This window comes from Crinia signifera, chromosome 5, assembly GCF_055691185.1.
Source record: "Crinia signifera chromosome 5, ASM5569118v1, whole genome shotgun sequence".
In the NCBI taxonomy this organism is placed as follows: Eukaryota; Metazoa; Chordata; class Amphibia; order Anura; family Myobatrachidae; genus Crinia; species Crinia signifera.
In genome coordinates, this window is record NC_139221.1 from 38,433,499 (window position 1) to 38,577,677 (window position 144,179).

The following is a 144,179-nucleotide window of genomic DNA, read 5'->3' on the forward strand; positions in this document are numbered from 1 at the left end:
CTTGGATATGCACCATTTCTGCAAATAATTGAAAATTGGAATACTATCGGCTAATGTAAAATAATAATTGGACTTAAATCCTAAGTACCCAGGGTGACAAATCATTACAATTAAGCACAAGACACTTTAATTGAAGGTGGTTCCCTCATGTATATTCAATGCTGCTCCGGAATTGGCCATATTGAATGTTATTAATATATATCTATTCATTAGGAGTATATTTACTTACTAATGAAATATTCATATTGTTTTTAATTGTATTTAGTTATTCTCATTTTTTATAATATATTAATTAATATTAAATAAAAATCAAATAATTTTTTTTTTTTGTATTAAATATCCAGTCGTGTGGCGCGCTCATATATATATATATATATATATATATATATATATATATATATCTATATATATATAGATATATATATATATATCTATATATATAGATATATATATCTATATATATATCTATCTATATATATAGATATATATCTATATATATAGATAGATATATACATAGATATATATATATAGAAATTTATACTTGTAGCATTAGACATTTAATTGTATATATTTTCCTATTCATATCTAGTAGTATAAAACATAAGCTAACATTAAAAAAAACACTAATAAATACATTTCTGTTAGAGGAACTAGTCATATATGACCCAGAAGGGAGGACAATTATTTATTATTGCTACAGTCTTCCTGTTCCTATTCTTTATAACAGACCAAGTCCATTATCTGTAGGGGTGTGGTACAGGGGTCCGACAGTCGGGATCCCTACAGTCATTAGCCCGACGTCGGGATCCCGACTGGCCGGACCCAGACAGCATGGCGAGTGCAACAAAGACCACCTATTCTATTCTCCCTCTATGGGGGTCGTGGACCCCCACGAGGGAAAATAGTCGACGGCCGTCGGGAACCCGGCTGTCGGTGTTTTGACAGTCGGGATCCCGACGTCGGGACCCTGTCCGGCACCCATCTGTAGCTACAGGATTCATCAATTCCATGTGAGATATATCTTTGCTATGAACGGATACAGCAGCCTGCGATGAGATATAATTTCTACTACACTTTCTATAGCACCTATATTTGCCGGACGACTCTGAGTTAGCGGAATTTTATGCTTTTGGAGCCAAGCAAATACAGAAGGAAATATTATGTTTAGAAGATATAGTACAGTTATACCCCTTTCACACCGCACTTGTTAAATGGTATATTGCCGTTTTTTTCCCATTTCAAAACGTTTAAGGCTGCAGTGGTAAAGCGCCAAAGTTGATTTACCGGTTAAAGATAACCGGTATTTCAAAACGTTTAAAAGCAGAGTCCTACACGTTTCAGAGCCGTTTGTATGCAGTAAGAATGGCTCTGAAACGGTATTTAGTAAAAACAACAGATTACAGACCTGTGATAGGCTGTCCCCTGCATTCTGCCTTGAAACATGTTCAGGGGATTAAACGGGTTGACTGATGTGAATGGTACTTAAATGGTATTTAAAACGGTAATCTACTGCAATGTGAAGGCTCAGACCCGTTTTAAATACAGTTTAAAAATACAGTTTTTTAAAACGTTTTGGCAGTGTGAAAGCGGTATTAATCTTTTAAGCTGCTAAATTAAACTAATTTAAAAAAACAACATGTGCACTGCAGGTGGGGCAGATATAAGTTGTGCAGAGAGAATTATATTTGAGTGGGGTTTTATTTCAAAGTGAGATCAATATTGCAGTGTAAAAATAAGGCAGCCAGTATTTACCCTGCACAGAAACAAAATAACTCACCCAAATCTAATTCTCTCTGCACAAGTTACAACAGCCCCACCTGCAGTGCACATAGTTTTGTCCATTTGAGAAGGAATTTGCCTTTGCGAGTGAACCGGAATAACCCCCATAGTGTATACAAACCTATACATTGTGATCGATTCATTACCATTTACATAGGAACAATAAATTGTCCATAAAAGGAGAAAAAAGTATCTTGTACACAATGTGCCCACGTGCCATGAGGATACCCGGAGAGCAGACATATGCGCAGTGCGATAACATTGCAGCTACAGACTACGCAGCGATAGATCACATTATACAGGAGGAAGGAGAAGGCAGTCTGTAGGAATTACTGCAGCTGCTCAGTGGGGGTCACTCAGTCACGGTCTGGAGCAGATCACCCATAACAAACACATGCCTTGCAGCCAACAGAGATCATTGTGCAGCACTTGTACAGCACATTCACTCTGCGCTCCAAATAGCACGTGTCCTCTTCTCAGGATATAAATAGTTTATGTGCCTTTATCTAGCAATGGAACCTGGAAAACAAAGATTGGGGGCGGTTAATAAAAAAAAAAAATGTGATATTTCATTTTGCTGCAGATTACACCCTGAACGTCTACTATCCTAAACATTAGAGAAGAGAGAATTATAATATAAAGATTCACACACATTTATATTATAATGTACTTATTCATCTGATGGCAAATGTAACATTCAGTAATATGTAACAACATGTATATGTACAAGGCAGATTTGTGATTCATGTGGCACAGCAATTAAGCAATAATTCTTACCTGATCTAGGGTAACGTGTAATAATAATAATAATAATAATAATAATATTCTCTTTTATACCCCTTTCACACCGCACTTGGTAAACGGTATATTGCCGTGTTTGTTCCCACTTCAAAATGTTTAAGGCTGCAGTGGGAAAGCGCCAGAGTTGATTTACCGGTTAAAGATAACTGGTATTTCAAAATGTTAAAAAGCAGAGTCCTACACGTTTCAGAGCCGTTTTTTATGCAGTGAGAATGATGCCCCTTTCCCACTGCAGCTAAAAAATGGTAAATTGCCGAATTTCAGCGCAATTTACCATTTTAAGGCTGCAGTGGGAAAGTGCCAGAGTTGAAATACCGTTTAAAGCTAAATGGTATTTCAACCCGTTTTTAAAGCAGAGTCCTACACGGCTAAATAACGTTTAAGAGGCAGTGGGAATGCCTTTTAAACGTTATTTAGCCTCCAGGCAGTCCCAGTGCCTGATGAGGCCTAGTAGTTCTCACTTTGTGCATGTGTAATGAGTGCATATGCATAATAAAGAGCCGCTCATTACATATGCGCATATGTAATGAGCAGCTCATTAGTATGCACGTGCGCTCATTACATATGCGCAAATTGAGAACTACTAGTTCTCATCAGGCACTGGGACTGCCTGTACCCCGCATGGACCCCCGCTGCCTCCCCACTGCCCTGCATCCCCGTGCAGGTAAGTACAAGGGGAGAGGAGGTGGGGGCACAGGGCAGGTAGGGGGGGTTAGGCCCTCTTTACACTTGGGGGGGGGGGAGGGATTAGGCACTCTTTACACTGGGGGGGGGGTAGGCACTGTACATTTTACACGGTTCACTGCAATGGGAATGGTACTTAAATGGTATTTAAAACGGTAATCTGCTGCAGTGGGAATGCTAATACCGTTTTAAATACCATTTAAGATTACCAGTACTTTAAACTGGTCTGCAGTGGGAAAGCAGCATGACTCTGAAACGGTATCTAGTAAAAACAACAGATTACAGACCTGTGATAGGCTGTTCCCTGCATTCTGCCTTGAAACATGTTCAGGGGATTAAACGGGTTGACTGATGTGAATAATACTTAAACGGTATTTAAAACGGTAATCTACTGCAATGTGACCCGTTTTAAATACCGTTTAAAAATACCGTTTTTTAAAATGTTTTGGCAGTGTGAAAGTGGTATGATATCAAGAATTCTGTAGCTCCATTCATAGTCAAACAACATACAGGATTACAAAGACATATGTGTGTGGTCATGTCTACATGGACACAATGTGAACAGTCAAAATGTATACACCAGCATCTTTAACAACATTCAGTGTACACACTAGAAGATAAAGTTAAAGATATCTTTAATGGGGCCTACACATGGGGCAGTTTTAGGGATTTTCTAAGCGATCTGACTAGATAGCCTAGTAACTGCCCCTACATTGCTCAGTGTGTAGGGGCCATAGCGATGCACGGCCCCACGCGTCACTATCGCCTGGTGATTAATATCCGGCATGCTGGATAAATCTCGTGACATCTCACCAGAGAACAATGGCCCTGACTGATCGCTCAGCACACCGCGCTGACACATCTCTGTGTGCTGATCGATCTAGCATCGCTCAGAACGCTCAGCAAATCACCGCATGCATAGGCCCCTTTAGAAAGGGCTTTCTGAAAGATATCTATTAATTTATCTTCTAGTGTGTATGGGGCTTTAAAGACAGATAGACGATAACGTTGCTGTTTGAAGAAGTCTTGTTACTGTTACCATACCACTCAACTAGGGATAAAAAGAAAAGCAATGTCTTGAGCGAAACCAGGATGGATGGTGGGTCCCACGATCAGAACAAATGGATGCTGTTTCTCCAGCCACGGGTACAGCTGCTCGAGCTGCTGATCCTGGTTTCGAGTGACTGAGCGAGTCGGCACCTTCTCAGCGACACTACCACAGGAGTGGTTGGTGAGATCCTCCCATATTTGTATCACTGGCTGGTGATTATATGCTTTTGATCAATCCACTTTTGTGAGTTTTTAGAGTGAATAAAATTGTTCCCCCTGTGTACAAAGGTGTTTTGCACTATCTTCTTTTCTTTGCTAGATTTACAGAGGAAAAGGGGGAGTGCATGGACTGAGTTTATATTGGGACCTAGAACAGCTCTCTAAAACAAGAGAGGAATCTGTATGACTTTTGTTCCCTAAACCAGTGTAAGTTTATTCTTACATATGCTCCTCTGGGCTTAGCGCTCAAGACATTGTTTTTCTTTTTGTCCACTAATGCTTGAAGTTCTGGTGTAACTTTATATCAGTGTCTAAGCTGCTTTGTTTGTTTTGCGCAACTGTACAAGATTACTTCCAAATCCATTGTACTCAACTAGGGATGCCAATCCCGGGATCGGTGGGATCCTGGGATTTAGGGCATTTTTGGCCGGGATTTGAATTCCGGGTTTGGAGGCTCCAATCCCGGAATTACAGGATCGAAATCCGCATGCGCATTTGATCCCTTTCTCCCGTGTAGAGCTGAGCGGGCCGGGGAGGGTAACTCTGAGTCCGGGCAGACATGGTGGCATGGGAACACTGTGTGGTTGTGCAGCGTGACCTCTAACATCCCACTGTGCTGCCTGGCAAACAAGTTGGGTGACTGCGCACACTGTTTCCCACGCCACCGCTTCTGCCCGGACACTGAGTTGCCCGCCTTCTCCCCGGCCCTCCGAGTCACCTCGCCTCCTCCACCGCATGCTGCCGCACAGCTCCTCCACCGCATGTTGCCGCACAGCTCCTCCACCGCATGCCGCCGCACAGCTACAGCTAGAGGTAATATATTCATTTTAGGGCATATCAGTAGGCCAATCCCGGGAATCCCGGGATTGACAGTTTTTCAATCCCGGGATTGAAATAACAGCCCGGGATTGGCCTTCCTACTCTCAACTGTCTGGTGTACCACAGGAACATCCCGTTTTTTGGGGACGTTCCCGCATCCCACCCGGGGCTGGCAGTGTCCTGCAGCGGGGGGGGGGGGGAGAGTTGGGAGTCCCAACTGTTGCCCGTGGATAGACGCTGTGCACATGTCTATTCATACACATGCCTATGTCTATTCATGCCCCGCAGTGGCGAAAACAGGGAGAGCCGCAAGTATAGGCCACGCCCCATTCCGCAAGTCCATGCCCCCAAAATTTTCGGCACGTGTTTGATCGTCCCTCCTGCTGCTACATGAAAGTTGGGAGGTATGCTGTTACCACAATATTATACACAGCCTGCTTTCTTTGTCAAAAACATTTCCAAGGAAAAGGGAGACCTCTAGTGGATAAAAATTTTAATTACACATTTTCTAGTTTAACAATCCTCTATAATTAAAGATTATGTGGCTCATTTATCAAGAGCAAATTACCGTAAAATATGCGAAAACTGTCCATTATCTGCATTTTTAGGTATCCTTGAAATGTATCAAGGAGGTATCGCATAAATGAACGTGGCTGTTTTCGTCTCTACTCTGTTTTTGCAGTTCCCATCTTTATAATGGGAACTGCGATCTTCTCAAATGTTTTATTTGTCTCACTCATCTTGCTTACTGTGATATTTAAGCAATCAGCAAGAGGATTAAAAGTTTAATACCCCTTTCACACTGCACTTGTTAAACGGTATATTGCCGTTTTTTCCCACTTCAAAACGTTTAAGGCTGCATTGGGAAAGCGGACATTGAATCTCAGCCTTGTTACCACCAGCTGTGCAGCGGGTGAGAGACACAGCACAGCACGCCTTACAGCCACACCGCACTAGCCGGAGGTGAGACCACCCACTGCTGCGTGTGAGAGACGTAGCAGCACCGGACTGACGTTTTACTGCTGGTTTCAGGTGGTTCTCTTACCCGGCATCTCATCTTGTACCTATTGCAAATGAGCAGGTAGTAGCAGGGACGTGCAGTCAGGGGAGGCAGTGCTTCCCCTGTCAATTTGTTTTAAAATAATACAAAGAATATACCTATGACACATGTTCTGTGTCATAAGTATTTTCTTTATATTATTTTACTAGTTTGAATGATTTAACCTAGTTTGGGAGGCACGATAAGCGTGCCTACCAAACAGAACTGCAAGGGGACGAAGCGGGGGCGGGGCTTGGGGCAGGGCTAAGCAGTGGTCTGAAAAATCCATTAAAAATAACACTAAAAGCGGCACTTCTAGAAGTGCCTAATTGACAAGGGCTGCTGTGATTGGACAGCAGATCCAGCTGCTGTCCAATCACAGCAGCCCCTGTCATGTAAGCCGACAGTGTCGCGTTTGCTCCCTATGCTGTGACCTGTGCCACTGCCAGCTCCCGAGTCCCGGTTCCCTGCCTGTGTGGCTGCTGCTCCCCTCTCCCCTGCCCAGTGAGTATCAGGGGGGTACAGCGGGCGGGGACGTAGGTTTGCGGCAGGGGACGGGTGCTGGCTGCTGCTGGAGGAGGGGGGCAGCGGGTGTCGGCGGCAGCCAGGAGGGTGGGGGGGGGTGCGGTGCGGTAGTGGCTGTGACAGTGCCTCTCCGTTTACAGCCACCACCGCACGTCACTGGGTAGTAGTACTGAGGGCAGTGGAGTCATCACGGAATCGTCCCTCAGTCTCCCTGCATTTTCAACCCTGCTACATAGTAAAAACTGGAGTCCGTGTGTATCGCATTAAGTGGAAACATTTCCCCCTTTTTACTAGTTAAAGACGCTTGAAAATTAATTAATTTATTGGCATTCTGGTGGACATCCTTACATACATATATATGGAATCTGCATAATATAATCCCGGGAAGCATTCATTTTATATTTTCATTTTTATATATATATATTTAAAAAAAAAATATTTTTTCATTTAATTCATTAAATATGTTATAACTATTACATAACTAACAAAAATAGGTGGCCACCTAAATCATATGCGCATTTTTTTCCTATTATTCATTACTATCTTATAGTTTGTGAAAAGTGTCTATTGTATTTTGATATGTTTTACAAATGAGATTTTTTATAAATCATTAAAAATAATTATTGATTAAAAATTGTGTGGAACGGTGATTCAGCCATATTGCACTTTATTTATCACTAGCGCAGACATTGGGATTTTTGTTTTTCTTGCATTGGGAAAGCACCAGAGTTGATTTACCGGTTAAAGATAACCGGTATTTCAAAACGTTTAAAAAGCAGAGTCCTACACGTTTCAGAGCCGTTATGCAGTGGGAATGGCACTGAAACGGTATTTAGTAAAAACAACAGATTACAGACCTGTCCCCTGCATTCTGCCTTGAAACGTGTTCAGGGGATTAAACGGGTTGACTGATGTGAATGATACTTAAACGGTATTTAAAATGGTAATCTACTGCAATGTGAAGGCTCAGACCCGTTTTAAATACCGTTTAAAAATACTGGTTTTTAAAAAGTTTTGGCAGTGTGAAATCGGTATAAGTGTCTTGTATTCTGATATATTGGCTTATAACAAAACCATTGGAAACAGATTAAACACTGTATTGTTGGTAAAATCGCAACATTTATACAACTGTCTGATAAAACTGTTACAACAGTTACTACTACAAACAGTGTTTCCTCCACCCCACTTGATACTTTATTAGCAGATTAAGAAATATGTTTATGTTTTCAAACAATGGGGCAGATGTATTAAGCTTTAACAAGAGATAAATGCAAGGGTGATAAGGAGAGATAAACGTCCAGCCAATCACCTGCTAACTGGCATGTTACAGGCTGTGTTTGAAAAAAGTCAGTAAGGAGCTGATTGGCTGGATGTTTATTGTAGGGTACACACCAGGACGACCCGCTCACGATGCACATCGTGAGCGGGTCGTCAGTGTCTCGTCCAACCCGCTCACGGTGACGCGGGGGCGCACGACCCGCTCACGATGTGCACCGTGAGCGGGTCCGATCCGATGGCGACCGCACCCGGCTGTATGGTCGTCATTGAGATCCTACCTGCAGCAGGTAGGATCTCAATAACGACCGACCGACCCGCGGGACCGCGCATCGGATCGGTATAGGTCCACACCAGGACAGAAAAGGGCCCAATCAGCACACAATCTACATCCAATTGGTCGGAATTGGATCTAGATTGTGGGGATCGGGCCCTAGTCGTCCTGGTGTGTACCCAGCATTACTCTCCTTATCACCCTTGCATTTATTAAGGCTTAATACATCTGCCCCATTGTTTGAAAACATAAACATATTTCTTAATCTGCTAAAAACACTGATTGGCCTTCAAAACTCTGATTGGTCGGGTGACTATAGGGGAGTGTGAGAAGACACTTCTCCCACTGTAGCTGCCGATCGCTGGGACAGAATTTTTTCGCACACCCTCACCTGGCACCCCTGCTTTAATACATCCCTGTGGCACTGCAGAATACCGCAATGCGATGGGCAGCGATGTGCGGCGATGTCACCGCACTGCCATCGCGTCTTAATGATAAATGCGCCCCTATCTCAACTCTATGGGGGAATTCAAGTGTTTTGCAATTATAACAGTGGCAGAGATATATTCTAAGAAAAGCACATGAGGGAGAGAGGGCCCTGCTTGTAGAGCTTACATTCTAAAGGTACGGGGCAGACAAACTGGGGTGACACATCTGGGATAGAAGCAAACATAAACATAAGGTTCGGATGAGAGATGGTTGGATTTAATGAAGAAGTGGGTCTTGAGTGCCCGTTTAAAGTATTGTAGGGAGGTTGCAAGTCTAAATGGAAGGGGTAGAGAACTCCAGAGATAGTCCTGGAGGCCGGAATGGGAGGAAGTAACCAGTTTGCAGGAGAGGCGACGTGCATTTGTGGAGCGGAGAGGGCGGGTGGGAGTGTAAAGAGAGACAAGGTCAGATATGTAGGAGGGAGAAGAATGGGTGATGGCTTTGTCAGTGAGTGTAAGGAGCTTGAATTGTAGTCTGAAGGGAAAAGGGAGCCAGTGCAGGGCTTGTAAGAGAGGGGAGGTGGACATAGTACGTTTGGAGAGGAAGATGAGACGGGCAGCAGCATTGAGGATAGATTGGAGTGGAGAGAGGTGTTTCACAGGGAGGCCAGAAAGTAGATTACAGTAGTCCAATCTGGATATAACTAGTGAGTGGATGAGGGCCTTTGTAGCATCCTGGGTGAGATAGGGTCTGATCCTGGAAATATTTTTGAGGTGGAAACGACAGGACTGTGAGAGATGCTGAATGTAAAGGAGAGAGAGGAATCAAGAGTAACACCAAGGCAGCGTACTTGGCGGCTAGCCAAGGGCTACCTCTCACCCGCCTCGCACCTCTCCAATCCATTCTTAACGCTGCTGCTAGGCTCATCTTCCTCTCCCGCCGCTCTACCTCCGCCTCCCCCCTCTGTCTATCTCTTCACTGGCTCCCCATTCCTTTCCGAGTTCTCTTTAAACTCCTCACCACCACCTACAAGGCTCTCTCCTCCTCCACAGCTCCCTACCTCTCTTCACTGATCTCTATCCACACTCCCTCCCGTTCTCTTCGCTCCATCGCTGACCGCCGACTGACCTCTCACCTAATCACCTCCTCCCACTCCCGTGTCCAAGATTTCTGTCGCGCTGCCCCCCTGCACTGGAACAACCTCCCGCCACCCATCAGGCTTTCTGATTCCCTTACCTCCTTCAAACGCTCCCTCAAAACCCACTTTTTTCGACTAGCCTATCCCTCCTCCTAACCTCTTTTGATCCTCCTATCCTGCCCCTGTTCCTACTTATCCTATTGTTTTTCGTTCGTCCACCCACCTATTTTTAGTATGTTAACTCTTATGAGCAGGGCCCTCCTTCCTCACGTACTCACCCTACCTCATTACCTCACCTGTGCTCCTGTCCTGTTCTTCCCTTCCTCTACTTCATCTTCAGTCTCCTTGACAATTTTGACACCTACTTCTGAACTGATGCTGATTTTAGTTCTACCAGCTATACCCCTATTTATACTGTATCTTTCAACACACCCTGTACGTTACCTTGTAATTTGTTTTTTTTTTGTTTGCTATGTACGGCGCTGCGGACACTTTGCGGCGCCTTATAAATAAACGTACTACTACTACTACTACTAGAGCAGATTGTTGTTCCATCAATAGAAAGTGAAATTGTGGAAGGGCGGGAAGATGATCAGCTCAGTTTTAGACATGTTTAGTTTAAGAAAGCGCTGGGACATCCAAGAAGAGATAGTGGAGAGACAGGTAAAAATACGAGTGAGGAGATCAGGAGAGAGTTTAGGAGAGGAGAGGTAGATTTGAGTATCATCAGCATAAAGGTGATATTGGAAGTCGAATGAGCGAATGAGCTCACCTAGCGATGACGTATAGAGAGAGAAAAGGAGAGGACCAAGAACAGAGCCTTGGGGACACCTACTGACAGTGGAAGTGCAGGGGAGGTGGAGTCATGACAAGAGACAGAGAAGAAGCGGTCAGAGAGGTAGGAAGATAGCCAAGAGAGAGCATTATCACGCAGACCAAGGGAGTGAAGGATTTGGAGGAGGAGGGGGTGGTCAACAGTGTCAAAAGCAGCAGAAATTTCAAGATTAATAAGTAGAAAGTAGTGGCCTTTAGATTTGGCAGCATGAAGATCATTGCAGACTTTAGTGAGAGCAGTTTCAGTGGAGTGGAGTGGAGTGGAGTTGAGTGGGCAGAAGCAAGACTGGAATGGATCAAGCAGGGAGTGGGAGGAAAGAAAGGCAGTAAGGCGGTTGTAGACAATATGCTCAAGGAGTTTGGAGGCAAAAGGGAGGAGAGAAATGGGTCAGTAGTTAGCGAGAGAATTAGGATCAAGGGTAGGTTTTTATGGATAGGAGAGACAAGAGCATGGTTGAAGGCCGAAGGGACAAAACCCGATGAGAGAGATAGATTGAAGAGGTGGGCAAGATGGGAACAGGCAAAAGGAGAGAGGAAGGGAAGGAGGTGGGAGGGGATAGGGTCAGATGGGGAGGTGGTGAGGGGAGAGGAACGGATGACCCATAACTTCCTCACCAGATACATGGAAGAAGGATGTCAAAGTTGGTAAGGGGGGGAGGAGGGATAGGGAGGGAGAGGAAGTGGTCTGGTTGGATGTGATGTCCTGACGTATGGAGTCAATTTTGGATGTAAAGTAAGTGGCACAGTCAAGAGCAGAGAGTGAGGAGGGGAGGAGAAGGTGGGCAGAGGAGGGAGTTGACAGTGGCAAAGCGGCACCGGGGGTTTTTAGACTGGAAGGAGATGAGGTTCTTGAAGTGTGACTGTTTAGCAAGGGAAAGGGCAGCAAATAAATAAATATATAATAGTAATATCAGCACCAGTGGCTGTGCATACCAAAACGGAGCAACACTTGAACTGAACTGTAAGGTGCCATTTAGTGGTTACCAGCGCACACAACACTTATATAGGATTGGTATTACACACAAATCATTTTACTACAAGTATTGCACCCCCCCCCCCCCCCCCCCCCCAACTTCTCTAGCATCCTCAAAAACTGTCTGCTGTATGGGGATGGACATTCATTTTGTGATGGTCCGTTTAGATTAGAATGAAGCAAAAGCCAGGAGGGGACAGGGGAGCAGGGACAGCAGAGAAGGTGCGGGAACCTGCTACAGAAGCGGCAGGTGAGGTCCCGGCAGGTGGCAGCGGCATTACAATAGCCCCACACCTACACAGTGCCTACCCGCCACCACGGGGTCTGCTGCACTATTGTTACGGAATTGGTATGGAATCCTGGCGATCTGTATCCCGGCGGTCAAAATCCAGATGCCAGAATCCCGACAAGGGGGGGACGTGGATCGCCCCCTCTTGCGGGCTCGCTGTGCTCGCCAACATGCTGGATAAATCTAGTGAGATTGCTGGTCAGGGCCTCATGTAGACCACTGACCCTGAGAGATCGCACAGCACACAGCGCTGACACATCACTGTGCAGCTCTGTTTGCTGAGCGATCTTGATGAGGGTTCTAAGCAATCTGCCCCATGTGCAGATTGGAAAAAAGTGCAAAAAAACCCTAAATTCTTCTGCTTATCTGAGGTTCACTGTGATTACTATCAGCCCTCATAACACAGAACAAGGTCCAAAGTCCTAAAATCTTTAGAAGGAAACTGGGTGGTTTCCTATTGTTATATCAGGTCCCTTTAGAATGTCTTCAACCAACAATATATTTATTTAGCACACAGTGTACTTAAGTAGTCGATGTCAAGATACGCTAATAGGTAACCAAAAGCTACAATATCAACAGTACGGGAGAACCCTCTTAACTTTGGCAGATAGAGACTGGTTTGTCTGCTACACATATATCATAAAAGACTTGCCAATATCTAGCTTCTACTTTACCCAATCCAGTGGTGCAAGTCGAAAAAATGCCTTTGTGGTACTGTGCCACGCGCCTAAGGCGTGCGTTGAAAAATGGGCGTGGTCAGGGATGTGGCCATATGACACCAGGGGGAGTGGCTACATGACAAAAGTACACATAGTACTTTAGCATATTATACACAGCAACCCCCACCCCCATATTACACCCAGTAACACATTATACACAGCCCCCACTCTCCCCGTAGTAAATACAGCCCCCACTCCCCCTGAGCACTCTCCCGGCAGTGTGGTGGGTTGGAGACAGTTCACCGCAGAGCAGGAAGAGCAGGCTAGCCTGATGCACGCAGCCCTGTGTCAGTGTCCATGTGGTGGGCGGGGTCAGCTTCACTGAAGCAGAGTCCCAGCTGCTGGCGCTCCTGCCTGCTGCTCTGATGTGACAGCAGGATGTGCAGCTTGGCCACCTCTTCCCGCAACCCCACGGTGGCCGGCTGTAAAGTCTTCCCTGCTGGCTGCGCCCCCCGCCACTTCCGGATGCGCGCATTCATTGTGAGCGCTTCAGAGTCATTTGTTATGGCGGTACGCGGCACCTGCACAATATATTTAGCGGTATGCAGTTGCCGTATCACACCGCACCACTGACCCATTCACAAAGACCTGCTGGGCGATATCACTGGTTCACAGGCTCACAATCACCTCACATACTGATAATGAAAACATGACAAACCTGTCATTCTTTATCACTTGATGGTCAACAGGTGTTTGTTCTACAGGGTTGACTGGAAATACAGATTTCAGGTTCTATACCATTGGAATTCCCTGACCCCTTAATTCTACTCCTTAATACACAGCCCATGGCCACATTGCAGCTCTTGCCTTCTGTAGAGCAGTTGGGACAGGACAGGAATTCCTCAGTGACCCCTATATAAGGAATTCCACTCCATACTTGGCCTAGAGGCAGTTAGTATGTGTATTACAGGCAATTATTTATTTTGCAGACTCTGGTCCTCATTTAGGTTGGATCGTATATATATGCTATGCTGCTGGGCAGTACGGATGATGTAATGGTTAGCATTACTGCCTCACAGCACTGAGGTCATGGGTTCTATTCCCACCATGGCCCTAACTGTGCGGAGTTTGTATATTCTCCCCGTGCTTGCGTGGGTTACCTCCGGGTGCTCCGGTTTCCTCCCACAATCCAAAAATATACTGGTAGGTTAATTGGCTCCCAAAAAATTAACCCTAGAATGTCTGTGTGCATGTATATGTGGTAGGGAATATAGATTTTAAGCTCCACTGGGGTAGGGACTGATGTGAATGGTCAAATATTCTCTGTAAAGCGCTGCGGAATATGTGTGCGCTATATAAGAAACTGTTAATAAATAAATAAATAAAATAATAAATAATAAATACTATTGGTGCAGCAGGGGCAGTGAGGGACCCACTGTTACCCACTGTTTTTCACTGTCACCCTCTGCCTCTCCCTGTCACCCACTGCCATGTTACATACTGTACACATGGGTTGGGGTGGAGGAGGGTGGCCCAAATTATATTTGTGCACCTGAGCTCACCACCCGCAGGTACCGCCACTGAGCTCAGTATATGCAATCAATGCAACTGCAAGAGGAGGTTCGTACCCCCACCTGCCTGAATACTAATTTAGAGTGAACATCGTGACCATTGGTTGTGATGTTCATCTGCGACGGCAGCCTGAGTAAGTCTGACCATACCTTGCAGTCGGAGGGGGCCTTGCAAGGCCAAGTAAAACTGTGTTGCAGATGCAGTGCTTGGCCCCGCCATGCCCGGGAAATGGTGGAAACACAAGGTCAATGTAAGACGTCTCAGCACCTTAGACAAACCTTCAACCTAATGCCCCCCCCCCCCCCCCCTACAAATCCCACACTGCTGCCAATACCAACTTTCCAGACCATCAAGTGGAAGAGTGGAGGTGGTGTTTTAGAATTTCCACAGCAAGAAGGATGTCTTCCTCATAGACAGGCTTAATTTTGTGATAGGCAGACTCGGTAATGCCCCTCAGATCCCGGTGACCTAGGCCTCTGCTTAATGGTAGAGCCAATCCTGGGGCACACCGCCCCCATTTTCCTGACCGCCAGCCACCTCCGCTCCTGTCCCTCCTTCACGAACGCAATGCAATCACAAGACCCATTCAGCGCATGCATACCTCCCAACTGTTCTGGCTTTTGCAGGACCATCATGTTTGTTTTGGGACTGTCCCACATCTCACCCATGGGTTAGCAAGATCCTGCAGTGTGGTCGGGTCAGGTGGTAGTCCACCTGTCACTCACTGCTCTGCTCAGCATTGAAGATGGGGTGTTGCTATGGGCAACCAATCAAATTGTATCTATTATCTTCTAGTAGGTGCTAATAAAATAAGTAGTAAGACCTGATTGTTTGTTATGGGCAACATCTAATCTTTAATAGAACGCCCATCCTAATAAATTTACCCCACTGTGTGCATGCGAATGACAGTGGGTCTTATCTGTCACCCCCCAATAGTGACAGTTGGGAGGTATGAACAATCCTTCTTAACAGAAATACAGTGATCTGAATCTAGACGTTTAACAGCATTGTAGGCAGCTGTAACGTGCGCAGGGTTGAGTAGTCAAGCCAATGACCACAAGACAGGGCATGCTGACAGGGCAGAGAACCATCAGACAAGAAACAGAAGATAGTGGTTAAGTGATCCCTTAGGAATAGTTCAACCTGCAGAGACCAAGAGACTTGACTTGCGAAATGTCAGGTTGTAAAATCTGCTGCTTCTGATTGTGTCTTTGCTTAGTATTTCAAAGGGAAGAGTTTTTCAATGGATAGTAAAGGCATAACGACTGCATACTTTCCAACTCAATGTGCTTTACAGATAGAATAAACATAACACAGTACAGAAAGAATGAAAAAAGTGCAGAAACACTTCATAAATACAGAGAGCATGGGGATACTAAAAGGATATTGTTTTTTTTTACATTTACAGTATATAGCGCACACATATTCCGCAGCGCTTTACAGAGAACATTTGAACGTTCACATCAGTCCCTGCACCTGTAGAGCTTACAGTCTATATTCCCTACCACATGTACATTTATTCTAGTTTTCATTAATTTTGTTGGGAGCCAATTAACATACCTGTACAGGGGAAAATGCAGGATTTCTATGGGGGGAAGGGGTTTCCAAATATATGGCACGGCTCCCGGGCACCCAACACCACCCCTCCTACCACAACTGCCGCTAGATCTTTGGGCCCCCCCCATATATATACACAGGCACACATATACAGTTACTCAGAGAGAGAGAGACACACACACACACACACATATATATATACGGCAGGTTGGGGGTGCGGCACTCTCGGCGAGAAGAACAATGCTGTACACAAATCTTAAGGCATCGTTCTTCTCGCCGAGAGTGCCGCACCCCCAACCTGCCGTATCTACTTACCCAGTGAGGGCACCCGGTAAAGTACGGACTTCTTGAAGCGCTGTTGCGCGTTTTGTGTGTGCCAGACTCCTGTCTTCTATATATATCTATATATCTATATACAAACACTGGGGGCCCAGCACTCACTACAACAAACTAACTCACCTTAACATTCAAATAATCAATAAATAAATAATGGGGTTTTAGTTCATGAATTGATCAATGCATTTAAGCTTGCAGCCCATCGCCAAGGGACCCCATTTCACTGCAATATATCTATATATATATATATATATATCATACTTGCCTACCCTAACGGAATGGCCGGGAGCAGGGCTGCCGACAGGGGGTGCTGCGGGCACAGCTGTCCCAGGCCCTGCCTCTCTGACAGAGAGTGAAGGGCCCGGGCAACCAATTCTGCCCACCGCACCCCCTCCCCCCACTTCTCTGCTGAGGTAGATGCAGTCAGCGGGTTGCGGCGTAGCCGTGCCGGAAGCAGCTTGGGATACACTGCAGTCCAGGAGCAGCTCACACACCCCCACCCACTCTCTCCCGTGGCCTGTGTACCTGACGCCTCAATCCTCCTGCAGGAGCAGCTGCCGTTAGTGCTCCATGCAGGCCACTAGCAGTGACTCTGGTGATACCGAGGCAGCAGTCTCCCTGTGGCCACATTGCACACAGTAAGTGTGAATTTATATATATATATATATATATATATATATATATATATATATATATATATATATATATATATATATATATGTTCTGTGTGTATGCGTTTGGATGTATGCTGTGTGTGTGTGTTCTGTATGCTGTATATGTATATAGTGTGTGCATCTATGCATGTTCTGTGTGTGTGTGTGTGTGTGTGTGTGTGTGTGTGTGTATATGATATGTGTGTGTGTGTGTGTGTGTGTGTGAGAATACTGTATTTATGTATGCAGAGTGTGTGTGCGTGGGGCAGCGCAGGTGGCAGCGGAAACTGAAGGGGGGGGCAGACTAGAAATCCGCCTTTGGGACCTTATATCTCTTATATCTGAGGTAGCCAACCCTAGTCCTCGAGAGCTACCAACAGTGCATGTTTTGCAGGGGATGCGGTTAATTTGCCGGCGGTCGGGATCCCGGCGGTCGTAATCCCGACACTGGAATCCCGAAACTTTCTCCCTCCGTGGGTGTCCACGACACCCATAGAGGGAGAATAAAATAGCGTGCCGAGCGTAGCGAGGCACCGGGCCCGCTGCGTGGCGAGCGCAGCGAGCCCGCAAGGGGGGGGCGATCCATGTCCCCCCCTTGTCGGGATTTCGGCGGTCGGGATTCCAGTGTCGGGATTCCGACCGCCGGGATCCCGACCGCCGGGGAAATCGTATCGGATCCGTTTTGCAGGTCTCCTCACAGAATCACAAGTGAGCTAATTAGCTCCATCTGTGTATCTTTTAAAATGTGTCAGTGATTAATGAGTGCAGCTGTGCAGCAGCTAGGTTGTCTGGAAAATGTGAACTGTTGGTAGCTCTCGAGGGCTAGGGTTGGCTACCACTGTCTTATATATTTGGCTACATCTGTCACTCAAAGTGTGTGAGTGTGTGTATAACGCTGGGTGGAGCCTCTGGCTCACATGACTGACTCACATGACAGAACCAGCCCAGTGAGCCCACAGACAGTGCCAGACACCCTCTGCCTCCCCATGTTGCCCAGCACTGCTACTCCACAGCCACCAGGTGAGCGCCCCCCACCGCACCCCCCCCCCGCGACCCCCCCTCCCACGATTCGCGGCAAAAACCCACCCACTCCCCCGTGTCCCCCTCCTCCCGCGATTCGCGGCAAAATCACCCCCCCCCATGACCCCCCTTCCGCGATTCGCAGCAAAAAGAACCCCCGCGACCCCCCCCTCACGCGATTCGCGGAAAACACCCCCCCCCGAGACCCCCCCTCCCTCGATTCGCAGCAAAAACCCCCCCCATCCCCCGCGACCCCCCCCCCCCCGCGATTTGCAGCAAAAAGACCCCCCCGCGACCCCCCCTTGCAGGATTCGCGCCCCCCTGCGATTCGCGGCACTCCCCGCAATTCACAGCAGACCCAGGATTAAATGGCACATGCAAAACACTGACATGGCTATGGTCGACAATGAAAAAGGTTGACATGAGTTTTTGAAGATTTATTTTTCATTTTTTTAATGTTTTCATATTCATTGTACTGTGTCGACATGGACACCAATGAAGTGCCACACTTATGTCAACATTTACATGTGTTGACCTTTCTGTGTTGATTTTTTCCTGTGGCGATTCGCGTCACACCCCCCCCCCCCCCGCAACCCTCCCTCCCGCGATTCTCGGCACCCCCCGGCACACCCCCCCCCCCCCCGCGACCCCCCCTTCCCACAATTCGCGGCAACTCCCCACCGGAACACCCGTGAACCACGCCCTCCTGCGATTCACGGCACCCACCCCCCGCGACCCCCCCTCCCGCAATTCGCGCCACTCCCCCGCGATTCGCGGCAGCCCCAGGATTAAATGGCACATGCAAAACACTGACATGGCTATGGTTGACAATGAAAAAGGTTGACATGAGTTTTTAAAGATTTATTTTTTATTTTTTGAATGTTTTCATATTCATTCTCATGTGTCGACATGGACACCAATGAAGTGCCACACTTATGTCAACATTTACATGTGTTGACCTTTCTGTGTTGATTTTTTCTTGTGGCGATTCACGTCACACCCCCCCCCCCCGCAACCCCCCTCCCGCGATTCACGGCACACACACCCCCACCGCGACCCCCCCTCCCGCGATTCTCGGCACCCCACCTCGTGACCCCCCCTCCCGCGATTCACGGCACACCCCCCGCGACCCCCCCTCCCACGATTTGCAGCAACCCCCCCTCCCGCAATCCCCCCTCCCGCGATTCGTGGACACCCAAGTTGCAATACAGGGCATCTTTCATACAATTCTAACCATATTTCTCATATACAAATGTTCACAAATTAAGGGGGCGCAGCCCCTTACGACGGTGTGAAAAGCGCCCGTAGGGCGTGATAAATCACCTAGTATATATATATATATATATATATACATACACACACATATATATATATATATATATATATATACACACACACACACACACACACACACACACACACACATATATATATATATATATATATATATATATACACACACACACACACATATATATATATATATATATATATATATACATATACACACACACACACACACACATATATATATATATATATATATATATATATATACACACACACACACACACACATATACATATATATATATATATATATATATATATATATATATATACACACACACACATATATATATATATATATATATATATATAGAGACAAACACAGGCGTCACTCCGGGGCTTAAAGTGAAAAAAGTTTTACTATGTGGCGGTCAACGCCGTTTCGGGTTTCCCCGTCGTCAGGACCAAAATACACAAACAACAAGTGATACAACGTGCAGTGTTTAAATACAAAAATAACTTACAATTGGACGCCCCTCCGCGCCGCTCCGTCACCCGACCGAGGCTACCATCGACACTACTGGAACCAACCAGGAAGTGAAACGTCAGAACTCCGGGCGGGGAGGTCACAGGCTGCTGGGGGAGAAAAGTGCAAAGTGCATGTTTAATGAATAACAGTGATATAAGGCATGATGTTACGATATAATGACAGAAGACATGCATCTATGGTGAAATGAATAAAAAATGTAAAGTGCTAGTGCAATACATATAAAAGAGAAATGTTCTCAGCTGACAACCTGTCTGGCCACTAGATGTCAGTGTGGCCATATCCAGCAAGAAATCATGATATGGATATCAATCAGTCATATATAAACAGGGCCGTAACTAGGGGGGGGCTGGGGGGTCACGCGCACCGGGCGCTGGAGGTGAGGGGCGCTGTGAGGTCCGGTGTATGTGGACGCTGTAGTGTAGCGGCGGGCATGTAACATGCCCGCCGCTACACTACAGCGTCCACATACACCGGACGGAGTCCGTCCATCTCCTACTAGCGCGGCTGCAGGAAGCTCTGATGACTTCGAAAAGACTTGCCGGACGCTGATTGGCTGAATTCAGACAATCAGCGTCCGGCAAGTCTTTTTGAAGTCATCAGCGCTTCCTGCAGCCGCGCTAGTAGGAGATGGACGGTGAGAGGACTGTGCGGGGAGGGGGGGGTCTCCGGCTGTGCGGGGAGGGGGGGGGGTCTCCGGCGCCAGGGACAAGGCGTCATTTGGTCGGTCCCCCCTGTCAGCTGCTAACTAAGCAGCGGGGAATAAACGCTGTGCGCATGCGCACAGCGTCTATTCCCGCAGCCAGGGGGCTGGGGGCATGGCTAGAGGCTCACAGAGCCTCTGGGTCATGCCCCCATAGCGGCAAAATGGGGGCGTGGCCTCGCGGGAGAGCAGCGATTATAGGCCACGCCCCCCCCGAAAATTTCGGCACGCCTCCGGCGCGCGGCAGCATCACTAGGTGGGGGGGGGCACCAAAAGACTGCCTTGCCCCGGGCGCCGGAAACCCTAGTTTCGGCCCTGGCTAGGTGATCTAGAAAATGTGAACTGTTGGTAGCTCTCGAGGACTGGAGTTGGCTACCACTGCTCTAGAAAAACTTAGTGAGTTTAAGTACTACCAATAGTCTTTCAGTGACGAGTGGGGCAGTATGGAATTAGAAGCTGTAATGTGTATAAGAACCAAATCCAGATTGATAGAAGGGTCATATGTCATTAGCACGGAGTGGACAGGGCTGGCAACAGATATCTTGGGACCGGGGGCACCGATATTCCCCCCAATCCCACCCCCCTTAATCAGGTTTTTACTATTGGTTTGCCCTATAAAAATACCCACCCCAGGGGCCTTGTGGTTATTTATACATCTACAATACATTGTGGATAATTGATTTTTCGGTACTCTTTACTTAGTTGGGCGCCCGTCGCGGTCATCGCGGGTACATTTATGTCTGGCCGCGACGCGACCGACGCGATGCCCGCGTTTTCCCATTGAAACCCATGTTAAACATGGAAATCGTGTCGGTCGCGTCGCGGCCGGCCATAAATGTACCCGCGATGCCCGCGACGCGATGCTCCCGATTTACCATAGGAATCAATGTTAAAAGGCGCGATGGACCCGATTTGGCCATAGGAATCAATGTTAAATGGGCCACAGAGCCCATTAACCCTTAAATGTCCCCCCAAATTTTTAACGCCACCCCACGATCCACGCCAACCCGAAGCGTGGTGAGCGCAGCGAGCCCGCGAGGGGCGGCGGTACACGTCCTCCGACCTTTTCATGCCCTACTATCCACTAGGGCGTGGAGTGAGAATATAATAGTGTGGCGAGCGCAGCGAGCCACCGAGCCCGAAGCGTGGCGAGCGCAGCGAGGGGACGCGGATACCTTCACAGTTATACGCGTCCCCTCGCGGGCTTCACAGGTGTCCGTGGCGACGCCGACACCTGTGAAGCCCGCGAGGGGACGCGTCTACCTGTGAAGGTATCCGCGTCCCCTCGCGGGGCTCGCCACACTATTCTATTCTCACTCCACGCCCTAGTGGATAGTAGGGCATGAAAAGGTCGGAGGACGCGTACCGCTGCGCTCGCCACGCTTCGGGTTGGCGTGGATCGTGGGGTGGCGTTAAAAATTGGGGGGACATTTAAGGGTTAATTGTGCCTATTTGGGCTCTGTGGCCCATTTCACATTGATTCCTATGGCCAAATCGGGTCCATTGAGGCATTTAACAGTAAAATCGCGGTCAATCAGCCTTTTTAACATTGTTCCCTATGGAAAAATCGCGGTCATCGCGGGCATCCCGATTTACCCGCGATGACTGCGATTTTTACCCCCGACGCCCGCGATTTCAATCGCTGGCGCCCATCTAGGTAAAGAGTACCGATTTTTCTAATTCTGAAGACTAATTTTATTTCAAAGCTATTCTCGTAATTCTGAAACTACTGTTATGTGTTTAGGGAAGATTTTTATTTTTTATTTATTTATTGGGGGGGGGGGGGATATAACATGCTTAAGAGAAACAACTTCTTAGATCTCAATTCATAGTAATTATGTACCTTATATGGTAGGTGTCAGGGACGTGCGGTGGTGGCTGTGAACGGAGAGGCACTATCACAGCCACCACCGCACCGCAACCCCCCCCCCCTGGCTGCCGCCGACAACCGCTGCCCCCCTCCTCCAGCAGCAGCCAGCACCCATCCCCTGCCGCAAACCTCCGTCCCCGCCCGCTGTAACACACCCCCCCCCCCCCACGCACGCACCTGACACCGGCGCACACAACAAACAAAATGATACTCACTGGGCAGGGTGGAGGGGAGCAGCAGCCACACAGGCAGGGAACCGGGAGCCAGCACAGGTCACAGCATGGGGAGCAGGGGAGAAGGGAGCAAACGCTGCACTTTCGGAAGCTTACATGATAGTGGCTGCTGTGATTGGCCAGCAGCTGGATCTGCTGTCCAATCACAGCAGCAGCCCCTGTCAATTAGGCACTTCTAGAAGTGCTGATTTTAGTGTTATTTTTAATGGGCTTTTTAGCCCACTGCTTAGCCCTGCCCCCCGCTTCATCCCCTTGCAGTTCTGTTTGGGAGGCATGCTTATCGATGCCTCCCAAACTAGGTTAATTTATTCAAACCAGTAAAATAATATAAAGAAAATACTTATGACACAGAATATGTGTCATAGGTATATTCTTTATATTATTTTAAAACAAATTGACAGGGGAAGCACTGCCTCCCCTGACTGCACGTCCCTGGTAGGTGTGATGTTTGTGTATTAGAATGCTCAATATTTGTAGACACTCCCTTACTGATATGTGTTAAGGTGCCCACAGACGCTACAATTGTACTGTGCTATGCGTTTTTGACTGTACAATGGTTCTATACAATTTTTCTTCCAGCTTGCTATGAGATGTGCACTTGGATGCATGTGATGAACCCATGTTTGTAATGTTAAATTTCAGATGTAGTCTAAAAAGTACGTGCAGCACGTACTTTTTTAGACATACAATATCGGGCTCCCGGGAACATAAACACCATCCAATAATTGTACATAAGATGCAATTTGTGCTTAAAAAGTACAAAACGCATTCGATAATTGATGCGTCTGTGGGCACCTTAAGCCTGAATCTTCTGTGATGGTCCCTAGGACCAGGGGAATGCTGGGAAGTGGGTGGTCCTGAGGCAGTGTGTCTGGAGTTGGAGGGAATAAAACAGTACAGCAGTGAACTCACATGTCTGTGTCCTTATGACTGGATTTACAAACATATGAACAAAACAGTAGGCGGTTACTCAGTATTATCCCCTCCCTTGTATCGGAGTGATACTGGCAGTTGCTGATTGAGTGTTTGCCAGTATGTATTTCTGTTGTGAGAGGCATAAGGGAGCCAGCATGACATGCTATATGTAGCATTATAAGGTTGCTCTTAGCTTAGGTCTATTAAGCCAAGAGGCATCATGTGGCTCTGTACTAGTTAATTATAGGGCCCAGATTGGGTTAACATGGGTTTGGGCTGCGGTGCCCTGGATTGCTGTGGCTGGGAAACACTATTGGTGAAAAAAAAAAAAAAAGTGTGTTGGATAGAATTTAATCTCACCACTAAAGCCCCGTACACACTGAGCAACCAGTGGTGCAACTAGAAATTTTGCTCCCCCCTGCAAAAAGTTTGTGGCGCTCCTCCCCAGTATGTATGTAGATAGATACATTTTACAGGTGGTTTCGGTACTCACTGAAAGTGCTACAGCTGGGGGCTGCCTAGGTGATGGGTCTCCTGCTGGGAGCCAGGCAGGCTGCACACAAGGTGCGGGTGGAGGTTGTGCCATTCACTGGACTGGACATTCCCACCATGCGGTCCCGCCCCCGCTGCCATCCCGGGTGGATTATAATGACTGGCACCGGGCACTACCAGCACACAGGTGAGGATGCCGTGCAGCAGGAAGACACCAGAGGTTCTCTCCCCACTTTGCATCCTCCGCTAATGTCCTGGCTACCTCTGTCAGGAGACAGCTGATCGCTACACATCAGTTTCAGGCAAGGTATTTTAAGGCACCCCACAGTCTCTGGCAAGCCACCTGCAGCACTATAGTTACGCCACTGTGAGCAACCATATCCCAGTGTGTCACCCTTTTTTTTGGGGGGGGGGGCGGATTCAATTCACCTATTCAATCCCAGTGTGAAAAAAATCCAGCTTTGAAAACCGCGTGTATTGGCGAAATTGCCGCAGATTCATGTGGTTTTGGCAAATTTGCACCCGTTTTCACCCATGCCCTCCCCCCCCCCAAAAAAAAAAAGTGAAGCAGCATGGGCGAAAAATACTGAACTGTCGAAAATGCCCATGACTGAATAGGCAAATTTCTGCCGCTTTTGCTTAAATATCCCCTAATACGTAACAATTTGATTCTACTTACAAAATTGGAGGTTAACCAAATTCTAGTTTCCACTTCGCAATGAAAAAATAATGTGTAGAGGGGAGAGAGGGGAGGGACTTAACAGGTATCAGAATAAAAGATTGACAGTACCAGCAGGAGGAACAGGAACATAACTTTTATTAAGAAATACAACATACAAAAAAAAAAAAAAACTTTGACCATCTACAAATTGGGATAACTTTATAGATAGTGCAGTTTTTGCCACAGTACATTTTTCTTCTTTTAATTAGACATAACATTTATTTCGTTCAAGAAACATGCACATTAATTCTCTAATATATATATATTTTACACATTTCATTGCAGCTCACAAAATGATACAGGTGAAAGCACTTCACTTCAGTGGATAAGGAACAAAAAGGAAATTTTTTTTTTTTTTTTTTAAACCCATGGAACTGCAACAGGCAGCATCATGGCCAACAGTGGTGACTACACATTACAAAAGGAAGGGAAACTGGATTTTCAGCAAACATTTCATTAAAAGGTCAGAGACCTATAATGTCCACTTGTTGCAAAGGAAAAAGCAGGAAATATATGAACTTATTGATACTACTCGCTACACGCAGCATTATGCAATCCATAAACAAATGGTTTACCGAACACCATGTGTGCAGTGCAAAAAAAAAGGGTCATGTGCCCGACAGTCTGTCAGGGGATTGGATAACCAGTTACTCCATCTGCATTCATCTCTTTAAACCTTCCTCTAAAAAGTTACATGGCCATTAGAGAGCACTCTGGAGAAGCTCAATAAAACTGATATTTTGTTGATTGGGCAGTCGAGTTTGTTCAAGCTGTATGACCAGCTAGCAAGAGGCCTCATTGATTTGTGCATATATGGTTGCTCACAACCCATTGCCCTAAGAGTGCTAGATTTCTAGACTTGCCTGACAAAAATCAGCCTGGGATTTGATCTGGCAAATCTCACCTTCACAGGGGATGCACTCAGTCATTTAGTGAATGGTTGCTATCACTACGGCGTTGACCGTTTCCACTCAGTGTAGGTCCACCTTAATATCTTGTTATCAACACTGCACATCAGATATACAGCTGCATCTACCTTAATTTGGGGGATGCATGAAGATGGAATTGCTACCATAATATTAAGAAATAGTACCAAGTCACTATTTCATATGCCTTTTTGGTTTGTATTTTAAGTTCAGGCTTTTAAAGTGCACTTTCTAATTTTGCAAATCCATCTTTAAAAGTGTTTAAATTCCCACAATTGGCAACAAATACAAATTGTGTGTGCTTTATTCAGCAGATACCAAGTAACAGAATTTAGAGCAACTTGAGTCACAATTTAACAGAATCCTACAGTAGATAAAAACTTTCGCATTCTGTACTAAGAGCTGCAAATTTGGTTTCTATTAATTTTCAAACTGACAGGAGACATTTCTAGTCCTCAAGAGACTAGAAAGTTTGATAACTGGCTAGGACTGTAGAAACCGGAACAAAAAGTGTGCTGCTAGGTAACCTTTCTACCCTGAACAGGGGGAAAGAAAAATATCTTGGACTAGGACCATTAGCTTGCCAGGTCACACAAAGAACTGGTATGTTAATTTCATTAAAAGTGATTAAAAACCATGAAGGAACTTGTGACACTCAAAAACAACTGAAAAAGGAACAGAAGTAAAAAAAAAAAAAAAAAAAAGGAGCGCGAAAAAAAAAAAAATCAATTAATCATAAAATATTTATCAACAATTTTCTCTAGTAACTACAAAGACCTGTAAGGTCATAAGTTTCTTGACAAGTACAGAAAAAGATTTAAATTTTCTTCAAGTGTAAACATTTTATTCAGACATTTCTGATTTTTTTGTTTTTTATATATTTTTGGTTTATGCAATACAGATGTTACAAAACAATTAATGGACACAGGCATATAGTTCAGAACAGAACTAGACCACTTTTTTCTAACAAACTCTTAAAGCAGTGTTTAGGCTTACAAAAAAAAAAAAATGCAGTTATTGTAGTCAACCTTGATATCTGGCAACGAATAAGCAATGTATATTGAATCGCATGCAGTTATTAAACATGGAAATGAACATTTAGTGAAACTTGCCATGGGTAGAAAAAAATATTAATGGCCAACTTTAGTTGGGAGTAAATAACTTTATTTGTATGACCAGCAAGGAACAGTCTTGTGCGGAATCAAATTATTTGATGCAGTAGACTGAGAATAGCACATAGTAAGAATCCACATGCAGTGTGTTCCCCATTTCTGACACCAATTCACTCATTGTTCTGTGCCCAAACTAAAGAGCTTCGAAAGAACTCAGATAATTAGCTAATTTTTCGAGCATGAACTTTTTTTTTTTTTTGCAGGGTGAATACCAATACATTATAGTGTTGAAAAAATTAACATGCATGTTAAACTTTTTTCAAATCAATCAACGCACAATGACTGCCGTATTAGTAGTATTTATTTTTGTTAAAGTGGATGACCGTTAAAAAAAAAAAAGTTCAAAGTTGCACACTCCGTACAAGAGTTTATAATGCTAATGGTTAAGGAAGTACAATTGAGTGTGTTCACTGTTGAAGCAAGGCATTAATTCATAGCACAGGATTCAGCTTTCCAAAAGAACAGCAGCTTAGCTTGACACTATTTAAATGTAGAAATAATTAGCCTAGGAAATAAGTGGAGGTTTTTTTGTTGTGCAACAACCACAGATATAGTTGAGAAACTGCATTTATTGGATAAAAAAAAAAAAAGAAAAAAAGGAAGTCATGAATAATTAAAGCGCTAATTCATACTTAATTTTAGAACAATGTTCACAAGCTATTCTCAAAATATATACACATAATATATATAGAAAAATGTAACAAACATACAGTGTTTGACAAAAGCAAAAATGACAGGAGTGCAGCATGCGAGTGCATTAGCACTGACCGGTATACATATGTCTGCTTCATGTTGCCAGCACATAAATTCATTTATTTATTTTTTGGAATTTTAGATATTTTTTTCTTTTTTAACCAAACTAAAAAGGCTACATCTGAAAGACTTGCAAAGTTAGATAGGTGTAAAACAAAAACACTTGCTTCAAAAACATCGAGAGAACACATTTATAGAATGAACAGCCAATCTTCTCCAAGTATGGCAACCCTGCTATTCGAGCGAGCCCCTTTTTTAGCAATGGTAGTAAAAAAAAAAAAAAAAAAAAATTACCTGCAGTTTTAACACTTTTGGTGCCGCAGTGGAAAGTACAAGAAGTTCAAAAACAAAGTTCTATTATCAATTTCTTATACTTAGCAGATTGCACTACGTAGCTTGACAGGTCAAATATTACAAAGGAAAAAATATATATATATAAAAAAGGTAAATGGATTACCACTTGAATAGGGAAATATGTACCATTTACAGGTATAAATTGAAGTGGATTCCTTTTAGGAGTTGATGAGACCATTTATTGTTTAATGACTGATTCTTTTTTTCCCCCCGGAATGAACGACTTTGCACATTGAAACATATGTCCATCTACCCAGTTTACGGTGAATGTGTTGACTTTCCATTAAAGTTCAAGTTTCAGAATCTTAAGGGTAGATTATGGTTTCCAAGGCTCTATCCAGTGACATTCTTGGTCAAGTGGAGAACTAAAGATAAAACCAGGGGTTTCCTGCTGAGCAAGATGAAGAACTGGTGGAGGAGCACCTACCTATTGTAATGAAGAAATGAAAATTAACTGAATGCAAAGAATGTAGCAAACAAGAACAGACTACAATATATAGGCACAAGATTTTAGTAATGTGTCTGTAGAACAGAGGACATTCATAAATTGCTGTACTGGATTAGGAAGGGGGGGGTTTCAATGCATTTTTTCCAACACAGCTGCTCCAATAAGCAACTGTAGCAGCAAAGGCCTTTACTTTTGCTGCATCAGCAGCGAGTAGATGTGGACACAGTAGTCTCCCAGTCCATGTGCCAATGACATTCACATTGAAGAGTGCACTCCGTGATGAAGGAATGTAGACTGCATGTACAGCATGTCCACTGCAGGAGCAGCATTATTACAACCCTGAAAACACCATGCAATCCTATTCTACAGTGCGGCTGCATAGAAATCACCCCCTTTCCTGTGTGACATCACATGCATTGGTGGCAGGAGACAGGTGATGTCACACCAGGGAGCCTCGGCGGACAACTACAGCAAGGGATGAAGGATAAAAGGACTCATAACGGGAATTTAAGGGACGATGTACTAAATCTAGAAGACCAATACAGTGGATGGAGCCAAAAGTACCTAATTGGACCCTAGCTTTCCCTTTTTCAAACATACACTTTAAAACCCTCCAAGGTTTAGTAGATTTAGCACCAAAATGGCCTACAGGCGCAAAGGGGAAATCCCTTGTGGGCTTGATAGCCCGATGGCTCCATCCCCTCAGTAACTGGGAGGAGCAGGATCAGGGATAAACGCAAGTGCAAGCACTTCCTAGGTTCCTTTCTATGGAAACACACAAACCAATACGACAAGTCTAAGTGACAGCTGAAAACACCCCTTAAGATTGGGAACCTACCACCACAATCTCTGGTGGGCCTTTCATGCCCCAGTCCTTAATGAGATACAAAGACAGAAGTAGTCGTAGAAATATAAAAATATAAAAAGAAAACAAAAAAACACAAATACACGTCCATACCTCCCCCACAAAGCCATGAGCTCTCTAGATGCACACCCATTCTTTAGGGTGGGTGATTAATGTCCTGGCCTGGTCACTTACTGGAAGAAGACCATCATCTGGGGCATACTAACAGCAAAAAAAAAAAAAAAGAGAAAAGGAGAGAACATTTTATTCCTAGGTTACTGATCACTTAAGGCTTCATATTCCCCAACAATCCAAAAATATACTGGTAGGTCAACAGGCTCCCAACAAACTTAACCCTAGAATGAATGTGTGTTAATGTACATGTGGTAGGGAATATAGATGGTAAGCTCCACTGGGGCAGGAACAGATGTGAATGTTCAAATATGCTCTGTAAAGTGCTGCAGAATATGTATGTGCTATATAAAGAATGGATAATATTGTTTTTAGTTTACAGTTTATAGCCCTCCAGTACAAATACTGTTAAAAAATAATAATAATAAAAAAAAAAATGTGCGACTTTTGATCCTAGTTTCAGAGCAAAATCTACTTCATAAAGAGCTCCATTACTTGTACCCTTACCAATTAATTACTAATGATTCAACATGTCGTTCTCTAATTGCAATTCCCAAAATGCAGGTAGTAAAAGTTATCCAGCCCCCTAGATTATAGCAAGACTCAATTGATGACCTACCTGATAACCTTGGAAGAAGTTCAGTATCTCTTTCATACCAGAATTGTACGCCAGCCCTTGCATGCGCACCACTGTGGCTCCATTGTGAGGGGGGAGGGTGTTGGTGGTAGCTGGAGCCTGGAAGAACCCAAGATTGCTTGGAGAACCTGGGGGGCTGAACAGCAGAGGTAAATATTAAAAAAGTGGCATATTTATTGCTTACTAATCTGCTAAAGTAAACTGGATATCTTTAATTTAATTTAGCAAATAGAGACCACCCCTTCTAAAGCTGTGTACACACGGGGGCGATAGGGGCTGAAATCACTGGCGACCATATTGCCAGCGATGGGAGTGTGCCCCAGCGATAAATCGCTGGGTGCGCGCTCCCGTTTTCAGCCCTGTTATAATCGCTGGACGCAGGAGCTTGCTTGCTTTGATATATTTAAGTCTACAAAAATCAAACACTTGAATTCATGTAATGATACAGATTTTAGATCTTTTAGGGAAGTGTTTTTGTTTTGCTTTGTAGCTGAAGTTGGAGCCGGCTTAAGTACTGCTTTAAGGCATTCGTGCTCCCAGAGCAACAATTACCTCGGGGGAATTTTACATTAATGTATTCAAATGCAAACTTATTGGCGCTTTGTGTTTGTGATAGCATCAGAACACACCTTTGACAACAAGTAAAGGTGCAGCGTGTTCCCAGAACTAAACTTACTCCACAGGTATACAGCAGGCCACTCCTAGAGAAGCTTGGAAAACATACAACAATGCAAGCACAGTAATGTCTCCTGCGTAGGTAACATTCTTCCAACTCTGCACAGGCTGCAAACCTAAAAAAGAAAAGCAGCCTGACCTTGCACGCAACTATTTTTACTCCAGGGCAACTATCTGGCAGGTTAAAAAGATTTCTGCTCATTATACAAAGCTTTTACGGCTGCTCGCTCAAGCCATTAACCACTCACTGCGGCCAATGCCCTTGAAATGAAACATACCGTTTGCCTCCCTTACACATTTTCAAGGATTCCTCAGCTACTGGTTATGGGATTTTCCGCATGGTGTTAGTCCATTTTGGGAGACTATCTTGCACTTAGTGACCCATAATTCACTAACTTTTTACAAAGAAATTATATTTAAACTTCAATTCCGTTAAGAGACATCTAGTTTAAACTTCTGTCCCTTTAAATCTTAAGTGGACAAAATCGATAACGGAGGTAATATTTTATGGAATCAACCAATATTTATTAGATTGCAGAAAAATCAACTTACTAGGTGCCAATAACATCACTGAAGTGAGAAGCATTTAGCGCTTCATAAATGAAGGGCAGCTCTGCACAGATCATTTAGGTCAAAAAGCTCTCTAATCCAAAAAGCAGGGCTACCAAATTATTATACAGGCCTAGAATGACGAGTCTTGGCATAACTAGATTTCATGGCACCACAGTGTGGCGGTTTTTACCTATGGGCTGCAGCCCCCCAGGTAAAATCTGTACTGAAGCCATATGCAGTCTGAGACTGCATTGGCTTCACTGTGACTTCCTATTGGAAGTCTGACCTGCCAGTCATCAAGGCAGTCCCATTGGGAGGTGTTCCCTCGGGAACGCCTCTCTATGGGCTGCCGAGCGAAATCCGGGGATTCCGCATGCGCAGTACCTACGTTGGTACTACACACGCACTGTGAATGTGTATTCTACAGCCGCCGGGAGAGTGATTTCCCCTCTATGGGCTGTTGCCAAAGCAGTCTTGGCACCTGTCATCATAGTACAAGCACCGGGAACACACTGTGTGGCAGGGACCAGGAGGAGGATCAGCGGCAGGGGTGGGAGGGGGTGCCTGCAACGCGGGCAACGGTAGCCCCCCTCCTGACAAAACGTACGAGCCACCACCATCCTCTAGATGGAGTACCATCTAGAGGACTTGCACTCCAGGGACTGCAGATGCCGAAGGGGTCTATTCATGAAGCAGTAAAAGAAGAGTGTAGAAGCAACCAATCAGCTTTGAGGTAACCTGGTTCAAGTGCATTCTATAAAATTATAGATAGCAGCTGATTGCTTCTTTTCAAAGCTTTATGAATAGTGTGGATCCCTTGTTTAAAAAAAGAGACATGCAAAAGTCTACTGCACCATAAGAGGGGGGCACACACGGAGACTTACAAACAAGCACAAATATAAATTAAGCGACTTCACAAGTTTTAGACATTCTACATTTATCATTTCATCCCCAAAAAAAAGCCACGGTGAGAGAAATGTGGTTTATGCTATTCCAAACACTTGCCCATGTTATTTGGGGTAGGATTACCATTACATAGTCCATAGGTGCCGATTTATATTTTTGCTGGTGGGTGTTAATGCCAAAAATATAGAGGAGTGGCTTCATGGGGAAGGGGTGTGGCCACAAAATAATACCAATTTATATTATGGAGCAACAGAGTTCCACATACATAAATGCCCCCACAGTGCAGGTACTGTACATAAATGTCCCCACAGTGCAGGTACTCTGCGGACAGAATACACTCTTCCCGGCATACTGTTTCCCAGGTGGCGGGTCCGGTGATGTGGGTGCTGCAGCCGCAAATTAGCAAGTTAATATGGCGGCCCTGCAGCGAGACTCAGGCGCGTGGGTGCTCATCAATTTCCGTGGGTGCTCGGGCCCTTGAGCACCCACAGAATCGGCACCTATGACAGTCACCAAAAGGTGCCAGTATTTTAAATAAACCTAAAAACAGACAGCCTGTTGCAATTTAGTAGAAATCCAATCTGATTTTTATTGCAGAAAAACAATACCGTCAGAAAGGCCACTTTTTTGACAATTAGACCGCTAAAATTAAATTTTAAAGAGGTTTGACCTGCTAAACAGAAATAGTGTACAGGTTGAGTATCCCTTATCCAAATTATTACGAAAACCATACATTCCAGAAAGAGAATTTTATATTTTGTTTTTGCTAAAAACTTACTGGGGACATTTGTAACAGCACTACTGGGTCATGAAATGTAACTGGCACTATATATGTGCAAGAAAAGGATTGCTTGCACTGGCGTAACTAAGCCACCGCAGCCCCCGCCGTGGCGGGGAGGCGCAGAGTAACTATGGGCGCCGGGGGGGCTGCGGTGCTATAGTTACCCGCTGCGCTGCTGCCCGGCCGCATCTTCTGTCACTGTCCCGTCACTCGCTCCCGGCGCCGGCTCCTGCTGATAATGAAAAGTGACACTTAGAAAATGGCTGCCCCCGTATTGCAGACAGTTTTGGCAGCCATTTTCTAAGAGTCACTTTTCATTATCAGCAGGAGCCGGCGCCGGGAGCGAGTGACGGGACATTGACCACAGACAGATGCGGCCGGGCAGCAGCGCAGCGGAGACTGGAGCAGCGGGAGACTGGACGGGACAGTGATCGCAGATGCGGCTCTGTCAGGTATGGAGGCGCCGAAAATTTTTTGGCGGGGGGGCGCAAATAATATAGTTACGCCACTGATTGCTTGGCTTTCAAATTCAGTGCCTGAGATAGTACACAACTTTTGTTTCAGGTTGTGAAACCTGGTTTTTTTGCACAAATAAAATATATTTGTGTGCATTTCATGTGGTTGATGTGTTTATACAGCATAAATGCCAGATACTTCAAAATACATAATTGAAATATTAAAATATTACGAAATAATCCGTTATCCAAAATTCTACTGGAGCATTTTGGATAAGGGATACTCAAACTCAACCTGTATTAGCATACTGAGTCTTATGTCATTTAACCCTTTGCAATCCTCAAAACATCCACTATAAATGCCAGCATCGCCCACAGCGGCTGTTCTTTTAGTAAAATACAAATACAGCCAAGTCATTTAATAGAAGCTTAGTTAAATATTGCACCCCCCCCCCCCCCAAAAAAAAGGGGGAGGTGACTGAGTGGCACTGCCATTTGGAATTAATATTTTCAGGATCTATCGCCGCAACATTAGCACTCAGGGTTAATAAAAGTGTTTGCTTGGCAATTTTCACACCTATTTTGACAAATTCCCTTGGCACTCAGTGTTAATAAAAAGCTTTTACAGAAAGACCATTCCCACCCTGTCCCTCACCAGTCATACCTTGGGTAGTACGCAGTGTAGTTCATGAAGAGCTGCGCTCCGGCTGGGTAATACGCCGCTGACGGCTGCAAAGCTCGTGGATTCAAGAGCAAGGAAGGCTGGTAGAGGGCAGCGGCTTCAGTAGGAATAACGGCTGTTTGTGCTGGGAATGTGTATGATGGCGGAGATAAACCTAGCATAAAAACAAAATGATAGATAAAATTAGAAGTGTTGGTGTAACCTGTGTGTACACGGAACTTTGCCACCTTACAAAAGTATACAGACCCTGGATATTTATGTACAAATGTGTATTTAATGTGGCTGTTAAAGATTTATAATTTCCATATATTTGATGTGAAAAAAAATAAAGTTATATTTTTGTTATAAGTCTTTTGGTCTGTAAATGGGAGACACAGATCGACACATTGCATATTCCCATAGCTTATCGCCATGGCAAGACTAAAGCAAAACAAGACCAAGGGGTAAATTTATAGTTATAGTATATTAGGTCCACAGACAGAGCGACACATTAGGTCGACCTTGTCGAAAAGTCGGCATTTTAAAAAGGTTGACATGTTACAGAACTTTCAGTTTATTTGGGGTCTATGTCAAAATCGATGTAACTACGCTCGATATGCTTTGTGCACAGTAACTCACTGTTCTAGGCATAATATATTCTCCACATATGGTCTGTTAAAAAACAAAACAAAAAAAAAAAAAAAACACACCTCATGAAAAAAATACACAATAACCCAAGTAATTGCTGGGTCTACCTGGATCAAAATGAGGTGTAGAAACACCACAAAACTCATAACCCAGGCCGATCAACACAGCATGTTAAGCTGGGATCGCCCTCGGTATAATGGGCGACCCAGGTTTAGTGCCAAAGTGCGAGACCCGGGTCATAGCTGGACCGTCCAACCCAGAAATGCGATCTGAAAGTGGTATAAGACTGGAGTTTGTTACCCCTGTTCTAGAAGGTGCTAGAGAAAGGATTGGCTACTTTGGGAAATATCTCCACTTCTAGAGTAAATATACCCCAAAATATTTTAATGATGATATATTTGGGACACTATGGGGCAGATGTATTAAGCCTTAACAAGAGATAAATGCAAGGGTGATAAGGAGAGATAAACGTCCAGCCAATCGGCTCCTTACTGACTTTTTTCAAACACAGCCTGTAACATGGCCGTTAGGATGTGATTGGCTGGATGTTTATCTCTCCTTATCACCCTTGCATTTATCTCTTGTTAAGGCTTAATACATCTGCCCCATTGAGTGCTATTTTTAAACATGGTTCATAGGCCGACAGTAGCACTAAATCTACACAAAACTGGCTTTTAGCAGTCTATTGGAAGACACTAAAAGCAACAGTTTGGCTCATGCACAGCAATAAAACCTAGCAACCAATCATACCTTTATATTTATTGTCTAACTTGCACTAAACTGATAAAACCAATTGCTGGTTTTAGTACTGAAGCACACTACAAAATAGTTACCAAGTAACAGTCACGGTGTCAAAGCTGACAATGTAATAGTAGACTCACTACTCCCCTCAAAAGTATAGAAGAGGTATAATGCACCCGAGGGGAAAAACAACAGCTATAATCATTTAAGAACATGAGTCAACTTGAAAAAGAATATTCATGATTGAAGGCATTTCAGTTTCTGGTAGGTCAGCGCCAGATCAGAGATTTCAAAAAGATCAAGTTCTCAGGTTTAAATAAGTCTGAATTCTTGGAGGGGAAAAAAAAAATAGATATCAATTATAGATTATATAGAAATTTAGTGTGACAGTTTCAAGTTTTAAAGAGGTCTTCTTGGTAACTGGTCCACAGAAATGGCCACCCTTTTCCAGTACTGGCCAAGATTACACCACCACTATTTAGATTACTGCAAGTGTAACCTGGATTGCTGACCGACAAAACCTGCTATCCACTCAACGGTGTGTACCAAACAGTGGCACAATACAACGGAATCGGTACATCTGTCAGAATGAACTTAGGTCTACAGTCATTAGGTCGACCCCACTAGGTCGACTTGCAGGAAGGTTGACCTGACTTAAGGTCGACATGGGCCAAGGTCGACATGACTTAAGGTCGAATTTGCCTAAAGGTCGACATGAGGAAGGTCGACTGGTCATAAGGTCGACATGGGTTTTTCACTGTTTTTTTTTATCCGAATGTCGACACAGTCGACATGGACACAGTTGGCAATGAGAATCGGACCCTCGCATTGCTTCGGGCACGGTGGCTCGCTTCGCTCGCCACAGCTTTAATAACCTCCTCCACGCCCTAGTGGATGGTAGGGCATGAAATACCGCCTGTCGGCACATGTCGGCTCAAAACACAGTGAAAAACCCCATGTCGACCTTATGACCAGTCGACCTTCCTCATGTCGACCTTTATGCAAATTCGACCTTAAGTCATGTCGACCTTGGCCTATGTCGACCTTAAGTCAGGTCGACCTTCCTGCCAGTCGACCTAGTGGGGTCGACCTAATGACTGTAGACCTAAGTTCATTCTAATAGATGACCGCATCCTAATACAACATGCCACCCATACACACTGCATTGGATGGCGGCCTGATTTATTGTCGGATTTACAGTGTGCTATTGCTCCCAGGGTCATCCCATTGTGCATGTAGAATGCATTAAAGGACAACCCAAAGAGCAGCTTCCAATAGTACATGATCGTGCACACACACACTGAGTGATGTGGACAATATATATTGTTCCTATCTTTGACTAGATCGTCCGAATGAATTGCCTAATGTGTATTTCAGCTTAAAGCAGGTCACATATTCAGTAGTTAAAAAGGTCCCCTGAAATTAGTTAATGAGTTTTAACTGTCCAGTTGCCAGAAAATTATAAAGGGTGAGGCGGGGTATATTGGGGCAGATGTATTAAGCCTTACCAAGAAATAAATGCCAGCCAATCAGCTCCTTACTGACTTTTTTCAAACACAGCCTGTGACATGGCAGTTAGCAGGTGATTGGCTGGACGTTTATCTCTCTATCACCCTTGCATTTATCTCTTGTTAAGGCTTAATACATCTGCCCCATTGTACTTTATAGCAGTGGCTCCCCAACATAATCCTCAAGGCACCCCAACTGACCAGGTTTTGGAACATCCCACAATATGCACAGATGGTATAATCAAACTGACTGAGGCCTCGTGGACCACATTTGGGAACTAATGCTTTATAGGTAAGCAAAAGGTTTCTGCAGCTTATTTTATGTTCTGAAAGACGCCCTTTGAGTTTAGCAAGGAGATTTTTAAGTACAAAAATGAACTAAAGTTAAATAATTCGTACAGCACTTCCATCTTTAAAATTTTAGTTTTCGTAAATGCACCTGGGCACAAGTAAGGCACATATGCAAGGTTAGGGTTCCTAAAACTGCATTTGAGAAGCACTGGGTGTGACCTTCCCTGAAAGCTCACCTTTTTTTTTTTTTTTTTTTTTTTAATACTTTAAGAATGTATGTACCATATATTAGACATGTACACATGTTTGGGTACAATCTATGAAAACTTGTACTCAAATGGCTGGGACCCGATCAGAACGAAACACTGTTTTGCAAACTGAAAGTGTTAGCCGTCTTGCAACCAACTTTTCAAAAATATCCCCAAACATCCAGCTGTTGGGATGATTTTCTCTGTTTTTCTTGCTAGTCATTTTGAATTTGCCTATAGTCACTAGCAGAGGCGTACCTATATATTCGTGGGCCTCATAGCGAAAGTTTGTAAAGGCCCCCCATTTAGCAACTGATTGTGATAAAACGTATGTAAAACATTACTAGACAGCAAAGATGGGTCCCCTTCAGCTCTGGGCCCCATAGCAGCTTCACCCCTTGCACCTATGGTAGTTATGCCCTTGGTCACTAGAGAGGACGCTTCAATATCAAACTTCAATCATTTCACCACTACACCAATACCCCCTTCACACAGAACTTTGGCTCCAGGTAATAGCCTGTTGGCCTGTGTAAAAGGGTAAGGTTTAAAATCTGCTCAAATGGCGATATTTAACAGTTATTGTGCCTGATCATCCAGTTTGGGGGAAAGAAAATATTAAATTGTGCTATTTTGAATTTGTCAAAATAGGTGTGAAAATTGCCAAGCAAACCTTTTTATTAATCTTAGTGATTTGTAATGTTTGCCTTATATAGGAAATACCCACAACAGTTTATTTTATTTGAATTAATATATCAAATGTGAGCAACTTTCACATTTTTAGCAGATATGTGTAACATCTCAAATGGTAGTACTCAAGGGGTTAAATCACACTCGTCTCAAGTCCAGTTTCAGCAGCAGGTCACTTTTCGCTTAATACAGCTGACCACACCCAAACAGAGCAACAATTGAATTGCTCTGTTGGTCACTATCTACTGGCAGGAAAACAATTGGATAACTCCCAATGAGCTAAATTTGAACAAACAGAAACACCCTTTCAGATTGCAGCAAAAAACCCTAGGGTCGCAAGCCTGGCACACCTTATCTGTGTTAATCTATTAAACCAGACATACAACCTAGTTTTATCCCTTAACCGGTTATGAAGAGGGTATCCACAGGCGTTGTAACCATGTTAAATTATTCCAAATCAGATAAAATTTTGGTACGAATGGGGTAGAATTCAATTCCGAGAACATTACTAGGAACATATCATAGAAGAGACCTACCGACCATATCTATAATAGGTACTTGTTTCCTAGCACGGCCACACCGATCATGATCATGGGCATTGTTAGTAAAAATCGGGGGCATCGCATGCACTAAAAAAATCGGGTGCAATGGTACCGACGCGATGCCCATAGGAAACAATGTTAAATGCCTCAATTTACCCAAATCATCATAGGGAACAATGGTAAATGGGCCAGAAACCCTCAAAAACACCCCTGAACAGTGAAATGTCCCCCCAAAAGTAGTTAACGCCACCCCACGATCAAAGTGAACCCGAAGCGTGGCGAGCGCAGCGAGCCCGCGAGGGGCGGCGGTATGCGTCCTTTTTCATACCCCCACTATCCACGTCGGCGTGGAGTTGAGAATAGAATAGTGTGGCGAGCGGACGCGGATACCTGTGAAGCACGCGAAGGGATGCGTTTACCTGTGAAGGTATCCACGTCGGCGTCCTACTTAGTCTAATTTTACAGTGAAGACCCCCCCAAGCATAAGTCTTGCAAAGGCCCCTTCATGGAATATCCATACTTTGATTTCTCAAAAAAAACAAATAAAAAAAAAATAAAATAAAAAAAAGTTTCAATGAAAAACAAAAAATTTGTAATCTTACATGAATTTTAGCTTTGTATTTCTCATTAGTGTTCATCAGCAATCCAATATTAAAGTGTGGAAAGTTTGGCAGAAGATTCCCTAAACAAAAAGTTTAAATATGTGCATCTAAATTATTTGCTAAATTGGCCTAGTTTGGTGGCATTGCAAGACCATCTGCCCACCTCAGCACCAACAAATAGTCACAAAACAAAATTATTAGGAGAGATAAAATCAAGGAAGCCTCTAGTCTACGAAAAAGTGTGTTTTAAAGGGGAACTAAATCCATACAGACATATTGTTTGTCCTCAATGCATATGTGCACCACTAATGCATTTCCCATTCAGTCTACTCTAGCGATGGGAAAACCTGTATTGTGGTTTCGGTCATCACTGTAGACCATCATGGTCTGAGCATTGATCTCAACCAACTAAATAGTGCCATTAGTAAAATTACAGAAGAACATTGTACCCAAGTGGTACACCTCTTTATTGGTCAGCTACTCCCTCCCCTTTACCACTCAAACACCAAGTTTGCAACATTCAAGGAACCCAAGAGATCTTCACAATTTAAAGGTTGAAACCTAAAAACTACGAAGAGAGTGTACGCGGCACTTGGTATCACTATGAATTAGCGGTGCTTAGGATGGATCGCAGGAAAGTCATCCACAAGCTCCTTCCATAACACGTGTGGAGGGACCAGGGATAAGGAGGAGGTTAAAATTTGTTTAATATTGCTTTAGTTCCCCTTTAAATGGGCAGCATAGATACCCCACTGGTGCCCCCCAAAATCTCATTCACCACAAGAGATTTGCAATCGTAGATTTTTTTTTGTGTATTATGAACCACACATAAAATGGCAAATAATTAACCAAAATACACAGACAGGAAGGAAAGCAGTTCCAACACCTACCAGCTCAAAGCGCAGAGAAGCGGCAAGACCCTCAACCCAAACTTACATGGTAACTTACATGGCGGCGGGGACAAGCCATTGCGATTTAAAGTTCCCCCCATTAAGACAAAATTCATCTCCTCTGCAGAACACTGAAACACCTCCACATATCTGTCCTTCATGGTCTTCTTGTGACACTTCTGCGCCGCCAGGAAAGCCCTCTCTGCTGACTTCATCTGAATAAACGAGTCTCCCGATGGTCGCCCCTGGGGGTGGGGGAAAAGAAAACCACAAACACAATGAGGCAATGTGACCAACCAGTCTAGATGCTATTTTATGGGATGTTTAGAGAAAGGACAGAAGCTGAGTGTTTGGTACATGAATCTCTCTCTGCAAGCGTTGATACGTCTCCCCCAAAGTATAGCTAAAACAACCGGATGTAATTAAATTTATAAAACTATGAAGAACATTGTGCAAGTTCATACAATTTTTTCCTTTCTGTAAAAACGTGCTATTGCTGGATCAGCATAAGCCATTCTACACCTGTATACAATTCCCGAGTTTTGTGCGTCTTACATTTCACCATAACCATCTGCAGTAAGAACTTCATGCCGTCAAGTTTTAGAGCATATTTACAAATATAGGCATTTGTGCCCAAACACATTTCATGTTATTTCCACATACCCCAAACATAAATCATTTAATTGGGGTGACTTATCGATAGCGTATTGCCGAGGCACGTTCTTCAGAGTCTGTGCCGGCAAAGAGGATAGAAAGTCATTACTTTAAGGCTGAGCAACTGCGGACTGCCTCAGATCTCTCCCATGTAACATTTGCAAGATGTAACGAGAGGCACGTTCTTCAGAGTCTGTGCCGGCAAAGAGGATAGAAAGTCATTACTTTAAGGCTGAGCAACTGCGGACTGCCTCAGATCTCTCCCATGTAACATTTGCAAGATGTAACGAGATGGCATCTAGCTACTTAAGATGAAGAGTTTTGGGGATTGGAATATGGGGTATTTTGTAGGACTCTCAGAAGCCTATGGGTGTTGGAGCATTCAGACAGCATCAGCAGCAGATATGGCAGAATTAGAAATACTCTAAAAAAAGGTTTTTGAAGGATTTTCTAGAACCACAAACGGGATATAGTCTGTAGGACGATATACATTAGGTCGACCAGTAAAAGGTCAACAGCTAGGTTGACACCAGAAATAGTTAGTTGGATTCAGTATTGAATCCCGGCGGTCGGGATCCCGGCGTTCAGAATCCCGACGCCGGAATCCCGACAAGGGGGGGGGGGACGTGGATCGCCCCCCCTTGCGGGCTCGCTGCGCTCGCCACGCAGCGGGCCCGGTGCCTCGCTACGCTCGGCACGCTATTTTATTCTCCCTCCAGGGGTGTCGTGGACACCCCAGGAGGGAGAAAGTGTCGGCATTTCGGCGGTTGGGATTCCGGCGTCGGGATTCTGAACGCCGGGATCTTAACTGCATCCCAGTTAGACATGGCTAAGGTCTATAGGGTCGGATGGTTGACACAAGCATTAGGACGACAATGGGAAAGTAGACAGTCAAAAGGTCGACATTAGAGCCCTCAACCAGACCTCCTAGTACCGGGACTTTCCTTCCTTCTTTCTAGACCTACCCGACAGAATCTCTACACTCTTCCTCAGCCTATCTACTTATCCTAACGTAAAGTAGGACAGTTATATAAGCATTTCACTACATATTGTACTATGTATAACTTGTATGTGACAAATAAAATTTGATGTTTTTTTTAATTTTTCCCCCCAAAACAGGCAGTGTTTCATACCCTACCATCCACTAGGATGTGGCGGGAAACTAGAATATAGTGTGCCGAGCGCAGCGGTATATGGATACGGTGTCCATGTTCACAAAAAACATGAAAAAAAAACCTCATGTTGACCTTTGACCTTACCATTGTCGACCTGATGCTTGTTTCCACCCAAGCCCTGTCGACATTCATAGTGTCGATCCTATGACCCATACCCAAACAAACGACATTACTTCTGTTTCTGCCTCATTCCGGTTGTTTGGCGTACTGCAAACAGACGGCAAGTAAGGAATTCTAACAAACAAATTATTCCTTAAAAACGTAAAAAATTTAAATGTAGTGTATACACCAAGAAGCGGCTAACAAAGGCTTAAATACATAAGCCGTGCAACGGATATCTGCCACCAGGTGTCCTATGGAAGAGGTGTTTGCAGAGGACTGGAGATGGCTTATCCCAGCAGTGGGTAAATGCAATAATTGCAGCACACTTGGTACCAAGTGCCATAATCTAGCATTAGCTGTCATTTGTCAGTGCGTTAGTGTCTCAGCCAGCAAAAAGAAAGAAATGGTTTAAATGTTTTATCGATTGATTTAATCACTGTTTACTACTCGCATACAGAAACTCAGCAATCCGACTATACGGCAGGAAATAAAGTGTTAAGGTTGTGCGGCTGCAGAGATGGTGATTAAAGCCTTTGTCATTAAGTAAATGGGAGTTGCCCGGTGCCAAGTCTCTGCAAGGTATTTTCCCGGTGACCTTGGATAAGTTAACAGTATCTGTGTCTATTATCGTTACACAGGGAATGCTGCACGCCTAGCCCGAGTACATGGAAAATAGGCCTACCGATATAAACAGCGACCGAACCGAACAAGAACCCTCTATTATAGAAACATGCACCTATAGAGCCTTGATAGACACACAGAGCGTGGCCGTTCTTAGTACCAGCCAATAATTATCCAAGCCTGGACAGTAGTACACAGACTTAAATAAAATATAATGACGTAGAAAGGTTATTGTCCAGAGTTCCATACCATGGGAGGACCTCATTGCCGGACATAAATCGCTGTGCATTATATCCAGCAATGCAGGACTGCTGCCAGTATTTTATTAGGTTTTTAGTTTTTAAACTTTTATGTGCCGAAATACAGCAAGAGCTCACAAAAACACCACAGTAAACGTACATTCAAGTGTCTAAAAATGAAAAGGCCTGTGGTTGCCCATAGCAACCAATCAAATGGTCTTTGTATTCTTAGGGGTAAATTTACTAAATCTTCTAACAGGGACCAATCCTATTGTTAGCGAAGTGGTGTTCCAACACCGGCAGTGGCACCTAAATGCGCACCCCACGCAGGCAGAAAATCAGTCTGCATTTGCACAAAATTGCTCAGAGCCCTATGGGTCGGCCGCAGTGTCATGCAAGTTCCAGCCACCATAAAATGCTGCTGTTGGTGCGATAACTTGCAGGTGCAAACAATTGACCTCTAAGGGGCAGCAGTGCAAACCCTTTGAGCGATCAAGTGAAGTTAACCATATCGACCAATCCTTTATCTACAACAGTATTTTGAAAACAATTCAAAGCGAATCTATTTCAGCTTCACTCTCCAATGTTTGATGCATCTCCCCATAAAAACTTTACAGCACTCCCACACAGTTTCCAAATACATTTTACGGATGTTAAGTTTGGGTTATTTAGCCTATAGCTACTCTACCTGTGGGGTTTCAGAACATTCATAACATGTGCACAATAGCAGCCACCATTACTGGTATGATTTACATATACATACATACATACAGTTATTAGTGGTTTTGTTTTGTTTGGTTTTGGCATTGCTTTGCGACTCCAGTTTCGGAAAGGACGACAACATAAGCTTGAATTAAGTCTTGCATTTGCAAGTTGCAAACCACTTCAGCAGGATACATATAGGTATAGAAGCATAAAGTGGCCTGTGAGGGTGGTTCTACAGGTTTTACATTCTTGTTTGAGCACAGATATAATTGCAGCACAACACCCAATTAAGTTTTTCATTTCCTTGATCTTTATTATTATTTCATTCTAAAACTCCCTACCTAGACTGGCTTAATGGCTGGTGCCAGCTTTCAAAATGCTTCATAAATTTGAAAATTAGAGAATCAATTTTATGTTTCCTCATTGTGTAACCGTGTTTCAAACAGACTCGAGAGCTACCAACGGTTAAGGTTTTCCAGCCCACCTAGCAGGTGCACCGGTGTAGCTATTACTCACTGACATTTTAAAAGATCCACAGGTGGAGCTAAAAATGCTTCACTTGTGAGTCTGTGAGGAGACCTGGAAAAGTTAACTGTTGGTAGGTCTCGAGGACTTATACCCCATGGTATAGATCAGTAGTTCCCAACCCTGGTCCTCAAGTACCCCCCAAAAGTGCATGTTTTCCAGGTTTCCACACAAAATTACAAGTGAAATTATTAGCTTCACCTGTGGATCTTTTAAAATGTGTCTGAATAATAATGTGTCCCCGCAAGGTAACCTGGAAAATGTGCACTGTTGGGAGGACCAGCGTTGGGAACCACTGGCTTAGGTAATAGGGTCAACAGGTTAACACTAGGCTCACATTGAAATAGTTAACATGAAATGCCCCAATTAGTGTACACCGTGCTTTGAGACAGGTGCCTTGCTGTGCTCGGCACACTTTCCCATTTCCAGTCATAGTCCACGTGGATGGTAATGTACGAATAATTTGAAACTAAGAAAAATGATTGGTGAAAAGCTCATGTTGACCATCACCATGTAGACTTTTTAGTTTTGACCTTATACATATCATCCGGTTCCCATTCCCAAGATGGTTAGAGCAAGAGTGATGTTTACCAAGCATAACAAGACCCATAACCTAGCACACTAACAAAGCTACTTGTTACCTAGAGGGCAATTAGGACCGTATTCCTAAATAATTATTGTTCTAATTATATTGGCCAACATGATGTAACCAGAGAAGTTCAGGTTAACAACCATGAAGTTTACCTGGTGGTTGAGCACCATGTGAACACCGTGTGTCCTGATATCAGCAGAAAATTCACCCAAAAACTCCAAGATATCCTCAATGGTGGCGGCATACGGAAGTCCTCGAAGACGTATGCAGTCTCTGACGTTGACTGGAGGAATAAATGGCTGAGGTAGTACAGGAATTATTGGCGGTGTCGGAAGTGGGATTAGAGGAGTAGAAGAGTATCTGTTCAGAACCTGCAAAAGAAAACCATATCCTTTATGTGCTGTAACCACCATAAGTGTAACAAAACCGACCATTACAACTTGTAATAATTCAACTGATGACAAAACATACAAACACACTTTATATCACCACTCATTTATCAACTAGTACATATCGGCTGCACAAGATCGAAAATAAAGTTAGGATGATGGATATTGACGGACCTGCTGCACCTCTGCGGCTGTGCTCCGAAACAGCTCAATGTATCGCTTGCCGAGCAAGTCCTTGTGCTTCTTCAAAGCATTCTGTGCGTATTCTTCACAGGCAAATAAGACAAAGGCATCTCCTGTCGGCCTGCCGTCAGGGTAGGTAACAAACAGAATTCCTTCCTTGCCTCCGGTGACGGGGCAGTGTTGACCAAAGAAAGTCAAGACTTCCTCAGCCGTTGCGGTGAAGGGGAGCCCACGCATGCGCACAATCACCTGGTTCTCTTTGGACAAGAACTGTGCAACCTCATTGGAGGTACCTACAAATTATTTTAAAAAAAAGAAAAAAAAAATGAAGTTATACTACAGGCAACTCTTGTTTAGCTAGAACATGTTAAATAGATTTTTTTTAAAAAGGCACGAAAAGTTGTACAGACTAATAAATGAGTACAATCCAGTTGTTATCAAGTTATCCTCAGACCCATTTCCACATCCTAGTGGTGTCTATAAACGGATTATTAATCGTGCAGACAAGGCAATGAATATCTGGTTCTTACTGATTACTCAGTGTATTGGACACATTCAGTCACAATATAAAAGTGGGCAGTGGGATAAAAGGAGTTTGATTATCAAACATGTCCGCTAGTCATCACGTGATTACATGCCATGAAGTGCTGGTTGTGCAGTGTTTGGCAATAAGTACTCCTTTCAATATTCAACGAAAAACTAATATTTATAGATGGCAAGAGCGAAAACGGTTGCCATTAATGGGGAAACAGCAGCAGCCACCCTCCGGTTTCAGCAAAACCTTACGGAACTGCTTGGTCTCTGCCTGGTACAAAGTGTCGCAGCAACAGAGCGGAGGGTGCATTGGTGGACCCCGCACATTCATAATTACTGTGATATTGTATAAAATGTTCTTTAATGGTGCCCTAAATTTCTTAAAGTACAATGAGAAATTGTAGTCCAAGGTGGAATTTGACCTTCGTACACACTATCCTCAATACTTAAAATGTATCAAATAACAGTATACTGTGGTATGAAAATTCATTGATCTAATCTTTGGCCGCTGTCATTTAATATAATTACCTCCAGCTATTTTCAGAAAATCTTCTCCAGTTGCCTTATACACCTAAAAAAAGGAGAACATAAATTGAGTCATTCTCTAGTTAAGTCAGCGGAACTTATGGAATGGTGTACTCATATAGAACATACCTCAATGTATCTATTTCCCATATGATGCTTGTGTCTCTGCAACGCCAGATCTCTGTGCTCTTCAGTAATGAATCTGACCAAAGCTTCTCCGTTCCTTCTTCCCTGAGCATTGAGACAGAGGGCGGCTCCACCCCTACACGTGTAACACAGAACAGCAAACGTTAGCGACACCATCCCATATAGAACAGTGCAATGCACTTACGTAGACAAGCCGATGCAATTTGGCGCAACCCTTCCCATTGTTGTCAAGGAAGCACCAACAACCCTTTAAGATCACAAATCCAAACCGCAAAACACAGGTTCACAGCAAATAAAAGGCTCATTACATGCAGAGATCAAATTATAGCAGATCAAAGTACTGATGTGCCGATAAAATAAAATTACGTCAGAAGGTAGAGAAAATTTAAAACCATTCTAAATACAGCAACCCAGTTCAGGGGGAAGGGAGAGCACACACTGCTGAAAAAAATCCCAACACAAAAAACAGCAGGGTATCTTGTTTAGCGTAGACCACAACCTGCCGTGAATCCTGCGCTAATCTTACCTTATGCAATGTAGGGTGTATACAAATCACCCCTTTAAGAAATGGGAATTTCCCAACTGGGAAAAACAAAAAAGTAAAATAACTAAACTGCATATGTACAAGCACAGAAATACACAGGAGCATTAAGGCAGGCGGAGGGCCGGGAAGGAGGGTGACCGACTCACTTTGCAATGTTTAAGCCCTTGAAGAAACGGGCAATATCCTGGTCAGACGACTGCCATGGTAAACCTCTGGCTCGGATAATTGTGTTATCATCGATTATCTCCAGCTTACTGCTGTAAGGCAAAAACGCAATTAAATATTTTCACTGGCAATTGGAGGAGACAAACGAATGACATTTCTTGTTTTTGGCTTAATTTATTTGATTTATTTATTTGCAGTTTCTTATATAGCGCAGCAGATTCCGTTGCGCTTTACAATAGTAGACAGTGATAAAACAAACTGGGTAACAGACAGACTTGGAGGTTAGAGGGCCCTGCTGCAAGCTTACAATCTATTAGGTATATAGGAGGGAAACACAAGGACAGGCATCAGTAAGAGCTTAAGAGCACTCTCCTGAAGCTGGCCAAAAATATATAATTTTTTTTTATTTAGAGCACAGATATCTGACCAGCTGCAATTCAGGGATTCAGACACTTTTCTGCACATTTGCTGTGAAGTCCCACCAGGTAATTGATGCTAATTTGTGAGTCATGACCACACACCCCTGCCATGAAACAGTAGGGCTGTGGCAGAGCCCTAGCTTTGCATTGTGGCAAAAGCATTCATTATGGCACAGCAGCCATTTTAAAAACGGTACTTGTGTATTTTGGCGGCGCCCATCGCATACCATAACGCATGCGATGGTATGCGATGCGATTTCGGTGGTTAGTGTACGATGGCATACAATTTTGAAATTGTATGCCATTGTACATGGCATACAATGCGATTAAACATTGTATAAGCACCCTAATGGGTGCTTATACAATGTTAAGCACCCTAATGGGTGCTTACAATGTTAAATGCACCCCCACGCTATAAACGTGAACCCGAAGCGTGGCGAGCGCAGCGAGCCCGCGAGGGGCGGCGGTACGCATCCTACGACCTTTTCATACCCCCACTATCCACGTCGGCGTGGAGTTGAGAATAGATTAGTGTGGCGAGCGCAGCGAGCCACCGAGCCCGAAGCGTGGCGAGCCCCGCGAGGGGACGCGGATACCTGTGAAGCCCGCGAAGGGACGCGTTTACCTGTGAAGGTATCCGCGTCCGCTCGCCACGCTTCGGGCTCGCCACACTAATCTATTCTCAACTCCACGCCGACGTGGATAGTGGGGGTATGTAAAGGTCGGAGGACGCGTACCGCCGCCCCTCGCGGGCTCGCTGCGCTCGCCACGCTTCGGGTTCACGTTTATAGTGGGGGGGTGGCGTGGGGGTGCATTTAACATTGTAAGCACCCATTAGGGTGCTCAAAAGCACCCTTTAGGGTGCTTATACGATTATTAATCGTATAGGTGGTCAAAATCCATCGTACGATGTACATCGGGGGCGCCGCTATAATACACAAGTACCTTAAAAACTATGGAATTATTCATTACTTAAAACAATCATAAGTGATGGGATATTTTAGGACATGATTCAGACCTGTTCACAGACCAGCCAACAGGTAAACACCACTGAACACCCACCCATACAATCCCGTCGCTAGCATGCATGTGAATACAGGGCCGTATCTAGGGGGGGGGGGCTAGGGGTCACGCGCACCGGGCGCTGGAGGGTGGGTGCGCTAGTGTGAGGTCCCGGCAGCGTGGTCCCAGGGATGGGCAGCGGGGGTCCAGGGACTGGTGGGTTAACGCTGGCTCCTGCCGGGGTCGGGCAGCGGTGGTCCAGGGACTGGTGGGTTAACTCCGGCTCCTACTAGCGCTGCCGGGTGGTGGGCGGGAAGCAGGTTTTGTAAAAGACTTGCCGGACGCTGATTGGCTAAATTCAGCCAATCAGCGTCCGGCAAGTCTTTTCAAAGTCATCAGCGCTTCCCGCCGCCAGGCAGATAGCGCTAGGAGACGGAGTTAGTGAAGACTACCGGTACACCAGTCCCTGGATGCTGCCTACACCTGCTGGCTGCACACAGTTATGTTGGCAGCGGGGGTCCAGGGACTGGTGTAGCGGCAGCTTTCACATACACAGCCGCTCGCTATTTGCCTGGAAGCGCTGATGATTTTGAAAAGACTTGCCGGACGCTGATTGGCTGAATTCAGCCAATCAGCATCCGGCAAGTCTTTTCAAAATCTGCTTCCCGCCCGGCAGCGCTAGGAGCCGGAGTTAACCTTCTCCAGTCCCCAGACCCCCGCTGCCTGTCCCCAAGGCAGTCATTTGGTGGGATTTTTTTTTTTTTTGGGGGGGGGGGGGGGGGGGGCGCGACCAAATGACTGCTGCCCCGGGCACCGAAAAACCTAGTTTCGGCCCTGGTGAATACATCCCCAACTGCACGCAGCCAAAGGGAGGAGAAATCATTTATTGGTTGACAACCAAAGGATTTTTCAGCCTCCGCTCTGAAAAGTACATACTTACAGATAGCCCTTGTCTTCCAAATACAGCCATCCACCCCAGGCAGGCATCGCCATGCCTGCGTTTTAATGGGGATGCCCATAAAAATGCTGGCCACCCCCCCCCCCCTCCCCCTGCTCGCTATTGGGCGAAAAATAATCACAAAACCCTATGAATGAAAGTGGAATACTCACCAAGTTCCAGACTCAAATTTGTAGTTTACTCTTTCTGGATCTGTAAATTTATGATCTAAAAAAAAGGAGAGACTATTAAGAGCCGTCAGGTCACAATGAAAGTTTACATTAAACTCCAAGCAATCTAAAAAGTAGATAATGGATTTAACAGAACATTTTGGAATAGAAAACCTAGTGCCCCAACCCTTATTGGCAGTCTAAAAGGTGCCCATACACTGTACAATTGTAGTATGCTATTTGGACTAAATTACATCGCATATGTTTTACACTGCAATCGAGTCCAAATTGCATACAATAATTGTACAGTGTATGGGCATCTTATGCCTTTGCAGATTTAGTATTCTATTCTCAAGCACAGTTTCTGCAAACATTCTGTTCCCGTCAATTTACAGATTAGGAACCTCCACATAAATCAGCTACTTGCATCACTCAACAGACAAAGGAATATGTAAAGTGGCATCATAGGCCCAAATCTGACAAGGTTTGGGCAACTAGACATTAATAATGGGATCTTACATTTCCACTAAATCAAAAAAAAAGGAAATTATGAAGAAAAAAAAAAAAACCAACACCCCCTTATAAAGAGTATACTATAAACACCATTCATGATCCTTATCAAAGATCAAACTTAACACCCCACTGAGTGTTATATTTATATTAAATCTGCACCACTAAAGACTATGCTTTTCATGAGGTCCGCTCTGTAATCTGTTGTACAACTCAAGGAAGGCCGAGATTGGATATTATAAGGCTTAAACAGCCATTAGCAGGTCAAGTAACAGAGCCGCACAATGTTTTACACAAATGACATCATTGCTTTTACTAGGTGCGACAGATTTAGAGATTATAGGACTACAGTGAAATGGAAGCAGCTGCACATCCCAACATAATTATTTAGCAGCCAAATCCAGAACTTTGCTGCGACAAGGCAACCACACAGCAGATATAAGATGACCGAAGGTAAGCAAGGTACTGTACCAGCTGAACGATTGATCCATTCTTAGAGGGAATGTTCAGTCACATTACTCTGTATATACTTCAAATGGAATTTTTTTTTTTTCCCCTTACAATTCTAGAAGACCGGACTTCAAGCATAGGCGTTAGATTGCCACTTACTGTATGGTTTTGCCATTAATGTCACGATTATATCTGCCATAGCAGCCACTTCAGAAGCTCCATGGGAAATCTCTGAGTCTTGTTTTTCAAGACCCAAATCTGCAAATCTTGGTTAAGGACAGCAAGACACAGAAGATTATGGAGATGGAAGAGACCGGTTAAATTAAGTGAGATTAACACAAAATGTGAAAGCTTACACTACATGGCAAATCATTTGCATATAAAAAACATAAACCAGCACTAGCCAACCAGGTCACAGAAAAAAAAAAAGGGGGGGACTTATTTTAAAAACAGACATGCTCCAGTTTTTACATTTATTGTTTGCGTGTTTCCATGCGGTTAGAATGAGATCCGGCAGCAAGTTAACAGCCCAGGTAGATTTTCTCAGCATAACTCATGGGCGAGACCCAGCCCTTTTATCACCTGAATCCCAGCTTGTCTTTACATGTAGACAAACCTACATCAATTGGGATTTCAGGACATACATTGTGCAATGATGCAGACAAACAAGTCCTCTTACAGCACCACCACACAGCTGAACTAGACACCTATGTGAATAAGGTCTGAGGGGTAGATGTACGATACCTGCACATATTGTAGTGCAAAGCCACACCGATAAGACATTACAGTCTTGTCTGCCGAAGCTTAGTGCTGGTGCGCTGTCTGGCTTAGTACATTTGCCCGATTCTTGCATGCAAGAGTGGAAAAATGTCATAATTTGGTGAGGAAAATAGAAATCACAGTTTAAGATTAATGCGCTATGGCAGGGATGGGGAACCATTGTCCCTCCAGCTTTTGAACTACACATCCCAGCATGCACTGCTACAATTTTGCTATTTGTCCATGCTAAGACTGTTGTAGGGCATGCTGGGATGTGTAGTTTGACAACAGCTAGAGAACCAAAAGGTTCCCCATCCCTGCTCTAAGGCCAACTGATCATGATCACACGGTCATGGTGATGGATCTATTTTTATACGGGCCTGGAGCTGTAGTCTTACCTGCCCCAAATGTTGAGCTTGCCCCGTTTAGAAAGATCACCAATGCTTGCAGGCCTGGCAAACCTGTGACTCTCCAGCGGTTTCAAAACTAAACATCCCAGCATGCCTTGCTACCGTTTTAGCATATCTCAATAGCAAAACAGTGGCAATGCATGCTGGGACTTGTAGTTTCACAACAGTTGGAGAGCCACAGATTGACCAGGCCTGTCTGGTGTTCCAGCTCCATTGTCGAATAACAAAACATTTAGCCATAGAAAATCAATTGCTGCTTTTCTGCTCCAACGTTGTCGATACCACGCTACAGAGGTTACCCAATAGTTTAAAGAGTACGGAATTATATTGTATTCCTCATTAGGCTTAAAAATGCGCCCCAGTCAGATGTAATTAAATATGAAAGTTAGAAACTACCATAAATTAAAATGATGTGAAGGTTCAGTAGCCTACAGATCTAAGGAGCTTCAAAAGTTGCAATAAAGTAGATAAAAATCACATTTCATGTGAACGCGATAAACAAACTGGGTGGATCACAGTGCTCCCAATTATGCACTTAAGCATTTTCTCTTCAGGGAAAGGCGGCTGTGAGTTAGGTTGAGTGACTCATGTAAGAACAGCCGACTCACTCACCTTGCCATAAGGCACAGAGAACAGGCCAAACTTGCTGAGCAGGCTTGACATACATAGGAACTGTCATGTTGCGCTGTCCCTACCCAAACATCTCGTTAACCCACTATGCAGCTGCAGAGCACCTGCTGTGGGGTAGGGAAGGGGGTCTTAAAATAAAGATAGGCTAGCGCTAGTCCACTAAAGGTGCTGGACAAAGTGCAGGGTGTGAATGCTCCTAAGTTATTAATAACCAAAAAAACACACTGAAAAGGCAGTCACACTAAAATATTGATGTTTTAATGAGATTAATACCTTATGAAGTCACCATGGAAGGCTAGTTGGGGGGGGGGCGCGTTTAAAAAGCTCAGGAGCTAAGTGTCTGAACACAGACTTCAGCACATTTAGTAGGAAGCCATCCGTAGCAAGCTCAACGGAACATTCACTATGCAAAGAAAGAACACATCCGGGATTTATTAACTACGTGCATAAAGCATATCGAAAAAAACACATTACACTTTGCTTCCTGAATTAGGTCCCCGGCAAAATTTACATGCCAAAATCCAGGATTTGCAAATTTGTTCCAATCTGAGTAAGACCAAAGACCGACCCCATTCACACCATCACGACAATAGATGCTGCTAACCCGTCCATAGTACATCGGGTACCACCTCTGCGCGCACACAAATTTTTTTTTCCCAGGGACTATACTACAAATAATCAATTTGGCCCTCAGAGATCCTACACAATTTTTTTCTAAAATGCTTCTTAAAAGAAACAAGGTGGTGGAGAAAATATTTTAGAGATTCAATAGTGTAGTACGGTATAGGTCATAATAAAAAAAGGTCCTAAAATGAAGTCTGACAAATCTATTCTCTGCTAGCGCCGAGCACAACAGAATGTAGTTTAGGTAATTGGACTTCTGCCGTAGCTGATCATAGACTTTATTATTTTTCTGCAAAGTCCTTTTTAGTTTTATTATCTTTTTATAATGTCAGAGCTGGATTTACTGACTTCACCACATGAATTTTGCCATTACTTTTACTGCCCGTTACAGCCTGGACATAAAAGTCACAAACAACAATGCCACCCACAACTCACAAACTATTCAGGGCCAATTTACAAGTAGAACAATACAGAAAACCTGTATAGGTGCAAGTGTAGTACATTTGCAGGAAAAAATACCCGGATATGAGCTCAGCACATGACACAAAAATAAACAGAGGAGTGTCAAAGTAGAACTGCTACAGGTCGCCAGAAGTAAGGCTTTCCACATAGTCGAGTTAGAGATTATAAATGCAAACAGTGTATTTGCAGGCTTTTACGAGAGAATTCCATTATTCTAAACTTTGTGTAAGTGACCAGGTCAAAAAAAGTTTTCACACAACTCTAGAACCAACCTTTGTGATATTTAAATCCATTCCAGAAACCACTAGTTCTATAGAAAAAGTATGTTTAATTAAAATTGGTCCTCAACAGCAACAGATGGGGCCACACAAATATTTCTGGAAAACTTTCATAAAGTTGATGACTACAACAAGCAATTGCTGAATGTTTATACCATCTAAACAAGCCGCTGCATTCTACAGGGTGCATACACACAAACAAACACACATTTCCACCGTTCCACCGTGCTCTCTCAAATATTCAAACCACCGGTTCAAACCATAATACTTTGATCGGTCCGGACAACGAACCTGAGACATCCTGCAAGAGCTTCGCAGCACTGCAGTTTGCGAACCACTGATAAACATTCCCAATGCATCATAGGCCTATTTAGGGGAATGGGTCTGAATCGGTTACAATATTAAAATATTTCATTTCGTGGTTGCGTTTGTATTGAGAGGACAGAATTAATATATGCTGTAATGAACATATTTAGTTGATGTATCAAAAAAAGGATACAGCTCTCCATGGCGGTCACATCCAGCTCACTCGTCGTCTCACTTGATCCTGGACAGCATTTCTTAAATTCTTTTCTCAAGTCAAAAAAGGAATAGAAGCATTCAGGAAGTAGTATGTTCTGAAAGACAAAATAAAAAAATGATAAGGCTATGCATAAAGCTGCACACAAGCAATGAGCCAGAGGTTCTGCAGTGAGATCGCCAAGGGGCTTATTCTGGTTCACTTAGAGGCAAATTCCTTCTCAAATGGACAAAACCATGTGCACTGGAGGGGGGAGGGGCAAATGTAACATATGTAGAGAGTTAGATTTGGGTGGGGTTTTACTTCAAAGTGAGATCTATATTTCAGGGTAGAAATGAAGCAGCCAGTATTTGCCCTGCACAGAAACAAAATAACTCACTCAAATCTAATTCTCTCTGCACAAATTTAAATCTTCCCCACCTGCAGTGCACATGGTTTTGTCCATTTGAGAAGGAATTTGCCTCTAAAAGTGAACCAGAATAAGGTCCTAAATTCAGTTTTACTATTTAACAACTTCGCCATACCCTTCCTTTTACGGACAAATTAATAAATGCTAAATTAACATATGACTATACAATAAGGGCTGGCTGTAATGTGGTGAGAGTCCGGCGGCCATGCGGGATGCAACATGAACTCGGTTTGTTTTTTTAAAGGGGAAGTCTTTTACAAGGCAAAACCATGCCTTGATCATGACTGCCCCTTTATAAAAATAAATAAATAAACTAACCACCATCCAGCATGGCCACCTGACTCACCACATTACATCCAGCCCAAAGTATGAATTTAAACCATTCTTAAACATTAGTGAAGTTACGTATTCCAATATCAATGGTTTCTCTCAAACCTTTTTGTGTCTCATTTAGGGTGGGGTGTACAAATGTGAAAATGCAGTATATAAACCCCATTTACGGTGTTATACTGCATTTTTCATATGTACTGCACTTCGCCCCGGCCGCTGGGTTTCCAATGCAGAGTGTAATACCAGGTTTTTTTTGGCTAGTGCAGGGGTTCCCAATCTTTTTTTAATCAAGGCACCCCTAGAGTATCCGAATTTTTTCACGGCACCCCTAGGCCAATTTTTTTTTTTATTAGATTGGGTTGATATGCGATTCTTAGGGTCAGTTACGTGGTAAATGGCAGGATTTGCTTCTGTTTGTACACATTTTATGATTGGCAGCCACCAGCACTGTTTTTTCTCATAAATAATTAACCATTAATCATTTTAGTTGGTCCTGGACCACCAACTCAGGGCACCCCTGCAATTGTCCTGAGGCACCCCAGGGAGCCACGGCACACAGTTTGGGAACCACTGGGCTAGTGGCTTCTATCCACATCAGTGCTGTAGGGGGGGTGGGAGACCATTCAATCACTCCCAGCTTCCCCAGCGTAACTCTGGGTATGCAGACAAGTCCACAGGAGAGGCTTCAACTCAAAATCACATGTCTTCATGCTAACAGATTTATAAATGCAAAGTCACTATAGAAGTCACTCCTATGAAACCAGTGGTACTTAACATTGAGTGCACAACAAATTTGGACCAATCACTTCAGGTTTAGAATTGCAGTAAGTACTATACAAACACACTACCAGCAAATCGTTCCAAGAACCAGTTACATAGTTTATTAGCAAGGTGGTTGAAGAAAGAACAAAAGACAGCACTCATCCAACAAGGTCAACCTTTCATAGAGCTTGTAATGGTGTTTATCCAGAGAAACAACAAATAAACACCCCAGTGTGACACATGCCAATTGGGAGGGGACAGTAAAGATTTGGTCTGACCAAAAAAAAAAAAAAAAAAAACTACAATGAGTTCAATCAAGGTTACACAATAAAAAGAGGGCAACTAAAGCTACGTAATATACAAATTGATTTTAAGAACGTTAAATTTGACTAGGTTCTGATCGCCTTTAGGTATTTGATTATTTTGTGGGTAACCCATTTATCAGGACATTGGAATGCATGAGGCATTGAAAGTTGAACTATAATTACATTGGCGAGGACCAAGACCGAGCTGGCAAGAATAAGGGCGCTCTAGCTGATGTCTAGGGAAGTGCTTCTCAAATGCTGTCCTCAGGATGCACAAGTAGTCCAGGTTTTAAGGATGCTGAGGTTCTTATTAGGTAACCTGTGCTCATGCATTGATATTCTTAAGGTACCATACACTAGGGAGCATGGTGAGTTGGGATCTTCACATCTGATTTCTGCTCACAGGCCTGAGAGTCGCATCGGGGCCTAAAGATCACACTATACATTTGTTGCGTCTCCAAGCCTCTGGAAGGCTTTGCAGGAGATCACATACGATACATCATATTCAAAAGGCCTGCATAAAAAAAAAAAGGTGTACCGTATGCTGTCCTGCCATTCGGGTACCTCAAGGGGGGGTGGCAGGCAGCAGGGTTGGGTGGGGAGGGCAGGGAGTCCCTGAGGCTGCTGGGCAGTTAGTGGCAGAGTCCATGCGGCGGAGGCCCTGTGGGAGATGGGAACTAGCAGCAGTACTGGCGGGCACAATTTTATTATCCAGACCCCCCCACAGACCTTAATCCGGCCCTGTGTTTTGAGAACCAAGTTTGAGCGGCATTACCCTACACTACAATGGTAATATTTTATATATATATCCAAGGTTTGTTATTCAGCTTTAGGACAACAATCAAACTCTGCTTACCCCAAACAAACACTTACTTATATTGTGTAACTTGCATTGTTATTAACAGCGTGTATGAATTATAATGCATAGTCCCACAGTAATCCACACTTCACAGCCCAGCTTGCCATTTTATAGTAGAAACTTCTGTGCAGCATTAATAACTCAAATATGGACACTATATTCTATATCTCCCCAGGGCAGCATGGATGTGTCATTTTTTGCATTACTACCCAACAACACAGAGCATGGCCACAACTGTGTGAAGTTTGTATATTCTCCCCATGCTTGCATGGGTTGCCTCTAGGTGCTCCAGTTGTAACATTTAGGTACTTTGCTCTGTATAACACAGCGAAAGTTTAAATAGAATATAGAAGTAAAGCTTCTGTAATACTACTCCTTCCTATATTATGTGCCTGCTCTACCAGTTTACAGTAACTTATGTTGACAAAGGTCTCTAATAATACACCAGCTATAGAGATAGTCCTTAGGCACAGACAACAGTCTCAGAATTCTTCTCATTTTAAACTGTTGAAAAGAATTCAAAATCTTCGATGAAATGCTGCTAGAAAACGTCAGGGAGAAGCTTTGTGTACATACAGGTTTAACATATTGCACAACAGCATCAAATCCAGAAAAGCGACACTGAGAAAGCCTGCGTAACAATTCTCCATATGGCCAGTTTGTACCCTGCATTTTCATTATATATTATAGAGGTATTTGATAGTTCTAGATTTTGGAGACTACTACACATAACTGAAGTAGTGTACAAGCTTTAAAAAGGAGGCTATTGTGTATCTGTAACCTGTATATATGCTTAAGGTAGTGCAGTGTTTATTCAGTCAAGTGCCCATAACACAGGGCCAGCCAGTCTCCACCCATACCACCATTACAGCAGCTTTTCCTCCATGTATACATCAGCATAGCTTTTCATGACCACATAAGTGAAACCTTATTGCTGACTATTAAAGATCATATTCACAGACCCTTATGGGCTCAGAAACGCTAGACTACGCATGTTTTATTAACAAACCAATCATTACTAGACTGTCAATGTGGTCACACAGCTACAGAATCTCCATTTACAGCACGTGTTGGAACAGACACCATCTTCAGATGGCATTAGCTCCCAGTGACCTGCTCCTACATAATGAAAGAAGCTCCCTCTTTATTCCCCTACCTCTGTGCACAATTCGTATATGAATTCACTTTCACGCATGTACACTAAACCTGGTTACATACTGTAACGAACCAAGATGTATCAATATATAGGACCAACGCTCTAACTACAATTCATACTCATCTTGACACAATAGGGGGGGGGGGGGGGTCAATTGTTATCGCACCCAATCTCCTGTCTAAAAATACGGAATAACACGAGACAATATACAATAGATTCATCGCGCCAATTAGTATCAGGTTTATCCATAAAAAGCAGCTAAACTAATTGGCACCTTGTCCCCATTTAATGCCCCAAATGGAAACTTTCCACATGATAGTATGCCACCCCTAGGGGGTGCAGCTTAAAGAACCAATGGCCAATTGTGCACAAACGGAGGTACAACTGAAAAGCTACATGGGTGCCATCTGCTGGCATTTTAAGAACGGAGGAGTAAAGGTGCCCATTCACTAGTAAGATTTATCTGCAGATCTGGCTGGTTGGAACAAAAACATGGTTATGGATGAGTGACAGTTTGTCATTTTTCCAGCATTTCCAAGCAAATGGTCAACTGTCATTTGCTCTCATCCATAACCATGTTTTTGTTCCAACCAGCCAGATCTGAAGATAAATCTGCGTGTGTATGGCCACCTTAAATGTATGAAGCAGTGATAAGGGAGGAGAAGTAATACAGTGCCTGGTACTTTATCACGGCCATTGTCCAATCAGCTTCTAACTGTTCCTTTTTAAACAAAGTCACCGGCCAATCAGCTCCTGACTGAACCAATGGCCAATTGGCCATTGGTTCACTCTTTGCAATTATATAAGCCAAGGTTCACCATGCAGCAGCTCAGCAAACCATTTCTGCAACTACATTGTGTAAGGAGAAACCAACGTAAGACCATTGTGGGTGGCTCAAACATCTCCAAATTGAAGGGTTTTCATACTCATTGCCTACGAAACAAGTACCATGATTACATGACAAATGGTGTAGTGCGTGACCAGCATTGTACTGTAACCTCCTCACTAATAGTAATTAGCGGCTAGAGATTGCGGAATAGAACAACTACAGCTCACAGCAAATTGGATACTTAAGTTATCGTCCAACAACAAATTAATCCCTCAATAATGGATAGTCCCCGTAAAGGTCCAAAACTATACCTATTGAAAGGCTTGTGTTCTACACCATAAACAAACACTAAACGATATCTATACAATACAAGTACACCCAGATTTGATTGCCTTTACAAAGCTAACTTTTAAACTGCATGAGTAAAATAAAATATGGGACTAAACATTTGTTAGGTAATAAAACCATAAGATGAAACTATTGTAATATAGTCCTAGAAACATGTGGTGGTCTCGGCCCAGCCTTTGGGTTATACACACCGTCAAACCCGACCTGGGGAACTCATCATATATCCATGCTAGGTCACAGTTTAAAGTAGAAAAAAAAAGATTTTTTGTCCTTTTATTAATACGAGCGAATTGTACAATGCCCCTTTGCAAAGTAATCGAAAATAAGCACCCAAGCTACAGATGTGCTGGAAAAATCTACACTGGCAGCAGCTACAGATAAGGAACAATTCCTTTTTGTCTCTGTGCAGCTTTCAAGGCAGTTAAGCTGATTCTAACACTACGCCAAGCAGGAAAACCAGTCATGCCTGTAAGACTCGCTGCAACCGTCTCATTCTCTATACACCTGCCCAGCCAGATACTAAGGAGTATGAGGACTGTTTGCTCCACACATGTTCTCTTACTGGCAACCAACATTCTTTGTAGTTTTATCGGCCACTATTTACAAGGTAGTAGGCCTAAAAAAAAAAAAACACTTGCTAGAACTACATGAGGGAAGGAAAGGCCAACGTAACACCATCGCGCCATAATCGCTTAAGAAATTCAGTGACAACAGATCAAACTTCAGCTTGTTCAAGACCAAAGTGACTGGGTCCGGGAGGCTGCACAGGATACAGGATCTGTTGTGTAAAGGAAAGGGGAGGGAGTATGGGGACACTCAAATGTTGTCCAATTTCTACATTATTCCCAACTAGCCTGCAGGCCACAAAAGACGCATATAAAATGACGTACTTTAAGTTAATCCATTTTACTTTGATGCAAAAAATATGACACTTGCAGAATAGTCTGCATAAGGTAATTAGGATCTCAAGGTGGTGGTGGTGGGGAACAAAAGCTTTCCACACAGCAAAAACCTTATGGGGCAGAGATGTCAACACATTGATAGGCAATAAGTGTCTGGTTCACAGTGAATGGAAAAGACCTGTATATGGATTCAGAAGGCTGTGCAGGATGTATGGCTAGGTGATCAGCACAGAATATGGGTAGATGTTTGAAGCAGCGATAACATACCGCCCAACTATTGGATAGTATAGGAAAGGAGACATGGCCACGCCCCATTAGAATTTGTACCGCTTGTTGCACTTAGATGTTGGAGGGTATGCGATAAGAGTGGTGAAGAACTCTGCCATGGCAACCAATCAGCTGCCACAAATGCACTAGATAAATGTTACTTCAAAGCCGATTGGTTGCCATGTAACACATTTGCACTGGATCATTGCTTCATGCATTGAAATCCTGGGTATAACATAACTACGATTATCTGCTTTGGCCATCCTTTACCTCAGAACTATGAATGGGAGGGAGGGCTATAGTGCCTTTGAATGCTGATCTTTTGGATCACCAGCCTAAAGAAAACTTCTATTTAAATTATGTAATTGTTCTCATTTACCACTCAAGTAAATCCTGCAATATGAATTTAGAAGAATTCAATTGTTTAGTTTCAAAGGACATATTGCTATCCAGATGGCTGACTACAACATGCTACCCAAAGCAGTCATTGACAAAAAAATAAAATAAGTCGGCATGCACAAACGTTGACATATGAGAAAGGTAAACATTATTTTCTTCATTTTCTGTACCGCTTCATATACTTTACCAGCCACATGGACTGACTGGAGACTATAAAGTGCACCAAACGCATTGGTGAAAAGGGGAAGGATATGGCGCCAAGCATAGCAAGTGAAGCAGTACTCAGGTGTCAAAAATGTGAAAAAAAAAGTGAAAACTCGTGTCAATTTTCATGTCAACATTTTGCTGTCAGGCCTAATAGATGTCATTGTCTGTGAGCTTATTCACGCCCATATTATTATAAGTGTTGCTGTTAGGGGTGCATAAAGAGCACATATACACCTTTTTGGGACACTTACTATAGTTTTATAAAAGGACAAGTTACCAGGTGTGTTTAAAAATGACTTTCTAGAGGCTGCTGATAGCCCAGAAAGGAATGTGCATAAGCCCGCAGGGAGAAAAGTTACAGGTTGTAAATAATTATCTGCTTTACTATGGGCAAAAAACATAAAACCAGTTTTGCTTTACAGAAAAGGTCACTAGAATTTGCTGGCGGGGATTACAGATGGAACATACATAACATACATAAGTGTCCCAGATTTTATACCATACTAGTTCTAGTCACTTCAGATTACATCATGCTGCTGGGCTGGCAATTTTGCCATCTGACTAGGTCCTGCCCTAAAGACAGGTATCACAATCAAGACTATCCCCGTATCTAGATACAGCATAATCAATAATCAGTGGCGTAGCTAGAACTTTTTCTCCCCCCAGCCAAAAAAAAGTCTGGCGCCTCCCCCCAAGAAGGGGTGAGGCGATTGACTATGGGCACCGCTGGCTGAGCTGACAGGCGACCCAGGCAGCAGTGAACGCTGAGCAAATGCTCGGGGCGAGGATCCACTCATTAAATATACACTGCGCTGGGTCCCCGCTCATTAAATATGCACGGAGCAGGACCAGCTCAGCACTCACTGCTGCCTAGGTCGTCTGTCAGTTCAGCCAGTGGCGACCACCACAGACCCTGCTGGCGCCGCTCCCCCAAGCCACCGCAGGGACTGCCACATATGTAGCTACGCCACTGTTTTATGCTATAAATTATAAAGGCAATGAGATATGCAATCCAGAAGATTGGCAACATATAATAAAAGCAGTGCTAGGGAATAAGGGATTTAGAATGATCAGGATTTACATGAAAATATAGATAAGAGGAGCCGTGGTTGGAAGAAAATGTAAAAGTCTGAAGCAATGGGAAATAAAGGGGGGGGGGTTGCGGGTCAGGAGAGATCATAGGAGGGGTGTGGGATCTCACTCCTAATACACTGTGGAACTCAATCTTGCAAACCACAATAATTAATCATACATGACAACGAGCGGATGGATATAGGGGCAGATTTATTTATAAAGTTAACAAATAAAATTCCTTATAGCCTCATAATGGTCAATAATACGTTTTAGTCTGCAGTTTATCAAAACTGATCAGAACCTCACCCAGCTTGCCTAAATGTGCCTAGCAGTAATAGATGGACACAAACCTTTTCAGGGGATTGACTGCTAAAGTAGTTTAAGAAGTAGGCAAAGAACCCTGGAAGTAGCTACTACATATACAGCTTGTTGTATAGCAGAAACCCTGCTCTTCAAATAGGAGGAAGTTGGAGCTGGTCTACCCCAAAGAGAAAGGTCTACAGCTTGGAGCACAAAAAACCCAACTAGTAGTTCCACATAAGTGCAAAGTGAAGTCAGGTAATTCCAGTGCTTCTGCAATCCTTATGGGTGGGCGATTCACGGGATTTTGTACCAAACCAGACAGAAGGTATAACAGTGTGCACTGTATGTGCTAAATACTAGGATATATGAAAATATATTGCAGATAGTGAGTGAGTGAATAGATAGATAGAGAACACACACAGCACCAGGCACAAACAAATTAGCAAAAAAACAAGGAGCAGCGACTTGCTGTACAAGACAAAGTAGGACAAATACGTGGTATATAAACATAGCTGTATCAGAACATGACACTGAAATAAGTATCAGGGTGGCAGAAATGATGGGTTAGGTCAGGGCTGGGCAACATCGGCCCTCCAGATGTTAGTGAACTACACATCCCAGGAAGCTTTGCATTAGTTTTGCTATGTGGCCATGCTGAAACTGATGCTAGGATGTGTAGTTCACTAACATCTGGAGGGCCGGTGTTGCCCAGCCCTGGGTTAGGTGCTGTTGTAGGTAGTATGGAGTAAAACACCATCTAGAAAGGCATTGGAGGGGAGAGGACCCTGCTCGTGAGAGCTTACATTCAAAAGTGGAGGAGGAGATCTGCAGGAGGGGGGGGGGGGGGACGGACGGAAAAGATGGGCTAAAAGTGACCATGGAACAGAGGACTGGCCTGTAAGATGGCTGGGTTTGAGAGACAAATTGAAGTTTGTAGATGTGGAAAGTCCGGTAGTGACAGTTAGGGAGAATGTTGGGCGGAAGTTGGCAGAAGAGGCTATGTGCATTTGTGGATATAAGAACGTGGGTGAGAGTGTAGAGGAATAAGTTACTGGTAAGTCTTCGCAAGTTAATATGCAAATCTTGAATTTGATTCAGAGGGAGATTGGGAGCCAGTGTAGGGCTTGCAAGGGGGGGGGGGGGGGGGCAGATTTAGCACTTTGGAAGGGGAAGAGGAGTCTGGCAACAACATGGAGGATAGACTGGAGTTTATCGAGGCAATGGTCCGACATTTCTTGCATTATGCCAAGTACTTAGCCCTAAACTCATGCAGAAAATGTAGTTTCTGTATAATTTTGGGGAAACATTTGGATAAATTAGGCATCTTAGGGCTAAAATGTGTAATTTTTCAGTACCAAGAAAAAAAAAAGAAAAAAATGCAAACATAACAAAAGACTCAAAATGCAGTTTGTCGGATTTCTGCCCAACAATACAGCAGAGACTGAGACATGTGCTGGATACACAATGGTAGATTGTTTATCATATAAGCATATGTCAGCGGTGGATACATTTTTTTTTTTTTTTTTTTTTTTTAAGAGGGGAGGTAGTTTCATAATTAGTAATGACTCCTATCAGTGAACAGACCAGGGCCAGCCTACAAGAGGTGAGGACATTACAATGTGGGACAGACCCTATGCTCAGTGTGCCACTTGGTCTCTTGTTTTATGCACAGCGGCCGGGGGCAGGTGACCAAGCAAGGAAAGTCTCGTTGTCATTGCTCAGAGGGATCTCTCCTGAAAACACACAAGTTCGGTAAAACCTTTGTATTCTCAGTAGATGAAGGCCTGTTTTTTGATGAAAATGGGGCTTCTGAGGCAGTCGAAACAAAAGAACAGAAATGCCGGCCTTAGATTATCGACCTGTGTGACTATTTATACTGTGCCGCATTATTTATTTTAAACGTAGATATAGAGAGAAAACATACATGCATACACTGATGCATCCGATCAATTCCATAGGACAGGCTAACAATACACATATTGCATCAGTAGTCATCGATTCCTAGTGTTCATTCTAGCACCCACCAACTTTGAAAACCCATGCAGTTCCTCTTGCCTGCCTGGGGTGTCACTGTCTGCTGTGGTGCTTCTAGCACAGGTCTGGTTTGCATATCAGGGCTGATCTAAAGACCACACTGTGCTAGACGTACTACAACAGACAGCGACACCCCAGGCAGGGAAGGGGAACTGCATGGGTTTTCAAAATTGGCGGGTGCTAGAATGAACATTAGATTGCCAACAAGGTGTCTGGATGGTTGCAGATTGTTAGACAGTCAGTAGGTCTACCCCAAAAGGTTGACAGGGTCAAAACGCCAATAAAAGTTTTTTTTTGTGTGTGTCAGTGTCGACAACTGTTGACATAGACCCTCAATTACTGTAACGCATACACTCGCATGGCGCAATGCGCTCGCTACACTCAGCGCACTATTATATTCTCCCTTCATGTCGACATGGATGGTGAATTAAGAACAAACCTTTTTAACGAAAAACTCAAGTCTACCTTTTCACCCTTATCTACCTTTTGAGGTAGACCTACTGTACTAACTGTCTATCCGGACACTGTAGATCTAAAAACCAGTCTGGATACATTCCAATTTATAAGCAATGGAGAAAAGAAACACACAAACACCATATAATAAAATCACGTTATTATATACTTAATGGGGAAATAGTAGTCAAAAAGGATTAGACAATAAATGTCAATTATACCTAAAACCGTAAACAGATCATTTAGCATCTCTACAGTAATGTCAACTGGGAGTCTGCCTCTGTAATCGTTCTAATTAGAGACCATATATATTAGGGTTTCATGTTACAAAACACATGAGAGAGAGAGATGCCGGATTTACAAGGTACATCAATTCTCCTAGCCAAACCTGCAGCACTTATCGGCAGGACTTCAGATAACAACAACGGAACACGCCAGTTATATATCTTCAGATATAAGGACACTTTCATTAACAGCTCACTACTAGACAACTTTCACTAGAATATGTGGTCGTTAGGTTGACAGTGTCTACGTGGACATTGATTAAGTTGACCACCATCAGTCGACATGAAAAAAAGTTGACGAGTGATCACTCCCAAAGCTAACAATCCATACCCTTTCACTAGGTCTATCAAGCAGCAAATGCAGCAATCCCTAAAACTCCTTTTACACATCTAAAATTCTACTAGATGTCAAGAAGCAACCGCATTTGCAATAAAGAACAGAAAAAGGTTATTCAATTCAGGTGGAGGTTTATCAGCCAGAATATGAATATAACAGTTTGATGCAGTCAAAAAGATGATTTTATATAAAAAACACACCCTGCAAACAAGAAAAGTTAGTGAAATTTCAGTGGAAAAACAGTTGAAATCTCATCATGCATACAAGAGAAACTGGGTACCTTTTTAGATGCTTCAGGGTGTAACACTTGTCTGATATGAAGCTGTCCATCGGTGCACAAGCAGAAAGAGGTCCCCACACCAATGTTTATCTCGTTGCCTACTGACTGGTTGAACTGCAATTTGAGAAAACAACAAATCCTGGTTATTAAGAGGTATGTGATTCCAGGCCATTATCTGCCAAATGCCCAGGTACAACGCGCATGGGCAATAGTTTATATGTTCATGCATTTCAGGCAACCTGTGGATCTATAGTAGGAATAAATGCAGCAAATTTTGAAAATGTGACAGTTAGTAATGACTACAGCTGTGCACCAGCGAGCTGACCTTGGAAATGTGACAGTTAGTAATAATGACTACATCTGTGCACCAGCTAGATGACCTGGGAAATGTGACAGTTAGTAATAATGACTACATCTGTGCACCAGCTAGATGACCTGGGAAATGTGACAGTTAGTAATAATGACTACAGCTGTGCACCAGCTAGATGATCTGGGAAACGTGGACTGGTTTGGCCACCCCTGTTATAGGGGGTCTTTGTACTAAGCCTTGGAGAAGGTAACAGCCAATCTTCTCCTAACTGCCACATAACCAGCTGTGTTTAAAAAAAAAAAAGTGACAGCTGCTGGTTGGTTGGTACTTTCTCGCTCCATGGGTTAGTACATAGATCCCATAGTCTATCTTTTATCAACTGATAATTCATTACATTTCAGCATTACATAAGGTGCCTGTACCAACACAATGACAGTCCTAGCAAAAACGCCATGCCCTCACATCTACGGAATAGCGTGGTTTCATGCAGTAATTCAATAAAGTGCAAAACCATTGTGTTTCAATTAATACACAAGCTTACAACCAGCACCGTGACAGATATTCCAGTGTGACAAATTGCTCTGACTGTATAACGCAGACATGACAACTGGTTTCACTTTTTAAAGGGAATTTGACACTGGTGGCTGACAACTAATACTACTACTGTGCCCTAAAGGCTCCTGTTAGATCTCCATACCCTGCACAAGGATGCCACCAGCGAGACAGTCCAATGCTACTGCAGGATTAGACGTGCATGATGGGGCATGCATTCACACGCACAGCATGGACAAGCCTGCCTCACACAACAATGGTACAATGGTGTAAGACCAATCATCAAGATATGCATGTCTTGTCAATGTATGTTGTCATTAACTACTGTAATACTACATAATATATTATTATGTACATGGCACCAATCAGATTATATTGGTTTAGGCAATATGTCATGGCCATTTAGGTAAAAAAAAATATACATATACACACATACACATAGCTGACTACCATTAAGCAGCTGCCTAGGGTGTAGGAATCTTGGGGGGTGCCACTGCCACACTTTCACTTCAGGGACTAGAAAGTGGGTATTGGTAGCAGTAAGTTGAAGTTCTGTCTAGGGTGCTGAGAAGCCTTACATAGAGATAAAATCATCATCTCTATAATATAGTATATATTATGTTTATGTATTTTTACCCATTACATTGTTAGCTATTGATACTGCAATTTAAAAAAAAAAAAAAATAATTACACTTTTACAATTTTACGGGGGGATTTAAAGTGTTCCCCATGGCTGCCACTAGATGGCGCACAATTCAATTGAGGTTTCATTTGAGTGTACTGAGCCAAGGTGAGACATTTCAGCTTCCATGTGTGAAAAGTGACCCATTTGGATATGTAAAAGGCACTTTTTAATCGGGTTTAGCTGCTTTATTGCAGATAAAAAACAAACCTGTCTGAGCAGTCAGCCCAATTAAATTATTATTATTTTTTTTTAAACCTCCTTCCCAATCTGTACTGTCACTTTAGATGGGAGATTGGGCATGACAAACAATTGAATTTTGCCTGAAAGTCACGCTTCCTGTGTATAAAATAATAGAGAATACCGTAAGTAATTTGCAGCATGTTACAGTATGTCAATGAACATGCTGCACATGTTTGTTCCTGTAAGGTTTGGGAGAGGGGTGAAGAGATAACATATATAGATGACAGAGACAACACCTATTCCTGGTGACCTTACCATATAATTACATTTGTATCTCAGTATGTGATTTACTATGAATTGTAACACTGTTTCTACTCTAGCTTCAATAGAGTTTCTCTTACTAGACTGTTACATAAGCAACTGATTTACATTTATGACACTTCCTAAACAAGATGAGTAATGGTATATGGCAGACAGTTGATAGTACTGACCAACGAACAGAGATCATCATTAAGATAAATGCAAACAGCAGGAAATATAGTTTATTTAGGCTAAAAACTGTACAATGCATGACCATATATATTTAGAGGGACATTAAAAGTGAATTTACTTTGGCAGTTTTTTTTTAGGATTGGGTGCCGGACACGATCCTGACAGTCATTTACCCGATGTCGGGATCCTGACTGTCAAAACGCACACAGACAGGTGCCCGACGGCCACCCGCTATTTTCCCTCGTGGGGGTCCACGACCCACAGAGGGAGAATACAATAGGTGGTGAGTGTAGCGAGCCACCGTGCCCGCAAGGGGCTTTGTTGCGCTCACCATGCTGTCTGAGTCCGGGCAGTCGGGATCCCGACATCGGGCTAATGATTGTCGGGATCCCGACTGTTGGAACCATATACCACACCCTTTAGGATTACAATGAGGTCTCGGCCTATAAAATACTACATACAGCCGTCCTCCTCAGCCGACTGCTCTCAGAAAAAAAGCAGAGTACACACTTATGTTATGTCAGAGGAGAAGTCACCCACGATTCCCCTTGAGTCACCTTCACAAAATGCACCAAATGAAGTGTTTTTGCATACAATTTATCGTATGACAGCATATCGCCAGGAGGGATTCAATGTCCCACCTGCCGATTGGCGAAAAGGGGGGGCGTGTTCACGTAAACATGGATTGTCGAGATTCGGCCGCGAGCTCAACAATTCATGGCCGAAAGCGACAAAACGGGGCCAACTTCTTTTAAATTCGGGCCCGTTCGATCTGCCTCTTCAACGTGGTCGGGCAAGACAGTATTGAATAGGCGCCCACCGCTATTTACCCCGACAGAAATAGCGGCGGAGATTGAACACCCCCGTTAATCTCTCTTTCCAAAGTTTAGTACATAGACCACATGGTACTTTACATTCACCACATAATATAAAATATTGACAGGAATACTATTGAATCCAGAAAAAAAAAAAAAAAAAAAAAAAAAGTGTTTTGAGATATATTTATATAAATAAAAAGGATAAGTGTTATTTTTTGTTTGTTTTTTTTTTTTAAGTTTTATTATCTGGGTAAAAAAAAAATCAAAAAGCAAAGTACGTTTCATTGAGTTTTTTAAATTTATTTGAGCAAACTGTATTCATTTCAAGTTTATTGGTGATGCTTACTGGAGCCTATGGGGTTAATATGAAAACACCTGGTGCCTAGTGTCTAGAACCAGCATCAAACATGGCTACATTATCAGACCATATACATTCTTACAACAGAGATTCAGAAAGCCATAGAACATGCCAAGAGCTTTCTAATTAATCACACGCAGGGGAGATAAATACGATGACTCTCAATCTCATCACTTTAATACATTTAATAAGAGGGGGGAAAAAACAATCACTGGAGCCTACATTTCTTAAAGAGGTGGCAGGCAAGTGATCAAAAGTTTGTTCCACCTCCAGGAAAAACTCCACCCGGATCTGTGCTGCTCTGTGTCATTACCAGCTACCTACAGAGTGATTATGGGTGGACAACGCCACAGCTGTAGGTTGTGCAAACCTAAGCCACCTGTTTAGTTAATGACTCTTGTTTGGTGTGGCTACACCCACAGGGTAAAAAAAAAAAAAAAAACCAGGCCTGTCATAGGAAATACAGCTACTCCAGAGGGGGAAAAAATAAAAAATAAATGTATTGTCACTTCACAACATAAACCCAACATGTCCTATTTTTCGGAAACCTCAATAAATGCTTGAACTTATATATAAAGCTAAGAATAAGTAAAGCTGCATCCATTTTTAGTATTACATTTTATAAAAGGTGTCACGAGTGGTTTGCAGTGCCATACATATGTACTCATGAGGCTATATAGTCTGAAGGACTGTCACCCACACAGTTACTCCATGCTAACCCATTGTAAATGCAGGTGTCAGACCCCCTCCCTTGTCCTGAGGGGGACTTCGGTAAAGCGTGAGGGGACACTCACCTGTTGCAGAGCCTGCTCTAGCTGCGGGGCCAGGTAGAGGCTCTCTGCCTCCATCTTTGTGGCTTCTTTGCATTCTTCTGTCAGGTCCAGGTGATCAGGTCTGACCTTAACGTCGTGCAGCTCCCCCACCTGGAACACAAAGCAGCACAACGTGTAATCCCATTACCTGTGTATGTGTGTACTGGGGCCCAGGTAGCACTGCAGCACCCATACAGCAGCCCCTATACAGGCTTCATGCTGAACACTGACATTGTCTCTCCTCACAGGTGAAGCTCCAGGTGCCCCCTCTCCATTGCCCCCCCAGGTGAGGTCTCACTCACCTTCTGGTTAGCCAAATCTATCACTTTCCACAACAGCTGGATGACTTCTTTCTCATCTGAGCCCAGTTTAGCACAGTTTGCACCAGCAGTGGTAGTGAACAGCACCACCAGGTAATCCGGGGAAGCAGCAGTCATGATGGTTACAAAGTGTCAAAAACAAAACAAAAAAAGTATATATATATACAAAAAAAAAGGAATAATAAAAAATACCTCTCACCTTCCCCCCCAAAATGTGAAAGAAAAAAGCCCCCCTACAAAAAAAATTACACAACACCACCCTACACCTTGAATCACCTCCACCTATAGATATGGAACAGGACACCCTGGGGACCTGCACTCACTCTGCAGGAGGATCCAGGTTGGGGGGGAGGGGGAGGGAGAGGCCGGTTTTGCCTCTTTTTTGTTTTGCACAGCAGTGAGGGAACCAATACAATGCAGGCTGCGCCCCTGCTAGGCGCCTGGCAGTGGCTGGAGACTTGTCATTGGGATGTGGCTGCACCGCCCTCACCTTACCACGTGGTCTTCCAGGTAAGAAATACCTGGGCAGGTCGCTTCGGCTCTTTCCGTGCATCTTGTTCGGCTAGGTTCGGGTGCCGTCTCTATGGCTCCCCCTGTAGGCGCTGAGGCGAACAATGTTCCACTGCCAATCTGTATTGTACACGTATTGTTTTACTTATAGCCATTGTCAGCCTGCAATGGGGAGGTCAGGGAAATTTTAAGTACAGTATTGTTGCTCCTAAAACAAGGTCAAATAAGTCACAGGTGACTGATTATATATAATATGCTACCTGCTGATAGCAGTTTACCGGTGCATGTTCTAAACACCTATAAACACTAAATAAATGTTTTACGAATAATAGATTTATTTTGTCATTTATTGATGAGTTGTGTGGCTTGTGCTAAAAAAAAATATAGCAAAACATGCAAGCTCAGTAATTTTTTGCATTAAAATACTATTCAGATTAAAAATAAAATAATGGATTATTTTATAAACAAAAGTTATGTCAATGAATTTGTTAATACTAGGTGATTCATCGCGCCCTACGGGCGCTCTTCACACCGTCGTAAGGGGCTGCGCCCCCTTAATTTGTGAACATTTGTATATGAGAAAGATGGTTAGAATTGTATGAAAGATGCCTGTATTGCAACTTGAGTTATAGGTGAAATGTGTTAAATAGAGAGCATATGATTTGGAAGGGGGTGTGTATTGTTTTGTTTAATTAAAAAGCGGTTACAGAGTAAGATGTACATTGATAGTGTGGATGGTACAGTGACATTTGTGAGTGTGGGGGCTGTGTGTGCATGTTGTTTAGGTGTGTGTGCAATAATATAGTAGGGTGTTTTTGAGTCTGCGGCTCCCCACTGGCGGAGGTCACGACACAGGAAAACAGGAGGCTGGGTATTGATAGGGGTGTGTGGACATAAGGGGGACTAAAGAGGAGGGTGGGAGATACTGTGCAGCTTCTGCCAGTGGGTGAGGGTCCAGTGTGGCAGTACAGGAGTACAGGATGGTGGCCCTGAGTCAGTGTCTCCTCCTACTGGGTGGGAGTTAGGGTACATGAGAGCAGGAGGCTGGGCTATGAGGCATGATAGGGCATGTGGGCAAAACAGCGTCAGCGACTCCCCAGTGGTGGAAGTTACGGTTCAGGAGAGCAGGAAGCTGGGTAGTGATAGGGGTGTGTGAGTATACGGGGGACTAAAGAGGGGCCCGTGAATTGTGGGAGGGGCGTGGGGGGTGCCGTGAATCAAGGGAGGGAGGGGGCGCAGGTGTCCGCGGATCGTGGGAGGGGGCGTGAATTGCGGGAGGGAGGGTTGTGAATTGCGGGAGGGGGGGTGTGTGTGTGTGTGTGGGGGGGCTGCGCGGGGGGTCCATGAATTGCGGGAGGGGGGGGGCACGGGGCGCGATAAATCACCTAGTTGGTTATATATTCTTGTAGAAGGATGGTAGGATGTTGCTGTCATTCAGAATGCATTTACATAAACAGTAATAGTAGCAGTAAAAGATCTGACTTAAAACACCTACAGTAAAACAGAACAGGTGTTATATATAATACAAAGAATTGGTTGATGATGTGTAGGTTTACGTGCACATAGTTGTCACTGTAAAAAAATTGCTACAAGAAAAAATCAACACAGAAAGGTCAACACATGTAAATGTTGACATAAGTGTGGCACTTCATTGGTGTCCATGTCGACACATGAGAATGAATATGAAAACATTCAAAAAAGAAAAATAAATCTTCAAAAACTCATGTCAACCTTTTTCATTGTCGACCATAGCCGTGTCAGTGTTTTGCATGTGCCATTTAATCCTGGGGTTGCCGTGAATCGCGAGCGGGGTGGGGGGGAGGGAGGAGGTGAGGTGTGTCCGCGAATCACGGGCGGAGGGGTCGGGGGTGGATGCCGTGAATTGCGGGGGGGGGTGTGGGTGCCGCGAATCGTGGGAGGGGGGGACGCGGGGGGTTGCAGTGAATCGTGGGAGGGTGGGTCGCAGGGGCGGGGGGTTGCCGCAATGACAGGGGGGGAATCGCGGTAGGGGGGGTCGCGGGGGGTGGGGGGTACCGCGAGGAAGGGGGGGCTGGCACAAATTGTGGGAGAGGGGGGGGTCGCGGGGTGCCACGACTCGCAGGAGGGGGGGTGTCACGGGGTGGGGCCGCAAATCGCGGGAGTCGCCGCGAATTGGGGGGGGGTGTGCTGTGAATCGCGGGAGGGGGGGTCGCCGGGGGGGTGCCGCGAATCGCCACAAGAAAAAATCAACACAGAAAGGTCAACACATGTAAATGTTGACATAAGTGTGGCACTTCATTGGTGTCCATGTCGACACATGAGAATGAATATGAAAACATTGAAAAAGTGAAAAATAAATCTTCAAAAACTCATGTCAACCTTTTTCATTGTCGACCATAGCCATGTCAGTGTTTTGCATGTGCCATTTAATCGTGAGGTTGCCGTGAATGGGGGGGAGGGACACATTGTTCTGTTTCTGGACTTTCTTACCATCACCTGTGCTTAAACACCTTTCTTATCAATTACACTGTTTAAAACAGGTGATGACAATCATAAATTAAGATGGAAGTCCACAAACAGAGCATTCATGTTGGGAGGTATGGAGGTATGGAGGTGTGGGGCGCTCACCTGGTGTGTCTGGTGAGTAGCTGTATCTTTGCTGTGTAACATGTGAGTCAGAGGCTCCACCCAGCGTTACAGCTTCAGACACACTTTGAGTGACAGATGTAGCCAAATATATAAGAGATGGCAGAGTACACCACCACATGACCCCCTTCATCAGCACTGAATGCATGGCTGAATTACCCTGGACTCAGTTATACCCCTTTTACACCAAAATCCCTGGTAGGACCCTGGTCTTTGAACACAGGAGTTTCCAGGGTTGGACCCAGCTTCATACCCCATTTACACAGCACTGTGACCCAGGTCGGACCCGTTTACACTGAACCTGGGTCAGCACTGCTTTTCCCTATGGATGACATTAAAAATGTCCATTTTAGGACTGATAAACTGCCATCCAACCTTCCATCAATGATTTAAAATAAAAATTAAAAGACCTGACAAGTTAGCATTGAAAAATGTTGGTTTGTTTATTTTGTAAAATATTTTTCAAAAAGTTTTATTCAGTGCTCAAGCCTTTATAGCAGTATAAATGTGCAGTATCGCCCATGTGCTCTCCCCAGCCCCTTCCCCTGCAGCAGCAGATGGAATCTCCCATGTGCTCCCCCCAGTCCCCCCCCCCCAACCCCAAAAAAATAATAATAATAATAATATAAATGATACTGCATCCAATTATGATTTCTGTGTGCACTGCCCGTATCCTTCCTGGCTGCTGTCTTTTGCCACTGCAGTGCACTGTGGAAAGGCGTCCAGCACTTCTGGTATCCTTTCAGCACTACCCAGATGTCCCAACCTGCTATATAACTTGCTATAAAACTAATCTTTTAAACACTATTCATTTATTAAGTTCCAAACTTATCTAATTAGAAAGTAGGAGCAGATAACATTCTCAGAGATGACATGGGTCAGGCTGCTGTCCCAAGCTTTGCTTGTCATGTTCTATGGACATTATTCTGGTCCGTTTGCAGGCGGTGTTCATTCGCATGGGGACCGATGTTTGACGTATGCGCATCCGCATTTCTGCGCATATGCCGGGTGCGTGCAGCCAATGCGAACATTCTGGTCACACGGTGCACGCACCCAAGGCTGTGGCCGAGGGGGGGGGGGGCATGGGATGGTGTGGGATAGCCAGGCCCATGGGAACGCCCAGCATTTCAGGAGCGTTCCCATGAAACCGCTGGGCGTTCCCATGCTAATTGGGGCATGACGTGGGTGCCGGGGGCGGGCAGCTGACATCACCAGGTGTCAGCTGCCTGCCCACTTCCTTCTGAATGTCTTCGCAGATCTAAGGTTACCTCAGAGTAACCTTGGATGTGCGTGGGCCTTCGGCATCATTCCATGGTTGGTGACCATCGAATGATGCGGGTGTTCCCCCACGGCCTGCGAATGGATGTTTATGTAAAACATCCAATCGCAGCCCCTGCGAACGAACGTGGCAAGCGAGGAGGGGGGCGTGCGTATCGGCATTCGCAGGGTGGCATCTGGTGGACCTGCAAGGCTGCGAATACGCAGCCTTGCGAATCAAGCAGAATAACCGGTACTTGTTTCCTAGCACGGCCACAATCGCGGGCATCGTGTACCTTTAAGTTAAGGTACACGATGCCCGCGATGGACCCGATTTCCTTTGAAATCAGGTCCATTTTGCCGGCAAGGAAAAATTGCGGGCATCGCGTCGGTCGGGACCATTAACATTGGCCCCGACGCGACCGACGCGATGCCCCTGATTTTGCCATAGGCTTCAATGTTAAAATATGTTTTAACATTGAAATCGGGAGCATCGCGTCGGTCTTGTGCCATTATAATGGCACAAGATGAGATGGACTTGATTAAGTCCATTTTACATAGGAAACAATGTGAAATGGGCCAATATGACCCATTTCACATTATATATGGCCCCGTCGTCACCCCACAATTGACGTGAACCCGAAGCGTGGCGAGCGCAGCGAGCCCGCGAGGGGTGGCGGTGCGCGTCCTCCGACCTTTTCATTCCCCTACTATCCACGTTGGCGTGGAGTTGAGAATATAAAGTGTGGCGAGCGCAGCGAGCCCTGCGAGGGGACGCTTATACCTGTGAAGTTATACGCGTCCCCTCGCGGGGCTCGCTACGCTCGCCACGCTTCGGGCTCGGTGGCTCGCTGCGCTCGATCAAATGGCATGCGATGCGACCGACGCGATTTTTCCGACACGACCACCCCAATGGAAATCGGTGTGGCCGTGCTAGGAAACAAGTACCGAATAACCCCCTATATATGACATTCTGGGGCAGTATTCTGGTATCCAGTCCTTAAGGTGTGATATATATCGTGCATATCATCTAGTATACAAACTATTTATCATTTGCAGCTAATTTGCGCTAAATACTTGTTTTCTGGGGTTACCCACAAATAGTATGTACCTCCCTAATGTAAGTAGAAGGGATTGCAGGAGTTTTCTCCGGTCCTTGCTGTGATTCCCCCTGTCTGGCACGTAGTCGCATCTCCCATGGGTTTCTATGGGTGATGCGATGCTGCCCAATTTACCAATATCTGGAATATGTCAGAATGGTGGTAGCCCATTGTAGCCAGTTTTTTTAAAGCGGCAATCATTTACTCTGCAAAGCCTGTTTGATTTTGAAGTGCAATTGATTGCCACTTTAAAAAAACTGGAGATTTCTCAACAAATCTCTCACTTTCTGAAGCTCCCATCCCATTAAATCTCACCCCTTGTGTGGTAAGATCCCGCCCAGATTGCATTGAATATAATATCCATAATAAATGGACCACTATATCGCGAATTACTATGACTGGGAATGGTAATCTGCGGTGAGCGCAGCAGTAGGGGAGCGAAGCACCTTACCCATTGCATGGCGAGTGGACGCAGTACACTAATTGGGTGTCCATGTTCTAAAAGATAAATTGACACCCAAAAATCTAAAAGAACTCATGACGATGTTTTTATTTTTATTTTAAACCTTTGCTTAAGTCAACATTTTAGGGTCTACCCTGTTGACCTTTATACTGCTGAGCAATATATCTCCCCCATGTGTACGCACATTTAATGTGCGTACACACGGGGGAGATATATTGCTCAGCAATATACAAAATTCAACAAAAAAAAACAAAATATTTATAATTTAAGAGAGCGCACTGAGTTGATTAAATAATTACTTAATGTATGTAAGAAAATGTATTAACATTTCACATGTATATTTGCACACATAGATAACAATTTATTATAAAGATAAAAAATACTAATAGTAAAAATCAATATTCAAGTTCAATATAAAAGCATAACATGTGTCCAGCAGCATCCACAGTTAACCTATAAATGTATCCACTTTAGGTTGGCTCTTACCCACTTTATATAATGTCACAGTCTCCTTTAGGTGGGGAGACTCTAATGTCCTAATCTTCAAAAGTTTTTGAATGGAGCCCAAGATAGATACCGGGGGACAAGCTCCTTGATGTTTATTTTGGTACTTGTGTATTATAGCGGCGCCCCCGATTTCCATCGCGCGATGTTTTAATCGCGTCGCATCGCATGCCATGCACCCGATGGCATGCGATGCAACGCGATTTTTGGCCCCTATACGATTAAAGATTGTATAAGCACCCTAAAGGGTGCTTTTAAGGTATCGGAGTCCCCTCGCGGGCTTCACAGGTATCCGCGTCCCCTCGCGGGCCTCGCTGCGCTCGCCACGCTTCGGGCTCGGTGGCTCGCTGCGCTCGCCACACTTTCTATTCTCAACTCCACGCCGACGTGGATAGTGGGGGTATGAAAAGGTCAGAGGACGCGTACCGCCGCCCCTCGCGGGCTCGCTGAGCTCGCCACGCTTCGGGTTCACATTTATAGTGGGGGGGTGGTGTGGGGGTGCATTTAACATTGTAAGCACCCATTAGGGTGCTTATACAATGTTTAATCGCATCGCATTGTATGGCATTGTATGCCATATACAATGCCATACAATTTTGAAATTGTATGGCATTGTACAATATCGCGCGATATCGCGTCGAATCGCATACCATCGTATGCCTTATGGTATGCGATGTGATGGGCGCCGCCAAAATACACAAGTACCTTTATTTTATATAGGAGTATTCCTTTTAATTGTTTAGGGATCCCAATTTGGAAAGAAAAAGTCTCCTTTATATATACGGTGTCCGCTATATAATGGGTGTAGTGACGTGAGCGAGGTTACGGCTGTGTAGTGGGGGTGATTTGATGTTGGTGGTCCGCTACAACCGGCGTGGCTCTGTTGGAATATGAGCCTGCGCCGGGGGCAGATCCAGACACCCCCACCTCTCACTAGTAGGCACACCCATTCACAGGAACCAATTGAAAAAATCATAACTGCCCTCTCCTATGGTTCTGCACCATCTCTCTAGGGATGGCCATCAACGCAACGATTTTGACCATCGATGGTAGCATACTATATGATGTATGACCATTGGTGGTTTTAACTATCAATGGCCATACCTTTTATTTGACTGACTGCTGGCATGTGGTCCAATTAGAACCTGGAGGTGGGGCCTTATGAGTGTTGGGGGGGGGGGGAGGCGCTATGCTCCGTGCCCCAGTTCCTTGGCTAAGGATAAAAAAACTGTTTGACATTGATGGAGGGAGACCATCTGGTTCTCCCCCACCGATGGCAAAACTATTATACATCGGCCATAAACCATCAATGATTTTGAATCATCGATGGTCAATGGCCATCCTTATTTTCTACATGCTTTCATATAGTGACTGACTGTCTGCACTCTGATTGGTGGATTAGCTTCAGTCATCCACCAATAGCATAGCCATTCACTGTCTGACTTGAGGATGGGAGCATTTGTGGGCAGTAACTGGGGGGAATGTGGGGGGGTTGGTTTGGGTGGGTTGGTCACCAAAACGAAGGGATATTGCAATCAGGGGTATGCCACAGCTGGCTACTGCAAATCCATATGCAGTTAAAATGGCTTTAGCATCTTTCTCCGATGACCAAGTTGCCAAGTTGACTCGGATCAGTTATAGGCCAGTGTGTGTCTGATGGTTTGGTCTTCATACGCAAGTGGCAGATCTTAGATATTGCCTGGTGGTATTTCAGTACAAATCCCGGCGGCTGCAACATTTTCATATTTTCGCACAACCACTGTGTTCAGGATCCCGGTTGCGGAGGCATTAGCGTCCTTCTCGGATCCAGGCTTTATGATAAAGAGGAGACAGGTCTCTGGGTGAAATGACACATTTTTGGGGGCTCATTAAGGTTATTAAGAGTTTAGGACAACACAAGCTGTACCCAGGGTGTAGTGTTATCCGGAGCTCTGCTCTGTTGGGTTATAATGGACATTTCAAAACAACATAAACAAGTCTTTAAAAATGCATATTTCAAGTCAAAGGAGACCAAGCAGTCTATGGAACCCAGGATTATCTACACATACTGTACATCATAATGCTAATCACCGTCTATATAAACAAACTACAGTATGCTAATTTATACCATTCAGAGGTCAATACACTTCACACAATGACTTTTCACTTTGAAGGGGAGAATTCTGCTTACCTGTTACACAGCTAAACCAGACTGACGGCTCTTTATTACTGTAGGTTGCTAAGAAGGTTTAGCATTTGTATTCCAGGGTTCACCTAGCAATTTACTATTTACATTGTAGTTTAATTTGGTATAATTTGAAGAAGTCATAATAATGATTATCTCACACTATTACGGTATCTGTAGTGTCCGAATAAGACAACAGAAGAGTAGGGATTAGCACCTACTAAGACAATAGGATACAGTATCTCTCAATATACCCAAACATACCGGGACACGTTCTCTTAAAGGGGCCAATTTATTACAGATAGCATATTCAGTGCAATCTTAAGGCCCATACACACTGGGCGACTCTGAGCTCAGTTTACTTGTTTGAGCTGCTTTCAGCTCAAAGTCGCCCAGTGTGTATGGGGCAGTGATGAGCGGTGAGCGCTGGTGTGCACTCCCGCATCATCGATTGCCCGGCCGCTCATCTGCTAGTGTTACCAGCAGATGAGCGACGGAGTGGGACAGCTTTCCATAATGTCCTGCTATGCAAAGTGGACCACCCCTGGGAAATTCGCTAAAACGGGTGAAAGACGCTCAGTGTGTATGCAGTGAGTGTTTTCAGCCCAGCGATTTTCACCCACCATCATTATCCATACACACTGGGCAAAAACGCCCAGTGTGTATGGACCTTTACCGGCCAGGTTTGCATTGCAATATGCAATCCTAAGGGCCCATACACACTGGGCGACTTTGAGCTGAAAGTCGCTCAAAACTGGAGGTTTGAGCAGCTTTCAGCTCAAAGCCGCCCAGTGTGGGATGATCCTAATGGTGGGATGTATCATCCCTGATGCACAGTCCCTGCGATGTGCTGAGCTGATCATTCGATGGTGAGCGACCATCGAAAGAGTTCTCCTCCTTGCGACCGCATGCGTGCGAATGTGTTAGCGTACACATCCCCTTGCTTACATGCTATGTTGCTGATGATACACACTCCTGGTAGAAATGGAAGATTGATAATGAGGGTCATGTGCAGGGACGGCGCCACCACTAGGCAGCACTAGGCATTTGCCTGGGGCGCCGGCTACTGGAGTGTAGCCACTTGGAGCAGCCCCGCCCCGATCAGGTGAGCAGCTCCTTCTCTCTCCTTAGCCCCTGCCCCATACCCCATGTGGAGCGACGCAACTCCCGCCGCTGTCCGCACCCCCCCCCCCCCCCCCCATGGAGTGAGACGCTGCTCCAGCTCTTTCTCTCCCCCCAACCGCATCTCTGGCAAACCCCCCTCCCCCGACGCCGTGGAGTGGAGCGGGTGAGCGCCGGGACGCCCCCTTCCCACGCCTGGGGCGCTCCGGTGACTTGCACCGGCCCTGGTCATGTGACAGAATTCCACAGGGCCACCGTCAGCATGTGTACAGTATTTGTAGATGTCGACTCCCCTACAGACGATATTGTGCTGTGTACACATCATACAGGGCCAGATGTACTAAGCTTTAAATGTGATAAAGAGTTGTAAAGTACCAGACAATCAGCTCCTAACTGCCATGTTACAGACTTTATTTGAAAAATGACAGGAGCTGATTGACTGGTTGTTCACTCTCCACTTTATCACTTTATGAAGCTTAGTACATCTGGCCCATAGTGTGTACCCAGCTTTAGAGAAAAGGAACAGGAGTGGGTAAGTTCAGAGAAAGCACGGTTTAAGTACATGCACAGCGAGGTGTGGTGAACCTGGACACAAATTGTCTAGGGGAGAATCTCTTTTGGGTGCTGAAACTCTGGTGTTAAATACACATCGCATCTGATCATATTGATGATCCACAGCCCCTTCTGATTGGCTGATGGCACCTGGACCCATCTCAATGTTCATATATAAATCATTAGTGTTTCTGCTATATCACTGTATATGAAGTCACTGCCCTCTATTATATATTTCCATTCAGACCACAGTAGGAGAGACTTGATTTCTCCATGCCCACTTGGATAGTGGGGAAAGGAAAAGGACCCCTTTTTCCCATTGAATTCTATGTTAAAATGGACTCAGACCCTTTTAACATTGAATCCTATGGAAAAATCGGGACCATCGCATCGCATACGATTTGGTCGCATGCGATGCGATGCTACCGATCCGACCGGATTTCTAAATCGGACGCCCAGATACTAAATAAGTACCAAAGTTTGCAATTCTTAATATATGGCCTTGTATAGGTTGGTAGACTGATATCTCTATTCCAATAAAAAAAAAAACATATTTGTAGGATTTGAATGAAGAACTCTTAAGGCCCCCATACACTTGGCGATTCAGCTGCAATTTGGGCTCTTTTCCTGCTGAAAGCTGAGGGTCCCCTCTTTCCATGGGTACAAGAATTTTAAAAATCGGCCCTTGGGAACTGGAGATATCTGACTTCAAAACAGTGGTCCCCATCCAAGCCTGTTAATTGCTCTTCCCAGTCAGATATTTCAGGTTCTGTCTGACTTAGAGTTTTTCTGAGGGTATATTCCAAAAGCTGGGACTCTCCTCCTTTGATGGACACTAGAAGCTTGTCTCTACTGTTCCCAGAACCAGAGATATCAGCCTTGCAGAAGCTGGTTACTGCTCCAGCTCCACACACCTGGTATGTAGTTTTATATAAGGCGTCTATACATTTATTTGGCTTGAAACTCTAACATACCCTTTAAGCTAGCTTAACTAAAAATAACTCACGCTGAGACAATAAAGACACGGACACCGTAACAATTAGATTTAAAGGCCATAGTATATTTATTAACGTGGTATGACCCTCTCGTAAAGGGCTGGCAATAAGGCGCCACGGAATGCCCAGCTCTAGTCACATCTCAAAATGGCGGCGACTTAAAACGCCCCAACTGATTATATTAAATATGGGACGACTGAGACGGCCCATCTGTCTAAGGCACAACCTAACGCTGGGAAGTCTCACCACCCCCGCTCTGGCCGGTGTGGACACTCCGCTGACGGAGTGCCCACCGCGCCCCCCCGCAAAGGCAGGACACCCTGCCGTCTTTCCAGGGGGCAGTGCCTCCCAGCGCCCTCTCATGCCACAAGTGACCGCTGGACCGTGACGCCCTACCGCCTTAGCTGAGAAAATGGTAAATGTACCAATGATTTGACTATAAATTGAAATGCCGAAGGCAAGGGAGGGTGGGTGGGGCTGAAGAAAATCTGCAAGAGGAAGTACCCTGGTAAGGACCTGCCTATATATACCCCTCTCCCTAAGCTCACGCCCCCCCCTCCAGTTCACCCAAAGGCTACTTCAACAAAACTGAAACCAACTTTAAACACACTAGCAGTCATTAACCCTTTCCTGCCAAACCAAAAAATGTAAGTCTCTTAAGTACGCTCTGGCTTAGGCAGCCCTTGCTTAATCTAAGGCGTCTATACATTTATTTGGCTTGAAACTCTAACATACCCTTTAAGCTAGCTTAACTAAAAATAACTCACGCTGAGACAATAAAGACACGGACACCGTAACAATTAGATTTAAAGGCCATAGTATATTTATTAACGTGGTATGACCCTCTCGTAAAGGGCTGGCAATAAGGCGCCACGGAATGCCCAGCTCTAGTCACATCTCAAAATGGCGGCGACTTAAAACGCCCCAACTGATTATATTAAATATGGGACGACTGAGACGGCCCATCTGTCTAAGGCACAACCTAACGCTGGGAAGTCTCACCACCCCCGCTCTGGCCGGTGTGGACACTCCGCTGACGGAGTGCCCACCGCGCCCCCCCGCAAAGGCAGGACACCCTGCCGTCTTTCCAGGGGGCAGTGCCTCCCAGCGCCCTCTCATGCCACAAGTGACCGCTGGACCGTGACGCCCTACCGCCACCGCCAGGCTCTACGAGCCAAACTCAAAATAGGCTCGAAGGGCCGCCGCATGCCACCCGAACGAAAACTGACCTAGGTGTCCGCTAACTTAATTTAAACAGGAAAAAATATCCCCCAACAATACCCCTAAACCCAAGTTAGATAGGTGGACCCCATCGCTGGCAAAGTACTGGGCATTAGATCTTACGAGCAAGGGGTGGCGAACTGCTGATCCCCCCTTACTTAAGACAAATTTCGACACCGCGAAGTTCACCTTCTTCCTAGCTTTGTCAACTGCGGAGACATTAATGGAACCACGCCAAACTGTACGGGGGACGATATCGGACCAAACTATGTGGACCGACGGCCAAAGGCGCATCACCTCGAGGAGGTCCGCCTTGATTGCTAATATGACGGCCATGCCCTTCGTCTGGCACAAATCATTCCCACCCAGGTGAATAGCTATTATGGCGGGGCGCCCCCAAGCCCTCTCTTCACTCAGCAATAAGGGCAATAGACCGGACCACTTAAGACCCCTGACCCCGAACCATCTCACTAGCCGTCCACCGGACAATTCAGAAGCTCTCCTAGCTAAAGGGTGCCGTTCGGCCCAGAATACAAAAGAATGTCCCACTACCCACATCTGTCCTGGGGGTATTGAAGGGGAAGCTGAAAGAAAAAGGTCCTAGCATCAGAAATTATACATTACAACGATTAGTACAGCATGTAAGTTAGTAACAATGGACCCAAGTGAAGTCGAAAACTTGATAAAAACCTCTCGTGTGTCCCGGAAGGGGGAGGTGGGCCGAATTGAAATTGCTGAGGACCCACGGAGGTAAAAAAAGCAAGAAAGTCCTTCACACCCCTGATTCCGGAACACTAGCTGTTCCAAAACCAGCGAGTAAACAACGTTTTTGGGTCAGCGCGTAAGGCGCAATACAACTAAACCTTATCTAACCTAATGTAAGTCTTAAATGCAGCGGATTTCCATCGACCCATTGCTTGAATGGAAGAGTCAGGAAGCCCGCTGGCCGCTGCGCATGTGGCTGCCCCAATGCGGAAGGAGTGCGTACCATATTCGCCCTCCTTCAGACCTAGATGGTGCAAGCAACGCTTAAATACCGCTCCAAACTGAAACTTGGAAAGCGGAGTCCCGTCACTATGCAGCAGCCATTGGGGCCCGCCCTGAGGTCTAGCAACCGCGTAAATGGTGGCCAAAGCCACGGGGCACAACCTTGGCTCCGGGTGAGCCTGCATGGTGACCCACTTCCCTCGGCCTAGCTGATCGGTCTTAGACCGAGGAATTTTGCACTTAAGAGCACTCTCCGACAATACTACATCCGTGAACAGTATTCCTGTGCTCGCAGAAGCCCTACTGGCTGCAACCAGCTCGCTGATCCTGAAAGCGCCAAAGAAGGCCACGGAGAAGGCTAACCCAAATAGACTAGACTCAAATGGGGAGTCAGCGATTTCTGATAATGCCCCTATCAAGCTACCCAATAAGTGTAGATCTATGGGCCTGCGCGTATCAGACTTGGGGGGGCGCTCTTTAGCCCAACCTCGCAAGGCCTTACTAAGCACGAAGGATCTAGTAGGATCTTGCATTCCCCGCAAACGTGCATGAAACGCAATTCCCGCCAAAGCGGCACCCATGGCTGCCCTGGACCTACCCCGGCAGAAATGATCCCAAACAAACGCCAGCAAGCAATCCTCCTCAGACTTACCCTGAAACGCAAACCTAAGGCGATGTGCTTCCCAGTCTTGCCAGGCAGCAAAGTAGGCCCGACGGGTAGAAGGGGCCAAGGATTGCCGGGCTAAGTCCGTCATCCCTGTTCTATAATCTGCCAGACAGAATGCGGGCATGTAAGACCTACCGAAGACGCTGCTGGCGCTAGCTCCCGAAAGCGCGGGAAGTCAAAACGGGAAAGGGCATCGGCAATACAATTATCCACGCCTGGCACGTGGGATGCAGAAAAATCAATCTGAGCACGCAAGCATGTAAGTACTAGATAACGCAGCAGCCGCAAAGCCTGCGGCGAGGACGCCCGCTGATTATTAATCGCCTGAACTACCCCCATGTTGTCGCACCAAAAAACAATCGTCCTGCCGGACAATTGCGTTGCCCACAATTCCACTGCAACAATAATGGGAAACAGCTCAAGAAGAAGCAAATTCCTGGTAAAACCCCGAGAGACCCACGAAGAGGGCCAAGACCCAACGCACCATTCGCCTTGGAAGTATGCACCAAAGCCGGCTGAACCGGCTGCGTCCGTGTGCAGCTGCAACCGTAAGCTGGACACCGGCCGTGAAGGCCACAACAACTCTCGATTGAAATCCTCCAAAAAGGAGGACCACACTCGGAGGTCGCCCTTAATCTCGCCAGACAAGCGAATGGTGTGGTGAGGGTTGGAAATCCCCGCCGTGGCCCTCTCAAGTTTCCTACAAAAAACCCGCCCCATGGGGATAACCCGGCAAGCAAAGTTCAGGGACCCCAGTAGGGACTGCGCTTGGCGGAGCCTAATTCTAGCTGACCGAAGACATTCGCTTAACTGTCCCTGAAGACGAGAGACCTTGTCAGCCGGAAGACGGCAACAACCAGCAGCCGTATCAACCTCAATCCCCAAGTAGGACAGACAAGTGGAGGGGCCCTCCGTCTTGTCGTCCGCCACGGGTACTCCCAGGTCTTGAAATAGCGCCCCCGCGAAGGCGAGCAACTCCTGGCAAGCCGAACCATCTCGTGTGCCTACAAAAAGAAAATCGTCCAAGTAATGGGCGATGCCCCTGTGGCCGGAGCCCTCCTGAATACACCAGTGGAGAAAAGTACTAAATTTCTCGAAGTAGGCACACGAGATGGCACAACCCATGGGCAGGCAACGGTCAATATAGAAACGACCCTCCAACCGGAAACCCATGAATCGAAATGACGTGGGATGGAGGGGCAAGAGGCGGAAAGCGGATTCCACATCAAGTTTGGCCAAAAGGGCTTCTGGGCCGAAACCCCGGATTACGTCCAGGGCCTCATCGAAGAGCTGGTAACGAACCCGGCAAAGCTCGGCAGGAATGGCGTCATTAACGGACCGCCCGTGTGGGTAGGACAGGTGCTGGATTAACCGGTACTTACCGGGCACCTTCTTGGGCACCACCCCTACTGGGGAGATGCACAAGTCGGTTAAAGGCTGAGAGACGAATGGGCCGCACATGCGACCCAATGCGATCTCCGCGTCCACCTTCTGTCTCACCACACGGGGCAACTCCGTAGCCGAACGCAAATTCCTGTGAGAGATAACCGTCACTCCCTCCCCTATGGGCAAACGAAAACCCGAAGTGAAACCCTCTAGGAGGAATTCCGCGTCCGGCCTATTGGGGTACCGTGCCAGCCAAAGAGCCAACGCGGGCACCCGTACAGGTGATTGGGCCTTACTTAGCGACTGCAGCGGGCTCACTGCGGGACGCTGCGGCAGCGGCGGACTTACAATCCTTAGATGGGTGGCCTCCATCACACACTCGGCAGGCGTGTCTAAAACGACAACTGGCGCCGCGTGTGCATTTGGAATCATTGAACGCGAAGCACTTTCCCTTGTTGGAAGGGGGCGTGGCCCCCTTCTTCCCTGGAAAGGGCTTCTTGACCGATGATTCGGACGTGGTGATCTGGCCGGTGACTTCCAGCCAGATCTCCACGTCCTTGAACCCGAGGGGTAAGGTGGTGTTACCATCTTGGTTGCGACGGAACTTGTTGTCGTAATCCCTCCAGGCATACCCCTTGTACTTCAGATACATCTCATTTATCATGAAGATGTATCTGACCATGTTGGGATGTTCCTCTGGCTTTTCGTCCAAATAACAGGAGGAGAAAACCATGAAACCTTTTAGCCAGTGGTTGAAGCTGCGATACGCATGCTCGCCAACCCCCCCGGGCTTCTTAGCCTCGTCCAGCCCCTCCTTTAGCTCTTCGGTAATTGCAAAGACGTCTACAAATTTTCCCTCCTTGATCTTATCGCGCACCCTTTTGCGCAGGCCCCTGGTAACCGCAGTGTTGGAGCAATGAACCATCTCCGCGTGCAAGGGCGGTTCCTTCGGAACCGCCGCCTTCTTAGGCGCGCTGGCCTTCCCTAATTTCTTTGCCACCGCCCGCGCGATCAACTTTCTAATTTTACGCGGGCGCCCTTCTAGGCCTGACTCGTCGCTGCTAGCTGAGCTGTCAGTACCCGATGACCCAGATGTGGATGTGCGTGCAGCAGTAATCTCACCTGATCCCGACGGGAGCACTTCTGCCGCTGGCAAAGCGGAAGTCCCGGCCTCAACCGCATCGGCGGTTCCCGCCCTCACAGGGGAAGGAAGGACGGTGGGTGTAACGGATGTCTGGACTTCGGCAGACGGAACTGCTGACCCGACATCTTCGACGGCCGCCTCCGGGATTACGGGAGGCAAAGGCAAGAGGGCCGGCTGGGCCCCGGGGAGGATCGCGGGTATAGGTGGCGCAACATTCCCGCTCGGATCCATGTTGGATGGTAAAGAGGTAGTGGTGGCTGGAGCCGGCCACCTGGGAGAAACTTCTGAGGAAACAAAAGATGAAAAGTTAAACGATGAATTAGCCGCGCTATCGAAAGGCCGCAGCGGCGGCCCTGCCATGGACTGCAGCATGGGGGGTATGGGGGGAGCGGAAGCTGAAGCGGATCCGATTCCTACATGCGAATTGAACGACGGGGCCCAAGGGGGGTATGAAGGGGCAGGAGGGGGCCCGAAGGGTTGGGACTGCTGCCAATAATTCTGCTGTTGCCAGGCGCCAGGGGGACCGTACCAGGGGTAACCCGGGGTTGCCTGCGAATGCGCGGGCCCCGGATGGGAGTTGAAGGACCACGTGGGCTGGGAACCGTAATGGGGGGGGAAACGCGGGTAATGGGACGGAGCAAAAGATGGTGTCATTGACACCGGGAGAGACTGCTGCTGGGAGGAGTATGTCTGCCAGGCAGCCATGCTAGGTTGGGGCCACTCCCCCTGCCCGTATCCCTGCGCAGGTGAAGGACGGAGGGGGATGGCGAAGGTGGCGGACACGGAGGACTGGGCAGACACCAGCTGGACCACGCCAGAAGCTGGCGCAGCTGGGGCCACGGCATTCCACCCCGGGCCCGCTGGGGCACGTTGTGGCGCGGGTGGCGGACCCCCGTTTCCCCAGCTGGGGATGAGGGAGCCAGGGGGGGGGAGGGCAGGAATGTTCGGCGCCCCCTGGGCAGCGGTGGTGGAATTCACCGATGCCCGCATTCCCCCAGGGGCAGGGACGGGCGCTGATGGTGCCTGCGGCCCCCTTAGTGGGGTGGACGGGTAGGGGTACCCGTCCCCAGGCCCTGGGGGGGCCTGCAACGCTGGGTTTACAAAGGTGGGTGGGACAGGCTGCTGTGTGGCCGTCCCTGTGCTGTTGGGGCCAGCCCCGGCTGGGAGCTGAATGAGGCCCCTTATCTGGTAGGCAGGGGACAGGGGTGGGGGCGGGGCCTGGCGTGCGGGGGCGCCCCCGGGTGACCATGCACCCGGGAGCCGGGGGCCGCCATCCTGCATGGTGGCGCTGGCTCCCCCGCACCTGTTGGTGCTATAAAGTGCGGTGGACGGGGCGCTAGAGGGATGCGCTCCCTGCTTGAGCGCTGCTTGAAAGCCTGTCCCGGAGAAGCCGGGATCAGGCAAAGGCGCGCGGACGGTGCCGTCCGCCGCGTCATAGGCCTGCGCCCCCCAGCGTGCAGTGGCGTCATCAGCCGGAGTCTCCGGCCTAGCCGTCGGGGGATCAAACAGCAAGGCAGCGGGCGCCGAGGGCGCGCCCGCTGCGGTGCCCAGGGGGGGAGGGGGGGCCGGGGCCACCGCACAGCCAGCCTCGACCGGGCCAGATCCGAGTGAGTCCGGATCAGGCCCCAGGGACATCAAGCCGGGTGTAGAAACCCCGGTGGGGGGGGGGGAGCAGGCTGGGAGCACCGGTGGCGGGCGGGGGTATTGGCGCCAAAGCCGGGGCAGCCACTGGGTTTGGAGGCAGGGGGGTGGGCATATTGGGAGCCTGGATGGGCAAATAATCATCCAGGAAGCGCCGGGGAGGGGGAGCTGAGCGGCGGGGACGGGACATGCTTGCTGAAAGCACGGATGGTGTAATGGTTAGCATTACTGCCTCACAGCGCTGAGGTCATGGGTTCGATCCCCACCATGGCTCTAACTGTGCGGAGTTTGTATATTCTCCCCGTGCTTGCGTGGGTTTACTCCGGGTACTCCGGTTTCCTCCCACAATCCAAAAATATACAGATAGGTTAATTGGCTTCCAACAAAAAAATTAACCCTAGAATGTCTGTGTGTGCATGTACATGTGGTAGGGAATATAGATTGTAAGCTCCACTGGGGCAGGGACTGATGTGAATGTTCAAATATTCTCTGTAAAGCGCTGCGTAATATGTATGCGCTATATAAGAAACTGTTAATAAATAAATAAATAAAGCACAAAGGACTAGACCAAAAGGTGTACAGACAGGCACTTAGCTGATTCAAACGCTGCTTGGGCTGTGACTGGCACGACTGCTGAAGCTGAAGAAAATCTGCAAGAGGAAGTACCCTGGTAAGGACCTGCCTATATATACCCCTCTCCCTAAGCTCACGCCCCCCCCTCCAGTTCACCCAAAGGCTACTTCAACAAAACTGAAACCAACTTTAAACACACTAGCAGTCATTAACCCTTTCCTGCCAAACCAAAAAATGTAAGTCTCTTAAGTACGCTCTGGCTTAGGCAGCCCTTGCTTAATCTACTCATTGGCAGATTGCTCTGCCTCCTGAAATCTGATCCCCTAGTCCCCAATACCATTTGGTAGGTGGGATTCTCAAGTTTTTAATTCCATTAAAATCTAAGAAATCTATTTCTGGAAACTGGAGATATCTGCAGTCAAGCAAGCTGTCCTCCCACCAGATAATTATGAATAATAAGCCTACTCCACTATACACCCCTACTCTGCATATTAAACATCCTCTACCACCCTGGAAGTTATGTATCAGGGCCCCTTCATTCAGCCCAATGCCCCCTTCTCCCACCCCATCTCCCACCATCTGTGCAGTAAAGGGGTAATTAGTGGAAATTACTGATCCAGGCCCTACATGCTGAGCTGTTGATACAGTATAACACCCCCTACCACCAGCGGGACATCAAAGCTTCCCCCACCCCTACCGCTGGAGGATCGGTAGGGGCCCCAATACATTGCTATGCCCAGGGGTCTACACTGCTGTTATGTATGTATATATATATATATATATATATATATATACATATATATATATATATATATATATATGTGTGTGTGTGTGTATTATTATTATTATTATTTCTATACATTTGGCCTATCTATAATACTTTAACTGACCCGGCATATACTGGGTCACCTAAGTGTCCAACTCCGTGCTTTGCTCCGCCCCTCTGGAAACCCCCTTCTGAAAATCCTGCGTTTGCCACTGCAGACGGACCACGATAAAATGGCCGCTGCCATACCGCAGACAGTTTCAGAGAACTGTCTGCTTTACGGGGCGGCCATTTTATCGTGGTCCGTCTCCATAGAATTGATTGAAGCCAGGAGGGGAGCCGGAACGCGCAGACAGGTAAGCCTGCGGGGGATGGGGGGCGGGGGCATTACTATAGCACCGCAGCCCCCCCGGCGCCCCCACATGCACAGCGCCCCCCCGCGACCGCGGGGGCTGCGGTGCTATAGTTACGCAACTGGGAAAATGACTGTCAGGATCCCGACTGTCGGATCCCTATACCACACCCCTGCTTCCCATAACTCACACCTCCCTTTCTGCTCTTAGGGTGCCCCACTTAAAGGTGGGGATCCCCCGTGCTGTTGCTATTGCTGCTGCTTTTCTCATGCTGTGGCTGCTGCCTGCGAATTCTGCTGCATACATCCCTTTGACTCTTGTTCCAGCTGTGTCTGACTTTTTCTTTCTTCATGGCAAATCTGGACTTCTCTTGCCCTTCATAGCAGCACCTGTATGCTGCTGTCTCCTGGTCGGGACCATGGAAGCTGTCCGCGGTCCCAGGCCTGCATTCTCTTTCTTGGAGCTAGCCGGTTGCCATCTTATCTTAATCAGTGTCTAGGTGTTTATATTGCAACATTGGTACTCTTTACATAGAAGTGCGCCAGCGATTGAAATCGCGGGCATCGGGGGTAAAAAATCGCGGCCATCGCGGGCATCGCGGGTAAATCGCGGGTACATTAAAATCGGGTACCCGCGATGACCGCGATTTTCCCATAGGGATCAATGTTAAAAACGGTGATTGACCGCGATTTTAATGTTAAATGCCTCAATGCCCGCGATTTGGCCATAGGAATCAATGTTAAATGGGCCACAGAGCCCTAATAGTCACCGTGAACTCTGAAATGGCCCCCACAATTGTTACCGCCACCCCACGATCAACGTCAACCCGAAGCGTGGCGAGCGCAGCGAGCCCACGAGGGGCGGCGGTACGCGTCCTCCGACCTTTTCATGCCCTACTATCCACGTCGGCGTGGAGTTGAGAATAGAATAGTGTGGCGAGCGCAGCGAGCCACCGAGCCCGAAGCGTGGCGAGCGCAGCGAGCCCCGCGAGGGGACGCGGATACCTTCACAGGTAAACGCGTCCCCTCGCGGGCTTCACAGGTGTCCGCTTTTCGCCACGGACACCTGTGAAGCCCGTGAGGGGACGCGTATAACTGTGAAGGTATCCGCGTCCCCTCGCGGGGCTCGCTGCGCTCGCCACGCTTCGGGCTCGGTGGCTCGCTGCGCTCGCCACACTATTCTATTCTCAACTCCACGCCGACGTGGATAGTAGGGCATGAAAAGGTCGGAGGACGCGTACCGCCGCCCCTCGCGGGCTCGCTGCGCTCGCCACGCTTCGGGTTGATGTTGATCGTGGGGTGGCGTTAACAATTGTGGGGGCCATTTCAGAGTTCACGGTGACTATTAGGGCTCTGTGGCCCATTTAACATTGTTTCCTATGTAAAAATCGCGGGCATTGAGGCATTGAACACTAAAATTGGGTCCAATCTGATTTTTAACATTGGTCCCTATGGGAAATCGCGGCCATCGCGGCCATCGCGTCGCACCCGATTTTTAGTGCATTCGATGGTCGCGATGGGCGCCCTTCTAGGTAAAGAGTACCGCAACATTATATAGGCACACATCAGGGGATGTGTTGCATATCTCCCAACATGACCCATTCCAGGAGGGACACAATACTCTGTTCTGGAATTCCTTCTAAATGTATGATTACCATCACTTGTTTTTGAACAGGTTAATTGAAAACAAAGGTGTGTCACCACAGGTGATAGTAATCTTAAATTAAGAGGTAAGTCCAGGTATAGAACATTCTGTCCCTCATGGAGATGGTAATGTTGGGAGGTATGCTCTTGGTGTATTGATAGTTAGCAGGTATATCTGTACTCACTGTTACATGTACACTGGTGTTTGAGCAGAGGCTCAGTGGAGTAGTATTTCACAGTGGTGTCTCTAGCCGATTGGGGGGGGGGGGGGTTGTGCGGCCCACACCTGGGTTTTACCCTCAAAAGGTGACACCAAAGTGGCGGATGCTGATACCTGGCAAGCGGCTGGGGCTATCTCCCTTCCCCCTCTTTGGACTGGAGGCAGCATGGGCAGTGGCAGCATCTTTCCTCAATCCTGGCATTTAAAATGGATTTTCCCACGAAATTGGTTGGAGCAGTGGTTCTCAACCTCGGTCCACAAGGACCCCCAACAGTTTTACAGGTCCCCTCACAGAAGCGCAAGTGACATAATTAGCCCCACCTGTGGATCTTTTCAAAATTTGTCAGTGAATAATGAGTACACCTGTGCACCTGCAGGGTAATCTGGAAAACATGAACTGTTGGGGGTACTTGAGGTTGAGGACCATACAGAATGACTAGCAAGCCATTGATTGGCTGAGACCTCTCTCAGCCAATCGCTTATTGGCTGAGAGAGGTCTCAGCCAATCAATGGCTTGCTAGTCATCTGTATGGGCTTTTTTTTTTTTTCAAGTTAGTGTATTCCTCCCGGCTCCTGCCGCTGCCCGGCAGCCAGCGTCATCCTCCCTGCCCAGCGCGCAGCTCCCGCTGTCACCCTCCTCCTGCCCGGCTCCCTATGCAGCCTCCCCCTGCTCGGCTCTTTATAGCCGGCATCCCCCGCCCGCTGTCATCCCCCGCACGGCTCCGGGGCTGGGCTGCACATAAGATTTAGCAAATCTTATGTGCAGCCCGTCCGACCCCGATCTGATGCGCACGGGACCGCGCATTGGATCGGACGGGGTGTCTGCAAGTGCGATTTGGGTGAAATCGTGCCAAAATCGCATAGTGTATGGGGGCCTTAAGCCTTCAAGGTGCCTGGGGCACTTTCGACAGGGGGGCCCCCTCCCACTTGTCATTACTGGCCGCAAACTGCACAGGACAAAACACAGAGTAAAGGCAGTATAAACTTGGTCAATGGTTAACTGCAAGGGGGGGGGGGGATTAATACAAACATAAATAAAATACCACAGGAAATGCCTGTGTTTGTCTCTCTGTACCTTACTCTGTAGGAGCCCTGACAGGCTCAGCGCCGCCTCTGATTAAAAACCCTCCCATGACAAGGCCGCTGCTGCTGCTATCCTCCATGGGCCTGAGTAGCATGTGATGAGCTCCACCAATCAGAGCTCAGCACATGCCTCTCAGCCTCTGACCTCTTGAGCAAACTCTCATGGGATTTAGTCAACTCCCATTAATGCAGTGCACACTTGTGCTATCAGTGTGCCTTGGCTGAGGATGCTCAGTACCATTAATCATTGTCACATTGGCAGACAGGTGAAGCTGCAGCACTACCCCACTCCCATGCACAATACCTTTAGCTACGTTTTTTTTTTTAAATACATGCCAACCAAAGGGGGCCCCTAGATAGAGAGGGACCCAGGGGTGCTGACCCCCTTTGCACCCCCCCCCCCCCCCTCTTATTCCGGCCCTGATATAAGGCCTGATTCAACTTTGTTGGCAAAGCAAAAAAGCGCGCAGATGGGCAAAACCATAATGCATTGCAGGTGGGGGTGCGTCAAAACTGAAATCTAAATTACAGTGTACAAATAAAGCTGTTAGACAACTATGGGCTACACGCGAAAGCAGACAGTATTTACCCTACACATAAAAAATATCAATGTATTTAGTTTTTAGCTCCCTTTGAATTGCAACATGATTTATTCCAGACACAAAATTACTTTACTGAGGACCTTATTCAGGTCTGTTCACAAGGTCCTCTTGTTCGCACGGGGAGTGATATTTTTTTTATTGCGCATTCGCTTGTTGCGTGCGGCCATGGCGAACAGATTGCTTGCCGGGCGCATGCAAGCAACCGTAAGAATTGTTGGGAGAAAAGAAAGGTTATTACAAATGAATGAATCTCTTGGTTCCTTGCAGTGGCGCACTGGTGTATTTATAATAGGTGCAGCGTGTGCGGTGCGCAGGGGCCACCAGGGTCCAGGTTGGTGTTGTGCCAATTGAATGGACCTTGGTGAATGGAAGGTGTGAGGGACCTTTGGAGGAATTTCGGAATGAGTAATGGGCATGCAGACCTTTTAACCCTTTGAAGTCCAATTTTTTTTGTTTGTTTTGCAATTCAAACAGTCTGGTTTAAATGTTTACATTAGTTGTATTTTTTTTTTTTTATGACAAAATGGTCTACATTGAACGTTGAACGATGTTAACCTGTTCTCCGGGGCTGAAGGACGGTAACAGTGCAGTACTACAGCAGTGACCCAACTACTATGGAACCTGTTACTCCTGTTTGGCATTATCTGGTATTGCTTGTTTACGTAGCAATAAGATTCAGAAACATTGCAGCTGACGCAGAGTAGAACTCACGCCCCTGTGTGTAGCGTATCTTCTGTATATTCTCGCTACACAGTTCGTCTGATTCATTTTTGTAGGCAAAGCAAAAAAAAAAACAGCTGGAATAAACCATGTTCTATAGAAGTGGAGCCAAACACATTCATAGACAAAAGAGAGGTTGTCAACATCTCAAGAGCGTCGACATTACAGCAGTGCCAACATGCTGAATGCTCACTCTCCTGGAACAGCCGGGAGGCTCCCGAAAGTCTGGTGGCACTCCCGGGCACCTGGAAAAGTGTGTGTAGCTGAGCCTTTTGTACTCAATCATATCATTATAGCTGGCAATGTGGGTATTGTAAAGTGAGGAGAAGGGCCACTATGGCTCAAATGTGTCTCCACTCTATTGCGGAATCATGTGACCAGGCGGCTCCCTCCTGAAGTGAGAAGCCATAAAGTACGCAAGTATGGCTGAATGTCGTCAAGTTTAGTGTCTATAATAAAATCATGTCAACATTCTCATATCTACCTAATGAATGTTGGCATTGTGAATGTTCATATACTGTACTACATCTGGCAACAAATGTTATAGGGTATAAGAATCACAAAGTGAGAGACTTTGGGAGATGTTCCCTATATATTTTTTTTTTAAAGCGGCAATCATTTACACAGAAACAAACCAGGTTGATTTTGCCATGTGAATGATTGCCGCTTTAAAGAAACTGGAGAAATGCTCCCAAAATCTCTCACTTTCTGATTTTCACATCCTATAGCATTTGGCCCCTGAACTTTGTTTATATCTTCCAACATCACACGCCAGTGCAGGTGACATTAGGCAGTAAAGTTACCTGACATATGAGCTGTCACTCTCGCAGTGGAACGGTCACTTTAACGCCCAATGATCAGACGGCACACTTGCAATTACTGTACACAGGTTTCCTCACTTGCTCTGGTTACTAGTTTGCTCAATGTTTAATCATATATTGAACAATGAAGACAATAGCTGGCAAAACTAAATGTACTTATAAGCAGGGGCCGAGACAAAATGGAAGGGGCGTGGTCTCCAGGAGGGCCTCCTCTTACACATAGAGGGAGGGGGATGACAACAAGGCTGCCGCTGCAGCTTTCTCTTTCCTCAGCTCAACACACGGCACTGAGCAGCATGTGCTGAGCTGGGGAGACAGTCTGTCATCTCTCTCCCAACTGCCCGGTGTTCTTGAAAGGAGGGAGAGGGGACCCGGGCACCCCCAGCAGACCTGGGCCCGAGTAAAAAGTACCTGCTCCCCCTCCTCTTTCGATAACACTGCTTATGAGTGCATACCTCCCAACTGTCCCGATTACAGAGGGACAGTACCGCTATTCGAGGACAGTCCAGCTGTCCCTCCTAGCCAGATTCTCTAGGCTTCAAAAGTGATAAAATGGAGAGTGATAAGCCAATCAGCCAGCCAATCAGCTCCTACCTGCCATGCCACAGACTTTGTTTGAAAAATGTCAGACAGGAGCTGTTTGGCTGGCTGTTTATCACTCTCCATTTTATCACTTTTGAAGCTTAGAGAATCTGGCCCGTGGGTAGCAATGTCCATGGGCGGGGAGGGAAGTTGGGTGGAGCTAGAGATCACCACAGGTGATCACTAAAGGGAGGGAGTGCATGGAGGCAACCGGGAGCTTCTTAGTCACTAGGGGAGCGCTGGGCAAGCCCCTGGAAACAATAAAAACTGGGGTCGCTGTACTAGGCCACACCCTCTACTCAAGGCCACACTCACCACCCACTAGCCTTTTCAGACCCAGACGAACCATCGGCGCAGCAGGTCCTGATTTAACAATTAAGAAAGTTGGGAGGTATGTGAGTGTCTCTCGGAGATTGCATCACCAGCAGGACAGGTTAACAGCTTTTCCTCCCAGCTGCATTCTGTGCCAGCATTACCAACCTCTTCCTATGCTGATGTGAAAAAATGTCTATGTTCTGTCAATATACAACAGGTTCCCCCTTTTACTTGGTGCAAGAACACATTTTTTTTAATTCAATGTCATTTTATTGATTTTACGTAGACTTTTATAACAAATAAAACAATAAAACATACAAATAGAAAATACAGATAGTGCGATCCCATTTGTATATAGTAAAAGGTGATCAAATATTCCATGGTACATGTTACATTTGCATCCTCGATATTTGCATGTGCAGAGGTACAAATCAGGTAATAACATGTTGACAGGCTAACTGTATAGTACGGTAAATACAGTGTATACGTCATAAGGGGGTTGAAGATAATAATACGAGGGGTTGCGAGTACGGAAAATGTAGCAAGTTAAGTGGCGTATGGGAATTTAGCCATCTATCCCAAACTTTGTGGAATTTACATTACCCATTTCTAGCCAAATAAATATATTTTTCATGAGCAATTAATATTTTTAATGAGTCATTAACCAGTGAGTTCCAAGATGCAAGTTCTGGGTCAATGGCGGCCATCCACATCCTAGCGATACACACCTTGGCAAAGGTGCATAGGTTATAAACATAAACATATTGTCTAGCACATTTGTGTAGTAATTCTTCGTCTATAAGTGACAAAGCACTTAGTAAAAGGGGTAAGTATATCTCTAGGTATATCCGTCGAGATGATTACCTCAATAACCACTGACCAGAAACTGGAGACAACAGGGCAAGACCACAACAGGTGCTAGAATGTTCCTCACCCCCAAGGTGCACTTGCAGGGGCTGGCTGGCAACTTTTAGCCTAGGGGGCAAGTCCAGAGCACTGGCCCATACCCCCCCCCCCAACTTTCTGGAAGACGGAATGCTTGTGCGCACCGGAGGCGCCTGAAAAATTAGGCGTGTGGCCTATCATAGGGGGTGTGGCCTGTACCATGATTGTATTGTGTACCTGCAGATTGCACATTGTGATGCTAATTACACATTATGCCGCACACCTTGATGCCCATTACACTCCATACTGTGATGGCAATTACCCAATGCTCCCCACACCGTAATGCTCATTACGCCCCATACCATGATGCCCATTACACCGCACAATGTGATGTCCACAGTGCCAGATATTCCCCCACAGTGCTAGAGACACATATGCCCCCACAGTGCCAGATACACATATGCCCCCACAGTGCCAGATATTCCCCCACAGTGCCAAATACACATATGCCCCCACAGTGCCAGATATTCCCCCACAGTGCCAAATACACATATGCCCCCACAGTGCCAGATATGTCCCCACAGTGCCAGAGACACATATGCCTCCACAGTGTCAGATATTCCCCCACAGTGCCAGAGACACATATGCCCCCACAGTGCCAGATATTCCCCCACAGTGCCAATTACACACATGCCCCCACAGTGCAAGAAACACATATGCCCCACAGTGCCAGAATTTGCCAGCAGCAACTCACCATTGTTGCTGTCTCGTGTCTCCATCTGCTCCTGGGGCGGGGGAGTGCGCAGTACATGCCCCTCCTGCCCACACCCCAGTCCAGTGAGGCTACAACCTCCAGCCCTCCTGCGCTGGCCGCGGCTTCCAGAACACGGCCGCGGCTACAGGAAAATGGCCGCCGGCCTCCTGCACTGAGGACATGTCCTCAGTGCAGGGAGCCGGCGGCCATTTTCCTGTAGCCGCGGCCGTGTTCTGCAAGCCGCGGCCAGTGCAGGGGGGGCTGGAGGAGGTGGCCAATGCGCAGGATCCAGCGCGGCCCGCAGCAAGTGGCTGGGTAAGCAGCCCGGGGGGCACATGGCACCCTGCCCCCCGGCCCAGCCCGCCCCTGTGCACTTGGGACAATTGGAATCAGGCCTTCCTCCAACTCGAAGTGTGGCGAGCGCAGCGAGCCCGTGAGGGGCGGCGGTACGCGTCCTCCGACCTTTTCATACCCCCACTATCCACGTCGGCGTGGAGTTGACTTTACATAGTGTGGCGAGCGCAGCAAGCCACCGAGCCCGAAGTGTGGCGAGCGCAGCGTGCCCCGCGAGGGGACGCGACAAACGAGCCCGAAGCGTGGCGAGCGCAGCGAGCCCCGCAAGGGGAGACGGAATACATGTTAAGTAATCCGCGTCCGCTCGCCACGCTTCGGGCTCGTATGTCGCGTCCCCTCGTGGGGCTCGCTGCACTCGCCACATTATATAAAATCAACTCCACGCCGACATGGATAGTAGGGGTATGAAAAGGTCGGAGGACGCGCACCGCCGCCCCTCGTGGGCTCGCTGCGCTCACCACGCTTCGGGTTGGCCTTGATCGTGGCGTGGCATTAACAATGGAGGGGCATTATGGGGTCTGGGGGGCATTTAATATTGGACCCAATGCGAAATCAGGTCTCAGAGACCATTTCACATTGGAACCAATGTAAAAATTGCGTCCATCGCATGCGATGCGGTCGACCCGATTTTTCCTCAAAAAATCGGGTCCATCGCATCTGATTGTATGCCTTAAGTTAAGGCATACAGTCAAAAAATCGGGCGCCCAGATAATACACAAGTACCTATTTTTTTATTGAAAATTCAATTTTATATGGGGTACAGAAAAAAGAAGGGGGGACATTGGGGGGAAAGGGGAATCAGGAGGAAAGGGGTGGAGTAAGAGTACATCCAGAATTTGGCAAAAGCCAATAACAAGACTAATAACAAGACTCATGAACAACAGTATAATGCAGAACAGTCAGATTGTGTGGACACATAATAGCCCTGAGACCTACTAATATAATATGAGAAATGGGCACATATAAGTAATATGGAACAAAACAGACATGAAAACTGTATAGGCAACCAACAATCTCAATGGTTAGGTGGCAGGAGTTTCGTTCAGACTAAACTGGAGTGGGTCGGTATGGGAAGAGCTTGGGAAATATTGGGCTCCTTCGCCATCTGTGACGTATGTGTGCCAGGGAAGCTAGCGCACAAAAGGGGAGGTGGCCGTATAGGAATATGGGATATGTTCAGTTTCCATAAGGAAATTATAATTTGTTTTAAGGATAACTTTCATTAATGACGGAGGGGCAGATTGCTTCCACTGTTGGGCTAGGTTGGCGCGAGCAGCAATAAGAATATGGCCTAAAGCATATCTGTTTTCAGAAGGAATAGTAGGGGGGAATGACATGAAGCTGGGTCAGGTGGAACCTTCATCTTGAGTACAGTATTAATTAGAGCAAAGACCTCTTTCCAGTATTGTAATACTGCTGGGCAGGACCAGAAGATATGAAAAATGTGGCCTATATTACCGCATAGTCTCCAGCACAAACTAGAACAAGAGGCCAGAATGTGGTCATGTGTAGTCTGTTTATCAGTTTAATGTGCATTTCAATGTGGTTGAGGCACCTGGACATGGTGTGGGAGGTAAGGTAGATCTTTTGCCATTGGGCAGAGGTAAATGTGCTGCCTAAGTCCAGCTCCTATTTCTCTTGAGCGGTGGACCTAGGAGATTTATCGGGGGTTATCAGAGTTTTGTACCAATAGGATTTATCACCTCTAGTTTCAGATAAGAAGGGCCTAGTAAGGAGTGTCAGTGAGGTTGTGTCAGGGGAGATAGAGGTATGGGGAAGTGACTTCCACCAGTGTACAATTTGAAGGTAGTGGAAGTGCTCTGAGGAGGGGATGGAGAAGTTCTGTTGTAGGGTGAGGAAGGCACCCTGGAAAAGTGTGTCCAGCTGAGCCTTTTGTACTAAATGATATCATTATAGCTGGGAATGTGGGAATTCTAAAGTGAGGAGAAGGGGCAAAATGGCACAGATGAGTCTCAACTCTGTTGCGGATTCATGTGACCAGGCGGTTCCTTCCTGAAGTGAGAAGCCATTTCTGTTGTAGGGTGGGGAAGGGAAGTAGAAAGTTTCCATCCAGAATGTCTCTTAGAAGAGAGATACAGAGAGCTTTCCACCTGTTCAGATTTAAGTTAGGGATTAGCCTCGCTACAGTAGTGATGGAAATGTTGAATCACGCCGAAGAAGACATGTTGGGAGACAGTTTGTCCCAATTTTTTACGGACGCTTGTGTGGATGGGAGCAGGGTAAGGTGTTCTGGTCTAAAGGGCTTAGGGATCCGTAATTAGTCGGCAAGAGGGAAGGAGGGTGTTTTCTATGTGTTTTAACCACATTTTTGAATTCGCTAAAGCCCCTCCCGGCAGGGCTTCACTGCATGGGGGCATGCCAGCTTTAGCTGGCATAACCCCATAGAGGCCCATGGGCTTCTCTTTCAGCACTGCTGTGCGAGGGATACAACACAGATTCCTCCAAGCATGCCCCGCGGCCGCCAGCTGCTCTGCGTATGCACATTTGGACTTCCCCGTTAGAAATGAGGAAGTCCAGGCAGCTGCCGGGATCACAAAGTGCAGCTCTTAATGGGAGGGTTTCCCTTTGCATTGCTCACCGCATATGTTAGTACATACGTGGTGAGCATCACCACGATGGGCGGCGGGATGTAATGCCACTGCTTGGTACATCCCGACCCCAGTCTGCCCCACGTCTCTGTAATCTGTAATCCTGTCAATTTAGAGAGTACACATTTTTTTATTTACTATATATTTTATAAATGAGGTGTTCTCACCACTGAGCTCGCACAAGTTTCTCTGTACACTTTTAACAGTAAGACGCCATATCTGCTGTTTTATCCCATTCCTATATCTCCCTTTACATCATCCTATATGCATCGGTATCTGGTTGATAGGTCAACAGTCAATAGGTAAACACTATTTGGTCAATGTGGTCAAAAGGTCAAAATAGCAATGGTCGACACACAAAAAGGTCGACATAATAGAACAAAATCAGCTGCACTATATAAGAAACTGTAAGTAAATAAATAAATAGTGTGGGTTTTAAAAAATAAAAATAAAAACATTTTTCATACTTTATCATCCACGTGAACTCCAAATTGGAATTGTAAAGTGCCTGAAGCGTGACAGTCCACGCGCTGAAATCTACAAAATGACCCCAAAAATCTACTAAACCTGTGTGTTTTCAGGAGAACACCGGCCACAAGTCAGTAAAAATTGCGAAGAACGGAAGTTTTTCACACCCAATGGGTTGCCCATAGCAACATCCCATCTGAAATAGGATATTCTCAGTACTGGTTTTATTATTTGAGAGATGGGTGCACCTGAGGCACTTTGGGGGAACTCGGTGAAATGTGCTGCAAGATCTCATGTTCCATCATGAGGCAGAAATACATACAGTAGCCCAGTGGTTCATAACCTATGTGGCTAGGCTCCTTGGTGTGCCATGAGGCACTTGCAGGGGTGCCTCAGGTTGGTGGCCCAGGACCAAATTAATTATTTATGGTCAAAGTGGTAGGCAACATTAGCCCTGGTGGCCATGTGGTCAATAAGAAGCACAACTGTTTGCCTATACGACATGGCATTTTGCATGTGTTGCACTGAATTTAATTCCATCCTAAAGGTAGATTTACTGGGTGTGGATTTAAGAATAAATACATAGATAGATGATCAACAAGTAGTCGACACCAGATGGTCAGATATTGACAGTTAAATGGTCGACATAGACAAAAGGTTTAAAATGTCGACATGCAAATGGTCAACACAGAAGTAGTAGTAGTACGTTTATTTATAAGGCGCCGCAAAGTGTCCGCAGCGCCGTACATAGCAAACAAAAAACAAATTACAAGGTAACGTACAGGGTGTGTTGAAAAATGCAGTATAAATAGGGGTATAGCTGGTAGAACTAAAATCAGCATCAGTTCAGAAGTAGGTGTCAAAATTGTCGAGGAGACTGAAGATGAAGTAGGGAAGAACAGGACAGGAGGACAGGTGAGGTAAAGAGGTAGGGTGAGTATGTGAGGAAGGAGGACCCTACTCATAAGAGTTAACATACTAAAAATAGGTGGGTGGACGAACGAAAAACAATAGGATAAGTAGGAACAGAGGGGAATGGAGGCAGGATAGGAGGATCAAAAGAGGTTAGGAGGAGGGATAGGCTAGTCGAAAAAAGTGGGTTTTGAGGGAGCGCTTGAAGGAGGCAAGGGAATCAGAAAGCCTGATGGGTGGCGGAACACATTGACCTTAACTCAGTTAGGTTTGGTAGCGTCCCTACTGCTGGTGACAACCGGCACAGGTTCATATGATGCACAGAAAAGTGGGTGTGGCCTCAAAATAGGGTCAGGACCTCACACGTAGGGGTGTGGCCTTGTGGCCCAAACCTGTTTTCCTCACTCAGGAGGTCTGGGATCTGCATGCTGCCCCACCTGCAGACTAGTCTTTGTGCAGTGCCGGCTCCTACACTGTGACAGGAGCTGGGTGCTGCATGTAATGTTACAGTTCAGCACGCAGCTCCTGTCACTGAGAAGGATCCGGGGTACTTATGTAGTTTCTGGGCGTCCGATTTAGAAATCGGATCGCATCGCATCGCATCGCATGCGACCAAATCGTATGCGATGCGATGGTCAAGATTTTTCCATAGGATTCAATGTTAAAATGGTCTGAGTCCATTTTAACATAGAATTCAATGGGAAAAAGGGGTCCTTTTCCTTTCCCCACTATCCAAGTGGGCATGGAGTTGGATATAAACCTGTGGCGAGCATAGCGAGCCACCGAGCCCGAAGCGTGGCGAGCGTAGCGAGCCCCGCGAAGGGACACAGAATACTTTTTAAGAAATATGCGTACCCTCGCGGGGCTCGCTTCGCTCGCCACGCTTCGGGCTCGGTGGCTCGCTGCGCTCGCCACGCTATATAAAATCAACTCTATGCCCACTTGGATAGTGGGGAAATGAACAGGACCTTCTTAACATTGAATCCTATGCAAAATCGCATCGAATCGCATCACATCGCATCGCATCTGATTGTATGCCTAAAGACCCCCATACACTAGGGCGACTTGTCCTTAGGACAAGTCGCCCCCGACTTCCCCCTGAGCTTCCCCGGCTGCTCCCCGGGGGAGCTTGATTAGATTGGCACTTGATGTGCCATTTTTTACATGTGATAAATCGTCTCGATTTATCACATGTAAAAAACCCGGGGAGCAGGGGGGGGGGCTACAGAGGTGGGAGCTGGTGGGAGCAGGGGGGCTGGGGACACGTCCGTGTCCCCCGCTGCTGGGGACACGTCTGTGTCCCCCGCTGCTGGGGACGCTGCGGGGGACAGCGTCTGTGCGAGGCGGTAGAGGGAGCAGGGGGGGCTGCGGGGGACACGTCTGTGTCCCCCGCTGCTGGGGACGCTGCGGGGGACAGCGTCTGTGCGGCGAGGCGGTAGAGGGAGCAGGGGGGGCTGGGGACGCTGCGCGGGACACAGGCGGCATAGAGCCGGGTAGGGGGAGCCGGCCGGGAGCTGTCAGTAATGAATAAAAAAAAAAAGCCCATACAATGAATGGGCAGCCTGTGATTGGCTGCTGAGCGCTCTCTCAGCCAATTGCTGACTGGCTGAGAGAGCGCTCAGCCAATCACAGGCCGCCCATTCATTGTATGGGCTTTTTTTTTTTTTATTCATTACTGACAGCTCCCGGCCGGCTCCCCCTGCCCGGCTCTATGCCGCCTGTGTCCCCCGCAGCGTCCCCAGCCCCCCCTGCTCCCTCCACCGCCGCGCCGCCCCACTAGGTCCCAAGTCGGGTGGTCGGACATGCAGCAGGTCCGACCACCCGACGCAGATCCGATGCGCACGGGACCGCGCATCGGATCTGAGGGGACATCAAAACTAGCCGATTTTGGTCCGATTTCGGCCAGATCCGACTGATCTGGCTGAAATCGGACCAAAATCGGCTAGTGTATGGGGGCCTTTAAGGTAAGGCATACAATCACAAAATCGGACGCCCAGATACTACATAAGTACCGGATCCGGCAATGTGGTGACCCCACTTGTAATGCCGCTGCAGCTGGGTGGTTACAGTACTGTCACACAGAACTGATGCATCCTGTTTGTGTGATGTGGCAGGGTCTTAGGTATGTTGTTGGACTTCTGTTCTCTTTTAGAGTACTGTAAGTGGATATAAATTAATCCTGTTCGATCTTTAGCATGAGGCTGATCCCTAGTCCCAAAACTAATGATAACAGATGGAAAAAACTGCAGGTGGGCCAGCCAACCACATGAGGACAGTATGATATTCAGCTGTAACATAAGGTATCAAGCAGACTGCCGCATCTGGCATCCAACTCTGAATCAGGCCCTTATAGCGGTCTGCTGACCGACCCAGGTAGCAATTGTGGTCATTGGTATTCACCTTCAAAGTGTAATTATAGGGCATTTATATTAGACTTTTTATTTGATATACTCATGATTCCAATGTTTACAGTTTAATTAAGATATGATATCTTAATGCAAGGTTAATGATACGGTGACTACAGTTCTCCAACTCGCTCCTGCAATAGAGTGCAGTCTCTGTGTACTCCTGGCAGTGGTGTGATTAATTTGTGCCCCCCCTCCCCCGCCGCAAATTGGGGCAGTGCCCCCCCCCCCCCCCCCCCCTAGGGTTAACAAAGTGCCCACATCCCCCCCCCTGCAGCCGGTACCTCCTGCTGCCGGCGCTTCTGTTGGGTGCCCCGGCTCTCCCGGCTCCTGCTGCTAATAAAAAGTAACACTCACAAAATGGCTGCCCACATAATGCAGACAGTTTTTGAGGATGCTAGAGGAGACGGCGGCCTGCTGTATGGGGGCAGCCATTTTCTGAGTGTCACTTTTTATTACCTTAGCAGTTGGAGCCAGGAGAGCCGGGGGGACCCGACAGAAGCGCCGGCAGCAGGAGGTACCGGCCGCAGGGGGGGAGGCAGCAGGAGCCGGGACCCGCAGATGTCAGCAGGTAACCATAGCCCCGCAGCCCCCCACACCCACACCTTCTCAGCGCTTCCCCGCCACCCCGGGGGCTGTGGGGCTATAGTTATGCCATCGACTCCTGGTATGTGTGCCTATAGTCACACAGGGGCCCATTTACTATTGCAGATTTGCGGTGAATCCCCTGAAAACACCAGTTTTTAGGGATAAGCTCCAAATTGTAAGTGTCCCCTGAATGTATGGGATGTAATATCCCCATGTGTATGCCCCATAAAGCTCATCAGTACAGTGTTCTCTGATGAAGCATCTTATGTAGGACGGGAAGCCGCCGGTGCATCCCTCCATGCATCGCCAGGTACCGCACTGTTAATAATCACATATGCACTAACATCGACCCACCTGCATTCGCAGGGTAACAGCCAGTGTTTTCATGGGGACAGCCCAAGAAACCCTGGGCACTACCCTGCACCAGCCCCTGTCCACCCCTGCCTGCCTCAGCGAGCTGGGAATCGCCAGATAACCGTGGCTGGCGCAGGCTGGTGGAGAGGTTCTCCATCTGACAGGGAAACACCAGCGTCTCACACGCACGCACGTCCCCATCAGCACGGTGCAGTACGGCGGTGGGGAGTGCTTTCCCTGCCCATCTCTGCTTCAGGGAGATGGGCAGGGAGTGGGGGGGGGGGGGGGTAGCTGATGGGGGCTGCAGGGAGATGCAGGGGACCGGCGGCAGAGGGCTCCAAAAGAACAGGCAGTGGTGTAGCTATGTGCCATGGTGCCCAGAGCAAGGGTCTTGCGCCCCCGCCACCCCCCACAATTTTTTTTTTAATTTTAAACATATTGCCACCCACCGTAATGCCCATTACACATAATGCCACCCACCATAATGCCCATAACACATAACGCCACCCACCGTAATGCCCTTTACACATAATGCCAGCTGCCATAATGCCCATTACACATAATGCCACCCACCATAATGCCCAATACACATATTGCCACAGGGCAGAGGAGGGCAACATTGGCCAGGGGGGCCAGCAGGGGCAAAGGGGGCCCAGGGGGGCAGCAGGGGCCAGGGGTCAACTTAGGGGAGCACAGCCACTGCCAGTCTGACACAGCTGCAGCCACAGGAAATAAGTGGGGGGGGGGGGGTCACACTCAGAGCTGACTGAAGCCTGAAGCACAGGCACAGTGCAGCGCGCACACAGTCATACTCCCAGTCAGAGGCAAGCACCGAAAAGCCAATCAGGAAGCGAGTTCAAGTCCCAGCTGAGCCGGCCGCCTCTCCTCTCAGCATCGCGCACCAGGTGCCGCACGTGACTGTCTATAGGAGGACATTGGCTTACGGGTGGGGATGGGCAAGCGCCGGGCAGGCACAGCATCAGTCATTTGCAATGTGCGCCCGTGCAGCCGCCCTGCACCTCTTCGGCGCAAGGAGCTTGTGGTTCCCAAAATACGGGGACAAAATGACAAGGGGTCCCCCGTATTTTAAGAACCAGCCCCAGGCCAAACCAGCTAGCAGGGTAATGCCACAGCCGGGGGAGACTTTTTATACAAGTCCCCCTGGCCAAAGCATTAACCCTCTGACCAGTAAGGGGTAAACGGCAACTACACTATGATTCAATACAAGTGACCTCAGTAGCCTTCAATTCAGTGGGGATATTGCAGCATACTGTAGTTGCCATATCACACTCTTCTGTGTTTATCACTGACTGTTAGAAAGAGTTTACATTGTTGCAACATAGTTGTAACCATATATTACTATATCACTCCTGATTATATCATTTAAAGGCCCACATAGACAGGTCCCATTTGGCCTGTTCCGATTCCGACGGATCTGATGAAAACTGGCTAAATCAGATGTGTTTTGATTGCAAAATCCACAGCTTTGCGAGTCAACCAGAATGAGGGTCCATATGCGCAACACATTTGGGCCCTTGCTCGCGAAGGCAAATTCCTTCTCAAATGGACAAAACCATGGGCCTTATTCTAGTTCACTCTTTCTGACAAAATCCTTCTTAGATGGACAAAACCATGTGCACTGCAGGTGGGGCAGATGTAACATGCACAGATAATTAGATTTGGGTGAGTTATTTTGTGTCTGTGCAGGGTAAATACTGACTGCTTTATTTTTACACTGCAATATAGATCTCACCTTGAAGTACAAACCTCACCCAAATCTAATTCTCTCCACATGTTACATCTGCCCCACCTGCAGTGCACATGGTTTTGTCCATTTGAGTAATTTGCCTTTGTGAGTGAGCCAGAATAAGGGCCTATATGTGTTGCGCATATGGGCCCTCATTCTGGTTGACTCGCAAAGCTGTGGATTTCGCAGAGTGCCAACCAAACGGAACCCGCATGAACGTCCGCCCCCCCCCTCACACCGCGATTGTCAGAAGTCAATAATTTAATGGTTGCAACCATCAAATGATTTCCTATGCGATCGCAAGTCTAAGTCACTCTCTGGTGACACCCTGATATGGAAACAGGGCAGGCAGCTGACAACCGGTGGCGTCAGCTGCCCACCCCTGACACCCGCATCACAGCACAATTTAAATGGAAATGCCTAACTTTTCAGGGGAACGCACATGAAGTGCTGGGCATACCCATTTGTGCTACCTGTGGCCGCTACCCCATGCCCCCCTGCCCACACTGCTACCTGCAAACAGGCCAGTGAATAATCAATTTGCCACACCTGCTTGCACAAATAGGCTGCACATGCGCATAAAAGTTTCTGCGCAGTTGCACAACATCGCTCCCCGGTTCGAGTATGCAGGGGAGTGAACTGATCTGAATGAAGGCCATGATCTCTGGATTCAGCCCCCTCCCAGCGGCAAGGAACAGGGTCGCATTAGATGCATCGCATGTGAAAAGACCACATGCGATTTATCAAGGGGGATCAAATGGACAGCAGTGTATGGACAGCAGTGTATGGCCACCTTAGGGGGAGGGGCAGTTTGCAGATGGTTTGCCTAGGGTGCTGAAAAACCTTGCATTGGCCCTGGGGATACACACGGGTATGCTCTGAGCCATGATTGCTGCAATGCTGTTAGTTTTCACCCCCTCCCTTTTGTGACCTCATCTTGGTCAGCCTAAAAAAAGTAAATTTTTAATGACATCCATAGGGTTTTGCAGTGTAAATGGGACTAACCTTGGAATAATCTGGGTTGGAGTGCAGTATGAACTGGGTCTAAAGCTGGATCCAACCCAGGATGGACCCATGTTCAAACAATACTTGCCTACTCCAGAAGTATTGGAGAACTGCCAGAAGGCTCCTGAAAAACAGGTGGTGCTCCCACCCACCTTGTGAAAGTGGCCAAGTCTTTAGGATCCGCCTGCTCCCCCCCAAGCTGGCCACTTCTACCTGTAAAGTGGGCGGATTGGGAGGCTGATGTCACAATTAATGCTGAATCAGTTGTAGCCAATCACAGCCAAGCTCAGCAATAAAGTTGGCAACTCTGATTCAAAATTCCGGGTCAGACACAGGATTTTGACTTTGTACCTGTAGTCTTGTGAATCCTTCAACATGACTTTCCTTATGGGATAAATGTGTATGTTAAGAACAACCTTGCAACCGGCCTGTTATACATATAATGGATCAACATAACATGAATCAGGAAACCAGTGAATTAAATAAAAATTATAAATGATTGAGATAATGCCCTACGGTGTCAGGGGTGAAAACCAAACCACAGCATTCATTTCTTCTATGCATCTGGGAGTGTCTGGAATTGCTCAGCAGTGTGTCATACGCCTGCAGGATGTACGGAGGAGTATATAACCTACTGCAAGAAACCAGCACAGCAATGTCTGGAGTAAAGTGTCACATTCTTTCTATACTCTAATTACAGGATGTTAGGGTGCCTGAAAAAGCAAAATAAACGCAAACACGCTTCTGAAAATCAGTAATAGTTCTATGTATATGTATATGTGATCATTTGAGAACATGTATCTGGTTCCTTTAAAAACTATATTTCAGGAATAGAGTTCCCATAGATGCAGGTGTGCAATAGATCAAATATATCCAATCAGTAGATCAGTCTGTTTGGGAAATGACATGCGAGACCCACTTCCGCTGGCTCTGTCCTATTTTCCCCCTAGGGAAAGTTAGGGGTCCATTTACCAAAGGATGCGATCTGGGTGAGATCTACCACCCAGGATCTCATTACAACGTGCGATCCTATCGGCGATATGTATGTCCCTGCAAGGGTCCCAAAAGAAGGCCATTGTTGCGATCTGCTGTGCCAGGTGAGGGGTTGTTCTGCATATGTGCAGTTAGCGCTGACCCCGGGTGACTGGAAATGTCTCCAACGCTCCCTGTGCAGCTGGGAATCCCCGGGTTCTCCTCCCTGCACTGATATATTCCTGGTCAACGGTTGCTGATTATAGACTCCCCCAACTGGCCCCTGCAGGCAGTGGCCAGGGCCGGATTAAGGGGGGGGGGTTCAGGGGGTCAGTACCTAGAGGCCCCCTGTGGTTGGCCCCTGTGGTTGGCATGTCTTTTTCAAAATAAAAGTTTTTTTGCATGGAAGTGGAGTAGTGCTGCAGCTTCCCCTATCTGCCAATGTGACAATGATTAATGGTGCAGAGCATTGGGAGCCAAGGCACACTGACTGCACAAGTGTGCAGTGCATTACTGGGAGTTGACTTAGTCCTATGAGACTTTGCACAAGAGGTCAGAGGCTGAGAGGCTTGTACTGAGCTCTGCTTGGTGGAGCTAATCATATGCCTCTCAGGCCCATAGAGGAAAGCAGCAGCAGCAGCCTAGTCATGGGAGGGTTTTTAATCAGAGGCAGCGCTGAGCCTGTATTAATCCCCCCACCCTGCAGTTACTCATTGACGTTTATACTGCCTTTACTCTGTGTTTTGACAGTGTAATATTCTCCCGTGCAGTTTGCAGCCAGTAATGACAAATGGGAGGGGGTCCCCCTGTCTGAAGTGACCTGGGCCCCCCAAGGGCTTTATCCGGCCCTGCCAAAGGCTGCTCCAGAGGTGTCAGTTCCAAATTCAAATAGGGGAGAAACACCCACTGCCACCAACTGTGATTCCAAACTGACTGCCAGTGAATCCTTTTGGAATGACAGTTGGTGGCAGTGGGTGTGGTTCCCTTATTTAAATTTTGAACTATTCTTCAGCCCCATCTCTGAAGCCTCCACTCACTGAGACCCACGGGCTGGACAGCGGAACAGTATCCAATCAGCAGGACTGTCCAGCTGTAATTGTGACCGGTGGGAGGTATGTGATATTATTTGTACAATCGCTCAGTGTGTGCACAATATCATTCGTCAGGGAATTCCAGGCAGTTCAAGAGAAATAGTTGACATTTTTTGTTGTCTTAAGGTGCATACACACTGGGCGATTTTGCCCAGCGTATATGCACAGCAATGATGGGGAAAACTGCTGGGCTGAAAAACGCTTAGTGCCTACACACTGAGGGATTTTCACCCATGTTAGCTATTTTCCCCGGGGTGGACAACTTTCTTTAGCAGGATGCTATGGAAGGCGCCCACCTCATCGCTATCTGCTGGTAATACCAGCTAGATGCTGGTATTAACCCACGCTAGGGGAGAGTTAAAGGCTCATTGCTAGGGGGAGTTTCATGCTTGTTGTCAAGGGGACTTACGTGCTCATTGCCAGGGGGCGTTTACATGCTCATTGTCCATGGTGTTCAATGCAGCTTGCCAGCACTCCTGGAATTTGATGATGTCATCTAAAGCGCAGCACCCTGCACCCGTGTGCAGTGTAAACTGTGCCGGCCCGGGCACCGCGATGTAAATGGGGAAAATCTCAGATCCGACCCAGATTGGAACCGTGTTCCAAATACTGTTCCTGATCCGGGATTTTGTTGTAAAAGCGGTATAAGTAGTTCTTTGTGTACACACTTCCAATATCACAAAATGTATGTTATTAACAATATTGTTAACATTTATTTACTTAACACCAGCATATTTTTCAGCCATTTACAATTAGGGATAAACACAATAATAAAACAAGACTGATCAGTGATTTGGTAAGAGGGTCTTTGTCATGAGTACAGCTAGTTATATAAAACCGTCTGGCTTTTCAAGTAAATGGTGTCACCCTGCACTTGGGAAGCAAAGTAAAACGTATGTTTGCTACAGCCCTGAGGGAGGTATTTAATACAATTTGCAAAACTGCTGATCAGACACAAGTACATGGAGATTCCATCTGTCGTGAGGAGATTATATTACACTCTCACAAGCTAATATGATGCAGAAACATTAGAAAAAAATATTGTTCTGAAGTTAATGACGCGGTGGCCCAGGTTCAGTTGTACCCTATATACAAAAAGAAAAATGAGCTGTACTAGGTGGGCGCGCAATGGTAATTGTATTCAAACTTCCCTTTTAATACAATAAGACTTTTTCCGTTTTGTTTATTTGGAAGTGGATAGAAACTAATAAGACAGTAATACCGCTTTCACACTGCCAAAACATTTCAAAAACCGGTATTTTTAAACGGTATTTAAAACGGGTCTGAGCCTTCACATTGCAGTAGATTACCGTTTTAAATACCATTTAAATACCATTCACATCAGTCAACCCGTTTTAATCCCCTGAACATGTTTCAAGGCAGAATGCAAGGGACAGCCTGTCACAGGTCTGTAATCTGTTGTTTTTACTAAATACCGTTTCAGAGCCATTCTCACTGCATAAAAAACGGCTCTGAAACGCGTAGGACTCTGCTTTTTAAACGTTTTGAAATACCGGTTATCTTTAACCGGTAAGTGAACTCTGGCGCTTTCCCACTGCAGCCTTAAACGTTTTGAAATGTGAAAAAAATGGTACCTTCCCTCCCTTAACATGCTGCGCCATTAAGGGAGGGAAGGTACACTGTACAGGGCACATTCAGAGCCCTTACAAGGACTGCGGTATTATAGCGCAAGTGAACACATAATCAAAATGCATAGAGTAAGAAAAATAATCAGCACCACACATTGTGCTACGGCACAGGTGTTTGCACGGAGTCCGCAGACTCACGGCAGCCCACACACAGGCTTGTAGTGGGACACCGTGGTGGACAGGGGAGTATCTGTATCCCAATTTATGCGCACTGACCATACCCCATTGTGGGATAATTAATTAACTCAAGTCAGCTCATGCAGAGGAATTTATTTAAATGAGAAGGTTACTGCAATTCAGGGCACAATCTTTAGTGTGTACCCAATGAACTGTCTCACTCATAACCACACTACCATTAGGTCTATTGTCCAGTGTAATCAATTACCTGCAGGCTTGCAGTGAGATACCCTGGATTGACCACTATTGGGATACACTTGAGAGGAGACCCCTTATATTGGGAGGTATTCATTAAAGAGGGACCACTCCGACCGATCTATATTTAGCACTGCTAATACTAATATTCATTAATATCGGTCCATACATAATGCTACTTTAGTGACACACCTGTAATATATTACCAATAGAATTAGTGTGCTGTCTGTTTGCCACCTGTGTTTTAAATACCCACACTGTCTGATTCCCACTCACTGTTTATGTGTGTTTTTTAATAAATTTGCAGCTTTTAAAACAGTTGATTAAAAGTTAAATTTTATTACTATTTAGTGCACCTAGAAAAGGACAATTCTTCTCTTTCTGTTTTTTTTTGCCTGAACTCTACTGTCCGATGGTCGCACACCCTCATATGATTAATAAATATAATTTCTAAAATCAGTAAGAGGGTCCATAACTACTAACATTAGTCCTGTGCGACTGACATTCTTTCTCTTGTGTGTATCATTGCTAAAGCTGCCTTCTGCTGGACACCCTTGGCCAAATTTAATAACCTCCGAGTCCGGGATTCTGGAATGCCATGTGGGATGCCAGACAAACTCTGATGTTTTTTTTTAAAGGCACTATCATTTACAAACCATGCTTTGTAAATGATTGCCCCTTTGAAAAAACCTCTTCCGGCATCCCACACGGTATCCGAACATTGAGGCAGGAGGGCTAATAGGTCTTCTTTTGTCCCTGTTAACCCTCTTCCTGTGACCCACTATTTTTCCTTGTCACCCTCTGCTGTGTTGGGAACTTGGGTTGGAGTGGAGGAGGGGAGCCCAGATTATATTTTTGCACCTGGGCTCACCACCCGCAGGTTCCGTCACTGCATAAGGGGTTATTACATTTGGGCACCTTTATGTGTTCTGTAAAGCATACCTCCCAACTTGAATGGGAGGGAATCGTGACGCTTCGTGCGCCGAAAGCACGCAACTGAAAATGTTGGGGTGTGGCCTCGTGGCAAGGGGGCGTGGCATTTTGCAGCGAGGCTGCGCCCCATTTTTGCCGCTGTGGAGGCATGGCTAGCAGCCCTGGGAGCTGCTGGCTATGTCCCCAGCCCGTCAGGCTGAAGGGACACTGCTGGCCCCCAGGCAGGACGCTGGAACGTCCCAAAAAAAGGGGACATTCTCATGAAAAGCGGGACAGTTGGGAGATATGGTAATGTTTTATTTTTTGGCGACTTGATAAACAGTGGTAAAAGCAATGGTCACACTCATAACTGTCATAAGGAAATGACAAACTGTATTGTAAGCTTCCCTCTGAGCAACTAATCACAGGTTGTACAGGGGACAGTTTCAGTTATTGTTTCAATTGGTGAATGCATTATGAGGCACTGACAGTCTGACAGCCTATACTTATCTAGCCTGTAAGTGTTTGCCATTGTTTTTTTCTCTGCTGATGATACAACGTTCTCTCCTCCTGCTTGGCAGCAGCACTCCTTCCTGTGTTACATTGACTCAGTTGTTTTAAAATACTTAGTACTGGTATATTATATATACTCTACTGTATAATAAATAATTGCATATTTTTAATGCAATTTTTTATCAATACTGTTTGCAATTGTATTGTAATTCACAGATACCAGCACAAGGCTTGCAAATACATTTTTGCTTCCAAACCAAGGCTACCAATGCAGAGACGACCCCCCCCCTTTTAAAGACATATTATGGGAACCCTGACAATAAATCAGTATATTTTGAATAGAATACTCGTATAGATTCTTTTATAGAAACATGACACTTTAGCTGTTCACGGAGATCTGATTTATCACACATTAGAGGACATGGCTGCCCCCTGTCTGCTGCGACTGTACTGCTAAGGGAATCTGGCTGACACCTGCACTGCTGTGACAGAATAAACACATTTACATGCTTCTTACTCATTCTTAGCAATTTATAGCCCTTTCAGACCCACTTTTTACCCGTTATTTTGCCGTTTTTGTACCTTTTTAAAACGGTAATTTCTGCAGCCTGAAAGGTGCAGAGTGAATTTACCAGTTCTATTGAACTTGTATTTCTAAACGGTAATAAAGCAGGGTTCTACCCGTTTCAAAAATGGACCAATAGAGTTGGTGTGTTATTGCGCTGCTGACAATCTAATTATAAAGAATAACACTCAGGTTGCGAGACAGTTGTGCAGATAAATGAATGGAGGACACACTGCTTGTACAGTATACATTTTTATATAATAAAATGTCCTCCATTCATTTATCTGCACAACTGTCTCGCAACCTGAGTGTTATTCTTTATAATTAGATTGTCAGCAGCGCAATAACACACCAACTCTATTTTGCAATTCTTTTTGTGGGTTGAGGCAATCCCACAGGTGTTTTATGCAGCAGCTGACAATTATTGAACTAAACACCATGGTGTGGTTCTAACTATTATTAACCATATATATAGCGCCGGGGACCTTGCAAACTGAAATTTGGCTATTTAGGCACTTTCAGCGAGTGAGGAATTTCCTGTATTTCTACCCGTTTCAGACCCGTTTTTTTTCATCCACTGTTTTCTATAGGTTAAAATGGGTTCAGTGTTGTGAAGGTACAAAAACTGCACTGAAATACCATTTAAAGACATGCGGTGTGAAAGGGGTTTTAGCTGGCAGACCCGTTTTTAGAAACGTTTTAAAATACCTGGTCAAAGCCAGTTTTGCGGTCTCAAAGCAGCATTATTGTAATATTATGGACAGCTAACCATGTCATATATTTGTTATGTAGTTTTATAGTTTGCTGGGTACTTGTTTCCTAGCACGGCGTCACCGATTTTGATTGTATCCATCGGGTCGGAAAAATCGGGTCGATCGCATGAAAGCCGCCCAGTGTGTACACGGCAGCGATGAGCGGTGAGCACTGCTGTGCGCTCCCGCATCATCGTTGCCGGCCGCCGCTCATCTGCTGCTATTACCAGCAGATGAGCGGCTTTGTGGACGGCTTTCCATACCTCCCAACATGACTGCCTCCAGGAGGGACACCATGCTCTGTTTCTGGACATCCTTCTTAATTGATGATTGCCTTCACCTGTCTTGAACAGGTTAATTGGTAAGAAATTAAGGAGGAAGTCCAGAAACAGAGTATTGTGTCCCTCCTGGAGCGGGTCATGTTGGGAGGTATGGCTTTCCATAGCGCTGCACTATGGAAAGCCGCCTGCCCCCCGCTGACAGTGCCGGGCAGGGGGAAAGCCGCTAAGTGTGTATTCTACACACCCCCCCCCAAGGATGACAGCGGTCATCTCTGTCCATACACGCTGGGCAAAATCGCCCAGTGTGTATGGCCCTTTAGAGATATTTTAGAGAAAATATTGCACTGACCGCCCCCAACATCTAAAGCCTCAATATACCTACTAGACATAAGGTAACAGAGATCGCTTAGATGGGCGATTCGGAGCGATATCTTTTACTTTCTCGTTTAGTGGGTACACTCAACAGCATTAACAATGCGCGCTCCCGCACATGGTTAATGACCCCTCTCTCCTTGGTTCAGTTCAGACGAAGGAGTACCTGAATGAGGGCCATGCTCAGGGCCTGATTAAAGGTTCCAGCTCCCCTTGTAATGCTGCTAAACACATGTGTATGGGCGCTCAGGGACTCGCCAGTCATACTGCCCATGTGCACGTAATGAAGGTTATACAACTGGCATGTAGGATCTAATACTTGTGTTGTGTGAAGGAGACTTTGGCTATAGGCTGCCCAGCTGGCCATGTAGCACAATGTACATAAAGTAATGTTTTCCATCAGTAAGTTACATTGGCGCAGTGACCTTAAGAACTTTACCCCCCACAGTACATCGGGATGGGTGATAGCTAAGATGCATGGAATAAATTAGGCTTTACTTTTATTCCACGGCTGTCCCCTGCAAAGTGCCCCCCCCAGTCATGGTGCCCTGGGCTGCAGCCTAGTCATCCTATTGGTTAACCAGGCACTGGCCATGCCTGCAGCATGGTCCCCTCTCCCTCCACAGTCACTCCCTGTCTGCATTGGCAAGTGTGTATGCACTTACAATTGCACCCTACAGTACCCCTGGCCGGCTCCACTCTCTATGGCTCTGCATGCAAACAAATTTCACCAAGACATACAATACACATATGTGGTGAAAATATAACAGCTGGCCTATTATTATGAATACATCCCCGGAATGATCAGCCCGGTGATCGAATGTCCCTGTCCGATCGTTATAGAATCAGCCCCAAACTGTCCTGTCAATCACCATGCAAGTGCAAAGGTACATGCGCAGTGCAATCGCGGCACATGCTGATAAACGCTCGATGGCGGAATCATCGGCGTAGAGTACAACGATGAGTCAGACACATTGTGTTACACTAAAGCAACAAGAAAGGAAGTGGCGCTTGTTTGATGAAAAAAATGATTCAATATATTTTTTATAACAATTAAAATGATTACATGCAATCACATTGACAATAAATGCATAGAATAAAATTGAATATACACACTATGAAGGTGCTGGGAACAATGGGGGAAGCGAATCTAGACCAGGGTGGGCATGAAAGTGAAGCAAGAAGGGTGTCCTGTCTCAGCTGATCAGGGGTATTGCTGATATTGAGAAGAAGTCAAATGGTGCCCATGTGGGCTAGTAGTTACCACATGCCGCTGAAGGAATCACACCCATGGGATGACAGTGTAGATGGTGTCCTCAAGATTAATACAGCTGTGGGGCCACTGAATGGATGAAGGCCCAATTGTTGTTGGGGGTGGCTGAGTGTTGAGCCAGCGGGGGCTCCCCACGCCGCTAGAGGATTCTAATCCCAGGGATGGTGATGCAACAGGTGTCCTCAAAGTTGGTTCGGCTGTGTGACCATAGTAGGTCGATATTTGGATGGTCAAAGGGTAGCCAACTTTGATTCCTGTGATGGAGAAGATGGAAGAAGATGGAAGAACCCGGCAACTGTGGTGTGGGGTCCAGCAGCTGAGAAGGTCCCAATTAACTTGCAGGGGATAAGTGTATGGTCTGGTTCAGACAGGGGATGAAGGCCTCTGACGCGTTTCGCTGCTTCAAGGAGTGCAGCTTTTTCAAAGGTTTGAAAGCCTAAATGACCTGACCCAGTATTGCATATTCTTGCTGTGATAGATGTGGCAAGGCAAGGAGTGACATTAGATTAGGATAGGCATAAGCAACCCTTGGGTCTAGTGCCATAAGGAGGCACTTCTGGTTGTTGTGAGTGGCACCTACCTCCCACTAGGCTCATGTTAGGGAAGCGGTCATCTATTAGAATGAACTTAGGTCTACAGTCATTAGGTCGACCCCACTAGGTCGACTGGCAGGAAGGTCGACCTGACTTAAGGTCAACATGGGCCAAGGTCGACATGACTTAAGGTCGAATTTGCATAAAGGTCGACATGAGGAAGGTCGACTGGTCATAAGGTCGACATGGGGTTTTTCACTGTTTTTTGAGCCGACATGTGCCGACAGGCGGTATTTCATGCCCTACCATCCACTAGGGCGCGGTGGGAGAATAAAATAGTGTGCCGAGCGCAGCGAGGCACCGCGCCCGTAGCATTGCGAGCGAAGCGAGCGATGCGAGGGTCCGATTCTCATTGCCAACTGTGTCCATGTCGACTGTGTTGACATTCGGATAAAAAAACTGTGAAAAACCCATGTCGACCTTATGACCTGTCGACCTTTCTCATGTCGACCTTTATGCAAATTCGACCTTAAGTCATGTCGACCTTGACCCATGTCAACCTTAAGTCAGGTCGACCTTCCTGCCAGTCGACCTAGTGGGGTCGACCTAATGACTGTAGACCTAAGTTCATTCTGACAGATGTACCGATTCCCTCATGTTATGCTGTAATGCTCGCAATCTTACAATCTATAGGGAAGTAGGCATTGATACACAAAGATAGATATTCTTTATTGAATTAATTCCACCAGAATGCAAAGGTTCCTGGTGTGCTGTATGATACGGTGACCCAGCAGTTTGGCCAGGGGTCAGGAGGATGGAAAATGTGAAAAAGAAGAGAGGGGATATGTGTGGCCTGTACAGTGGGGATGTGATTACCAGTAGATAGGTTATGAGAGGTGATAGTTAGGCTGTAGGGAGAAGCAAGGGTTAGCGTTTAGGGGCATACACATGGTGCAATTCTGGCTATGGCCGATTATGACTTTGCGATTTCCTCTTGAAGTGCATTTGACTATGTGCACTTGCAATTTTGACTGTGTGTCATTTTTGCTATTGTTTTGACTGCACAGTCTATTTTTACTTGCGATACCGAGCTCATGTGCCTTGCATCGGTATCCCAAGCAGGGTAAACACTGTGTGATTTTGGCTGACTTTTCTTACGATGAATATCGACATACAACATACTAAAGATGATCCAATCCTCAAACGAGGCATGTTTTCGATTGCATATAAACCCCTACCTCATGATTAGGGGCCATTTCACACAGGAGACCAGAAGAAGAGGGTGTGCTCCACTGTGACACCTGTACCATCATTGTCCTGTACCATCATTGCCCATTCCAGCCTGGTTTCTGTACCAGCATTGCCCATCCAGCCTGGTTCCTGTATCAGCACAGCCGATTCCAGCCCTAGCATTGGTGGTTCCAGGCCAGTTCCTGTACCAACACTACTGGTTCCAGCCAAGTTCCTAAATCCACTTTAACGGTTCTAGCCCGCTTCCTGTATAAGCATAGCCGGTTTCAGCCCAGCACCTGTACCAACATTGATGGTTCCAGCCATAGGTGTGCGCACATTGAGTGTTAAGGGTGCACAGGCACCCCCTAATGCTGTGCCCCCACCCCCACACATTTTGCTGCTAGTAATACCAGCAATACCTTTTACCAAAGACTTTTGCTTTTTAAACCTGTATTCCATTAAAACAAGCGCCCATCAATCAATTATGTGTGTTTTGCCTTATTAATTGTATTACACCATTGTCATATCACTACATATCTGTGTCACCCAGATATGATTTTGACTTTATTTGCATGTACTGTTACACAGAGTAATTAGAAGATTAAAACTGAAATAGGCCGGATATAATGGTGTGGCTGAGAGACGTTTTATATTGTAGTGAGTACATACCTGATTGGCGGTGTTAGACAGACCCAATGGCGGTGTTAGACATCCCCAATAGGTGGTGCTAGGCACACCGCTTTGACAGTGCACCCCCTAAAAAAATGTGCTGCGCACGCCTATGGTTCCAGCCCTTCTCCTGTACTAGCAATAGCATTCCTGGTTCTAGCCCAGCACCTGTACCAGCATTGCCGATTCCAGCCCTGCTCCGGTACTAGCAATAGCATTCCTGGTTCTAGCCCAGCACCTGTACCAGCATTGCCGATTCCAGCCCTGCTCCGGTACTAGCAATAGCATTTCTGGTTCCAGCCAAGCACCTGTACCAACATTGCCGATTCCAGCCCTGCTCCTGTACTAGCAATAGCATTCCTGGTTCCAGCCCAGCTCCTGTATCAGCATTCCTTGTTCTTGCCCAGTTCCAGTATCAGCACTACTGGTCCAGCTTAGTTCCGGCTGTACTAGCACTACCGGTTCCAGTTGTCATGCATCAGGGTCTTACCAAACCCAGTACTGTCTCCAATCTCATCACTGCTCTATTCAGGCTCTGTGCTGTTTCAGTAATCCTCAACATTGTCTAGGTCAATAGGCAAAAAGTCAACCACTATTGGTCGACAGGCAGAAGGTCAACACACGATAAAGGTCCACATGCATTAGTTTGGTCAAAAGGTTGACACAAGCAAAATGTCAACATGAAAAAGGTTGACATGGAAAATGGTCAACGAGTTTTTCATAATTTTTTTTAAACCAATTTGTTTATACTTTACCATCCCACTGGGCATAGAGGGAGAATATAATAGTGTGCCGAGCGCAGCAAGGCATTGTGTCCGAAGCATGGCGAGTGTTATGTCTATGTCGACACGGGTCCATGTCGACAGACAACAACCCATGAAAAATCCGCGTTGAACCTTTCCATGTTGACCTTTGACCATGTCGACCTAATGGACGTAAATATTTTTAAGTGTCGACCTTATGAGTCGAACAGCAGTGGTCTAACCTAATGATCCAAACCCCTCTTTGCATCTGTGATTCCCAGACTGTTTGCACAGCGTTACTAGTACTTATTGCACACGTGTTACTAGTTGCTGGTTAATACACTCCTATGTCTAGGGCAGTGGTCTGGAAATCCTGATCTGTTCAGGTTCGGATAAGGCTGTCGGGATTCCAGTCCGGTATCCTTGTGGTTAGTTATGGTCTGGGGTTGTCACCCGGCATAGTCCCAATATGGACCACAGAGTTCTCATTCCTATACCAGCACTACCACATACCTCCCAACATGACCCTCTCCAGGAGGGGACACATTGCTCTGTTTCTGGACTTCCCTCTTAATGTATGATTGCTGTCACCTGTTTTAAACAGGTAAATGGGTAAGATAGGTGTTCCCACACAGGTGATAGCAATCGTACGTTAAGAGAGAAGTCCAGAAACAGAGCAATGTGTCCCTCCTGGAGAGGATCATGTTGGGAGGTATGCTACCAGTTCCAGCCCAGTTCCTATACCACCAATACTGGTTGAAGCTTGGTTCCTAAATCAGCTTTACCATTTCTAGCCCAGCTCCTGTACCAGCATTGCCGGTTCCAGCCTCGCTCCTATATCAGCATCATTGGTCACAGCCTGGTTCTAGCACCAGCATCTATCAGAGCTATATTTGACCACCTCATTTCCAGCCCTTAAGGTGCGTACACGCTGGGGGAGATATATTGCTCCGTTTCTCCTTTTTATCAACGACCAGAGATGGTCGATGATGAAAGGGAACCTCTCCCGTGGGAGCAGCAGAGGGAATCAGCTGGTCGCAGGAGCAAGTTCCTACGACCAGCGATTAGAACGGGGCTGAAAACGGGAGCGCGCACCCGGCTATTTATCACCGGGGCACACTCCCATCACTGGCAATATGGTCGCCAGCGACCATATTGCCAGCGATATCAGCCCATATCGCTGCCATGTGTACACGGCTTTAGAAGTCTCTGATAAGCCAACACTTAACCATCTCCCAGGTGATCCCAAGCCCTGAACTGTGACATTATAATATTATTATTAATAATAATAAATAAATGGATGTTAAAGTTAAATTATGTAATTAAATGAAATAATACTTTCCCCTCAGCCTTCATTTTTGTTAAAAAATGTTATGTGTTTTTTATTTTGATTGCCCTTCCATACACAATAAGACTCTCCTCTAGCCTCCAAACTTCCAAGTGTTCCCTGAAAACTCACCTCTTCAGGCAAGCCTATCATTTTGTAGAACCCCCACACAACCTCCAGTAGCAGCCATATGTAATTGCATCCCATCAGGACTGTCTTGCAATCTGGCAGGACTGCCATGCTATGGAATCCTATCCTTATGTATCCCTCCTACTATCCTTCAGGATTATAAGCTTGCGAGCAGGGCCCTCCTACCTCTATGTCTGTCTGTTGTTACCCAGTTTGTTTTATCATGTTTCCAATTGTAAAACGCAACGGAATCTGCTGCGCCATATAAGAAACTGTAAATAAATAAATCCTGCTACTACTTCTACTAGCTGAAAAGCGTTGAAAAAGGTAAAAAAAAATGGAGATTAATGTGATATTTCAGAACCTTCGGAATTGAATCACATTGTACAAAAACTTGGCCAACTTTGCACAGCAGTGTATAAAACTGACCGCACATCACTCAAAGCTATGGACTCTGATCTCTCAGTGTTGACTTACTGCACTATTGTCGCTCCTGAAACTTTTTGTTTACCTAATGACCTGTGTTATGTGCTGTCAGACTTCAGTAGCTGCTTTCAATCCAGCTGCACAATGTAGTTCTCTAACTGGCCCCTAAGAACGTCTACTACCTACTTAGAAGATCTTTAAGGTGAAAGGTTGGGTGAAGGAATTACTGGAAACGCTTTGAGCTAAGGGTGTGGAGCACCAGATGCAGCTGGAGAAACCACCCTAGTAACTTTGTAATGAGGTATTTTTTTTGGACAGTCAATTTCATTTGTTGCAGTGTTGGGTTTCAGGGAGGGACAAGATTAAAGTCTTCGGTTCCAGACTACACACCCCTCCTACTGTAGCTTCAGAAACTCTGTGACTGCTGTTAGGTAGACTTATCTTTTGTTTGTGAGTTATAATAAATCATATATATGTGTGTATATATATAAACAGGTGGCAGGTGCGGCACTCGGTCGGCATCCAAAGAGTCAGAAATAATCACACAACGCAATGGTTGCTTGTCAACGTTTCAAATGTATTACATTTGTCATCAGGATAAAGTACAAGTGAAATAAAACATACCTTTATAGACACACATACAAGGATACAGCGTGTGAGGACGGAGCACCGTAGTCCGCCCCTCTGCTGTGGGAGTGACGTCACAGAGTTACAGCCCGTAGGCAACGTAAGGACGTTAATTGGATCACCATGGTTACGTGTAAACATTCTGAAAAAATGGTACAGAGCATGAGAACACAGCAATACAATAGCAAAATTACATTCTGCTGAACGCAGTGAGTAAAACTCACATTGAACATTTTTTAAAAAACATTGTGTCACTGATATTCAGCGAAAAACAGATAAAGGCAAATACTCATTCAATCCTCTCGGGGACACCACATCAAGACGGTGAATCCAGCGAGATTCTAATTGTAGCAATTTTTTTGCCCGATCTCCTCCTCGTATAGAGGGTGGAATGCAGTCTATCATGCGGTATCTTAGAGTATTGAGCGCATGTCGACACTCAGCAAAGTGTCGCGCTACTGGCTGATCACTGCTACCGCTGAGCAGTGCTTGTTTGATGGAGCTGCGATGCGCTCCCATCCTCTCTTTAAACTTGCGCTCAGTTTTGCCTATATAATAAAGACTACATGGGCAGACAATAAGATACACCACGAAGCTAGATTCACATGAAAAGCGGTGCTTGATACTGTATTTGTGACCAGTATGGGGGTGCAGGAATTCATCACCCGTAAGTAAGAACTGGCATGTCACACATGGGCATTTAAAGCATCCATTTTTACCGGTTTGGAAGAAGATTTTATTACTTTTAGGGATGGAGATTTCTGTTTTGACCAATAAATCACAGAGATTTTTCCCTCGTGAATAACATGGCATGATGGTTTTGTTAATAAAAGGGAGAGATCTATCACTCTGGATGATTGTCCAATGCTGTCTTATAGTTTTATTCACAATTCTAGAGGCATTGTTAAATTTATTAACCCATGGCACTCGAGTGCTCTCTGTGTCATCACAATTGGGAGTAGATTTTCGTTTCTGGGTCAGCAAAAGATTGCGATCCAACTGTAGCACTTTGTGCTTACATTCCAACAGGGCTTTATGATCATATCCTCTATTTTGGAACTTGATAATTAAAGAATCAATTTGTTCTTTACAGGTGGTTATGTCACTGTTAATGCAAAAGATTCGCAGCATTTGCGAATATGGGAGCCCATTGATAAGGCTCCTTGGGTGGCAACTCTGGGCTTTGAGCAATGTATTTCGATCAGTGCTTTTTGTATATACAGAAGTTGTAATACGGTTATTGACAATCTGTATGTCGACATCAAGGAAATGAAATTTGGAATTGCTCAGCTCAAAGGTAAATTTAATCGGACCTTCCTTGGTGTTGTACACATTTATGGCCTCAGTTAATACATGCTCCTCTCCTACCCAAAATAGCAATAAATCGTCTATATATCTTTTAAAAAATAAAATGTTACAAGAAAAACCGGGGTCAGCAAAAAACATATCTTGTTCGATAGAAAACATAAAAATTTTAGCGTATGAGCCCATTGCACAGCCATTTACCTGCAAATAAAATTCGTTATTGTACACAAAGAAATTATTGGTAAGGATAAGATCAAGTAGTAACAAAAGAAATTCAATTTTAGGCAGAGGGTAATCACTTTTACTCACCAGGAATCTCCGTGCTGCCAACAAGCCAAGATCATTGGGTATAATATATAATAATATAATAATATAATAATATAATATATATAATATAAATTGACTACATCAATAGTAGCCATAATGCAATTATCAGGTAGAGAAGAGATGTTCTTAAAGTCACGGAGCAGTGATGAAGTGTCCAGCAAAAACGTAGCTTCCTTTTGTATCAAGGGTTGTAGTGCTGCATCCAAGTATGTGGCTGCCGGTTGGAATAAAGAACCATTCGCAGACACAATGGGGCGGCCTGGAGGTGATTGAAGTTGTTTATGGATCTTGGGTGTAGTATATAGCGCTGGGGCCACAGGGTGCTTAGGTAACAGGATTTCCGCAATAGTTGATGTGATGGTACCAGAGTCCACTCCAAGGTTAAGTACCTCTTGTAGTTTAGAACGCATGTCAATTTTTTATAAGTAGTACTGTCCGAGAGTTGCCTCATAATTTCTGAATGATAATCCTGTAGATCTTGTAGCACTACTGCACCCCCTTTGTCCGCCGGGCGGATAGCGAGATTTTTATTATGTGCAAGAGTCGTAATTGCTTGTCTTTATAGAGGAGTAAGGTTGGGGTGTCTGTTCTGCATTTTGTTCACCGCTGCACCCACATCTCTCTCAATTAGTCTGGCATACGTCTTAATACTTGCATTGTGCGTTTGTGGATCAAAAGTAGAGGGTACAGCAAATTTCTTAATAGATGAAGGAATAGGTTCTGAAATGACAGGGTTCGTAGATGGAGGTCTCGAATGAAAAAATTCTTTAAGTTTGAGCTTACGAATAAGCTCAAATTTCTCAATGCGCCATTGCAGTTCATCGAATGGTACTGTTGGTACAGTCCATGACTTAAAAGTTTGGTTTCACTGTCGGATAAGTCATACGATGACAGATTAAAGATCAGGGTCTCTTCTGTGTCGGCGGTCTGCCTCTCCTGTTTTTGCTGTAGTTTATGCCTCCTGCATTGACCTCCTGTGTATATATATATATATATATATATAGCAAAGGAAGGTAGTGGCACTCGTGGGTCTTTCCAGCATGTAACAAAGCAACAGACAGCAAGTCTAGCAACGTTTCGGTTTTATTACCGTTATCAAGCCTCAAGTGTAAGTAATACAAAATACGAATATATACCCACTCACCATCACCCGTGCGTAGCAGACTCCCGCTCCCCCCGCTGGTCCAGGTCCAATGACGTCACCCCAGGCGACACACGCCAGCCGGCGTGTCCGGACTGCTGCTGGGTTGCTAGGCGACCGCTATAAACAAATACATGAAAAAAGCATGTGTGTCAGTTAAAATACGCATAACAAAGGAACGCTATAAAAGCAAGAGGGGAGAAACCCCATATACAACAATTGATACCTAATATAACCTATCACTGATAATCATACAGTGATCAACATAATATAATGGTCATGTATAAGCATATAACTATATCTAGAAATATCAAACACAAATAAACAGGAACATGGGACAAGTCTGTGTACCCGGAGAAAGCTTACAGAAAGCAGTGGAAGCTGCATGCTTCATTCAGACCAAGCGGGTGCACCGTATTTAACCGATGTATCCATTTGGTCTCCCTCTGTAGTAACAACTTGTCACGGTTGCCACCCCGTCTATTGACCGGGATGTGGTCAATGATCTTGTATCTTAAGCTGGCTAGGCTATGTTTATGCTCTCTAAAATGCCTAGCAACAGGTTGTTCAGTGCTGGATATTTTACCATCCAGGGATGCCCTGATGCTTGACCTATGACCCGCCATTCTGGTTTTAAATTGACAGGTGGTTTTACCCACATAGATCAGACTACAAGGGCATCTGATAATGTAGACAACGTGTGTTGTACTACACGTGACTACATGTTTGATGGGGATCTTTACACCTGTGTGGGGATGTAGGAATGAGTCACCTGTCTCCAGGTAGCCACACGTTGTGCATTGCACACACCTATAGCACCCAGGTTTGCGATGTAGAAAACCCGTTGAAGTGGGGGTTGATCGATTAGAAATATCATTGTGGACTAAATAGTCCTTGATATTCCGTTGTCTTTTGTAACTGGGAAGCAGACTGGTGTGTGTGAACATTTTTAGATCCGCATCAGTGGATAGCATAGGCCATAGTTTCTTGGCAACCGTAGTGACAGATTGGGCATTGGCGTTAAAGGAATGCACGAAAGGGATTTTATCTTGCATGGGTTGTTTAATTTTAGTAGTTAAAGTATCTGCCCTCGGAATGGACAATGCCTTCTGTTTAGCTTGTAGTAGGTCTCTTTGATTATAACCTCTCACCAGAAATTTCTGGATCATCAGGTCGATTTCTTTCTCTGTGTCTGCCGGATCGTCGCATATTCTGCGTACTCGCAGAAATTGCGAGAAGGGTAACCCTCTTTTAGTGGATTCAGGATGTGCACTGGCGGCATGTAAAAGGGTATTCCTGTCTGTACTTTTTTTATACAATCCTGTCGTGATCTGATTATTCTTTAAGGAAATTTGGACATCAAGATAGTGCACCGAGGTAGGACTGATTTCACTAGTAAACTTAATGGTGGTCTCTCTCAGATTGATGTCATCAATCAGCTGTTTTAACTCTGATTCCTCCCCGGACCACACAATCAAGAGGTCATCTATGTACCTTACAAACAACCGAAGTTTACTGTAAATCCCTTCATGTCTGAAAAACAATTCTTTCTCAACCTGAAACATGAAGGCATTTGCAAACGCAGGAGCTACGCAAGAACCCATCGCGCAGCCCCTGCGCTGCAAATACCACTTCTTATCGAAAAGAAAATAATTTCTTTTGAGAGTCATGGATAACAACTTAGCAAAAAACGGGATGTCGGGCCCTTCATAGCACCTGCTGTTGTTCAGTAGGAGTTTGACAGCCTCCACCCCTTCCTCGTGTGGGATGTTGGTGTAGAGGCTGACTATGTCCAATGTGCATAGAAGGCAGTTATCAGGTAAGTCGTCCAATTGCTGCAGTTTCGTGATCAAGGTGGTCGTATCCTTCAAATATGTCGGTTGACACTGTACAGATGATTGTAGGTAAAAGTCCAGAAATTTGGAAACCTTATAGTATATAGAGTTCCTCGCCGCAATGATGGGGCGGCCGGGGGGCTTGCAGGCATCCTTATGCATTTTGGGCAGGGAATATAACACAGGGGCAGTGGGGTGGTCCTCAAACAGCGCCTTTGCTGTATTGGGTGTAATGTGTCCATCAGAAACAGCCTCATCCAAAATCAGTTTCAATTCAGCATTGTATCCCATGGTGGGATCTCCCGGGAGCAGTGTGTACACCTCTGCATCAGATAATTGGCGAAGTAGTTCATCACGGTATTGCTCCACATTTTGTACCACTATCCCCCCACCTTTGTCGGCAGGGCGGATCGTGATATTGGGGTCATCGCCTAATTTCAGCAGACTAGCGAATTCCTTCTTGGAAAGATTAGGAGGTTTCAAAGGTGGACGTTTGCCTTCGGTAATAGCCAAATGGTCCAGGGCTTTATTAAACGCCTTCAAAGTTTGATTATTTGTTATGGGGTCAAAGGTTGATTGCGGACGAAATGGAGTATTCGTAAGTTCATCGGATGGTCTTGTTTCATCTGTTTTGAAAAAATGTTCCTTCAAGCGTAGTCTCCGATTGAACTTATACGATTCAACTCGCCATTGAAATTCATCAAACTTGGGGGAAGGGACGAAAGAGAGGCCCTTGCTGAGTACTGTCATCTCCTCAGGCGTCAGGGTTCTGTCGGACAAATTGAACACTATTTGTTGGTCCTGTAATTTGTTCTCTTTCTTACGTATCCTTGTGCATTGGCCTCCTCTTCTGGTAAGATGTCTCCTGTTATAACCCGTTGTGCTCGGGTTTTTACACCTAAAGGGGGCCTTTGCTGAGTAGTCGCTTCTCTCTCACTCTGTGAGGAATTACCCCCACTGGATGTATCCGTATCACCCCACCTCCGTCTCCCTTGGAATTGGCGTCTCCTGTAAGGTTTTTTATGTTGGTCTGAAGAATTATTGTATACCCAGGTGTATACTCGCTGTTCGGAGTAGTCTTTTTGGACAATTTCCAATTTGTTCCTTTTAAATTTGATTAGTTCTCTGCGATAGGTATCGACTTGACTGCTGAGCTTATCCAGCCATTTATTTTCGGTATCTGCTTGCAGAACCGGCAGTGTCGTCAGCTCAAATTGGGCAATTTTCTCCTTGACTTCTTTCAATTCCTTCGTGACTTCAGTGATCACAAGAATAATTAAATCAAGACTACATTTGTTTAAAATTGCCACCCATTTTCGGCAGAAGTCTTGGTTGTATTTGCCAATCGTTGGTGTATTCCGTATACGAAAGCCCCTGGGAATTTGTCCCGATCTATGATAATCGGACAATGTTACCCCATGCAGATAGTAATCAATTTCGCGCTTCTTTAATCTTAGCAATTTAATGTAAAGAGTTTCACTGGTTTCTGCTCCTCCGGTCGAAGCTAGGTCGTCCTTGAACAGAACGCCACTTATATCAATGTCCGAATATGTCAGGGTTTCACCTGTAGGTAGCGTTACATTCTTGAATCCCGCATGTTCCTGCATAATCTGTGGTGGGTAACAGACAGAGCGGATCCTTTGCAGATGGTAGTGAAGCTGTTAAAAGGAGGAGGGTGCCGCATGTGCCAGAGTCCAAATGGAAACTTGCAATGTGTAGAGCGGATTTTCAGGGCACTCCTGAGATAATAAATGATATTGCCCCGGTGCCTCCTCATGTGCTCCCGCACAAACGTATAGCAAAGGAAGGTAGTGGCACTCGTGGGTCTTTCCAGCATGTAACAAAGCAACAGACAGCAAGTCTAGCAACGTTTCGGTTTTATTACCGTTATCAAGCCTCAAGTGTAAGTAATACAAAATACGAATATATACCCACTCACCATCACCCGTGCGTAGCAGACTCCCGCTCCCCCCGCTGGTCCAGGTCCAATGACGTCACCCCAGGCGACACACGCCAGCCGGCGTGTCCGGACTGCTGCTGGGTTGCTAGGCGACCGCTATAAACAAATACATGAAAAAAGCATGTGTGTCAGTTAAAATACGCATAACAAAGGAACGCTATAAAAGCAAGAGGGGAGAAACCCCATATACAACAATTGATACCTAATATAACCTATCACTGATAATCATACAGTGATCAACATAATATAATGGTCATGTATAAGCATATAACTATATCTAGAAATATCAAACACAAATAAACAGGAACATGGGACAAGTCTGTGTACCAGGAGAAAGCTTACAGAAAGCAGTGGAAGCTGCATGCTTCATTCAGACCAAGCGGGTGCACCGTATTTAACCGATGTATCCATTTGGTCTCCCTCTGTAGTAACAACTTGTCACGGTTGCCACCCCGTCTATTGACCGGGATGTGGTCAATGATCTTGTATCTTAAGCTGGCTAGGCTATGTTTATGCTCTCTAAAATGCCTAGCAACAGGTTGTTCAGTGCTGGATATTTTACCATCCAGGGATGCCCTGATGCTTGACCTATGACCCGCCATTCTGGTTTTAAATTGACAGGTGGTTTTACCCACATAGATCAGACTACAAGGGCATCTGATAATGTAGACAACGTGTGTTGTACTACACGTGACTACATGTTTGATGGGGATCTTTACACCTGTGTGGGGATGTAGGAATGAGTCACCTGTCTCCAGGTAGCCACACGTTGTGCATTGCACACACCTATAGCACCCAGGTTTGCGATGTAGAAAACCCGTTGAAGTGGGGGTTGATCGATTAGAAATATCATTGTGGACTAAATAGTCCTTGATATTCCGTTGTCTTTTGTAACTGGGAAGCAGACTGGTGTGTGTGAACATTTTTAGATCCGCATCAGTGGATAGCATAGGCCATAGTTTCTTGGCAACCGTAGTGACAGATTGGGCATTGGCGTTAAAGGAATGCACGAAAGGGATTTTATCTTGCATGGGTTGTTTAATTTTAGTAGTTAAAGTATCTGCCCTCGGAATGGACAATGCCTTCTGTTTAGCTTGTAGTAGGTCTCTTTGATTATAACCTCTCACCAGAAATTTCTGGATCATCAGGTCGATTTCTTTCTCTGTGTCTGCCGGATCGTCGCATATTCTGCGTACTCGCAGAAATTGCGAGAAGGGTAACCCTCTTTTAGTGGATTCAGGATGTGCACTGGCGGCATGTAAAAGGGTATTCCTGTCTGTACTTTTTTTATACAATCCTGTCGTGATCTGATTATTCTTTAAGGAAATTTGGACATCAAGATAGTGCACCGAGGTAGGACTGATTTCACTAGTAAACTTAATGGTGGTCTCTCTCAGATTGATGTCATCAATCAGCTGTTTTAACTCTGATTCCTCCCCGGACCACACAATCAAGAGGTCATCTATGTACCTTACAAACAACCGAAGTTTACTGTAAATCCCTTCATGTCTGAAAAACAATTCTTTCTCAACCTGAAACATGAAGGCATTTGCAAACGCAGGAGCTACGCAAGAACCCATCGCGCAGCCCCTGCGCTGCAAATACCACTTCTTATCGAAAAGAAAATAATTTCTTTTGAGAGTCATGGATAACAACTTAGCAAAAAACGGGATGTCGGGCCCTTCATAGCACCTGCTGTTGTTCAGTAGGAGTTTGACAGCCTCCACCCCTTCCTCGTGTGGGATGTTGGTGTAGAGGCTGACTATGTCCAATGTGCATAGAAGGCAGTTATCAGGTAAGTCGTCCAATTGCTGCAGTTTCGTGATCAAGGTGGTCGTATCTTCAAATATGTCGGTTGACACTGTACAGATGATTGTAGGTAAAAGTCCAGAAATTTGGAAACCTTATAGTATATAGAGTTCCTCGCCGCAATGATGGGGCGGCCGGGGGGCTTGCAGGCATCCTTATGCATTTTGGGCAGGGAATATAACACAGGGGCAGTGGGGTGGTCCTCAAACAGCGCCTTTGCTGTATTGGGTGTAATGTGTCCATCAGAAACAGCCTCATCCAAAATCAGTTTCAATTCAGCATTGTATCCCATGGTGGGATCTCCCGGGAGCAGTGTGTACACCTCTGCATCAGATAATTGGCGAAGTAGTTCATCACGGTATTGCTCCACATTTTGTACCACTATCCCCCCACCTTTGTCGGCAGGGCGGATCGTGATATTGGGGTCATCGCCTAATTTCAGCAGACTAGCGAATTCCTTCTTGGAAAGATTAGGAGGTTTCAAAGGTGGACGTTTGCCTTCGGTAATAGCCAAATGGTCCAGGGCTTTATTAAACGCCTTCAAAGTTTGATTATTTGTTATGGGGTCAAAGGTTGATTGCGGACGAAATGGAGTATTCGTATTCGTATTTCGTGCATTCCTTTAACGCCAATGCCCAATCTGTCACTACGGTTGCCAAGAAACTATGGCCTATGCTATCCACTGATGCGGATCTAAAAATGTTCACACACACCAGTCTGCTTCCCAGTTACAAAAGACAACGGAATATCAAGGACTATTTAGTCCACAATGATATTTCTAATCGATCAACCCCCACTTCAACGGGTTTTCTACATCGCAAACCTGGGTGCTATAGGTGTGTGCAATGCACAACGTGTGGCTACCTGGAGACAGGTGACTCATTCCTACATCCCCACACAGGTGTAAAGATCCCCATCAAACATGTAGTCACGTGTAGTACAACACACGTTGTCTACATTATCAGATGCCCTTGTAGTCTGATCTATGTGGGTAAAACCACCTGTCAATTTAAAACCAGAATGGCGGGTCATAGGTCAAGCATCAGGGCATCCCTGGATGGTAAAATATCCAGCACTGAACAACCTGTTGCTAGGCATTTTAGAGAGCATAAACATAGCCTAGCCAGCTTAAGATACAAGATCATTGACCACATCCCGGTCAATAGACGGGGTGGCAACCGTGACAAGTTGTTACTACAGAGGGAGACCAAATGGATACATCGGTTAAATACGGTGCACCCGCTTGGTCTGAATGAAGCATGCAGCTTCCACTGCTTTCTGTAAGCTTTCTCCGGGTACACAGACTTGTCCCATGTTCCTGTTTATTTGTGTTTGATATTTCTAGATATAGTTATATGCTTATACATGACCATTATATTATGTTGATCACTGTATGATTATCAGTGATAGGTTATATTAGGTATCAATTGTTGTATATGGGGTTTCTCCCCTCTTGCTTTTATAGCGTTCCTTTGTTATGCGTATTTTAACTGACACACATGCTTTTTTCATGTATTTGTTTATAGCGGTCGCCTAGCAACCCAGCAGCAGTCCGGACACGCCGGCTGGCGTGTGTCGCCTGGGGTGACGTCATTGGACCTGGACCAGCGGGGGGAGCGGGAGTCTGCTACGCACGGGTGATGGTGAGTGGGTATATATTCGTATTTTGTATTACTTACACTTGAGGCTTGATAACGGTAATAAAACCGAAACGTTGCTAGACTTGCTGTCTGTTGCTTTGTTACATGCTGGAAAGACCCACGAGTGCCACTACCTTCCTTTGCTATACGTTTGTGCGGGAGCACATGAGGAGGCACCGGGGCAATATCATTTATTATCTCAGGAGTGCCCTGAAAATCCGCTCTACACATTGCAAGTTTCCATTTGGACTCTGGCACATGCGGCACCCTCCTCCTTTTAACAGCTTCACTACCATCTGCAAAGGATCCGCTCTGTCTGTTACCCACCACAGATTATGCAGGAACATGCGGGATTCAAGAATGTAACGCTACCTACAGGTGAAACCCTGACATATTCGGACATTGATATAAGTGGCGTTCTGTTCAAGGACGACCTAGCTTCGACCGGAGGAGCAGAAACCAGTGAAACTCTTTACATTAAATTGCTAAGATTAAAGAAGCGCGAAATTGATTACTATCTGCATGGGGTAACATTGTCCGATTATCATAGATCGGGACAAATTCCCAGGGGCTTTCGTATACGGAATACACCAACGATTGGCAAATACAACCAAGACTTCTGCCGAAAATGGGTGGCAATTTTAAACAAATGTAGTCTTGATTTAATTATTCTTGTGATCACTGAAGTCACGAAGGAATTGAAAGAAGTCAAGGAGAAAATTGCCCAATTTGAGCTGACGACACTGCCGGTTCTGCAAGCAGATACCGAAAATAAATGGCTGGATAAGCTCAGCAGTCAAGTCGATACCTATCGCAGAGAACTAATCAAATTTAAAAGGAACAAATTGGAAATTGTCCAAAAAGACTACTCCGAACAGCGAGTATACACCTGGGTATACAATAATTCTTCAGACCAACATAAAAAACCTTACAGGAGACGCCAATTCCAAGGGAGACGGAGGTGGGGTGATACGGATACATCCAGTGGGGGTAATTCCTCACAGAGTGAGAGAGAAGCGACTACTCAGCAAAGGCCCCCTTTAGGTGTAAAAACCCGAGCACAACGGGTTATAACAGGAGACATCTTACCAGAAGAGGAGGCCAATGCACAAGGATACGTAAGAAAGAGAACAAATTACAGGACCAACAAATAGTGTTCAATTTGTCCGACAGAACCCTGACGCCTGAGGAGATGACAGTACTCAGCAAGGGCCTCTCTTTCGTCCCTTCCCCCAAGTTTGATGAATTTCAATGGCGAGTTGAATCGTATAAGTTCAATCGGAGACTACGCTTGAAGGAACATTTTTTCAAAACAGATGAAACAAGACCATCCGATGAACTTACGAATACTCCATTTCGTCCGCAATCAACCTTTGACCCCATAACAAATAATCAAACTTTGAAGGCGTTTAATAAAGCCCTGGACCATTTGGCTATTACCGAAGGCAAACGTCCACCTTTGAAACCTCCTAATCTTTCCAAGAAGGAATTCGCTAGTCTGCTGAAATTAGGCGATGACCCCAATATCACGATCCGCCCTGCCGACAAAGGTGGGGGGATAGTGGTACAAAATGTGGAGCAATACCGTGATGAACTACTTAGCCAATTATCTGATGCAGAGGTGTACACACTGCTCCCGGGAGATCCCACCATGGGATACAATGCTGAATTGAAACTGATTTTGGATGAGGCTGTTTCTGATGGACACATTACACCCAATACAGCAAAGGCGCTGTTTGAGGACCACCCCACTGCCCCTGTGTTATATTCCCTGCCCAAAATGCATAAGGATGCCTGCAAGCCCCCCGGCCGCCCCATCATTGCGGCGAGGAACTCTATATACTATAAGGTTTCCAAATTTCTGGACTTTTACCTACAATCATCTGTACAGTGTCAACCGACATATTTGAAGGATACGACCACCTTGATCACGAAACTGCAGCAATTGGACGACTTACCTGATAACTGCCTTCTATGCACATTGGACATAGTCAGCCTCTACACCAACATCCCACACGAGGAAGGGGTGGAGGCTGTCAAACTCCTACTGAACAACAGCAGGTGCTATGAAGGGCCCGACATCCCGTTTTTTGCTAAGTTGTTATCCATGACTCTCAAAAGAAATTATTTTCTTTTCGATAAGAAGTGGTATTTGCAGCGCAGGGGCTGCGCGATGGGTTCTTGCGTAGCTCCTGCGTTTGCAAATGCCTTCATGTTTCAGGTTGAGAAAGAATTGTTTTTCAGACATGAAGGGATTTACAGTAAACTTCGGTTGTTTGTAAGGTACATAGATGACCTCTTGATTGTGTGGTCCGGGGAGGAATCAGAGTTAAAACAGCTGATTGATGACATCAATCTGAGAGAGACCACCATTAAGTTTACTAGTGAAATCAGTCCTACCTCGGTGCACTATCTTGATGTCCAAATTTCCTTAAAGAATAATCAGATCACGACAGGATTGTATAAAAAAAGTACAGACAGGAATACCCTTTTACATGCCGCCAGTGCACATCCTGAATCCACTAAAAGAGGGTTACCCTTCTCGCAATTTCTGCGAGTACGCAGAATATGCGACGATCCGGCAGACACAGAGAAAGAAATCGACCTGATGATCCAGAAATTTCTGGTGAGAGGTTATAATCAAAGAGACCTACTACAAGCTAAACAGAAGGCATTGTCCATTCCGAGGGCAGATACTTTAACTACTAAAATTAAACAACCCATGCAAGATAAAATCCCTTTCGTGCATTCCTTTAACGCCAATGCCCAATCTGTCACTACGGTTGCCAAGAAACTATGGCCTATGCTATCCACTGATGCGGATCTAAAAATGTTCACACACACCAGTCTGCTTCCCAGTTACAAAAGACAACGGAATATCAAGGACTATTTAGTCCACAATGATATTTCTAATCGATCAACCCCCACTTCAACGGGTTTTCTACATCGCAAACCTGGGTGCTATAGGTGTGTGCAATGCACAACGTGTGGCTACCTGGAGACAGGTGACTCATTCCTACATCCCCACACAGGTGTAAAGATCCCCATCAAACATGTAGTCACGTGTAGTACAACACACGTTGTCTACATTATCAGATGCCCTTGTAGTCTGATCTATGTGGGTAAAACCACCTGTCAATTTAAAACCAGAATGGCGGGTCATAGGTCAAGCATCAGGGCATCCCTGGATGGTAAAATATCCAGCACTGAACAACCTGTTGCTAGGCATTTTAGAGAGCATAAACATAGCCTAGCCAGCTTAAGATACAAGATCATTGACCACATCCCGGTCAATAGACGGGGTGGCAACCGTGACAAGTTGTTACTACAGAGGGAGACCAAATGGATACATCGGTTAAATACGGTGCACCCGCTTGGTCTGAATGAAGCATGCAGCTTCCACTGCTTTCTGTAAGCTTTCTCCGGGTACACAGACTTGTCCCATGTTCCTGTTTATTTGTGTTTGATATTTCTAGATATAGTTATATGCTTATACATGACCATTATATTATGTTGATCACTGTATGATTATCAGTGATAGGTTATATTAGGTATCAATTGTTGTATATGGGGTTTCTCCCCTCTTGCTTTTATAGCGTTCCTTTGTTATGCGTATTTTAACTGACACACATGCTTTTTTCATGTATTTGTTTATAGCGGTCGCCTAGCAACCCAGCAGCAGTCCGGACACGCCGGCTGGCGTGTGTCGCCTGGGGTGACGTCATTGGACCTGGACCAGCGGGGGGAGCGGGAGTCTGCTACGCACGGGTGATGGTGAGTGGGTATATATTCGTATTTTGTATTACTTACACTTGAGGCTTGATAACGGTAATAAAACCGAAACGTTGCTAGACTTGCTGTCTGTTGCTTTGTTACATGCTGGAAAGACCCACGAGTGCCACTACCTTCCTTTGCTATACGTTTGTGCGGGAGCACATGAGGAGGCACCGGGGCAATATCATTTATTATCTCAGGAGTGCCCTGAAAATCCGCTCTATATATATATATATATATATAATATATATATATATATATATATAGGCAGCTCCTAAACATACAACTACACTATTATACAGAAAATACAATGTACTGCAATTTCTTATAAAAGTAAAATATCTATGTTTTATAGTTTTAAATTTTACTACTTTTATATTGCATGTGTGGCGGCCATTGCCAGGGAGGGCAACAGGCTAACATGCTATTGCCATGGCATTAGCTATAGACGCATACCTCCCAACTGTCCTGCTTTCCCCAAAAACCAGGACGTTCCTGTGTCCCGCCCGACGCTGGCATTGTCCCATGGCGGGGGGGGGGGGGAGTTGGGGCTGTAGTCTGGAGAATAGCGTCTATTCCCGCAGCAGAGAGGCTGAGGACTGGCCAGCAGCTTACAGAGCCGCTGGTTAGGCCCCCACAGCGGTGGGAATGGGGCGTGGCCACGCGGGAATGATGCAGGCCATGCCCCCTTGTCGCTAAGCCACACCTCCTGATTTTTTAAAAGTTGGGAGGTATGATGGAGGTCAAACTCTCTTTGTTAGGGATGTCCATCGACCATCCAGGATTCATAATCATCAATGCTTTATGGTCAATGTAGAATACTTTTGCTATTGATGGGGGAGAACAAGATGGTTTCCCTATATTGATGGCACAGCATAACCGAATAGTTTACATTTTATTTTCCCCAAGGTGCCAGAAAACAGAGTAAAGCTCTGCCCCTGACACCAGTGAAGCTCCACCCCCAGTTTCTGATTGGCCCACTGGGCCAGTTAGTCTAAGAACAGAGATGAACTTCGATAGGTGAAACCATTGATGGCCACCCATTGCATAGTATGATGTCATCAATGGCCACAATCGCCATTGATGTCCACCATCAATGGTGACCACATCAATGGCCATCCCTACTGTTTGGTAAATTTAACAACTTTTCAGCCCCCAATGAGGTGACAGTTGCTGCTGGAAATTAGAGGGGCCAGGCAGATATGGAGACATCTGCTGTGGTCCCCCAATGGTACATTTGGGGAATACATAATATTTGCAGGCACCCCCTGGAATGAATATTTTCTGGAAATATCTTGTGAATATTATTTGATAAATAGGCCCCATAGAGGTGTATTTGACATCAGACTGTTAATTTGACATAGGCTCATTTTGACAGAAACTTACATCATTTAATCTCCTACTACCTGTTCCTCTTTCACTAGATAACTGTGTGGGGCTGCCCAGTTTTTACCATTACTCACCCCACATAAAGAAGCTGCCCTCCTCACATGCATTTTAATCCTCACTTAGGGCCTGACTGAAAATTGCACGCAGATCTATGTGATTTCGGTGGGCATTTCTGGGTGGTTAGTCAGTGAGCTGGAGTGTATACACAGTGCACTTACAATGACACCAATGCAGGGCGCCCCAGGTGTATAAGGGCCCTATTCTGATAGTTGAGGATCCTGTTTTTCCAGGGATACCAGAATTTAGAAATTCGGCCCTGGGGAACTGGAGACAGGGTCGGATTATAATGGAGGCACAAGGGGTCAGTGCCCCTGGGCCCCCCTCTAGCTAGGGGCCCCCTGTGGTTGGCATGTATTTTTCAAAAAGAAAAAATATTTTTTTTTTATTATTTTTTTAGCTAAAGGTTTTGTGCATGACAGTGGGGTAGTGCTGCAGCTTCACCTATCTGCCAATGTGACAATGATTAATGGTGCTGAGCATCGGGAGCCAAGGCACACTGATTGCACGAGTGTGCTGTGCATTACTGGGAGTTGACTAAGTCCCATGACACTTTGCACCAGAGGGCAGAGGCTGAGAGGTTTGTGCTGAGCTCTGATTGGTGGAGCTCATTACATGCTTCTACGGCCCATGGAGAACAGCAGCAGCAGCTTAGTCATGGGAGGGTTTTTAATCAGAGGCAGCACTAGGACTGTGAGGTCTCCTACAGAGTAAGGTGCAGAGGGACAAACACAGGCTTTTCATGTGGTAAGTATGTATGTGTGTGTGTGTGTGTGTATATATATATATATATATATATATATATATATATATCCCCTGCAGTTACCCATTGACCAATTTTATTCTGCCTTTTCTCTGTGTTTTGACAGTGTAATATTCTCCCATGCAGTTTGCGGCCAGTAATGACAAGTGCAAGAGGGCCCCCCTGTCTAAAGTACCCCGTGCCCCCCGAAGGCTTAATCTGGGACTGACTGGAGATATCCAACTTCAAAGCAGCAGTCCACATCTGACCTATTAATTGCACTTCCCAGTCATATTTCTCAGGTTCTCTCTGACTTAGAGTTTTTCTGAGAGTATATTCCAAAAGCTGGGACTCTCCTCTTTCTGTCGACACTAGAGGCTTGCCTCTATCATGCCCAGAACAAGAGATATCAGCCTTCCAGCAGCCGTTCCCTGCTCCAGCTCCAAACGCCTGATGTACAGTTTTATATTTTTGTCAATAGATTGCTCTGGCTCCTGATCTCTGATCCCCAAGTTCCCAGCACCTCCTGAAAGTTTGGACTCTAGGTTTTTATACTATTGAAGGCTAAGAAATCTATTTCCAGATAATGGCGATATCTGCAGTTAACCAAGCTGCCCTTCCACCGGAAAATGTCTAATAAGATCTCAGTAGAAAGATTTGGCTTCCTGAAAATCCATTAGTGGCTGCGACAAAAGACGCAGTCACTACTGCAATAGTATCCACCTCTGAATAATTGTCAGTCTCGTCTAGTCATTCCCTCCTACAAGATCTCTGTGCGGCTCTCCAGAAATAATAGCCCTTAATCAGATCCGATCGCAGTACACATTTGTTCTCAAAATGGGCAAAACCATGTGCACTGCAGATGGGGCAGATGTAACATGTGCAGAGAGAGTTATATTTGGGTGGGGTGTGTTGAAACTGAAATATAAATTGCAGTGTAAAAATAATGCAGCCAGTATTTACCCTGCACAGAAACAAAATAACTCACACAAATCTAACTCTCTCTGTAACATCTGCCCCACCTGTAGTGCACATGGTTTTGCCCATTTTGAGAACAAATTTGTACTGCGATCAGATCTGAATAAGGGCCAATGTGTGCTCTGTCCAGGTAATCTGACTGGATACAGATTGTAAATTTCCACCTACTTCAAAAGAGAGAACAGAATGGCTGAAGGGTAGATGACGATTTATAGAGGCACAGATCCTTAGCAGTAGTGAATACAGATCATTTATATTTATACTAGGTGATTCATCGCGCCCTCCGGGCGCTCTTCACACCGTCGTGAGGGGCTTTGCCCCATTAGAAGTAGGAATATATGTGAGTGTGAAATGTAGTGTAATTTGCTGAATAATGTGCTTAAAGTGCATTTGAGAGCATAAATGTTTTTTAATGAAAGTGCATATAAGGTACGGATGTGTGTGTGTGTGTGTGTGTGTGTGTGTAGTTGTGAGTATAGGAGGCACGGAGGGGTGTGTGAGTAGTTGTGAGTAATGGAGGCATGGATGGGTGTGTGTGTATTTTTGAGGCATGGATGGATGGGGGTGTGTGTGTGTATTTGTTTGTATTAGAGGCATGGCTGTGTGTGTGTGTGTATAGTTGTGAGCATTGGAGACATGGATGGGTGTGTGTATTGGAGGCATGGATGTGTGTGTGTAGTTGTGAGTATTGGAGGCATAAGTGAGTGTGTGGCTAAACGCACACTAAATAGTGTGCAATGAAATGTTTAAGGGAGCAGAGCTGTGTTTGAAAAGGCGTTGGTGGTGTAGTGGTATGGGGTGGTGGGTGGTACTTACATATGGTGTTGGAGAGTGAAGTTTGGTGGCAGCAGGTTGTGGAGAGTGTAAATAGATGTGGGGATGTGTTAGGTGCAGTAGTGCGAGGTGCATGCGTATTGCAGATGTGAGTGTAAAATGTGAGGTTTAGTGAGTGGTGTAGGGTGCTGGAGTTAATAGAGATATAGGGTACGTAGTGTGAAGGCTGTGTTATGTAGGTGGGAGTATTAGAGGCATAGATGTGTGTGTGTGTGTGTGTGTGTGTATGTAGTTGGTAGTTTTGGAGGCATGTATGGTTATGGGTGTGTGTGTAGTTGGGAGTATTGGAGCCATGAATAGGTGTGTGTAGTTGGGAGTATTGGAGGCATTGATGGGTGGGTGTGTGTGTGTGTGTGGGTGAGTGAGTTGGTAGTATTGGAGACATGTATGGGAATGGGTGTGTGTGTGTGTGTTTAGTTGTGAGTATTGGAGGCATGAATGGGTGTGTGTGTAGTTGTGAGTATTGGAGGCATTGATGGGTGTGTGTGTGTGTGTAGTTGTGAGTATTGGAGGCATGAATGGGTGTGTGTGTAGTTGGGAGTATTGGAGGCATTGATGGGGGTGTGTGGGTGTGTAGTTGTGAGTGTGTTGGAGAGTGAAGATTGGTGGCAGCACGGCTTACAGAGTGTAAATAGATGTGGGTATGTGTAGTGGTATGGGGTGCTAGGTGGTACTTACATATGGTGTTGGAGAGTGAAGATTGGTGGCAGCACGGCGTAGAGAGTGTAAATAGATGTGGGGATGTGTAGTGGTATGGGCTGCTGGGTGGTACTTACATATGGTGTTGTAGAGTGAAGATTGGTGGCAGCACGGGGTGGAGAGTGTAAATAGATGTGGGGATGTGTTAGTTGAAGTAGTGTGAGGTGCATGTGTATTGATATGTGTGTGTTTGTGTGTGTAGTTGTGAGTATTGTAGGCATGGATATGTGTGTGTGTAGAAACCCACACAATATAGTGTGAGCTGAAATGTTGAAGGGGGGAGAGATGTGTTATAAGAGGCGTTGTTGGTTTAGTGGTATGGGGCGGTGTGTATCACTGACATATGGTGGTGGAGAGTGAAGTTTGGTGGCAGCAGGTTCAGGAGACTGTAAATAGATGTGGGGATGTGTGAGGTGCATGTATATTGCAGATGTGAGTGTAAAATGAGAGTTTGTGTGTTTTGTGAGTGGTGTAGGGTGCGAATAGAGCTACAGTTGTGAGTATTGGAGGCATGGATGGGTGTGTGTGTGTGTGTGTGTGTATTTTTGAGGCTTGGAGGGATGGATGGGTGTGTGTGTGTTTGTGTGTGTATTTGTTAGTATTGGAGGCATGGGTGGGTGTGTGTGTGTGTAGTTGTGAGAATTGGAGGCATGGATGGGTGTGAGTATTGGAGGCATATATATATATATATATATATATATATGTGTGTGTGTGTGTGGCTAAACACACACAATATAGTGTGCAATGAAATGTTTAAGGGAGGAGAGGTGTGTTAGAAGAGGCGTTGGTGTACTGGTATGGGGTGGGTGGTACTTACATATGGTGTTGGATAGTGTAGTTTGGTGGCAGCAGGTTGTGGAGAGTGTACATAGATGTGGGGATGTGTTAGGTGAAGTAGTGTGAGGTGCATGTGTATTGCAGATGTGAGTGTAAAATGTGAGGTAGTGTGTTTTGTGAGTGGTGTAGGTTGCTGGAGTTAATAGCAGGGGCAAACGCAGGATTTTCAGAAGGGGGTTTCCAGAGGGGCGGAGCAAAGCACGGAGATGGACACTTAGGTGACCCAGTATATGCTTTGATGTCCCGCGGCTGGTAGGGGGTATTATATCAACCGCTCAGCATGTAGGGCCTGGATCAGTAATTTCCACTAATTACCCCTTTACTGCACAGATGGTGGGAGATGGGGTGGGAGAAGGGGGCATTGGGCTGAATTAGGGGGCCCTGATACATAATTTCCAGGGTGGTAGAGGATGTTTAATATGCAGAGGAGGGGTGTATAGTGGAGTGGGCTTATTATTCCTAATTTTCTGGTGGGAGGACAACTTGCTTGACTGCAGATATCTCCAGTTCCCAGAAATAGATTTCTTAGATTTTAATGGAATTCCAAACTAGAGAATCCCACCTACCAAATGGTATTGGGGACTAGGGGATCATAGTTCAGGAGGCAGAGCAATCCGCCAACGAGCATATAAAACTACATACCAGGTGTGTGGAGCTGGAGCAGTAACCAGCTGCTGGAAGGCTGATATCTCTGGTTCTGGGAACAGTAGAGACAATCTACTAGTGTCCTTCAAAGGTAGAGAGTCTCAGATTTTGGAATATATCCTCAAAAAAACTCTAAGTCAGACAGAACCTGAAATATCTTAGTGGGAACAGCAATTAACAGGCTTGGATGGGGACCACTGCTTTGAAGTCAGATATCTCCGGTTCCCAAGGGCCGATTTTAAAAATTCTTGTACTCCTGGAAAGAGGGGACCCTCAGCTTTCAGCCTAGGTCCCTTAGACTCCTGGGGGGGTTTCTGGGTACTCGGAAACCCCCCCTGCGTGCGCTACTGAATAGAGATATAGGATAAGTAGTGTGAAGCCCGTGTCATGTAGTTGGGAGTATTGGAGGCATCAATGGGTGTGTGTGTGTGTGTGTGGGTGAGTGAGTTGGTAGTATTGGAGACATGTATGGGAATGGGTGTGTGTGTGTGTAGTTGTGAGTATTGGAGGCATGAATGGGTGTGTGTGTAGTTGTGAGTATTGGAGGCATGGATGGGTGTGTGAGTAGTTGTGAGTATTGGAGGCATGAATGGGTGTGTGTGTAGTTGTGAGTATTGGAGGTACGGATGTGTGTGTGTGTAGTTGTGAGTATTGAAGGCACGGATGGGTGTGTGTGTAGTTGTGAGTATAGGAGGCATGGAGGGGTGTGTGAGTAGTTGTGAGTATTGGAGGTACGGATGTGTGTATGTGTGTAGTTGTGAGTATTGGAGGCATGAATGGGTGTGTGTGTAGTTGTGAGTATTGGAGGCATGGATGGGTGTGTGTGCGTGTGTGTGTATTTTTGAGTATTGGAGGTACGGGTGTGTGTGTGTGTGTGTAGTTTAGAGTATTGTTGGCACGGATGGGTGTGTGTATAGTTGTGAATATAGGAGGCATGGAGGGGTGTGTGAGTAGTTGTGAGTATTGGAGGCATAAGTGTGTGTGTGGCTAAACGCACACAATATAGTGTGCAATGAAATGTTTAAGGGAGGTTGTGTTAGAAAAGGCGTTGGTGGTGTAGTGGTATGGGGTGCTGGGTGCCATAAGCCTACCCAAGTAGTACATGGTTAGTGACAGTGGCGTAAGTTTGTCCCAGTTCCCCGGAGGCAAGATGAATATTGGTGCCCCCCCCCCACACACACACACAC

The 144,179-nt window shown here is 45.7% G+C and overlaps 1 protein-coding gene across 3 annotated transcripts; it reads right to left on the minus strand.

Moving 5' to 3' along the window:
- Window positions 1–26,460: 26,460 nt before the first annotated feature.
- ESRP1 (epithelial splicing regulatory protein 1) lies at window positions 26,461–70,939 on the minus strand. Of its 3 annotated transcripts, none has more exons than XM_083187042.1 (16): window positions 70,467–70,939; window positions 70,147–70,275; window positions 65,958–66,071; window positions 54,399–54,516; window positions 50,896–50,994; window positions 49,780–49,834; window positions 47,230–47,340; window positions 46,522–46,654; window positions 46,396–46,438; window positions 45,325–45,626; window positions 44,914–45,132; window positions 40,207–40,393; window positions 33,995–34,166; window positions 29,944–30,097; window positions 29,307–29,414; window positions 26,461–28,327 (listed from the first exon to the last, which is right to left on the minus strand). In XM_083187042.1, the coding sequence occupies exons 1-15, from the start codon at window positions 70,599–70,601 to the stop codon at window positions 29,331–29,333; spliced, it is 2,055 nt and encodes a 684-aa protein (XP_083043168.1). In that variant the 5' UTR covers window positions 70,602–70,939; the 3' UTR covers window positions 26,461–28,327; window positions 29,307–29,330. The 3 variants fall into 3 exon arrangements, with proteins under 3 accessions (XP_083043168.1, XP_083043166.1, XP_083043165.1); XM_083187040.1 differs by having other exon boundaries at window positions 40,195–40,393; window positions 47,230–47,337; window positions 70,467–70,936; XM_083187039.1 differs by having other exon boundaries at window positions 40,195–40,393; window positions 70,467–70,935.
- Between the last annotated feature and the right edge of the window lie 73,240 nt (window positions 70,940–144,179).

Bases quoted from the DNA above. Each gene is read 5' to 3' on its own strand.
- ESRP1 (XM_083187039.1), bottom strand. From the start codon at position 70,601: ATGACTGCTGCTTCCCCGGATTACCTGGTGGTGCTGTTCACTACCACT. The intron at 50,995-54,398 runs GTATCCTTTTTT...CAAGATTTGCAG, and splicing joins TGTGACCGCCATGGAGAGCT to ATTTGGGTCTTGAAAAACAA. The intron at 46,655-47,229 runs GTGAGTCGGTCA...TTACACGTGTAG, and splicing joins AAGGGCTTAAACATTGCAAA to GGGTGGAGCCGCCCTCTGTC.